Genomic DNA, 128,826 nt, shown 5'->3' with positions numbered 1-128,826 from the left:
TGCTATAGAAGCATCACGATTACCGAGAGCAACATGCAGACCAGGCTCAGGTTCTACCATAGTTCTGACCACAAGACTAGCAAACGAGCTAGTTTCTAATGCTTGTGGCAGCACATGCCAGAGAAGGTTGGGTTGCACTGCCACTTGGAAGAAAAGAGGAAAGAGGCGGCCCAACGGAGTAAATGTCTATGGATGTGTGCTCATGACTCCATCTCACCGCACACACGGGCAGGAAAAAGGTGCACGTTAAGGAGAGTGGCGAACTGTGCGTGGCTCTGGAGTTCTTAGCACTCTCGGCTCTCGTCGGGACACTTCTGTTAAAGGGGGTCATGGCCAGGATACACTGTAATCAAGATGAGCTCTCTTGTTCCCCGAGTTTCACCTAGATATTAAATTTGCTGTGTATTTTTCCAGCCAGCCTCGTTGCCACCGCCTTGTTTTAGATTGAAATTATGCATGTTAAGAGGGCTACAGAGATGGCTCAGTGGTTAAGCGCACTGGCTGCTCTCACAGAGGACCAGGATTCTATTGCCTGAACCATATGGCAGTTTACCATTATCAATTACCTTAGGCCCAGGGGATCCAGCGCCCTCTTCTGGCCTCACATGGATTACACAGACATACATTCAGACAATACATCCATACCATAGATATATCTGATATCTATCTGAACTACAATGTTCAGGTCTCAAATTCAAAGGTAACAGGGCTATCAATGTACTCTTCAGGACACAAATCTGCCTTACAAATCCTTTGGTTGTTTGCCATTAACTTCATAGCATGAGTTTCAAATTTCCTTTTGCTGTCCATCAGTTTTTACATGCCCAATGCTATTTCCAGCTAGCGTCTGTTTTCTCTTTAAATGATGTGCAACTCCTGGCAAGAGGGTTATCTTCTTCTTCTGCATGTGCATGGGTTGCTTCGGGCCAGACCAGCCTCCTTCTATCTGCTTGTAAACTCAAAGGAAGCATTTCTATGCAGAACAAGACATTTTATCCTTTTTAATCCCTGACAAGTAAAAATTGATTTTTTTTAACTTAAAATATTCTTGGCATTGGATGGATATGGGTGAGAATTGAATACTTGACCACATATATTTTTTTCATATAATGCCTAGCTAAGTGGGAAACAGTGTAAATTGTTTTTGTTACTGACTATTCTAATTTCAGTGTGACACCCTGAAGAAAGCATCTTGGAGAGAAATGGGAATATTTGGCTTACACGTCCAAGTCATCATCCATTATAGAAGGGAATCAGGGCAGGAACCCAAGGCTGGAATTTGAAGCATAATCCATGGAGGAATGCTGTTTGCTGGCTCACTCCTCTTGCTCTAAGGCTCATGCCCAGCTGGCGTCCCTATAAAGTCCAGGACCACCTGCCTAGGGATTATACTTCCCACAGAGGGCTAGGCTCTTCTGCACCAATTAGGTCAATCAAAACAATGCATCACAGATACGTCCACAGAGCAACCTGATAGGCAATTACTCAACCAAGTTTTTAAAAAGTAGTTCTAAGCTATGTGCAGTTTACAGCAGCAAAGCCACCAAGGGTGGCTGGAGAGATGGCTCAATGCTTAAGAAGACTCAATACTTTGCCAGAGAACCCAAGTTTCGTTTATAGCACACACATTACGTGTCTTACAACCATTTGTAACTCCATTGCCAGAAGATCTGATGCCATCTTCTGACTTCTGATGGCACCCGCACCCAGGTGGTGTACACACATAGACAGACACGCATTTAAAAAAAAAAAAAGAGGGAGAGAGTGAAACGAGTCTTTAAAAAATAATGCTTAGGAGGACATTAGCCTCATCCTCCTTTGTCCCTAAGACTTACAAGATTAAATGGTTCAGAGTACTAAGTAGTGATCCTTTCAGTTCCTTACTTAATCAGTACAGCGTTTGTGAAAGGAGAAGCAGTGTGCCAGGCAGTGGCTGGCACACGAATCATGTTAATACAGCTTGGTCTCTCTTTGCAAGTAACTGTATCTCAATAGGAAAAAAAAGGTCCAGTTCTACATCGTCTTGGGAAGAAAATTAGTACTATAATGTACTTAACAAACAGCAAAGAGATCAACAAACATTAAAATGACAACTAAACTTTTTTCAAACATGTTTACCTCTTAACCTTAAGAAAAGTATAACCGTCTCAGTTTCTTACCTTGTTGCTTTCTTTTCCTGATAGAAGTTCCTGATGGACATAACTTAGGGAAGTAGTGGTTTATGGGGCATAAAGTTTAAGATAAACAGTTTATTATGGTGGAGGAAGTCAAGGCAACAGGAGCTTGAAGCAGCTGGCTACATCCACAGGAACAGAGATGACTGAGTTGTGTGTGTGAGTGTGTTGTTGATCAGCCCCCTTTGTGCATAAATACAGTTCAGGATCAGGGCCATGAAATTGTGTCACCACAGTCTATGGGTCTGCCCATACCAATTAACAAAGGTTTTGGGTCCCAGAGACCCATCCCTCAGATTATTCAAGTTGACAATTAACAGTAACCATCACAATATTGAGGTGCACATCAAGACATGGAAAACACCCTCAAGGCCTATCTAACCAGAGCTGAAATTTTAAAAGTAGTTTGTAGAAAAACGTTCTGGATATGAGTTATCCATGTGCTGTATTGTAGTGTGTGGGGTCACTAGGTCACACATGGGAGTCCTGAGATACAGAAACCAAGGAGGTTCACACTGTGCTCAAGGTCTGGACAAAGAACATTTTTCTCGAAGAAATTTGAATGTGACAACTCTTGCCTGCATAGGGTACAATGTTTGAGACTGAGGTCTGCATTTTCTATTTTTCTGTATCTTAAACGTTGAACATTTTGTGTCTGTGATACAGGCTTAGTAAGTTTAACAAAATTATTTCCTGCAACTATACAGGAAAGTGTAAGTACATCCGTAGCTGCTCGTCAGTTTTGCTTAACACCCATCTCTTTAAATTTTCTGGTACCTTTTAATTCCTGGCTTTCTAAATGACTATTCATTTATTTATTCAAAATATTATCTTACTACCAAGTGCAATCTTAAAAAATAAAATAGAGGCGCTAAAATCAAAAATCAATAAATGGGACCTCATGAAACTGAAAAGCTTCTGTAAAGCAAAGGACACTGTCTTCAGAACAAAATGGCGGCCTACAGACTAGGAAAGGATCTTCACCAACCCTATATCAGACAGAGGGCTAATATCCAGTATATATAAAGAACTCACGAAGTTAAACAGCAACAAATCAAGTAATCCAATTAAAAAATGGGGTGTAGAGTTAAACAGAGAATTCTCAAGAAGAATATAGAATGGCGAAAAACACTTAGAGAAATGCTCAAAGTCCTTAGTCATTAGGGAAATGCAAATCAAAACAACCATGAGATTTCACCTTACACCCATGAGAATGGCTAAGATCAAAAACTCAATTGACAGCACATACTGGAGAGGATGTGGAGAAAGGGGAACCCTCCTCCACTTCTGGTGGGAATGTAAACTTGTACAACCACTCTGGAAATTAGTCTGGCACTTTCTCAGACAATTAAGAATAGCGCTTCCTCTAGATCCAGCTATACCACTCCCAGGTATATATCCAAAAGATGCTCAAGTACTGAACAAGGACATTTGCTCAACCATTTGTAGCAGCTTTATTCATAATAGTCAGCAGCTGGAAACAACCCAGATGCCCCTCAACTGAGTAATGGATACAGAAATTGTAGTACATCTACACAATGGAATATTACTCAGCAATAAAAAAACAAGGAAATCATGAAATTTTCAGGTAAATGGTGGGAACTGGAAAATATCCTGAGTGATATTACCCAGAAGCAGAAAGACAGATGGGGTATATACTCACTCATAAGTGGATATTAGACATATAATATAGGATAAACTTACTAAAATCTATACACCCAAAGAAACTAATCAAGAAGGAAGACTCTTGCTAAAATGCTCAAACCCCATTCAAAAAGGCAAAGAGGATGGACATCAGAAGAAGGAGAAAACAGGGAACAGGACAGGAGCCTGCCACAGAGGGCCCCTGAAAGGTTCTACCCTGCAGGTTATCAAAGCAGATGCTGAGACTTATGGTCAACCTTTGGATAGAGTTCAGGGAATCTTACCAAAGAAATGGGAAATAGTAAGACCTGGAGAGGACAGGAGTTCCACAAGGACAGCAACAAAACCAACAATCAGGGCACAGGGGTCTTTTCTGAGACTCATACTCCAACCAAGGACCATTCATGAAGATAACCTAGAACCCCTGTACAGATGTAGCCCATGGCAGTTCACGGTCCAAGTGGGTTCCATAATAATGGGAACAAGGACTGTCTCTGACATAAACTGACTTGCTCTTTGATCACCTCCCCCTGAGGGGGAGAGCAGCCTTACCAGGACACAGAGGAAGACAATACAGTCAGTCCTGATGAGAGCTGATAGACTAGGATCAGAAGGAAGGGAAGGAAAACCTTCCCTATCAGTGGACTGGGGGAAGGGCATGCATAGAAAAGGGGAAGGGAGGGTAGAATTGGGAAGGGAGAAGGGAGAAAGCTACAGGAGGGATACAAAGTGAATAAATTGTAATTAATAAAAATTAAAATTAAAAATATCTCTGACCGAAGAAATAAGCTGTTGAAAACTAAAAACATAAAACAAAATAGAATGAAATGAAAACAAATAATAAAGAAGGCTATTAGAAGAAAGCAAAGAGCTGAATGGAGATTATTATATAAACCGTTGGTCATATCATTTTGTATATTTACAAAGGTCGGATAAAGCAGGCTACAGATCCATTTGTTTTCCTTCCAATCCCAGTAATACTTCTCTCTCTAGCATGTTATTATGATGTCAAAAATACACAAGATACACACATACACAAAACACACATGCATGCACACATGCACTCATGAGCATGCTTGCTTCCTCTACAATAAAAGACAGAATCTACCTGTAGTTAATATTAGGATGGATTAAAAATACTGAAGAATAATGAAAGAATTGTTAACCCCAACAGAAAACTCTCCAAAGATGCCGTTTCCTGTGATAAGTTTTGAGATGACAAAGGACAGATATAAGTTCTTTGTGTGTGTGTGTGTGTGTGTGTGTGTGTGTGCGTGCGTGTGTGTTTAATTTACTGTTAACTTCTGAAAGACTTTCTGGAAGTCCATTGCTAATGTAGCCCCCAAGTTACACTATCTGACAGTGGTGGAGAGTTTTATCTTGATATACAATTTTTAAAATAGGCTGTTTTAAGCTGAAAGTTTATGGCAGGAAGAATGTCTATGAATCTGGATAAAAGGCTTGAATGTGGCCAATCACCGAAAAGCAGAACTGTATAATTTAGGTCCTGAAATGGTGAGAGTATGCTGAAATTTTCTGAACATTAAGAAACCAAACAATGAAAGGGCTAGAATGAACTACTTCCAACCCCAGTTAGACATGGGAAAAGGGACCCTCAGCTAGTCTCCTTCAGACACAATGGCATATAGTCCAAAATGAATAAGGGAATTGTTGGTCCTTTGAGACACAGATATGAACAAACTGAGAGGTAGAGGATGGGAAAATATCTTCTGCACAGCCCATGACATTCAAGAACAATCTGGAATGGCTATTACAATATTTGATAAAAATATATCAATGCAAAATATGAAATATTTTCAAAAAGTAATCAATTACATCAAATTGGTTATGCATTAAATCGCATCAGGGTTTCAGCGTCAAAGGACAACACTGAAAGGCCTGTTTGAGACAACAGCTACATCGTGCTATAATAATGGGCCAAGACTTCCACATATCACACTTACTGTTAGATCTTCCAAGCTAAAAACCAAAAAAGGGATATTATAGCATAAATCATTTGAACTTAACAGATAATTTTAGCACATGTCATCCAACAGGTAGGGAATATACATTCTTCAGGATGGCCCACATAACCTTCCCTAAAACTGATTGGATTATAGGCTTCAGAACAAGTGTTTAAAAGTAAGAACAAGGGCTGGAGAGATGGCTCAGTGGTTAAGAGCACTGTCTGCTCTTCCAAAGGTCATGAGTTCAATTCCCAGCAACCACATGGTGGCTCACAACCATCTATAATGTGAACTGATTCCCTCTTCTGGCAGGTGTAAATGCAGATAGAACATTCATATGCATAAAATAAAATAAAATCTTAAAAAAAAGATCCTCCTTTAAAAAAAAAGTAAGAACAAATAATTCTCATTGGATCGGAATAAAAGTAGAAGTCAACGGTAAGGGAACCCACAGTGTGTGGGTTAATCATATCCGCTGGAGCCTGAAAAACCCGCCTCCTGGCTGTCTGTGAGGACATTTTCTACACTAGGTTAAATGAGGGTGGATAGCATCATTCTATCAACAGAAGACCTGGACTGAATAAGTGGGGCGAAGGAATGGGCTGGAGGGAGAGTTCTGTGGTCAAGAGTGTTTCTTGCTCTCCTAGAGGTCCAGAGTTCACTTCCACATCAGGCGGAGGTTAAAGGCTCACAACCGCCTTTAACTCCAGCTCCAGGGGATCAAGTGCCCTCTTCCATAGGCAACCACACATGTGGTCTATATTCACACACACACACACACACACACACACACACACACACACACACACACACACACAACAATGAAAAACATTTAGAAAAGGATAAAGAAAACTGAGCGCCAGCCTTCCTTTCTCTGCTGGCTGACTGCAGATACACTGTAACGCATTGCTGCCAGGACTGACCAAACCTTCTTGAACTGTAAGTTGAAACAGCACCTTTCCTTTTATGTTGCTTCTTATCATGGATTTCAACACAGAAGTGGGAAAAAAAACAACAAATAAACACAGAATCAACACAAATGATTAGAAATAAAACAGTATACTCTTGAAAGAACAGTGGGTCATTGAAGAACCAGTGAAGACATTCTAAAAATCCTAAGAGCATAGAAAATAATAGACAAAACTTGCTCAGGTGTCTGAGATGTGGCTTAGGCATTTCTAAGAGAAAACTTGCCAATCGTAAATGTTCTCATTAAAAAGTCGGAAAGGCATGAAGCAAATAGTCTAAGGATGTGCTCCATGGTCTTAGAAAAACAATAACAGGCCAACTACAAATACAGCAGACAGCAAGAAATATTAACTATTGGGGGAAATTTTAATGGAATAGAAACCAAATGAACAATGCACATAATCAAAGAGTTAACTATTTGAAAAGATAAATGAATTTGACAAACTCCTAGGAAAACTAGTCACAAGATAAGAAAGAGGATCCCTGAGGAAGGGGCCAGCCTTACCAGGCCACAGTGGAAGACAATGCAGCCAGTCCTGATGAGACCTGATAGGCTAAGGTCAGATGGAAGAGGAAGTCCATCTATCAGTGGACTGGGAGAGGGACAAGGGAGAAGAAGATGGAGAGAGAGAGAGAGAGTGGGATTGGGAGGGGTTGGGGGAAAGGGCTACAGCTGGAATACAAAGTGAATAAATTGTAATTAATAAAAAAAGAGGACCAAATTGTTAAAAATTAGAAATGAAGAGAATTGCTCTAATAGACTCCAGTAAAATGCCAAGATTCATTAAGGAAGAAATATACTGTAAACTTGCTTCTATCCCCTTAAAAAAGGAAGATCACAGAGAAATGGATAGATTCCTAAACACACTTGATCTCCTGAAATTAAATCAAGAGGTAAATAGCTCAAATAGGTCCACAACAGGCAATGGGCCTGATAATTAAATGCCACAACATAAAAGAAATGGCAAGACCAGATGGGTTAACTCCTTATTTTCAGAGAAGAGTCAAAACCCATGCTTCTCAAAACTGTTGTACAAGAATTAGCCTTCTTCAGGGACTGACAGCCTGATATAACCCCAAGCTGTCAGCCCCAAACACATAAACATATGAGCAACACTCATCTTGCACACACATGTATATGTGACAATAATAATTAAAGGAGAAAAGGTTGTGAATTTAAAGATTGGAAAGAAAGGGAATCGTGGAAATACAGTACTCACACATGTGATTCACAACGAATAAATTAAAATTAAGGAATATGTGCAAACATTCTGCTGTTTCACAAAATAGAAAGAGAACGGACACTATTAAACTGTTTTTATCAAATACAGTACTATGATCAAAGCAAAGCTTGGTAAAGGAGCAACAAAAAGATAACACCTATATTTCAATTTTCCTGATAAACACAGATGAAGAGCTTCAGAAGTAAATAACCGGGGGTTTAACTCAGAAACACATTATGATTGTATGGTACCAACATGCGGGGTTCACCCCAGAGATGCAGGGTTGGTTCAGCTTGTGACTATGGGTCAATTTAGCACAATACATAAGTAGACTTAAGGGCAGAAATCACCTAGACTCGATAGATACAGAAAGACATTTGATGAAACCCAACATACCTTTATGATAAAAGTTCTAAAGAAATTAAGTGTTGTTGAAATGCCCTGCAGTATTGTAAAGGTTACATATTACTTATGATAGAACCACAACCAACATTATATTAAATGGAAAATACTGAGGGGTGTTCTGCAACATGGAAGAAGATCTATGGCCACACTCTCCACTCTTGTTTAATGAAGTGGCCCAAGTCATGAAAAGAGATGTAACTGAAGATGCCACCGCATCTCTACAACCCGATAACCACTTTCAGCTAAGTAGGATACAAAATCATTATACAGTAATAACTTTTCCACACATCAATAATGCATTTTCAACAAAAGAGTTAGGATGAATACCTCATTAATAATTAATTAGCAACAAACAGGCAAACCAAACCAAATCAAACAAACAGGCAACCCCCCGCCCCCCCAAAAAAATCAAGAAGTTGAGAATTATTCTCAATTTTAGCTTAGCAAGGACAGTGGCATGCATTTGGTCCCTAGAACCTAAATAAGTAAATAAAAGAACAAAGTAAATATTTGAATAAATAAGCAGACATGAAAAGCAAGGCATCCGTGAATAAAGGTACCAATGGGTGATGACTAAAATGAGCTACCGGAAGCACTGCAGGAAGCACTTGAAGTGGGTACTGGATGACTGAAGCACCTCCAGTGCCCACGGTTAGGCAGGCTATGGCGAAAACTGCTACAGTACAGAAAGCAAGCCACAGAGTCAACGTAATCTCCAGCGACATTCTCCACGGAAGTATAAAGAAATCCTCAAAGTCATGAAGACAAAAATGCTTCAAGTAGACAAAGCAATCTTAAGTAGAAAGCAATGCTGGAACTGTCATACACACCGATTTCAAGCTCTATTGAAGTCATGGTGAGGACAAGGTGCTGGCACAAAGACAGACCTGCAGACCGATGGTGAAGAACAGGGGGCACAGACATAAATGAGCACAACTATGGCCACCTGACTCCTGGCAAAGGCGTCGAAAGTACGCCGAAGAAAGGAGAGCCTCTTCAACGAATGCTGCTGGGAAATGGATGTTTGTATAAAAATTAGATCCATATATCTCATCCTGCCCAAAATTTTACAGTTGGTAAATCAGCTTAGCCCAAGACCCATAACTCCAGAATATCTAGAGGAAAAGAAGGCAAGCACTTCATGATATAAGTACAAACTATGGCTTCTGAAAAGAACCCCAGTGGCACAGAGAGTAACCTCAAAAACTGATAAAGAGAACTATATGGAATTGAAATCTTCTGGACAGCAAAGGAAAGAAGCACCAAAAAAAAAAAAAAAAAAAAAAAAAGAGATAGAATGGGAGAAAATCTCTCTCAATTATACATTTGACAGGGGATTGATATACATACATACATATATACATATACATATCTACAATATCATCATATATATGTATACACGCATACTCACAATTCAGCAAAAATCGAATACTAACAAAACACATTCTCCAGTTCTCCAAAGAAGAAACACAAATGACCAATAGATATTTTTTAAAAATATTCAATATTGTTAGTCACAGGGCAGATGCAGATGAAAACTACCTTGATATTCTATCTTACCCCATAAAAATTTTCATCACCAAGAAAACAAGCCGCAAATGTTAGCAAGGATGTAGGAAAACAGTAACTCTCTTTCTCTACAGACAGGAATGCAAACTGGTGCCACAGATGTAGAAATTGGTATGTATATTCCTCAAATATCTAAGAATAGAGATAGCACAAGACACCACTATGACTTTCCTGAGCATATGCATAGAGGCCTGTCCATCCTATCCCATACTGTCATTTCCACTTCTATTCCTCAGGTATAAACTGTGAAACATTTTTTCTTCTTTCTTTCTCATTTTCCTTGAGGTTTGATTTATTTGTTTTGAAATTTGTTACTTGCTCACCTCAGAAGGCAAGTCTGCTGGAATTGGTGCCATTAGGCTGATGAATGGTCCTGGTGCTTTGGAGAGTAGGATAAGGTTTGACTTGGAGAAAACAGAATCAGTGAAGAGGTCAGAACCAGAGAACCCTGAACAAGATCCCCTCTGTCACTCTCCCCGTGTGTGGCCATGGGCTGGAATGGAAGGCAAAATGCTAATCCTCCCTTCAGAGCTGGTGTCTAGTGTCTGACTGAGGATTACTCCCACAACCTTCTTGGAACTTCATTGCAAAATGGCTCTTGCCTCCATGAAAGCTGAATAATCTTCAATCATACCTCCTTATGAGTCAAATGTTTTTTCTTGATCAATTACTTTATGCTTTCAGGAAGGTTAGAATAAAATGTTCTGAACAGGAATGGGGTTTATGAATTTAAATCATTTGCATGAGATTCTGAAGTCCGTGAGAATCAGATCATTAAAAGAAGAGCCAACTAAAGGTATAACTTAGAAGTTTAATATTTTAGAGATAACTAACTCATGCCTTTGTAGACTATGATAATTTAAAAACTAAGAAGGTCCTCATTCTAAGTCACAAGCAGAGGAAAATTCTGACTCAGATAAAAGCTTTGATTTTTAGTTGTATAAGTGTGTGGTTTTATATAACTTTTATGAAATATTTGTGTATTTAATATTAACCTTTATTTTAGTACCTCCTCTTGGAAACAATGTTAAAAATCTTTTATATCATAATTATCCCTGGTTATATAAACTTATTGGAAAAACATGTTGGTCATCAAGTATTGCACCTGGGTTAATTCAATCCTTAACTGCAAAGATTTGACAATAATTATGATCAAATATCCAATTTATGTATTGAACAACAACATAATTTTTCACATAGTACAGCAGGACAATGCAGATGCGATTATGAACATCTCAGAAATATTTTACTTAAAAATTACATAATTCGACCTTCACACTGGGAGACATACAATCACATTGTTTTGATTAAAAAAAGATCTTCATGAAGACACTGTACAATCAGGCATAAAGGACTGTAAGTGCATAATTGTTGAACAACTGACAGACATGAGTACAATAGCAAAAACGCAGTTCATGAAAAGCCTCGATTTTCTAACTCCCAAGCCTATAAAGAAAATTAAAAAGTAATAGAAATACGTGGCAAGCTGGGGGAAGTTTTTTGTCCCCCTTTTCCAAAGCAGAGGAGTGTAGAAAAATCTTTGAAATTTGAGAACTAACGGTGCTTTTCATGTTGTTATCTTCTGTGTAGGAAGTAAGAGAATGGATTGTAAATTCATACTCTCCTACTTATAGAATGACCCTAAAAGTCCCATTATTTCGCTTCAAACAATGTGAAACTATTTGAAAATAATCAAATGGAGCTTTTGCTTTTGCTTGTGATATGAACAGAAGCAGGAGAGTATCTGATGAAGGTTCCATTGAAAAGGTTTCTAATTGGAAGGACTAGCCATGTTTTTTGAAATGCAGTTGATTCCTGTTTTGATTCACAGCTAGCACAAACCTGGTATTTTTACTTTGTATCAAAGTGCTAATAGCCCTCATTTCAGGTATGATTAATAACATCTCTAGACACATTCAGATTGTCACTTATAAGCATATTTGCTCATTCTTCCTGAATCAATGTGCACTAGGGTGAAATTGGATATAATTGGATATTACTGTGCCTAATACTTTTACACTAAACTTATCAATAGTTTATAGCTACTTAGTTATTCCACATTGTGGAAAAGTTAGATGTTATGTTGTTGCTGTTTATCCCTCACAAACTTGGGTTACTATTTAGCCCCAAGCTACTATCAGGCTGTAACGTGAATAAACAAATAAATTAATGAATAAAAAAATAAGTAACGGTTTCTGACACCTGCCCAAGTACCAAATTAATTTGACATAAAATATTTAGCCCCAAATGAATGAACTCAAAATATCAAATTTTTTATGATATTATAAAAATCCATAAATTATTAATCTCAAATATATTTGGTAAAATTATTACACCACCCTTACTAGTGACAAAACTAATGACATTGACATCTCACAATTAAAGGTTTGAAATACAGAGAAATAAAGGCAGATAAATGTCCAGTGTCCAGCATAACTCAGTTCCAAAGCAAACTTTTCCTCTAAACTCTTCTCATTTGTGTCGTCAGCACACAATGAGGTAAGTAGTTAAGCACCCCAATAACATTGGTATGTTTTGGGGCCTTGGTCTTTTTTTTTTTTTTAACCATTTGTCCTATAAAGTTCACCATACTAATCCAAATCACTCAGGATCTGTGGGCCCTAATGTTGAGAAATATATACATGCTTCATGATTCCTTCCCCAAGTTTCACTTATGTATCCGTTTTATGCATCAGTTTTCTTCCAGGTAATAGTTGTTCTTGGAAACGAACTGCTTCCACAAAACAGAAACTTCAGTAAATAAAAATCAGTAACATTGGTAAGTTTTAATAAAAACACAAGTCATCCAGGTCACTCATGAAGCACATGAGTGCCTTAAAATCCATCTTCTTTAACATCACACTAAGAACACAGTGGCACTTGTTTTGTAAACCGTTATCTCTTTGAGACGACATGGGTGAGATTCCACACGGATGCTCAGCCTCTTCTCTCAGACCTCCAGCCAGGCGGACAGGAGTGCAGATGGCACTCCCTGCTGTAGGTACCTGTGCAGTAAAAGACTTTATTTCACATGGGCTCAGAAGTTGAGGCCAGGAGACACCATTTAGAGCAGTGGCTCTCATAGCTAAAGTGCTTCATTATCACCCACAGGAATTGTACCGTGCCTACATTCCTGGGTACCAAACCCAAAGGATTCAGGTTTGGTAAGTTTGGGATACATGTTTAATCTTGGTTGCTGGGAGATACAGGTGTTGCTGATTCAGCGACCACACTGCACTGAGAATCACTAAGTAAGAACAAAGAGATTCTGGCTTTTGATCGGCCATACCAAGACCACTTCTTCTCTTCTCTCTGTCCCCTCCTGTCCTGTCCTGTCCTCTCCTTTATTCTTTTCTCCCCATTTCTCTTTCCATCTTGCTCCACCCTGTCCCCTCTAAAGGCCTCTGATCTCATTTATATAACAAGAACTGGCATCTTAGGACCTAATACTGTCTCACAGCTTAGAGTTAAAACAGCTCAGTTATATTGGACAGAATTACTATATCATCTTTATCGAGCTGCAAGGCTATTAAGGCTTATTACCAGGAAGATTTGAAGTTATCTTCCAATCTTAAAGTGCTAACTGTCACCAAATCACAGCTCTCCTTGTATGCAGTGTGTGGTAGACAAAGCTCTCAAAGGGGAGAAGGGAGACATTGAAAGCGATTATGTTCATAGATAAAGAGAATCATGATGTTCAGCCATATAATTTTGATCAACCTCCCGTAAGAGGGCAGTCCTGGCTTACAGTATTGAAAGGCACGTGCTAACAAAATCCCAAACTCTTGAAAAGAAAGTGTGGCTAATTGGATTGTGTTATTTTTCTCTGAGAATAGAGAGTTGGGCAAAATGACAATCTATGTATTTTCAAATTAAATCTCTCTTAAATATTAAAAACAACCCGTTCCTATATAATCAGAGTGCCTACCTACTGCTACACTACGGGATGAAGAAAAACTTGTGATATGTACTCCTTTTAATTTAGAAGTGACTACTTCCATGAGCAGAATTTTGCAGAGAACAGATTTGAAACACTAATTCAGCCCCCAAGATTTACATTTTTAGGAAATGTACTCTATCATTTCCGTTTGTGCACGACTTAGCAGCAAGCCTTCCATTTTGCCGCCTCGCCGCCCCCCAGCCTCAGGCGTACTAAAATTGCTAACACAGACAGTGTAATACGATTAAGTGGGGGAGGGGCGGGGGTTGTAAGTGTGCTGCCAGAGTGATGGTGGGGACCACTGTCTTTGGTTGTGTGACTCCTCTGCCATGCCCGGGAATCCTCAACCTCTCTCCCTCACTGCACTACGATTTATTTGTTGTTGTTTGTTTACAGCAATGGTACTGAACCAGAGCCTGGAACAAGCGGCTAGGGAAGTGCTTAGCCATTAAGCCCTAACTCAGATTTAGACTTCAGCCACCTTCCCTCATTTCCTGCTGCCTCACACGCACACAGGGGCATTCTTAATCTACAAAGCTGACTAACTCGTTGTCCCAAATTAGAAAAATACAACAATTCGATTTTTAATCTCTTAATTTCAATCTTAAATCCTCCCTCAGGGATGAAAATGATTACGTATTAGTAGTTGCTGCAAAATTTGTACTTTAATACAGTCATTTTGATTCTGTATTGCACAAAAACTTATATATTGTAAAGTTATAAACCTGAGACCATTTAGCAAATGAAAAATAAAATTAGTGGCAAATTAATCTTAATTGTATATATTCCACGTGATTTGGAAAGACATATGTTCACTATATACAAGTTATATGCTTTTCTATTAAATAAAGATTCTCCCAGGTAGCGTTAGTGATTGTTACTTCTTTTATATACCAAAAGAAAATGATTTTGGTGAGTTTTTAGCAACCAATTTGAATTGTGAAATTAAAATAACAAGGGGTTATAAAAAGAATTAGAAATCCTCAAACCCTAAGTTGCCACAAACTTCAGTTCACAGAACTAAGAAGAAATAGCTTGAAAAAAAAATTCAGCTGAAGTTTAAACTGATAACATGTTCGAGTAAATAGTTCAGGAAGTATTTCAATTTTTTTTAAATTCCAAATAGTGACCCAATTAAAAAAAAATGGATTGACAAGTAACTTTGTGTTTAGATAGATTGGATACTAAAACTTCTGTTCACAGAGTTTGTATAAAAGAATAGTTTGAGTCGGGTATCCTCCTCCTAGCAATAAATATTCTACCAGTTTTGAAGCGGTCCTGCCCCGTTGGCTGCTGGGAGTGTGCTTATGCTGGTGAGCACCACGTGCTCTGAGAGTTTTGATACGTTATCAAAGTTGCTGATCTGCGTGGTCAGGGACTTCCTGCTCTCTGTGCTGGTGCGTCCCCTCGCGAGGCGATCTCCTTGGCGATGATGAACCCCAAGACAACAAGAAAAGGCAGCTTTAAATTCCTCTCGAAATTTTCCTGGCAGACCAGAGAGAATAAGAGCAAAGGGGATTATGCGTAAACAGCTCGACACCTAACGCGCAGTCATTCCCTTGAGTCAACCTAACAGTGAGGTGCGTTTTGCATCAGTAAAGGAAATATAAAAAGAAAATTAAACAAGGAAGTATCTTCATATGTAATATTTGGCGTTCGTTTTCTTTTTCTAAAGTCAAAATTCTTGTGTTTCTCAAGTCCGTTTTTAACCCTGTGTTAATACTGAATGGCTCTTAGGAAAAGTTTGCATAGACTTCGAATCGCATCAAGAAAAATGAAATCTATACTGTGTATAAGCAAGAAAACAGAGATGTATTATATTCTAAAGATGCTGGTCCCGAAAGAGTTGAACAAAACAAGAAAAACAAACAAACAAAAAACCCACTGAAATTTATGAAAAAGTCCCCTTTCACAACCCAAGTGTGGCAAAATAGGAAAAAAAAAAAAAAGAAACTGGAAAAAAATGTTAGGAAATACTTATCTTTAAACTATTAATGAGGGTTTTGGGCGGTTAAGAAAGTGAAATGATTGTTAGAGCAAAAGGTATTATGAGAAACGGTTCTTCCTTCTTTCTGTCTTAAGGCTACTCTGTGCCCTCGGCTGCTGAGGCGATTGCTCGCTGGGCTAGGACAATGGCAGGCGCACACTCCTCTTAACCTCATCCCAGGACCCTGCCTTGTTCTATTACTTCAAACACCTGTCTCTGCGTCTCTCTATGGGTTTCACCAACTTGGTGCAAGGTCAGAGCACTACAGTGTGCTATGATTATTCTAAAAGTGGCAAAATTACTTTTCATAAATAAAATTGTTTGTGCTCTCCTTTTACCAATCAAAACTTGTTGATATATAATTATTATTATAAAAATTATATTTCTGGATTGCCGTGTGATATTGCAGTAGATGTAAGCAGTTTTCAAGGCTTGTACGAAATTAAATAGATGCAAACATTTGTTATTTAGTCATGGTAAAAACATTTAAAATCTTTTTTGTTGTTATTTTTTAACTTTTTGAGATACATAATAGATCCTTCTGTTTCTAGAAAGGCTATCTTATCTAGCTGTTCTGAGTACTTACACAAATCAAGCAAGCAAAAAAGCCAACATGGAACTGGAAGACACATACTATTTATTAAATGTAGAATAAAAAGGGTTTTCTCACATATAAAAAGTGACTTTTGGTTAGAAATGGAAGTAAAAAAACAAATAGCCAAGCATTTGGGAACAAAATAGTGGGAAGCCATGGCTATTCGCAGCATAGTTCTGCTGTGGCCACTTGTAGGTCTCCCAGACGCCAGCGGATGGCTCACACCCACGCACTCACAGGCAGTTCTAATTGGATTTAAGGAGTCATTAAAACAAACATGAAATTTGTAGGGGTATGTTTGCCAAATCATGAGAAGAAATTGAAGGGAAACAATGGGGGTAGAGGAGATCATATCTTGTGTGTGTGGATGTGTGTGTGTGTGTGTGTGTGTGTGTGTGTGTGTGTGCTTCAATCGTAAGTTTGATGTAAGCCATGCAAGATGCTCAAAAGGAAGAGATTCTAGATGAGTCTAGTCAGGGGCAATCATAGCTCAGACAGAAACTAAGTTGTATATGTATTTCAAAACTGCTCCAGGGCATTTGTTCTAGGTGCTCTGCCCTTGAGTAGAGGATTGACAGAGAAACATTGAAAACTTACCACTAAGAAAATTATAAATGATTGGGTTCGCAGCACTATTAGCATAGACAAGCCAATGAGAAAATGTGAACCAAGCATAGACAGTCTCTCTGTCTTCAGTGTGCGTGAACATCCCAAATACTCTGTGGAAAAAGAAACAGAAAATCAAGAGAGTCCTAAATAATTGAATCCCCAGGGTGAACAAACATCACAGAACCAGCCTGACCCTCTTCTCTGCAATAACACTGAAAGCACAGCCTCCTTAGAAGGGTTTCAGGTATCCAGCAGAAGCTCCAGATAGAGAAAATGGTACCATATCTTGCAACCAGCGATTGCAAATCTCTTGTTAAAAATGAAGTAGCTGAATTTCCCTTCTGTCATATTGTTTCTGAATGTGATTGACTAACCTTCTGTTAGTATTCCACCATATACATGTTTCTATTTATTTATCTGTCTGTGTGTTTATATACCTACAGAGGTAAGAACAGGGTGCTGGATCTCCTTTAACTGGAGTTATAGATGATGCTGAGCAGCCATGTGGGTGCTGGGGATTGAATCCAGGTCCTCTGGAAGAGTAGCCCGTGCTCTTAATCACTGAACAATCTCTCCAGCTCCATTCTACGTAATTTAATTAGCAATCTAAAATCGCGCTGCCAAATCCTTTCCACTTTTGCTTGTGCACGAATCAGTTCACTGCGTTTCCTCAACTCCAAAGCTCCCAACCTTGTTGAAATTTGCCACGAGACATCTCTGCATGCAGGCAACTGGCTTTCAGTGGCTAAGATTCTGGTATTCCTTGGGACACATGAGTTTCTGGTTTTCGTATATTATGTTAAACTAAAATTAAACGTATTATAGTACCCTCAAATGTAATTTTCAAGCATTTTAACTTTTTTTTTTTTTTTTTTTTTTTTTTTTTTTTTACCGGGCTGTGGGCATCAGGCACAGCACATATGTGAAGGGCAGAGGAAAACTGCTGAGAATTGGTTTTCTCTTTCCTCCAGGTGGATCTCAGAGATTGAACTGAGTCCCGTGGGCTTCGTAACACGTGACTTTACCCTCTGAGCTATCTTGCCGACCTCCTCAGATACATCTTAAATTTTGCGTTCTTTGGTGTGAGGAGACTAGACAGTGAGTAAAAGCATGTTTTGTGGAGACTGGATGACCTGAGGTCAGATTCCTGAACATACATAAAGATGCTGATACACAACGGAAATAAAATTTTTTCTGGGACAAAGTGACGTCCTATGGCGTAGTAGAAGTTCACAAGTGAACACATGTACAGTAAAAGAATGCAGAAAATTAAATATGCAGGAAGATACAACTGCTGGTTCAAAACCTCTGAAATACTAGGCTAGTAAAAATCACTTAGAGGAAGTTAGTTTTAACCAACCAGGCAACAGCTTACGTTCCAGGAAAACCAAGGTAGGAGCTAACAGCGTGTGAGCAATAAATGAGTGTGAGGTTGATATACGAGGCAAGGCTAAATTTAAATTATATATATTAAATTTAAATTATATATATATATATATCCTTCATACAATAAGAACAATTTTCAAAATTATTTCAAAATGTTTGTGTGTGTACAAACAGGTAGATTGCTCAAATAACTGAAAACAAAAAGCTTTAAGTTAAACTTAGATTCCCCCTCCCAAAGGAAGCTTTTTAAATTCAGTATAATGAGATGAATATTGTTGACAAGAGGGCACCTGCAAATAATTAGAGGGAGAAGTACACGAGCAGAGATATGGGAAATTCAAATGTGCATGCCACAGAGTGCTAAATCCATTAAAAAATACTTAATTTAGACTGGTAAACAAAGGAGGAAGAATAGGAAAAAGCAGGAGGAGGAGGAGGGGAAGAGATAGGGGAGAGAGAGAAGTGGGGAGAGGAGGAGTGGGAGGGAAAGGGGAGGACAAAGAAGAAGAGGGGAAAGAGTGGAAGGAAGAGAGGAGGGAGGAAGCTATTTACTATCATTCATAGTTGTGATGATCTTAATAGCAAAAACTGGAAACTCGAAAAGCACTTAATACATTTGTATGTGATTTCTGTGAGGCATAAAATGAGAAACGAGCCTTGATAGAAGCAGAGGGTAAATTATGTCTTGTGAGTGGACACATAGCTCAAGAAGAGGAGGGTTCAAAACCATTAAACATTCAAGGCTATAATGAACAAAAGCTCGTTTTCTACTTCATCACTGCAAAAGCCTTTAAACAACGAAAAGCCAAAAGCAGAAGGGAAGTCTTTGCAGCTGGTTAGACCACCTTTTGTCTGCCTCTAGCCAAACCCACCTGTCGGCAAGGTCCCCAGCTGTGACTCTGACTTTGGGAAAAGGCGCAGGAGCAATTCCAGGCAAGCTCGAAGTCTGTTATAAACAGAATTAAGGTTGCCTTGGGACCAGCGTATGTGCAAAAGCTTTGATATTCTCCCAGAAAGCGGGCTGTTCGTGTCCTGAGTGTGCCGGCATTTCAGCATCTGCTGCTCACGTCACTGATCAAAATTATTTGAGCCTCATAGTTTTTCTCTAAAAAGTATAGCAAGTTGTGCACGGGTGCTCATTGGAAAAAACATGCTGTTATATTAATATTGAATGAAATTATTCCAGTGATTCCAAGAAATGGATATTTTCCTATCTGTTTAAAATTCAACACAAAATATCTGTTTCGCTGCTTCTTTGTTTTTTGGCCCTAATTATTCCTACCTCTTTTTTATCCTGAATTTTATTTATTTATTTATTTATTTATTTATTTATTTTAAGCAGAAAGGATTGTGGTGTGGCTGTTTATATATTTAAGAATAAGGTTGGGAAACACATTTATTCTCATCCAAAAAAACCCTTAGAACTGTAGTTGACTTTTATTTATTTATAAAATTGGTTACTGAAACGCAATTTTTAGTTAGAATATTTCCTCTATTTAGGGTTTAGCAGTCAATCTCAAGAGGTTATCAAAAAACAAGAACACCAAAAAACCTTTTGTTTGCCATTCAACTGACTGAGAATGTGTTTCCTGGTGTTGCCTTAAGTGCTCAAACAACTTATGTCGCAGAGTTGATTGGACAAAGTATCTAGGCAAGAGCGGGTTCTGTCTGTTTAGAAAGAAAAAAAGAGTTCTTAATTAAAATGTCAAGGTGCTTCATTTTCAAATAAACGCACGAGGTTACCTCTTTAGCACGTTGAGGATGCTGATTGGTAGATAGCAGATGGCGAAGACCAGAAGAACGACCATGAGCATCCGGGCTGTTTTCCTCCGGGCCCGGATCTGCTTTATCTCAGCGGCCACAGCGCTAATCCGGGCCTTGCTTTGCTGTCCAGACCCTCGGGGCTGAGAAACCGGCTGAGGCTGCTTCCATTTTCTCTGAACCACAGAAGAAGTTCCCGGAATCTGGAAGGAGAGGGGAATCCCTCATTGGTACTTTGCAGACTTCCACAGGACGATGCAGCCACAAGCAAAGTTTAAGGAACAGAAATCTGGAGGTTTGGAATTCCCTCTTCTCCAGAGCCCTTAGCTCGGCTGAGTACCTTCTTAGCATTCATTTAGTCAAACATCAAATAGGTATTTGGGTGGGGGAAAAGTTAAAAAACAAGCTTTTGTTGTTGCTGCTGTGTTAAAACATGAGAATCTTGTCAAGGTCTAAAGAGAACAATAGAGAAATTATGCCCTTACTAAAAAGAGAAATTAAATGTGGGAAAAAAATGCTAAAATGTTTTTCTACTATAAAATTTCATTATAAATTCTAGATTCAGGTATCACCTAAGTTTAAACATTCATCAAGTAACAGGACACACACACACACACACACACACACACACACACACACACACACACACACACCCAAAAGAAACAAAAAACTTAAATGAATTTTTGATGCATCGATACTGCCATCTGCTGTCGCACGGGGACATAGCACTCAAGCAGCCATTGGTTTTTGTGAAGTTTTCTGCCTCCTGTTCAGACAAAGCAAATCTGTGTATAGAAGGAAGAAAAACTATTCTCTGTGATTTACTGTTCGCATTTACAAAATTGCCGGAAACTAATTTTGCAATTTGTCCTTCTAGAAAGCACACAAATACACTTCCAGGTTTTATACTACTATTTCAAATAGCTACGATTTGCAGCAATTACATTACCCAGCATGCTTTTTCTTTGATTTTTTTTTTCAATTAGTTGATAATAGCAGAAAGTTCTGCCAAGTATAATATTTTCTTAATTATAATGTCATGAAAACTGATAGACATTAGCAAAACATTAAAATTCAGCATGTGCCTTTTTTTTTTTTTTTTTTTTTTTTAGATGAAGATGTACCAATAAATACACTACGGGGACAGCTTGATTCTACAATTACTCAGCTGTTACTTTTGTCTTCACGCTGCACAATGTTGAGAGCAGTGCGTTCCCTTGGCCTCTCAGAATAAAGGTCACATGGAACCCGTGGCTGTTTACACTACAAGATCAAAGTCTATTGGAGAACCTTCCATTTGAGACTTCAGTTTTGCTTTCATGTTCAAGCAGATGAGTCTCGTTACATGAGACCTCACTTGGCTGTCCTCTCAGGTCAGGAGATTGGTGATGCAAATGAAAACCTGCAGAAGCTCCTCGGGGATGGGCAGGGCCATCTCTCCAAACCACTGGCTGTGGAGATAAAGACTTAAAAAGTCTCCCTCTTCTGTGTTCTTATTTTATTTTAGGTGTATGAGGGTTTTCTTTTTCTCTCTCTTGCATATCCGTGCACGATATGTGTGCCTGTATAGAAAAAGGTTTTGGATTCCCTGGAAGCGGAGTTGGATGGTTGTGAGCTGCCATACATGTGAAAACGGAATTGATCGTACGTCTTCTGCAGGAGTAGCTGGCGCTCTTAATTGCTGAGGCTCTCTCCTGTGTTGTGCTCTCTTTTTAAAAAGTAGTTTTAGAAACAATTATTTTTTTTTAGAAGTAGCAACAGACCTTAGAAAGTTCCAGAAGAATTCTGTCACCAAAGCTGGTAAGTATCCGCTAAGTGGTCTTGAAGTGATTTCTAAATGAAACCGTAAAGATCATTCTATTTCTGAATGTTCCCTTGAAGGGAGAACCAATATTCTGCCCAATGCCTTCTGTAGGTAATCAAAAACACTCCCATGAAGAGAAAGTACCACTGGGGGCAGAATTGTGGGCCTTGCAATGGAAAGAAAGAGAAATGTGCTGATAGCGCTTTCAAATAACGACCTGAAGGCAGAAGGTGTTCAATGACTGCACAGAGAAAGTGAGCAGTCCCAAAGAGACTGCAGGAAATTTGTTAGGAGCCATCCCAGCAACTGACGTTCAAGAATGGGAAAAAACCCTAAGTCATGCTCACTGTGTCCTCAGAGGTAAACTATAAATCTCATCTTATGGATTCGATTGAGATAATACTCAGCAGAATAAAGCAAAATAGTTTAGGGTATATATTTAATTTGTACAGAACTTCAAAACACATCCTTTTTTAATTGTGGAAAATAATCCTTTTACAAATTTACACATGCGTTTTTGTGTATTTTTATATGCATGTGTGTGCGCAGTTTTGTTTGTGTACATATGTGCGCACATGCATTAGCAGTCAGAAGACAACCTTAGGCTGGCATTCCTCAGATAGTGTCCATCTTATTCTTTAGACAAGGTCTCTTATTGGCCTGGCACTTGTCAAGGAGGCCTGCTTGTCTGGCTCCTTAACCTTGGAGATCTTCCTGGCTCTCCTTCTCCAGCACTGGGGTTACAAATGTGTGCCATGCTATCCAGGCATTTTTTTTTTTTTTTTTGGCATGACTTTGGAATATTAGACTTTTGTCCTCATGCTTGCAAGGCAAAAAATTTGAAGACTGAGCTATTGTTAGAGGCCACTGATTTTTTTTGGAAAGTGTGTCTTATTACATAAAAATAGTAGTAATTATATAAAATAACCGGAAAGAAAAAATTCCAAGAGTTCATCCTTATGGATGATCTTTCACCAATATGTCATTGAGGGAGCTGTAGAACCCTAATATTTAACTGTAGAGAGCAGAACACAGCATGGCATCTCCATTATACTGTAAATGAACTGTGCAGACCATCTATGATAGGAAAACACACTGTAAAAAAATGTGAGCAATAATTATTAGTTCAAAATGCCATGTAACTGGTGGAAACTGAGAAAGAAATTAAATGAGATGTGAGCCAGAGAGGAGAGAGGCCTTTCACGCAGTGTTAATTTTTTGAAAAATGGCCACATGAAAAAAGTAATCTGGATTTTCACTCTAATCCCAATAAAGATTTCAGTGACATTCTTCAGGGAACTAGAAAACAACCCAAAAATATCATAATCGTTTGTAAACACAAGTGACCGAGGAGAGACAAAACAACCCTAAACAAAAAGAACCATGTTGAAGACACCATAGCGTCCAACCTTACACTATACTATAGAAAGGTAGGGAAAAAGACAGCACGGTCTTGGCACATAAATGGACATGTGTGCCAGTAAAATAGGATGAAGAACCCATAAATAAATACATAGCAACGGCTAACGAAATTTGAAGATCGCATCAAGATCTCACATTGAATAATGACGGCCCATCCAAAGAACGGCACCGACAAAACAGTATCTTCGTACAGAAGAATGAATCCACATCTTAGATCCACATCTCCAGCCTTGTACAAAAGTCAATTCAAAGTGTCCAAAGTATAATGCTTTTTAACTGTGTGTGTGTGTGTGTGTGTGTGTGTGTGTGTGTGTGTGTGTGTTAGTGCACATGCTCACAGAGCCTGAAGGTTTTGGATCCCTCTGCAGCTGGAATCACAGACTGGACAGTTCTGAGCTTTCTGACATAGGTTCTGGGAACTCAGTTTGGGTCTTCTGCAAGAGTAAGACATGTTTTCAACAAATGAGCCATCTCTCCCATCCCATGATCTCAATTTAAATCTGAAACTTCCAGGACAAAAGGTAGGGGATACTTTTGAAGTAAAAAGTATATAAGCAATAACTTTTTTAAACAGAACTTTAGTGACACAGGGAATAGTCCTAAGAATCAAGAAATGGACTATGTGAAATTTAAAAGCTTATATACGGCAAGGAAAATTATCAGCAGAGCAAACAGACAGCCTTCAGGTTAGGAAGAAAGTTTTTGTCAGCTGTATCTCACACAGCGAGGCTGATATACAAAATAAATAAAGCTCTATAAAATTTAAGTACACAAACCACACAACTGCCAGTAGATAAATAGGCTGGTGAAATGAGCAGCTAGTACTCAATAGAAGAAACATAACAATAAATGTTTCCAAAACTGTTTACCATTCTCAGCTATTGGGCATGTGTAAATTAAAACCACTCTCATATCCTACTTCACCTCCATCAGAATGACTACCCTTTTAGTTTGGCTTTCTATTGCTGAGATGAAATGCCATCACTAAAAACAACTGTGGAGGAAAGCCCCCACGGAGATCACTGTCATAAAGGAAAGATGGGGCAAGAGCTCGAGGCAGGCACATGAGACAAGGACTGAAGCAGGGGCCTATGGGAGTGTGCTGCTTGGTTTGCTCCTTGTCGCTTGCTCAACCTGCCTTCTTATGACACCCAGGACAACCAGCCCAGACATGGCAACACCCTCTTCTACTAGTTATCAGTCAAGAAAATGCACCAGAGGCTTGCCAACAGCACCAGGCTAATCTGGGGGAGCCATTTTCCCAATTGAGGCTCTCTCTTCCAAAATAGCTGTATCTTGTTTTAAGCTAGGACAAGTAGCATCAATGAAACAAATGACAACAAATGTCAGTGGGGGGGAAATGTACTCTTATCTACTGCTGGTGCTGTTGCCTCACATATGGGACACATAAGTGCTTAATCGTATTTGTGGAATGCATTAACAGAAGTTTACATAATGACTAAGATTTGCTACTGAATTCTCAGAAAGTTCAAAATTGGCCAGAAACAAGTAGTCAAGTGAGTCTAGCTCAGCACATCTGTGAAGAAGAGCTCCTGGGAGACTAGTCTGTAAAATCTCATAGCCAGCAAATTCTTTCACTCATATTGTCAAAGGAAAGAGGAGTTGAAGTCATTAATTTGAGCAAGACAATAGCTACTTCTTTTAATGCTACTAAATCTAATAGAGGAGAAAGTGGGGAATAGCTTTGAACTCACTGGCACAGGAGACGACTTTCCGAACAGAACACCAACAGATCAGACGCTAAGATCAACAATGAATAAATGAGACCTCATGAAACTCACAATTATCTGCAAGACGAAGGACACTGTCATAGGACAAAATGGCAGCCTACAGATTGGGAAAAGATTTTCATCAACCCTACTTCCAAAATGTATAAAGAACTCAAGAAATTAAACACCAGCAAACCAAATAACTCAATTAAAAATGGGTACAGAGCTAAACAGAGAATTACCAACAAAGGAATCTCTAATGACAGAGAAGCACCTGAGAAATGTTGAACACCTTTAGTCATCAGGGAAACACAAAGTAAAATGACTCTGATATTCCATCTTACATCTCTCAGAATGGCTAAGATCAAAAACTCAAGTGACAGCGCATGCTGGCAAGGATCCAGAGAAAGGGGCACACTTCTCTATTGCTGGTGAGAGTATAAACTTGTACAATGATTGTGGGAGTCAATCTGAAGGTTTCTCAGAAAACTGGAAGTATATATACCTCAAGACTCAGCCATAACACTCTTGGGCATATACCCAAAAAGATGTTCTACCTTACCACAAGGATGCCTGCTCAATTATTTTCATTGCAGCCAGCTATTCATTATAGCCTAGATGGAAACAACCTAGATGTCCCTCAGCTGAAGAATGGATAAGGAAACTGTGGTACATTTACACAATGGAATACTGCTCAGCTATTACAAACAAGGAAATCATTTTCAGGCATATGGATGGAACTGGAAAAGATGAGCCTGAATGAGGTAACCCAGATGCAGAAATATACACATGGTATGTACTCACTTATAAGTGGATATTATCCATAAAGTACAGGATAACCATGATGCAAACCATAGACTTAAAGAAGCCAAGGAGGGCTCAAGGGAAGACGCTTGAATCTCACTCAGAATAGGAATACAGTAACATCTAAAGCAGATGGAAGGTGGGAAGAGAGTGTGAGAGGGGGTTGGGGTGGAAACAGGAGTAGGAATCAGATGGGTAGAGAGCAGAGGAGTGGGGTGAGGGAGAGAGAACAAAAATTGATGGGGGTCATTTCTGAGATAGGGGAGGATCCTGGGAGACAGGGTGGTGACTCTATCTGAGACTTCAAGCAGTAGGTTAATACCTCCTGTAGCCAGGTGGGACTCCTCGTGGAGGGAGGGGGACACCAATCCACCCATAAAACTTTGGACCAAAATGTGTCCTGCTTACAAGAAGTGTAGGGGTAAAGATGGAACAGATACTGAGGAAATGGCCAACCAATGACTGGCACAACTTGAGACCCAACCCCAGATACTATTAATGATACTCTGCTATGCTTGCAGACAGGAGCCTAGCATAACTATCTTCTGAGATGCCTCATCCAGCAGCTGATGGAAACAGATGCAGAGACCCACAGCCAAACAATAGGCCAAGTTCAAGGAGTGCTGTGGAAGAGTGTGAGTAAGGAAAGAGGGAGCTGGAGGGGCCAAGGACTCCATAAGAAGACCTACAGAGTCAACTAACCTGGATCCTTTGAGGCTCACAGAGACTGAACCACCAATGAAAAAACATGCTTATATTAGGCCTAGACCTCCTACACATATCTAGAAGATGTGCAGTGTGGTCATCATGTGGGAGTGGGGGAGTAGAGGACTAGAGGAGGAGGGGAGCAGCTGAGCAGGAGGGTAGGGTAGTAGGATCTGTCTCCAACTCTGTTGCCTGTTGCTGGATCCCTTTCCCCTAGCTGGGTTGCCTTATTAGGTCCAAGAGGGAGAGGGTGTTCTTCCTGCTACAACTTGAGGTGCCAGGATGGGTTGGTACCCCTTGGGGACCTCCTCTTCTCTAAGAAGGAGAAGGAGAAAGGGAGAAGGGGGCTGTGAGGATGATATTGGGAGGAGAGAAGGGAGGGGTCTAGGATCCCTCCCTAGTATTAATAAATGGTAAATAAATAAATAAATAAATAAACAAATGGAGAAAAATAAGAGCTAAAGTTCCTAACAAAGTCAGACAAGGGCAAAAGGGCGCACAATTTGCTCACTAATAATTTTACACTTGTTAATTTAAAAGCACCAAACAGCATCCATGCATCCTCATAACTTTAAGCAAATAGGATAGGCCCTTCACTTGATGGCTCTCTTATGGCAGATGCAAAGCCTGACAGTTCTAGAGGCAGTAACAGTGAGAAGCCAAGCGAGGCTCCAGCAGAGGCCTCTTTAATTATCCATCTGGGGTCAATTTACTTTATTACAGCTGTAAAGTGGGCTCAGCTCCGTCTGCCCATTTCCCTTCCAATCTGCTTTTTAAATGTTTTAGTTTCACAGCTCAGGCATTTTACTGCAAATCTTTTGAGTCATGTGGGTTGTACTAAGTGAGACATTTCATTTAAAAAAAATGTAGATCATTTCTAAGCCGGTAATACGATTTATGTTAAAGTTTTGGAAATTGGGAAATAGAAGCTTAAATTGTAAATAAGCACATGGTGATTCTAGAGTCATATACACATTAAAGAACAGTTTTCAAGTTCCTTCTTTGTGCAAGGTAACACATCACAGCTGAAAATAACCATTTAAAACTTTATTGTAAAAAAGTAGACGAGAAAAGAAGAATTAGGAATTATACAATATAATATGCCTAGAAATTATAAAAGTTGCTTGATCCCAATCAATGAAAGATGGTCTTAAAAAGATGGTTTCAATACCAAGGGTTGACTAAAACACAAATGAAGACCCCCTCCAGGGCTCAGGATCTCCTGCGCCTATCTGAGTGGCTAAAAAGTTGATGGGTGATGGGTAAGGGTGGAGATTGGGAGAAAGAAATTTTTATTAAGTGTGTGATTCCTGGTAGGTCAACAATGCTTCAGTGGATCACTCAAATTCATGATTATAGGAGAGGCACAGATTTGATTTGGTGGATTATAAAATATAAAATAAAATAAAAGAAGATATGACCTTGCAAGGGAAGGAGTGTAAGTCTTGGAGGAGTTACAGAGAGGAGAGGTAAATGTGATTAAAATATATTGCATGTATATATGAAATTCATAAATAAAATATTTACATAATATAATTTTATTTTATATAATTTTATCATATAACATAGTTATAAAAATTCATAAATAGAATAAAAATATTACTTTAAAATAAAATCAAGTGGACCTATCTGCATTGCCCCCGTGGCACGCCTGGGTTGGCTACCCAGAGGCTATTTAAGCTGTGGGCTGGCTTTCCCCGGGGTCCGAGGATTGTTCAAGGTTCCTGAATAAACTGCATTGAAAAAAAATAAAAATAAAAAAATAAAAACCATAAAAAAATAAATAAAATCAAGTGAATTGATTTTAATGAATTAAAATGGTCCCAGGAGGTTCTTTTTTCAATAAAATATGTTAGAGAAAAGAGACTACCAATCTGTTAGTCCACAAGTTTAATAAACTCACTATACTGGCCAGAGTTATAGAAAAAGAAAGAATACATTTTTTTTATCATGTCATATAACTTACCAAACATAAGAAGTTAATCCCTATCCACTCTGCATATTTACAAATCTCCACACGTTTGCTGATTTCTTTCACGTCTTTGAGATTCAACTTAAATTCAGCTAAGCTTAGAGACCCGCACTTCACCAAGCTCTGGTATCTTGTGCTTGTATTAAAAAGGCTGTTTCCACCAGATTGTTGGGAGTTTCTATTGCTCTGCGTTTCTAGTTCATCCTAGGTATGCCCAACCCCAATTACAATTGTCTCTCCAAGTACTCTCTCCCTCTGTCCTCTGTCCACCTCGTTCCTCCTATTCTCATCCTCACCCCCACCTAACCTCTCCCTTCATATACCCATGATGTCTATTCTATTTCCCTTCCTCTGTGAGATTCATGAGTCCCTCCCTGGACCCTCCTTGTTACTTAGCATCTTTGGTTCTGTGTGTTGTAGCGTGGTTATTCAGTACAGCTAATACTCACTTATAAGTGAGTGCATACCATGTTTGTCTTTCTGGGTTTGAGTTACCTCACTCAGGAGGATCTCTTGTAGTACCATCAATTTGCCTGCAAATTTCATGATGCCATTGTTTTTAACAGCTGAGTAATATTTTATTGTATAAATATACTGCATTTCCTTTTTTAATAATTTTTATTTTTTATATTAATCACAGGCTATTTACTTTTTATCCCAGCCATAGCCCCCTTCCTCATTCCCTCCCAATCCAACCCTCCCTCTCTCATCTCCTTCCTGCCCCTTTCCAAGTCCACGGATAGGGGAGGTCCTACTCCCCTTCCATCTGACCCTAGCCTATCAGGTCTCTTCATTTAATATACTCTTTTGTTGAGGGACATCTAGGTTGTTTCTAGTTTCTGGCTATTATGAATAAAGCTGCTATGAACATAGCTGAGCAAGTGTCCTTGTTATCACAAGGTGGAGCATCCTATGGGTATATGCCCAGAGTGGTATAGATGGACCTTGAGGTAGAACTACTCCCAATTTCCTGAAAAATCGCCAAATGAATTTCCTAGCGATGGGTATATGGGGCCTGAACTGGCCATCTCCTTTAACCATCTCCTTTAAATAGAGGAAATGGGGCATCAGTCCATTCACAAAACTGTCGATCTATAATTTGTCCTGACTACAGAATGTATAGGAATAAAGGTGGAGCAGAAATTGAGGGAATGACCCACCAATGACAGGTTCAGCTTGAGCCCTATGCCATGAAAGAGAGCCCACACCTGACACTGTTAATTATATTAGATATTCTGCTATACTTGCAGACAGTATAGCATGACCATCATCAAGAGGTTTCACTGAGTAAATGACATAAACAGTTGCAGAGACCCACACCCAAACATTAAGTGGAACTTGGGAAATCCTGCAAAAGAGGAAGGAAGAGTTGAAAGAGCCAGAGGGGTCAAAGACACCACAAGACAACCTACAGAACCATTAACCCGGGCTCACAGTGGCTCATGGAGACTGAACTGCCAACCAGAGAGCATGCATGAGACAGGCTTAGGCCCTCTGCACATATGAAATAGTTTTGCAGCTTGGTCTTCATATGGGACTCCTAATAACTAGAGGGGGAACTGTCTCTGACTCTGTTGCTTGCCTTTTGGTCCCTTTCCTACTACTGGGCTGCCTCCTCAAGCCTCAATAGGAGAAAATGTGCCTAGTCTTACTGCAACTTGATATGCCAAGGCCAGTTAATATCCATGGGAGGCTCCCCTTTTCTGAAGAGAAAGGGAGAATGGGGGGGGTAGGGGAGAAATGGGAGAGAGAACTGGGAGGGGAAACTGTGGTCAGGATGAAAGGTAAATAATCAATTAACAACAACAACAAAAGGCTGTTCCCACTGTGAACCTGATTATATTCATTCTATAGCCTGAATTTACAGGTCACATGAACTGGTGGTTTAGTTTAAGATTGATAAGCAAAAATATTAACACATGGCAAATGAATCACTAGGATCAAATCTCATGGATCGTACCATTTTCTAATAAATCACAGGAACTCTAATTCAGATTAATTAATTAAATTAATTAATTAAAATTGTCCAATCCCTCCCCCCCAAAAAAACAGAACAAACCAACCAAACAAACAAAAAAACAAAACAACAACAAAAAACCCAACCAACCTACCAACCAAACAACCAACCAAACAACCAAACAAAAACCCAACCCAAAACAGCAACAACAACAACAACAAAACAAAACCTCAATTCCATTGGATACAGAGGGGAAACATAGGCTGGGAGATAGGGAAGCAGAGGAAAGCAACCTTAAACTGTCTTATTCTTTAAATCTACTGTAAATGAGGTAATTGAAGTTGAAGACATAACCCGTATGTTAAATGTGTTACAAAATTCACTGAAAGTATAACTACTTATATGTATAGTCTCTGGGAATGGAAATTATTTTTTGATATTTATAATGAAAAGTAAAATTAATAACTTTGTTCCTCTCAGGGCTGGAGAGATGGCTCTGCAGTTAAGAGCACTGGACTGGACCCAATCTGGTTCCCAGCACCCGCACGGCAGCTCTAAACCATCTCCCTCTAGGGTATTTGAGGCCTCTCAGAGCACTGTGCACAAGTAGTATGAAGATATTCGTGCAGGCAAAACAGCATATAAATAAAATGAGAATAAATAAATAAATCTTTAACAACAATAACAAAAAGTTACTCACAGACCAAAAATAAAAAATAAAAATAAAAAAACCAAACCAAACCAAACCAAAACAAAACAAAACAAAAACTCCGTTAATTATTGAGGTTGAGATTTTATCAGATGTGAAGACTTCTTAAGGCAGAATTTAAGACATTTGTTAAATATCAGTAAGACAGCAAGGGATATTTTCTCACCCAGAGTCTCATTATTTTAGAACAAACAATCCTGTGTTGAATATACTAGTTTGATGCATTTCTAAATTTGTTTTCGTGTACATTCTGAAGAAGACACAAACAAATTATTTGATATCACTTACCTGTCTGCACCAGAGTTTACGGAATATCTGCAGATAAGCCAACACCATAAGGCACAGAGGTGCCATGTACGTCACCAGAAAGAAGCAGATGTGGTACATCTTTGGGTAAACTTCACCTGAGATGAGAGTCAAAAAGCAAAATCTTTCATGAAAATGATGGATTTAGAAAGGAGGTTATGTCAGATTTTTCCTTTAAAGCATAAATTTATTCTTTTTATAACTTCATTTATACATTTGATGTACACATGAAAAAATATTTTAATACTTCGTTTAAGGTACTCAGAAATAACAATTCGTCATTTCTACATTGGGTGTGGCTACCATTAAATCATGATCAAGAGATGTATCAAATGGCTCTTTATTTGTCATGCCCGCACTTGGCTAACTAAAATGTACTATTTTGGACTGTCTTATATGTTCATTTACTAAAAGAAATCTGGTTTGATAAGAAAATTAATGACTACATCCTTGTTTAAAGAAGAGCTAAATGTATATACAGTTAAATATTCTCACTATGCTATAAGTTTCTCAAGTGATGAGACCAGTTGTGCTCTTAAATATAAATGTGAATAAAAGGAAAAATAACATACATTCTAATAAGAATATTTAACTGCATTTGCATTTCTTTCATTTTGCTTTTTTTTAAAAAAATAGCATTACCTATTTTATTTTTGACATCAGTGCTGGCATCAGTGGTGTGATGGTTTGAATAAGAATGACACTCACCAGCTCATTGTATTTGAATGCATACTCTTTGGGTAGTGGTGCTATTTGAAAGGATTAGAAGGATTGGGAGGTATGGCCTTGTTGGAGTAAAAGTGTTAGTGGGGCAGGGTGGGCTTTTAAGTTTAAAAGTCCTATGCCAGGCTCAGGGTCATTTTCAGGATATGGATCTCAGGTACTTCTTCAGCCCCATGTCAGCCTACATGGGGCCTAAATGGAATAATCCTCTGAAACTGTAAGCCAGCCCCCAGTGAAATGTTTTCTTTTATAGAAGTTGCCTTGGTCATAGTGTCTCTTCACAGCAATAGAACAGTGACTATATCAACTGGAGAGTTATCACCTCTGCAAATTAATTTGTAAAGGATAGAATGAAATACTGAGTATTTGATTAAATTGATCATAACAGCAATCTGCATTTACATTGTGTCATAATAAGTGCAGTAATCACCATCATAATGGTCATTTATTTAGCACTCTTGCATTTAGAGATATTGCTGGTTATGTTTTAAGCATATTCATAATTTTAATGTCATAACTTCTTGTTTAGAATTGATTGAGATTGAGCCAAATTTTTTTTGTATTTTTAGCTCTGAAATTATCTTATTTCTCTTTTTTTTTCTGTATTGTATAGTGTAGAAGGAACAGTGCAGTACCTAGGCTGCTGTGATGTATAACAGACTTTTGTGGAGTCATTTTTAGTTTATTTCTGGGTCAGGAGGCATTCATCTACCTCATTCACTTCCAGATTCCTTTCAAGTTTATCTTGTAAAACAGGCCATCAAATAAAGAATGATAGAATTCAAGTACTGGAGGAATAGCAGATAACGTTTCCATTTGAAGTACAGCAGCTTGCACAGTATTTGCTGGGCCAATTTCAGAGTAACTGAAAGGTGGCCTCAGCAGTTCCTGAGGACTTGAGTGGTTGTGAACTTTTATTTGTCTTAAAGAAAGTATCACATGTCACATGTACTTCACATACACACACACACACACACACACACACACACACACACACACACACCACGCCTTTGAAGCTTGTGCATACTGACGCTCTAAAAGCTGCCTCAGACTAAATTGAACCGACTGGGGAAAGTAGATTTGATTGGTAACATTTTTTCCCCACTATAGTAGCATATACCGTTACTACAATAGCAATTTGGAGTTTTGAACAGATGGAAGGAAGGTGACTTCTGGTAATTCTGAATAAATGGAAAAACTAATAACTGGCTAGTAAGTATATATTATGATGAATACCTATGCAGAAAAATTGATCAAGCGTAATTATACGCCAGCTGGAAAGAGTGTATGACTGGAGAGGTTATAATAGATAATTAAAGAAATGTAATCATTTTTCAAATCTGCTTTTTATTCTTAGATTTAGAACTAGTATAAAACTCAAATATACTGCTGAAAATTTAAGTTGCATGTGTTGAATCCTTTACTTGACAGTAACCACTGTCCTCAATATATGTTTATGAAACTCACATATACTACTGGTAATTTAAGTTGCATGTGTTGAAAATATCCTTGAATCCTTTGCTTGATAGTAATTACTCTCTTAATATATAATCTAGAATATACTTACATAAAATTTGTTTTCCTTAAGCACTGACTGAGACAGTGGCATTTGACACAGATGACTGTAAATCTGTGTCTTAGCTGCAGATGTAGCTCAGTCAGTAGTAGAACACTTACCTATCGTGACTTGAGCCTGATCTCTAGCTAGCATTGCACACAACCATGTGTGGCAGGGCACATCCATAATCTAAGAGCTAGTGGTTAGAGGCAGGAGGCTCAGAAGTTTAAGATCACTCTTGGTTGCATGGCAAGTTTAGTGTCAGGCTGGGCTATCGTTAGATGTTGTCCCAGAGGCAACATCACAACATGAGTGTCTTTATTCAACTGATGGAAGTCAATATCTCAATAAAGTATTGTCTGTATTTATCCATATACCTCTATCTATCTATCTATCTATCTATCTATCTATCTATCTATCTATCTATCTATCTATCTATCTATCTATCTATCTACTTATCTGTCTCATCTATTTATTTATCTATTCTCTCTCCCTATCTCTCTATTACTATGTCAAATCAAGAAATCAGAAAGAAATATAGATTTTATGTTGTGTTTGGAATCAGAAATTAAAGAATTAGGAAAGTTAGGGTACACTATCTGCCAGCATATTTACCTTATTATACAAACCTACAAATACATTCTCCTCTGTGCTACATTATCAAGAACAAGTATATTAAATATACTTTGCCAATATTCAATTTGACAATTTTTAAACCCTACGGGTTTTAAAATTTTACCTGAATATTTATTGCTTTATTATCATCCTCTTAGGAATATCTTGTGAGTTTGTTGATGCACATATGTAAGTATTTAATTATTTTAACACTAATAATGAGACAAATACCATAATTACTTTGACCATAAGGAAGGTTCACTCTATTTTTTTGTTTTTGTCACATCACCAAAGTGCAGCCTGTTGATTCATTAGAAAAGGTACTTTCAATCTATACTGTTAGCTGGCTGCGGTGGTTCATTGCTGCAAGCCTAGCATTCAGGAGGCCTGGGCAGCAGTAATATATGTGTTGACTCTTGGAGCTGAGGACAGTCTGGGCTTTAGGGTAAGTTCTAAGACAGCCTGGGATACAAAGAGAGTTTCAAGATAGCCAGTGCTACAAAATAAGTTCAAAGCTTACCTTGGGCCACAGAATGGCCCTCTCATTCAGATAAAATTCCAGTGCCTAGAACCATATTTGGCATATTCATAAAACATTTTACAAAGGCACAATCATCAGATGATTATTTCTTGGAATGAGTGTTCAAAACGACTAACTTTTCTTTAAATAAACTTTATCTTGATGAACTAAATATTCATTTTACAAACCAAGAAAGGAGGAACATAATTCTGAAAACTGTGCAATTTTATACATATGAAGAGTGTGACTGAAGCCAACAATTAACATGACCAACAGAGTAGTTCAAGAGCAATGAGATAGTGGAGACCCACGTTGCCTATTCAAGAAAATGCCTCAGACACGTACATACCTTGTGTTCTTTTCTGTTGGGGTTATCTGCCTTTTTGTTCTTAGAAACCATGATGCACATGATGAATATGCCCATGATGAATATGATCACTTTGGACATGGTTGGTCCATGCACAGACATTCATCTTTGGCAACACTGCCATTTTAGAGAGTGCCAATCATCTTGCACCATGTGTGAAGGGCGCTTATTTGCATGATTCTCCAAAGTGACTTGATAGACAGAGACCAATGGAAGTTCTTCTTATATGGTGAAATTTGATAATTAAAGTAATCATGTTTATTTTTTTACAGCCATGTTTTATTAAATTTAGGGAACAGATTAAAAATAAGAGTTACAGCTATTAAAGTAATCTCAAGTAGAAGATGCTGTATTTTAAGTTGTGCTAAGTGACATTAGGGATATATACTATTTAGCATTATAAACTATGTTTGTTTGTTTTTTTTCTTTCCCTTGTGGTGTGTGGTTCCTGGGCAGATGACCGTGTGTTGTATAAAGAAAGCAGGCTGAGCAAGCCATGGGGAGCAAGCCAGCAAGAAGCATTCCTTCATGGCTTGTGCTTCAGTTCCTCCTTTCAGGTGCCTGCTTTAAGTTCTTGCTCTGACTTTCCTTCATGACTATAAGCCATAAGGTGTGATCAGCTTTTCCTTCAAAAAGATGGTTTCGATCATTGTGTTTATGACAGCAATGAAAAGCAAACAAAGAGAACTATAATGCTATGCCAAGCTTTAACATTTTGGTTTGGGCATGGAATTTTAAATAGACTCCATGAACAGCTAAAAAACAAACAAAAAATAGTATTTATTGTTTGATTATTTTATGGACCATCATCTCAAATCAATATCAACTTATTTTGGTCCTAATAAGCATTTTCTGTAACTGTGGACTGTTGTCAAATTACTTTGAAATAGTTTTATCAGTGATTTTTGAATATCTATATAAAAAACAAGATAATAAAATACTAGAAGTAGATATAAATTCTTTGTATATACATTTCACATAAATGATTTTTATATTTTTACTGTGTGTATTTATGTGATATAAACAGCACAACATTCTACTTAATTACGTTGATGGATGGGATTCTGTAGCTTGGTGATGTTTTTGTTAATGAGGTTAACGATGCTTGATCATGTGTGTGGGTAATCATTTATATTATACTCCATGAACATATAAATAAATCCATCATCAAAATACCTTAGAAAATTCTTTGCTGCCATTTATTGAGTACTAAGCATTTTCTCTGATTACCCTTTCCATAATCTCAAAGAATTCCTTCCTTTTCAGTAGGACACTTGCAGTTGACATGTGAGCACTGCTTTATAATCTTGAGCAGAGGGTAAGCTCTGTAGTTTAGTCACGAATTAAGGAAGAAAGGTCAGAGTATGGGTTGTGTGATGCTCTCCAGCAATAATGTACTGTAAAGAAAACATGTAAGAAACTTTCACTCTCCACTGACTTTATTTCCTCAGTCTGCCTGGGGCCCAGAAGCCATGGTTTCTCCCTTCCCTTCTTCTTCCTTAAGATGTGGGCCTCAGTGGGTGCATTTTTTTATTTCCTGCAACACATATTTTTTCTTCCTTGAGATACCCTTTCCCTGCTCCCAGTTGGTAGAATTCATATTCATCTTCAACACTTCGCTGAAATATTAGCGACTCTTTTGTAAACCTTTGTCTATATGGCCAGGACTGTAGCTGTTGCCTCATTTCTGCTCCTAGTACTTGGTGTAAAAGTCCATTAATCACACAGTGTTTTTGTTTTGTTTTGTTTGTCTTTGAGCCTCTCAGAAGAATGTGCTCTCTTGGACAAAATGCCTGGCACACTCTAGATGTTGGAGAGGTTTGAGCATTAAATAAGTGGGACAGAGGACACTTAAGGAAACAATTTAGGAACTTTCCATTCAGTTTATTTTTGAAAGTAATAGTAAGCTAACGTTTTATTAAAAATGAAAGATAAACAAAAAGAAAAAGCATCACAATGTAAGAAAAGAAAAGGAAAACTCTTTGAGAGGACATTTAATATCTTCAATAACATGAAATTCAAATTGTAAAATTTTACTTATTATAGTTGTGTTTTGATTTGCTTTGGTTGTTTTGATTTTTTTTCTTATTCTCTTAAGATTTTGTAGTACCATGTTTGGTTCAGGATTCAGGATCCATCTCTCTGAGTCTCCCAAGTTACCTGGCTCTATTTATCTTTCTGATAAGTGTGACTGCATGTCTATTTAACAATCATTATTTCCTAGTGTGTAAATTTTGTAAGTATGAGACTTTGTAGTACAATTATATAGAAGAGAACAGTTTTTTTTCCTTTAGATTTCATGTTCAGCTAGTACGTGTCATACTGAAATGTCTGAAGAATTTTTATTATTCTTTTCTTTGTCTAAACCTATGTCTCTATTGTGTATGGATAGGCATGTTTCCATGGTTAGGATTTTTGAGGCAAAGAAAAAAATCATAATGCCTCCAAAATTCTGCTTTTATATAAATTATTATCTTTGGTGTGTACAGATATATACCATACAGAGGTGGTTTCTAACATATAATTTCTCACTCAGTGAACAGGTATCTCTGTCATACTAGGGTATTCTAAGAACAAATTTTAAATTGTCAACAAAACAAAAATGAACCTACCTGCATTTGAAACAATTGGGAAATGAGGAGCTTCAGACAACATAACACTGAACTAACTTATGAGTATTTTTCTTTTAAACAATAAAATAAGGATTTATTGGTGAATTCTTAATATTTTAAGTATACATACTTAGTTCCTAAACTGATATTAAAAATTTCCCCAAAGTCTTAGCATGCAAAATATCAAATTCCCTTATGATATTTCTATGCATACTTAGTTTTGGTTAACTGTCTTGACACCTTCCTCTCCCCCATCTCCTAGCCTTGCTTTCTGGCATAGTCTCTTCCATTCCCAGTATGGACCATTCCACTTTTTAAAAAATATTTTTTATTTTAATTTTTATTAATTACACTTTATTCACTTTGTATCCCCCATAAATCCCTCCCTCCTCCCCTCCCAATCCTACCTTCTCTCCCCCTTTTCCACACATGCCCCTCTCCAAGTCCACTGATAGGGGAGGTCTTTCTCTCCTTCCTTCTGATCCTAGTCTATTAGGTCTCATCAGGAGTGGCTGCATTGTCTTCGTCTGTGGCCTGATAAGGCTGCTCCCCCATCAGGGTGAGGTGATCAAAGAGCAGGCCAATCAGTTCATGTCAGAGACAATTCCTGTTCCCATTACTACCCACTTGGATATTGAACTGCCATGGACTACATCTGTGCAGGGGTCTTAGGTTATCTCCATGCATGGTACTTGGTTGGAGTATCAGTCTCAGGAAAGACCCCTGTGCTCAGATTTTTTTGGTTCTGTTGCTCTCTTTGTGGAGTTCCTGTCCTCTCTAGATCTTACTGTTTCCCACTAATCTCATATGATTCCATGCGCTCTGCTCAAAGGTTGGCTATAAGTCTCAGCATTTGCTTTGATAGTCTGCAGGGCAGAGCCTTTCAGAGGCCCTCTGTGCCAGGTTCCTGGGTTGTTTCCTGTTTTCTTCTTCTTCTGATGTCCATCCTCTTTGCCTTTCTGGATGGGGATTGAGTATTTTAGCCAGAGTCCTCCCTCTTGAGTAGTTTCTTTGGGTGTGCAGATTTTAGTAGGTTTATCTTATATGTGTATATGAGTGAGTATATACCCTGTGTGTCTTTCTGCTTCTGAGATAGCTCACTCAGGATGATATTTTCCAGTTCCCACAATTTCCCTGTAAATTTCATGATTTCCTTGTTTTTATTGCTGAGTAATATTCCATTGTTTAGATGTACCACAATTTCTGCACTTTTAAAGTATGTGTGTTCTATTATTCTTCTTAACCTTCCTTTTAAAGTATAGATTTTCTTCTTCTCTCCTGGGTCCCTTTCTAGTTTCCTGGGGTCTTAGCTTGCCTCATTTGTACTTAAATTCATGTTTTAAAAAAATTAAATGTTAATACACACACACAAGAGAACACATGTAACATTTGCCTTTCTGGGCCTTCACTCACTCCATGTACTTTTATTTTTTAGCTCCATCTCTTTTCCCGAATATTTTATTTTTCCTTGTGTTTGGAAAATATTCCATTGTGATATGTACCTTATTCTTATAGATGTCTATGCTGATTCTCTTTCTTTAATATTATGATTAATGTAATAATAAACAGAGATTCATGGATATCTCTAAAATAAAATAGAGACATTTAGGTTCATACTCAGGAGTGGGATAACATATAATCTTTATATTTAGCTTTTTGAAAAAACTTTTATATTGATTTCAATAAACTTTTATTTTTTTCTTTCTGATCTAGTAAGATCCTTTTTTAAAATTTAATTTTATTGTTTTTTATTGTTATTTACATTTATTAACTCTGTATCCCAGATGTATCCCTCTCCCTTATTCCCTCCCAATCCCACTCTCCCTCCCTCATCTCCTCCCTGCCCCTTTCCAAATCTACTGATTGGGGAGGACCTACTCCCCTTTCATTTGACCCTGTTTTATCAGGTATCTTCAGGACTGGCTGCAAAGTCCTCCTCTGTGGTCTAGCAGGACTGCTCCTCCCTTTGGGGGTAGGGAGTTCAAAGAGCTTGCCATTGAGTTCGTGTCAGAAATAGTCCCTGTTCCCCTTACTATGGGAAACCAATTGGTTACTGAGCTACCATGGGCTTCATCCAAGCAAAGGTTCTAGGTTATATCCATACATGGTCCTTGGTGGAGTGTCAGTCTCAGAAAAGACCCCTGTGCCCATACATATTTGGTCCTTGTGGGGCTCCTATCCTTTCCACTTCATACTAATTCCCCTTCTGCTGAAGGTTTGGTTGTGAGTCTTAGTATCTGTTTTGAAACACTACTAGGTAGAGTCTTTCAGATGCCTTCTGTGGTAGACTCCTGCCATGCATCCAATGCACATCCCATTTGTCTTTTTAAGTTAGGATTGATCATCTTACCCTGTGTCTACTTTCTTGTTTATCTTCTTTAGGTGTATAGATTTGATTGTGTTTATCATATCTTGTAGGTCTATATAAGTGAGTAAATACCATGTTTGTCTTTCTCCTTCTGGGATACTTCACTCAGAATGATCTTTTCTAGATCCCACCATTTGCCTACAAATTTCATGATTTCCTTCTTTTTGATTGCTTAGTAGTATTCAGATTGGGAAAGAATCTTCACCAACCCTTTATCTGACAGAGGGCTAATATCCAGTATATATAAAGAAATAAAGAAGCTGAAAAGCAACAAACCAAGTAATCCAATTAAAAAATGGGGAACAGAGCTAAGCAGAGAATTCTCTGCAGAGGAATATCGAATGGCAGAGAAACACTTAAAGAAATGCCAACTTCATTAGCCATTAGGGAAATGCAAATCAAAACAACCCTGCGATTTCACCTTACACCCATCAGAATGGCCAAGATGAAAAACTCAAGAGACAACACATGCTGGAGAGGTTGTGGAGAAAGGGGAACCCTCCTCCATTGCTGGTGGGAATGTAAACTGGTACAACCACTTTGGAAGTCAATCTGGCGCTTTCTCAGACAATTAGGAATAGTGCTTCCTCAAGATCCAGCTATACCACTGCTAGGTATATACCCAAAATTGGCTCAAGTACACAACAAGGACATTTGCTCAACCATGTTTGTAGCAGCCTTATTTGTAATAGCCAGAACCTGGAAGCAACCCAGATGTCCATCAACTGAGGAATGGATACAGAAACTTTTAATTCATAATTTGATTTGTTTCATTGACTAGCTGTTGATTTGTTTTAAAAAAGGCAAAAAGACCTGGAGGTGACAGGAACTTCACAAGAAGACCAACAAGGCCAATTAACCAGGGCCCAGAGGGGTTTGCTGAGACTGAAGCATTCACCAAGGACCATGCATGAACTGGACCTAGGCCCCCTACAGAGATGCTCGGATGAACAACTTAAGCTTCATGCGGATCCTTTAGTATGGGAAGTGGAGACTGCATGGGACACAGACTCGCTTGCTTTTTGAACACTTCCTCCTGGTGGGACTGCCTTACTAGGCCACAGAGGAAGAGAACATACTCAGTCCTGATGCAACTTAATGAGCAAACTAAAAATTGTACATAAGAATAAACTGTAATTAATAACAAAAATTGTTATTAATTTTACAATTTAATAAATTGTAAATTTTATTAATTTTATTAAATTTTATTTAATAAATTATTTTATTAATAAACAAATAAATTTATTTAATTTTATTGAAATTTAATAATTGTAAAATTTATTAAATTGAAGGTATTATTTATTAATTTGAAGGTAAAATACCTTCAAAAGGTATTTTAAAATACCTTCAAAGGACCTGAGTTATTTATGAAAATTTTGTTGTGTTTCGAGTTCATTTCAAGTTTATTTTCACCCCGTTGCTGAGCTCTTTTGGCAAATGCTAGTAAAGTCTTTAAACCCAATGTAGCAATATTAATCCAATCTTGTGAGTACTGTGCCATTTGTGAGCACGTGGACACAACCTACTCACCGCCCCAGCGCTCATCACACACTGTAAAGAGGGTGGTTTTGTTGGCCAAGCCAGGGAGCATGCTGCTGCACTCCATGACAATGGCTTGAGGGATCATTATGATGCAGGAGACAATCCAGATGATGACGATGCTGTTTCTAGCCCGCTTGGCTGTGCTCTTGAACATCAAAGGGTGACAAATGGCATACCATCGGTCCAAGGCAATGCAGCTCAATGTAAGAACAGACACAGATACTGACACAGTCTAGAGGGGGAAGAAAGGAAAATGATTCAAGAGAATTGCTAGGTGTTGGAAAGGTAAGGTGAGAATATTTGCCATAGCAGCAGAAAATGCAAATTCAGTCAGGGTAACCTGCTCCATGTATTAATTCCTGTAAATGACTTTCATGTTAAGAAAAGAGAAGATAAAAACAGCAAGGTAGAAGTGCATCAAGAAACATTGTATTTCCCCTTAGGTATGAAGCAGGCATTTTGAAACCTTGCAGTTTTCTCACACTAAATGTTTAGTTTATAATGTTTGAATAGTTGCTGTCTTTACTTTCTTTTGTAGCCTTTTTGCTGATAGTTTAAATAGTATTCCCAAAGAGAAAGAAAGTATACATGAGTTTCATCTGAAACTGAAAATTCTCTTCCAGTCAAAGAGAATGACATAGCATTGTGTTTTAAATTATCATGTAGGTTTTTACTAGTTACATTTTATTGGCATAAATAAGTCATGGATATCTTGTTTTGTATTTTTACATAACAAAAGGTAGTTTGTTCCAATTTATTTTTAATATATTGCATACAAATAGTGTATAATTAGCATCCACTTTGTAAGATATTCTTGGGAAATATAAAAGTAGTGTTTCTTGAAAAATCTAGAACTTCAGGCTCCAGAATAGAAGATGAAAATCTTCTTATCTTAAGATGTCTACCGATATAGAAGTTAAAATGAGTATTTCATTGACAAAGGTCTGTTCAGTGGCTTTTACAGTCAGATTCAATAGCTTTCATTATCAGAATCAGCCCAGTATAGTCTGTCATGGTATGTACACCAAAGAGAACAACACAGCCTTCTGCCTTCAGGTACTTAGTCCTTCACGAGTATTCTGAGTATTTTATTCAGAAGGTAAAGCCTGAGGGGACTAGTTTTAAATTACATACACATGTTTCAAAAAGATCTCACAGACCTGTGAGTAGGCATGAGTGTGTGTGATAGGCCTAATGGCTCCAAAGGTGGCAAGATATACCTAGGGCAAACGGAAGGGCCTCTGTGCCCATCCAGTACCAGTTACCTTCATCTCATTAGTTCTGTACTTCTTTTCCTGCCTTTTCCTGAGAAGGGCCTCTTCTGAAAAGATTATATCTTATGAAAGTTACTAAAAGAGAGGTAATTACTCCTGTCAGTATTAGCGAATAAAGTAAATGATGATTGCTCACCAAGGAGAGGTGTTATTAGTCATGGAATTACAAATTATTAATGATCAAGGGGGCTATTTAATTATTCAGCTAAACTTATTACGTATGTAAGAGTCTTCAGTAACTTAGGAATTTGCCAACAAATTATAGAATATCACTTAAAAATCTAGGTTATATTGTTTTAGAGGAAAAAGAATATGTAAATCATATCAAATTATTAAAAGCCAAATTTAGCCAAATACTCCTGTATTGCTTGGCTATATTGAAAATGTATTATATGCACACATACAGAACTATTTAGGATTAAAGCAATTAGTTTTAAGTTGTGGCAACTAGGAGAAAAATGACTGGACTTGAAATGAAAGCATTGTTGCCATGTCCCTGAAATCCAAGGAAAAGGACAATTTGGAGATGCTGGTTTTGCCAGCACGAGGATTTCTTGGTACACTTGTATGCTCTGAACAACAGGTCGAGTTGAGCGAGTTCAGGGATGGGTACAGTTTGTTTCCAGTCTGTGACTGCACACTGTTTTTTCTCTCGGGGAGATGGACAAACTGGACACTGTTTATGCGGGAGCCAAAATCTTCCTTTGTCCCTTGACATTTAGAACCTGCTTGTAAGTCCTGCTACACGGGAAAGCGATGCCAGTCACTTCAGGAACGATTCATGCCCGCATCCCTTGCTGTTCATGCTACTCCCTGTCTTTTGTTTCAGGCTCCCTGGAGACGTGGAAGGGGCATGCCGCAGCAAGCTGTCATCACATCAAAGCCCCCAGAATGCACACTCCTGGCACAGGTGATATTTCCTCATTTCATTATCCCTTCTATCAAAACGTCTGGTTCTCAAGACAGCTATCATGAAGGTCGTCAGGCAACAGAGCATCTGGGCTTTCAAAATACCCTGAGACCAAGGGGAACTGCCATTTCCTCTTGGATGATTAGTGGAGCCTAGAGAAAAGCAGTTTACTGGAAATAACAGGAAGACACTCAGGTGTTAAGAGTTTTCTGCTGCTTATGATTTTTTGGTATAGTTTCTGTATGCACATTCAGCCATAGCCATGCATTCTTACTGATTTATTTTTTCCTATGAGGTGGTTCTTTTCGGTTGTTCATGTTGCTCTTTCTCCATAATTTTTTGTGTAGTTTGTTTTATAATCTATTGATAGTTCTCAGCAGGTTAGCCCACCAACTTTGAAATTAAATGTAATGTATGTATGTAGCTTATAATTTCTAAGGCATCACACTTATAAATGATGTTTGCTGCTTAAAAACATTACTTCTCTTTATAAGAGACCCTTGAGGTGCTGATGAATTTTTTTTTTAAGTCTAACATTTTGGTTCCAAATAATAATTAAATAAATTCTAGTAATTTTTTTTTGTGAGCTCTTTTATTTGTTTTTTAAATGTTAAGCTTATTCTCTCTTCTTGCAAACATTGTGATCACTACCTAGGAAGGAACAGGGAATAAGGGCAAGGTAGACGGAGGCTGTGGGATGAACAGAGGGACCTTCTGATCTTTCTTTCAGTTTCTGCTTCCTAAGGGGAACACAGTCTGTTTTCTTTCACTGAATACTTCCTAAGTGGAGCACAGCTCTTGGGTGTGTATTGCCACGGTCATTATCAGGAATCTTTTTATCAAAGACTTAACGTTTATAAATACGATCAGAAAATTATTCTTTTAAAAGTATTTGTTTTCAATTGTTTTATTTGTCAAACAGATGCAAAAAGGCTGCACTCACTCTTTGCCACTGAGGCTTCTATGATAACTGATTCTTACTCTGTATGCGTGGCTTATAAGATCAGGACGAGGTAATCACAGAGCCAAGGGACTTATGTAAATGGCCTAAATAATCTGTCACAACAGCTATACAAGGTAGATCTTATTAAAATTAACATTTTAACTAAGTGACTTGACAAGAGTCTATGTATTTTACTTGATAGCATACCATCAAAAGATGGCAGAACAGACATTCGAAACCAGAACTGATTCCCAAACTTACCCATCTTTGACCACATACCTCTATTTCTCAGGATGAAAAGAAATCACTAAGAAAAGCTGATAATCCTGATTATTGAAAAACAAATGTGCATGGTTATTTGAGCGAGGAATGGCTTGATCATTAGTTTGTTCAAATTACTTACTTAATGATGAGAACTGTGAAATAATTAACAGCATTGCTGCCTCAATTTTATCTAGGCATGAACTTTGTTTATTCAGTAAATCACAAGTATTATCGTCCTTAAGGTTTTCACTTTCTGAATATCTATATTTATTTCTTAACTCATTAACCATTTTACCAGACAGCCATGGCTAAAATTGGAAATATTTAAAAAATTAGTTCTAAAAGGCCCCCCGCCCCCAAAAGAGTTACCTGTAAATAAGGGATGACTTTACAGAGGGACTGTCCAAAGAACCAGGTCTCAGTGATATCGACAACGAGGGTGGCCGGAAGGCAGGTGATGGTCACAAGCACATCTGCCAGGGAAAGGTTGACTATGAAGTAGTTGGTGACTGTCCTCATGTGGTGGTTTTTCCAGACTGCCACACAGACTGGGAGAGAAACAAAAACACATGGGGAATAAACAAAGGGACGAGGCAGCAAGGAGGAAAGCCAGGAGAATGTTAACACTCCTATAAGTCCACACACACGTGTCCTGAAAAGGAGAGAGTTTAAAGCTGTGCTGTTCTCCTTCTGTCTGTTAATCTCTGGAACTCTGGACTGTGTGCTTAAAATGAGTTCATTGACCTGACACTAGTATTTCCTATATGTAAGGGACATGCTGTGCTGTTTTTCTCTTGAGCTTCTGATTGATCTTTCGGTTCCTTCTGTGCTCAGTGGGTAGAAAAACATCAAGAAATAGTTGCTGGGCTGGGCATAGTAGCACATGACTTTTTTAAAAAATAATTTATTTATTCTCTTTACATCCCAATCTTAGTCCCCTCCCTCCTCTCCTCCAGTTCCCACCCTCTCTCCTTCTCCCCTCTCTCGTCCACCTCCCCCTCAGAAGAGGGAAGTCCCCCCCCAACCCATACCAGCATACCAAGTCACATGAGGACTGAGTGCATCCTCTTTCTCAGTGGTCTGTCAAGGTAGCCTCCACAGGGGGAAGTGATCAAACATCATGCAACAGAGTCTTTGTCAGAGACAGCCCCTATTTTCCTTACTAGGGAACCCACATGAAGACCAAGTTACCCATTGGGAAAATATGCAGAGGGGGCCTAGGTCCAGTCGAGGCATGGTCCTTGCTGGTGCTTCGGTTTCTGCAAACATCCCTGAGCCCAGGTTAGTTGACTCTGTTGGTCTTCTTGTGAAGTTTCTGTCCCCTCCAGGTCCTTCTATCCTTTCCCACCGACTCTTCCAAAAGGCTCCCTGCATTCAGCCCAATGTTTGGCTGTGAGTCTTAGCATCTGGTTTGAGCCATTATCCATTGAGGGCTGGAGCCTCTCAGAGGCACATGTCTTTAATCTTAGCCTCAGGAGGCAGAGGCAGAGGCAGGCAGGTCTCTGTGAGTTCGAGACTAGCCTGATTTACACAGTACATTCCTAGTCAGTCAGGACCACATAGTGAAATTCTGCCAAAATTAAAATAGTTGACGAGTTCTGAGTTGAATGAGAATTCAGATTTAGTAATCTTCAAAGAACTGTTGTGATAGCCTCATTCATACCCCTCTGACCCATGTCTTCCCACAAATCTGCATTATGGACCACTGACAGAGGAAAATATTAACTGTGAGAGAGACAAACAAAAACAAAGCAACAAAACAACCTCCTACGATCCAGCCATTACCCAACCCCAACTTTTGCCAAATACTTAGCCAAACAGTTCACAGATTTACATTGTTCTATTTGGACAAATCTTATTGGAAGACATTATCAGTCATGCTTCATGTGTGACATTAATTGAGAGTTGGACCTAAGAACTCACAAAGTATAAAATTAATAAATTCCCAGTGACACCTGTTCTCTTTCACCACTTAGGTCCCCTTTGTTTTTAAAAATGAAGAGGTTGTGATAGAGCACATTTAAATTTTAGCCTCCAGTTCTCTCCTTCTTATTACTCTTGATGGACTCTGAACGTCATCCTCAAATCAAACCTGGATGGCCTCTTCACTGCTTTGTGGAACCTTTCCTGTTTAAGGCTGTGCTAGCCCAGTCAGCTGCTTTTTACTGGAAGAATATCAAGTTGCTACCTTCTCCACCTGTGTGGCAGATACAAATTTCAAAACCACCAATTCCAAGCCGGGTGTAGTGGCACATGCCTTTAACCCCAGCACCAGAAAGGGAGAAGCAGGCAGATCGCTGTGAGTTTTAGACCAGCATGTTCTACAGTGTGAGTCTAGGACAGCCAAGGCTACACAGAGAAACCCTGCCTGGAAAAATAAGTAAATAAGTAAACAAACAAACAAACAAACAAACAAACCTACCATCTTCAGAACCTATGCATGCGCACAGTATTAGCTGCCTCATCTACAAATGAATTCCAGTAAATGAAATGATGATTGTTTCCAGGGTATTATTAGCCGGTTAGAGCTGTCATGCAAATGATGCCGGGACTGGTAACCTTAATTAGCAGCATGGAAATAAAATCACCTTCTGTTAAATTTAGGTACCTGAGCAAGAGCTAATTTTTGAGCACCATCCACCATTAGGAGTTTCATATCTTGGCAAAATACTTTCATTAGTTCTGAGGCTAAAATTGGCCACCCACTCTCAATATGCAATTTGATAAAATATTGATATTTTGGAAGATTTCATTTTTGACTACTTCACATGATCATCTAGCTGCAGCAAGGTGAGAGCCAGAAGATCAGGTGGCCGTAATTAGGACATACTACAGCGTTTTCACTTGTAGGTGATACTGCCAGATAAGTTATTTCACATAAATACTTGAAACACACACATATCCTAGCAATTGAAATGTATTATTATGGTTTGTAATAAGGAAATTGAAATCATATAATATTTCTGGTACTTCTTGATGTATGCTAAAATGTGCAACTTAGACCTAACATACTGTTTAACACAAAGTTAGTTCTGCTAGCACCCCAGTCCCATATTAAAGCTCTTCCTTGCTTCTTCCTAACTTCTTGTGGTGGAATGGCAATCATGGCTGAATCTGGAAACTTTCCCTGTTTAGATCCAATCTCTGCCTTGGAAGTCACACGACACCCTCCCTTGTCTGTATTTTTCCGCAGTCATCTTACAACATCATATTCATACGGGGTTACAGGTTCACCTGAGTGTAGTGTAACTTCATCTTCACAAATGACATCTTCAGTGACCCCATTTCCAAAAAGGGTCAGCCCCAGGGACTGGAGAGATGGCTCACTGGTTAAAAGTCCCCTGCTCTTCAAGGGGACCTGGGTTTGATTTCTAGCACCCACATGGCAGCGGCTTACACTTGTCTGCGATTCCAGTTCCAGAGGGTCTGTGCCCTCTTATAGCCCTCTCAGGCACCAGACATGCAAGTGGTAAACAAAAATCCATTCAGGAAAAAGAGTCATGCGCATAAAACAAACAAAGTTAAACATACATATACAAAGAAAGTCACTGTCAGAGACAATAGAAACCAGCATTTCACTGTATCTTCTGGAGATAAGGGGCAAAACTGAACAGTAACAATGAGGAATTAGAGGCCAACGTTATGCCCATTCTCCCAGCTAAATTCCTAAGACTCCCACATGTACCTATCATTCCGTATCACTTGTCACTCTATTCCCTTTATTCTGAAGAAGCTCCACATTATCAAGAATGACTCTCAATGAACCACACGTAAATGCACATGTTTCTAGGTGTAGTATGCTGAGCAAAAAACAAGAAGACAGCTATGTTTTCTGTCTCACTTTTACAGCTCCAATGACAGTGACATAGTCCTTACCCAAAGATGAGGACATTGCTCAACCCTATCAGAGAAGCTTCTGATAGTAGACAGTAATTAACAGAGAGACAGACAGAGAGGCAAAATGACAGACTTTGTACCACTCAGTCCTAAATGGGATATCTTCATCAAACCTCTCCCCTTAAGGCTCAGGGATCTATGTGGAAGTGGAAGCAGAAAGACTGTAAGGTCCAGAGAAGGTGGATGACTTCAAGGGTACAGAAGACTTAGCAAGACTAAGGCACATATCAACTCAGAGACCATGGCAGCACAGAGACAGGCTGAATCCAGACAGGTTCCCATCACTGAGAGGAAGCAGTAAACAGTGAGTCCCATAACTAAACAAGAAGCCATGTCCATCAATAGGGTGACATTGGGTATATCATACACATTCCAGACAGGCTTCACTGAGCAATGGGCAACACAAAATGAACTCCATAGGATTCTTTCTTTCTTTCTTTCTTTCTTTCTTTCTTTCTTTCTTTCTTTCTTTCTTTCTTTCTTTCATGTGTATGTCAGATAGAGAGAAAGAGAAAGGGAGAGAGAGAGAGAACACAGAGTTGGGTGGGTATGGAGTTGGGGGAAGAAAAAGCATGATCAAAATTTATGAAAAAAAAAAAAAGCAATAAAAAGAATAGAACCCCAAACCATAGAAGGTTGCCAATCACATTAAGATGAGTATTCTCATTTCAGCTAATGTAATTCAGAAAATTCCTCACAAACAGACCCAGAGGCTTGTCTCTGCTGATTCTAAAAGCTGTAAAACTGAAATCCAGCATTAACCATCACACATTATTATCCAGCAGAGGTAACAAAAGAAAAAGAAATCAATAAAGAATGTTATTGGGAGAGTACTGCAACAGTTTATGTTAGAGCTTTATGTTACATTGTATTATTCTGCCACTTAAAAGTAAGTACTTTGTTTTCATTAGGTCTCTTCAAATATTTATAGATTATGCCTTTGCTTACCCACACAAGGCTTTGCTTCTCTTGAACTTTCACTGTTCTTCCCCTACACAGCAAGGTAGTTCCTTCCACCCCTCAGTGCCAGGGCCTTTCTTGTGAAAACATTCTACATTGTCAGGATCTGTTTCTAAATGGCCTGGGAAATACACACAACCCTGCAGGTATGTTTCCTAAATCTGTGCGTGTGTATCTTGGAGAGGAGCAAAGGGTATTGCAGTAGAGACCTTCTTCTGCAGCTTGCCAAATTCATCCAAAACTAGGTTCATAGCTTTTACCCAGATTTTATATTCCTCTGAAATGTAATATCCTTCCTTTCCTCCCAGGAACCAATGCTTGAAATCTCCAAACTATCTTCCACCTGTCATGTTTTTTCCTACTCGTGTTGAAAATATCCAGTGCCACTGTAACCATTGGCAACAGCAATGCCATGCTTTCCTGACAGCTCCTGGCACAATATCTGCTCTAATCTTCATAAACGGTGCTCTTTGATAGCACACTCTAGCTACATTGACTCTTTAACTTTCAGAGGAACCATCGCTATAGAAAACCCTCACCTAGGCTTTCTTTTTGGGTTCAATTAATACTTAGTTGTGTAATTTTTCACGAAATCTTCACTTCAGCTCCTGCCATGTCCCCCTTGCTTGCTCCTTCTTAAATTCCTTGCTTCTTTTACTTTAATTATCATTATTACACACGTATGCATAAATGTATAAACGCAACATGCTGCGTGTGTTTAACGTTCTTGGATATATATGATTGGTAGGCCTACCACATTGCTTTAGAAAAGTGACCGGGGGCTCATCCCATTAGATGACTAGTTCTGTCTCAGTATTTGTTACCTGCCTGTAAGAACAGGACACTGTGGTATTTTCCCCTTCCATATTAACATATCTGCTGGTGTTGCCATTCTTTATGCTTTATTTAGGCAGTCATATGGTTAGGGCGTGATGGGTGTAGCTTCCCTCTCATTTTTAGGAGAGAGTATAGCACAGCAGATTTTCCAGTTCGCTTGCTCTTGCAATCTTTACACCGCTCTTGAAAATGTTCCCCTCAGCCATAGGTATGGAGATTGTGTTATTGATGTATCAATTGGTGCTGAGAACTACATGATCACTTGTTCTCTGCGTTTTGACCAGTTGTAGCTTTCATTAATGCTCTTCTCTGCTACAGAGAGAAGCTTCTTTAACGAGAGGTGAAAGCTACACCTGTCTGTGAGTATACGGATACGTGTTTAGACTCAGAAATTATAGTAGCTTATGAACGTGGCAGCAATAGGTTCTTTTCTATTCCTGACCTTATTGGCCCCAGGTAGTTGGCTAGGTTTACAGTGACAGGTATGATTTCCCTCCTGCTGGGTAGACCTTAAATCCAATTAGACACCCATTGGTTACTGCCAAGACAAGAGTGCCACTCAGGGTTTCTCTGTATCTCTGTGAGTCTTGGCTGTCCTGTAGCCTTTGTAGACTAGGATGGACTCAAACACACAGCAATCCACCTGCCTCTGCATCCCTGAATGCTGGGAATTAAAGGTGTGTGCCACCATGACCAGCTATGAGTGCCACACTTGTGTCTTAAGGGATATCTTATTATCATGGTCACTATTGTGGCTCATATTTGTAGGCATCACAGTTGTGTAGGGATATTGATTTCTTCCCTTCCTTGGCAGATTGTATTATGAAAGCCAGTCCTCAGGGAAGAGATTTTGTGTCATATTCTGCTTGACTCTCTCAAGTCTTGTGTTTTAAGTGCACAGTGTCAGACATAGGAGCTTATCTTCAATTTCTGGGAGGCAATCAAAGGCAGCAGATATTGTCTGGGGAGTCTCTTGGACATCCCTGGCCAATGACTCTAAAAAGGTTTTCCCATTTCTAGTAATGGGATTTTGGTTCATCTATACTTCTTGAGGGGATCATTTTCCACTCCAAGTAGCAAAAATTCATTGGAAGTCTATCTATCTGTCTATCTATCATCTATCTATCTATCTATCTATCTATCTATCTATCTATCTATCTATCTATCCGTCTGTCTGCCTGTCTATCTATCTGTCTGTCTATTTGTCTATCTATCTCCTTGTCTGTCTGTATATCGCCATCTATATGTAGATATCACATATACTTTTGTATTTTTAGAAAAATATAAAATATTATTCATTATGGGAATTTCAAACATTCTTAATGCTACTTATCTCTCTTCACTCCCTGTCTTTTAATGTGTGTTTCCCTTCTCCTGCCTCACTCATATTTCTCCTATTTTCCTTTCATAGGACTTGAATCCTTCTATTCCCCTCTTCAGCACAACCTTTATCCAGTGATCCATTTTTACCTTCTTGGTTTCTGTGGTTGTTTCAGCTTATGTACTCCCATATGAAGATTTCAAAGTGAAGGATTAAAGAAAATATGTGGCATTTGGCTTTCTGGATCTAGGGACCTCCACTCAGTGTAATATTTTATAGCTCCATCATTTACCTGCAGATATAATTTTTTTTTTACATATGAAGAGTATCAGATAGTCTATATATGTATCACATTTTCATTATTCATTCATCAGTTGAAGGGCACTAAAAGAGTTGCTTCTAGTTTCTATCTAATATGAATAGAGCGGCAATGAGCATGATCTAACCAAGTGTCTGTGAAGTATCAAATTCTTTGGGTATATGCCAAGGAGTGGTAGATCTGGATCATAAGGTAGATTTATTTTTAGCCTTTGAAAATTCTCCACATTGATTTCAATAATGGCTGTATCAGCTTGCAATCCAAGCCACAGTGAATGAGAATTTCCCTTTCCTCAAATTGTCTCTACCAGTAGTTCCTTGACTGTTTTGCTGATCTTAGACTTTCTTACTTGGGTGAGATGAAATCTCAAAGTTATTTTAATTTTTTATCTCCATAATTGCTAAGGATGATGGACATCTTTTGAGATATTTCATAACCATTTCTATTTCTCCTATTGAAAACTATTCAGATATATAGCCCATTGTTTAAAAGCCATGTTTTGTAAGTGCTTTATATATATTCTGATGTTAATTCTCTGTCAGATGTATAGCTTACAAAGGTTCTCTCCTACTCCCTAGAATTCCTTTTCATTCAATTGAGAGTTTCCTTGCAGTAAAGCAGCTTTTTAAAAAAAAGTTTTATTAGTTTTCACTTGTCATTGTTACACTTAATTCTTTTTTATTTTAATTTTAATTTATTTATTTCACATCCCAGTCACAGTCCTCTCCCTCCTCTCCTCCTGGTTCCACCTTCCTTCCCTGTTTCCCCTACCCACCCTTATCTATTCCTCAGAGAAAGGATATCCCCCAAGCATATCAAGATGGAGTATATCCTCCTCCATTCTCCTCCCATGTGGCCTGGCAAGGTAGCTCCACCAGGGGAAAGTGATGAAAGGCAGGTAACAGAGTCCATGTCAGAGTCAGCCCCATTCCCCTTACTAGGGAGCCTATATGAGAACTGAGCTGCCCATCAGCTACATCTGTGTAGGGGGCCTAGATCCAGTTCATGCTTTGGTCTCACAGGTCCCCTGGACCCTGGTTAATTGGCTTTGTTGGTCTGTGTTTGTTTTCATAAATTTTGGGTTGCATCATTAAGTCGTTTATTAGTACTCTTTCTGAGTTTTGAATTTGTGTGTGTGTGTGTGTGTGTGTGTGTTTTGCGGGCATGTAACTCTGTGTGCTATGTATATGCCGGGTGCCCAAGGAGGCCAGAAGAGAGCTTTGGTACCCTGGAGCTGTAGTTACAGGTGGTTATGAATCATGATGTGAGTGCTGGAAATTAAATCTGGGTTCTCTGGATTCAGCATGGGAGAGAAGAAATTAGATGGTCACAGAAGGCCTGGACTGGCATGTGGGCTGTATGTTCAAGTCTAGAGCTTGGGGACCACATGAGCACGCCTCAGCACAATAGGTCTGGACAGTGGTTGTGAGACTTGGGTTAGATCCTAGTATTGTGGAGGGTTTGTGAGGGTAGAAGCATGTGGACTCACTTGGAAGATCCCTAGTGCAAGATGTGTAGTTGGTTGAAAAATGCAGGATGGATGAAATCAAGTGACCATAGCAGGGCTGAGCTGGTCCTAAGCATCTAGAAATAAATATTCAAAAGTATTTTTGGTGTGGAGAGTTGTTCTCTCCTTTGTTGAACAGTCATTTGGACCTTAGTTTAGTATTATCACAGCCTGTCAGGTTCAACCTTGGGGCCACTCTTGTCAGTGGAAGTCTAGCACAGTCTCAGCTAGGTTGAGTATCTGGTGAGATTCCAGATGATGTGGAATGCCCAGGAAGGTTGCGGGTGGTCTGACTGGCAGGCAGGCTGAAGGAGAAGTGTGTCTGGGGACTTGCGGGCTCTTCTGGATGGAAACAGTGGGATGCAGATGCTTGGTGGTAGGTGGGACTACGGACAGACAGACGGAAGATGGAGTTCTCAGCTGCTCTTCCTATCACTGGGTTCTAGTGGGAACTGTCTCCAAGGTCCTCAGTGAAACACCCAGACTATTGGGGCACGCTTGGCATCTCACTTACTTGTTAAGTATCTTCAGGGAACAGGCCACTGTTCAGAGGCTCCCACTACACAAGCAGATAAGGAGAGAAGATTACAAGTTTCAGGCCAGCCTGGGCTACACATCAAAATATTGTCTGAAAACAAAAGCAGTGCAAACATAAAAAAGATTAAGTGGGTACATTTTATGTTACAGATATTTCATCACAATTTATAGAGTTGTCTCCAATGATTAGAAAAATCATGAAAATGGTAACAACTTAATAACTTTTCTGCAATTTTTTATATAACAAATTTCTTCTAAAATTCTCATTTTAAACTGGTAAGTATATATTAATAATTATATGTAATGAGGCAGTATAGTATTTTAACTATATGTATTATTGTACAGTGTCTAAAATGATATAAGTATGTCTGTCTAACACAGAGTTGTTAATGGTAAAAATTTCTAAATATTTTTTATAGCTTTTTGAAAAGTAGAGTACATTAGAGCTTCCTGTTGCCGCCCCACTTATCACTGACATACCTGAACTTTCTTCTCCTCCAGCTATAGCTAGTAACTGTGGACCAATATTTCCTCACCCATCGCTACCCTACTCTTCTTAGCTCCTGGAACCACCGTCCTATCTTTCTCGATTATGAGATCATCTGTTTTCTTTCAGGTTACTCATATGAATGAGATCATGTAAAATTGTCTTTATGTTCATGGCTTATTTCAACTAATGTTAGGATCTCTAGTTTCAACCATATTGTTGCACATGTAGGATTTCACTTTTTGAGCACTTGTAGTACTTCATTTTGCTCATGCACGCAGCACTTCCTTCATCCATTCCTCAGCTATTGGTCACTTTGGTTTTCCCTATTTCTTGGCAAATGCGAATGGTGACACCATGAACATCGCAGCACACAACTCTTGGGCTAAGGATTCATTTTCTTTTAATATTTATGAGCAGTGGGAGTTCTAGAAAATTTCAAACCTCCTAGGAGCTGAAACTGTGTGGGGAAATGGACCATCCTCCATTTATGAACCTCCTTTGCCTCTCCCAGAGATGAGCCCCTTATTTGTGGCCCATATAGAGGAGACAGCCTTAAAACCACATACATACAAACAAACAACAAAAATGGACTCAGTAGGCCACATACATATGCACGTGCCTAAGCACACATAAATCTGTATCAATAATAAGTAAAAGAAGTGGCTGTCCATGACCATTCAGGCCTTTACAGCAATCGAAGCAGGGCAGTCTCCCCAAGCATGGGAGCTAAAATGTTCCGCTCAGGATGTGAGGCTAAGCACTGCACTCAGGGTCAGCCGCTTTCAACCCAGAGAACAGCATGTCTGATTGCATGCGGGTTGATGCCCCAGGTCCCGCCTCTGAGAAAAAGGTATCAGACGGGTCTGATGCTCTTTGGGTGGATGACACCTAAATGAACATCAGTACAAAGTCCCAATTTATTTCTAATATCAGAGATCAGACCTCTACTCTTGCTTGATGGGTCTAAAACAAAAAGGGGGAACTGTAGAGAGCTGCGGAATGCAGCGCCTTAAAGATGGAGCTGGTTTCCGTCTTCCACCTTCCAGATGGTGAGTGCTCTCTGTCACAAACAACTCCACATTTGGCTAAGGCTGAGGATCTGGCTTCTTCCATGTATGTGGACCTATCTGCATTGGCCACGTGGCACGCTGGGGTTGGCTACCCAGAAGCTATTTAAGCTGTGGGCTGGCTTTCCCCAGGGTCAGATGATTGTTCAAGGTTCCTGAATAAACTGCATTGAAAAAAAAAAAAAAGAAGTGGCTGTCAACTTGAAAGGTGGGAGGCCGAGAAGAGTTTTAAGAGAGGGTAGCAGGCAGGGCCACAACAGAGAAAGAAAAAAAAAAAAAAAAGGAGAAACTTATGTAATTCTAATTTAATTAAGAACATTAAAAAAATTAAAAATGACAATTCCATTATGCACATATAATATAAAAAAACAGAGAACATGATTTATTGTAGAAAGAATCACTGTGTTCTGTGAAACAAAGAATTATTTGAAACATTTAAAATTGCTGCATAGATCAGCAGTTTAAGTATTTGCACATTATGATGTAGATATACTAATGAAGTGTTTACAATGACTTTGATGTTTTCTAATTTGCAGCTCTATACAGAATATGCCTTCAGGCATTTAAGTAGACAGTCTGACCTACACTCATACAAAATGTTAACTGTTTCGGGAAATTTGTCAAAAGAGTGTAGTTCCACTGAGAACCACAAAGTGTCAGTGAAAGCCTTTGAAGCCACCTGCCTTGACATTACAGGGATGTATGTTTTCAACATTAAATCAGTTGTAATTTTCGTTATAATATAGAAATTAATATGTTTATTGAAAGTACAATCTCATATGCCAGAAAGAATGCTGAAGAAATGAAAAAAAAAGAACAAAACATCTGATATATTCTCAGTTCAATGAAAATGATTTAGTGAAGGTAAAATAATATATTTCTTTGTGAAAGAAAAATTAAATAAAGTAACCCCGAAACAAAATATAGGTTGGGGAGCTTGCTGTTAATCTTTTCAGGGTCCTGTATTGAATTCAGTGGTCCACTAAGCCACTTTTTATTTCCTTCTCTCACTCTACCCACCAGTGTGGTGTTGGCCCTTCTTTCATTTATTTTAGTTTTTATGACCTACTCCACAGTACCAATATGACTGTCACATCTACCCATCTCTATCTCCCTATCTTGGCAAAGTTGTCTATGCATCTCTCAGGTTCAGACACATTACACAAACATGGCGTTTCTCTTTTTACATGCTTCAGGGCTGGGATCCTGCCATAAACACATCTGAATTATTATGAGTTTGCCACTAATATTAATAGGCAGAAAACTTTTTTTATTAATTACACTTTATTCACTTTGTATCCCCCCATAAGCCCCTCCTGATTCCACCCTCCCTCTCCCTTGCCCCTCCCCAAGTCCACTGATAGGAGAGGTCCTCCTCTCCTTCCTTCTGATCTTAGTCTATCAGATCACATCAGGAATGGCTGCATTGTCATCTTCTGTGGCCTGGTAAGGCTGCTCCCCCCTCAGGGGGAGGTGATCAAAGAGCAGGCCAATCAGATTATGTCAGAGGCAGTCCCTCTTTCCATTACTATGTAACCCACTTGGACACTGAACTGTCATGGACTACTTCTATGCAGGGGTTCTAGGTTATCTCCATGAATAGTCCTTGGTTGGAGTATGAGTCTTTAGGAAGTTCCCTGTGTTCAAATTTTCTGGTTCTGTTGGACATCAGAAGAAGAAGAAAACAGGAAACAAGTTAGGAACCTGCCACAGAGGACCTCTGAAAGCCTCTTCCCTGCAGACTATCAAAGCAGACGCTAAGAATTATGGCCAACTGGTAGGCAGAGTGCATGGAATCTTATGTAAGAAGTGGGAAATAGTAAGAGCTGGAGAGGATGGGAACCACACAAGGAGAACAACAGTACCAGAGAACTTTTAAAAACAAGGTACTGTAAATAGACAAATATTTAAAACGACTTTCTGTTTTTATTTACTTAAGAAAACATAGGTCTGTAAATTAACACACAGGCCAGCTTCACCTGAGGCTTATGTGAAAGTGAGCAGTCTTCTGAAGACTGAGAGTCTCATCATGCTGCGGGTGCTGTGAGGCAGTGTGGGAGTAATTACCATGCCAGAGGAAGAATTTGCTGGGGAAGAGATTTAGAAAGACACTGTCTTTCACACAAATATACCAACATACACACAATGAAAGAGAGAGGGAGAGAAATATGGGAAAGAGAGAGAAGAGTAAAAGGGAGAGGGGAGAAGGAATGGTGAGAGGGAGAGGAAAGATGAAAGAGAGAGAGGGAGAGTGGAGTTTGAAGTGGGAGGAGAGTCTAATAGCAAATTCTCATTTTTTGTATATATATTACTTTATATATAATATGGTTACATTTTTATTTATTTAGAATTTATTCACTTTATATCCCAATTATAGGCTCCTCCCTTGACTCCTCCAGGTTCTACCCTCCCTCCCTTTTTTCTCCTATCACCCTCTCCTAGTCCACAGAAAGGAGGAGACCTCATTCCCTACCATCTGATCCTAGCCTATCAAGTCTCATCAGGACTGTCTCCATCCTCTTCCTCTGTGGCCTGACAGCCCCGCTAGGGGAAAGTGATCAAAGAGTGGGCAACAGTCCGTGTGAGAGATAGCCCCTGCTCCCCTTACTAGGGAATCTACATGGAGATCATCAAGAAATACAAATCAAAACAACTTTGAGAATAAAGCGACAGCACACACTGGCCAGAATGTGTAGAAAGGGAACCCTCCTCCATTGCTGTTGGGAGTGCAAACTTGTACAGCAACTTTGGAAATCAATCTGGTGCTTTCTCAGAAAATTGGGACAAGCTCTATTTCAAGACCTGGCTATACCACTCCTGGACATATATCCAAAAGATGCTCTGCCATACAACAAGGACCCTTGCTCAACTATATTGATAGCAGCTTTACTGGTAATAGCCAGAAGCTGGAAACAACCCTGATGTCCCTCAACTGAAGAACGGATACAGAAATTGTGTACATTTACACAATGGCATGCTACTCAGCTATGAAAAACAAGGAAATCATGAAATTTTCATGGATGGAACTAGAAAAGATCATCCTGAGTGAGGTACCCCAGAAGCAGAAAGATACACAAGGTATATACTAACTAATGACAAATTCTAATAGAATTAAAAAAAAAAACAGTGAAAAGAGTTGTTAAAAATGTTCAGCAACTTCTTTTGAATGCCACCTGATTTATCACCAGGAGGGGTGGACTGAATGAGAATTGTCCCTAAAACTTTTGTGCAAAAGCTTCCAGAGAGATCAATATCACAGTTGTCAATGGGTATGAACAGGCCTCTAGGGCTCTACCAATGGGATGGATCAGAGGTTGCACGGTCACGGCCTAAGGATTTGCAGCTGGGATAGTACCCGTGTGTGGTATGTAGTAATATTATCACCTCAGGGGAGTCTGTGTTGCGCACTCTTTCATTTCCAATCTCTTCAGGTAAGTTGCTCCAAACCCCTATTCCCGTGCAATCTTACACAACTGTGCCTTCATCTCTACCCTGTGTTAGAGAAATTAAGGGACACGTGGGTAGTTTTTATTTCAGACCTCCCTGTTCTCAGTAGTTCACACACACACACACACACACACAATCCACGGAGCCTTCTAGTGACACTTGGTTCCTGTTCAAGTTTTTTTTTTTTCCAGAAGGAACACATATTTGATCACTTTTACAGAAAAAAAATTCTTTCAGTTTAAAATATATGTAATCCTGAATTCCCTTATTTTTCTTCTTCCTTGCTCTTTCCTTAGCTACTCTTATTAATTCTCACAACTCTAGTGTTCATCTCTAAGAGACTGACAGTTACAATCACACTTTCTAACTGTGGTTCCTGGTTAGCAACCACTTTCTGGACTTCAAGTCTCCTCTTTACAATTTAGTTCTTATAATTTGGGCATCATCCTGCAAACTGTGAAAATGATTAGAGGTTTTACAACAAGATAATGACATTATCTTGCTTGTAGTTGTCAGCAGAGTAACTCGAGGGAATGTTTGAAAATTGCATGTGAATTTACACAATATCAGAAAGATCAATTTTGAGTATTTTAAAGTTTCAAATAAATAAGTTAGTGACCAAACACTGGCAAAATATTAATGACCCAAAGATAACAATGGGGCTGAAATAGAAGCCTTCAGTGGGTGAATTATTAGCTATGAACATAAACATGAATTCTCTTTAGAGAAGATGTGAGGACAATTGTTACACGTGGTGTCAAACACCTGGGGAGTGCTTATGACACTGAACTGGAACAAAAAAAAATTAAGAGGTTGTGTTGAGGAGCGGGTATGTAGGATAAGGAATTCAGCCTTGTGCACGTGGTTCAGAAATACTTGTAGATTATGCTACTGTCAACATTCAGTTGACACCTGACCTTGTAATTCTATTTTTCAGGGGATATAGTTCACTTAGCGGTGCACATTTATGATTCACCAGAATAGAGACAGTGATGAAAACAGTTGAATGGCTAAGACCAACCAAGGATAGAATACAAATATGACAGAAAGGACCCAAGTTGAGGAAGCTGCAGAAAAGACAGTTGTCCTCTGAAGTCATATTTGTTGCATTGCATTAACACAAAAAAAGTATATTTTTGGTAGTGGCAGATGAGTTTGCTGCAGAACAGATGCCCTAGGTGAGAGATATGGAACCTATGACAATGAACCTAGGATCATGCCATCTTATAAATGTCCAGTCTTCTCTAAACCATCACAACTACTACATCTGTCTCTTTGGAACTGGAATACCATCATCAAGGTAATAACCAGAAAGACCAGTGCAGAAGAAAGGCTATAGCACTCATTTTCTCTGTTATTAAAAGCTAAGTATTTAGAAGAAGAAAGAGAGCTGGACTCTTGGGAGTTTAAGAAGTTTAAATATGCAATTTCTTTTTTAATTTAAATTGATATATATATATATATATTTACTTTGTATCCCTGCTGCAGAAACTTCCATCATTTTCTCCTAGTCTCAACCAACCTCCCTCTTCTCCCTCTATGCCCTTTTACTAGTCCCCTGATAGGGGAGGACCTTCTCCTCTTCTATCTGACCCTAACTTATCAGGTCTCATCAAGGATGGCTGCATCATCTTCCCCTGTGAGCTGACAAGGCTTCATCCCCAAAGGGGAGGTGGCCAAAGAGCAGGCCACTGAGTTCATGTCAGAGATAGCTCCTGCTTCCCTTACTAGGGATTCCACTTGGAAACTGAGCAGCCAATAGGCTTCCTTTGAACAGGGGTTCTAGTTCCTCTTCACGCATGGTCCTTGATTAGCATATCATTCTCGGCAGGCCCCCCTAGGCCCAGGTATTTCTGGTTCTGTTTTCTTCCTTGTGGAGTTCCTTTCCCCTTCAGGTCTTTCTATCTCCCTCTTCTTCCATAAGGATACTGGCACTCTGCCCAAAGTTTGTCTATGACTCTTAGTATCTCCTTCGATACCCTGATGGGTAGAGTCTTTCAGAAGTTCTCTGTGGAGGGTTCCTGTCCTGTTCCTTGTTTTTTCCTACTTTAAGAGGAAAATTACTGGAGTTCAGGCTGATCAAGTAAGTTAATATGTTTTATTTTAGATGGGGTACCAACCATGAACTCTTTTTTTTTTTTTCAATGCAGTTTATTCAGGAACCTTGAATAATCATCTGACCCTGGGGAAAGCCAGCCCACAGCGTAAATAGCCTCTGGGTAGCCAACCCAGGCGTGCCACGGGGGCAATGCAGATAGGTCCACATACATGGAAGCAAGCCAGATCCTCGGCCTTAGCCAAAAGTGGAGTTGTTCATGACAGAGAGCACTCACCATCGGGAAGGTGGAAGGCGGAAACCAGCTCCATCTTTAAGGCACAGCATTCCGCAGCTCTCTACAGTTCCCCCTTTTTGTTTTAGACGCATCAGGCAAGAGTAGAGGTCTGATCTCTGATATTAGAAATAAATTGGGACTTTGTACCGATGTTCATTTAGGTGTCATCCACCCAAAGAGCATCAGACCCGACAGATACCTTTTTCTCGGAGGCGGGACCTGGGGCATCAACCCGCATGTGTTCAATCAGAGGATTGATCTCGTGCAGGAGCAAATTGATACCCTATGGCAAATCGCTCAACTTGGCTGTCAATGAAAGTATGCTGGACTTTGTGTCACTAGCATACAACATGAGAATTTTCCCTGTGCTGCAAATCTGTCTAAACAATTGTCTAGCTATATTTTAGGTAATTGGACTGGAGAATTCAATACTATGATGGAGCAGCTGAGAGTGTCCATTGTCACGGTAAATTCTACCAGAGTGGACGCAGGACTAGCCACAGGATTATCATCATGGATTGCTGCAGCCATGAATCATCTGAAGGAATGGGCGGGCATGGGAGCGTTAGCAGGCCTTCTGGTGTTGGTCTCCTTGGTTTGCCTGTGGTATATATGCAAGATTAGAGTCTCACAACAGCGTAATGCAGCCATGACCATTCAGGCCTTTACAACCATGAACTCTTAAGATGCATGACAGTAGCAGACATGGGATCTGAAATGATGAAGTCCACATTGAAAGCTTTTAGCCATTGACTAGACAAAAATTTTCTGTCCCAACACTAACCCAAAGAAAACAAATTCTCTAGGAAAAAGAATACAGCATAATCTAAAGCTTCAAAAAAAAATCTTCTACAATGATTTTCATGTGAAATGTCACTCCATTCATCCAATAAAAAAATAATGTAGCTGTACAAGAAAATATCAATGCACAGCCAAAAATCTATACAGAAAAAAATGAGAGGATTGTGTTAATAGTTGTAATAAATTGGGTGTTGCTAACAGGACTATTAGGCAATAATTAGAAAAGTCAAAGAGAATGTATAACTTAAAAATGTGGGAAACAAACAAATTTCACAGATTAAATGGAATGGCCCAATGAAAGTACTCAATCCAAATAGTGGAGATAAAAATGGCCTGTAGAGATGTCTCAGCCATCAAAGGCTAGGCTCACATCCAAAACTAAAAATGGAAAATGCAGAAAACAAAAATGATGAAAGTTTTAATGTACAAGTGATTAGATTCTTGACATATGTATAGAGAAAACAAAGTGAAAGAAATATTTAAAAAATATGAGCTAGGAAGATATATCAGTCAAGATTTACCCCAAACTTAGCTGTAGTATACATTCACAGATTTAAGAAGTGCCATAAATCTCAACCAAAATACATATGAGAGGGAACCATGCTTTCCTATAAAACTGCTGAAAAGCAGCATTGGGGATAATCTTAAAGCACAAAGAAAAATCATCATCGTTGAATCACCTCAATGAAACTGGCAGTTAGATCATTGAAACAGAAATTCTGCACGCACTGTACCATACTAACGTATTTCTTCATGGTTCCTTCGATTGAACTCAGGGCCTGTGCATGCTAGTGCTCTGACTACTGATCTGAAAAGATAAATTCACTACAGTTACTCAATATACAGTAATGTTGCTTTACTTTGAAATTTAATTATCCTCAAATTTCCATGTGATAAAGATTTGCTTATGTTATGGAGCCTTTAATAAGAGAAGCCTAGAGGAGAATATTAAGGTTAATAATGAGGTTTACCCTCAAAATCAGTCCATGGAACCCAGGTCATTTCCCATTTTTTCTTTGTCACTTTCTACCCCTAGGTGACTAGTTTGTAATAAACCTTTCATTACAAGCTGATTACTTCTGAGATGGAAAGCTCATAACACACTTCATTTCTAATTTATAAAATATCAGCATATAGGGCATACACTATATATGCAGAGTCAATTCTGTTTGTATTTGGCAATAACCAGAATAATAAAGTTGATGGTATTTAGTATCTGGAGTACATAAAAATATGAGATGTTGCTAGGTGCACCTGTTTGAAAATGTCAATTTGTGTCCTTATTTGTTACAGATAAAGGCTTTTGCTGATAACATTGCTGTTGCTGATAATTTTGAAACCTTTTAATTGCAGGATCACATAGTCATACATGTACTGCTGGGAAAAGTGTCTTGAAAAGAGTACATCTTTGTAGCTGCTGTTCAAACTAAGAAATAACTTAGGATCACTACCCAGATATGATCTTTTTGTGTCTCCTCTCACAACACCCACTCTGTAGCCAAAAAGAAACTTATATCCTGATTTGTGAAACAACGGATTGATTTTTCCTGTTCTTATCCTTATCTAAATGAATAAAAAGTGTGTGTCATTGGATACCTTGTGCTTTTCACTCTCTAGTGTCTGCAAGGTCATGTATGCTTTATGAATCACTGAGAGACCATTATTTTGATTGTTGAATAATATGTCAATATATGTTATTGCCTTCCTGCTGTTCCATTCCACTCTTAGAAACATTTTGAATTATTCACATTCAGGATATATAGACAGGCTGTGTGTACATTCTCGTATCTTTTTGGAAACATGAAGGTGAGCTCTTACTAACTTCATGAGTAAATGTGCATTTGAGAACAGGAAAGAGGCCATCGTTGCTGTGTAACTGTCAAGAACAGTGCTCATGCATTTGAGTCTTTATTGTCCTTAGAAGGTGGGGCAAAACTCAAAATAGAGTTGTTCTGTACATTTTATCTACATTTAGTACCGTCTGGTATTTTCCCCCCAGGTCAGAGATATTTTTGGCAAATTTAGTATATGTTGTTTACTTTTGATTTTAATTTTTTTTTTCATTTATTGGCAATTTAAGGATGAGGAAACTACTCTGTAGGCCTCATTCTAGGAATGTGTTGGGAAAAGTTGTACTTCATGGGTACTTCATGACTATACTAGGGTATGACTCTTTTTAAACTTAGCATGATGGTCACTTGGTTTAAATTTAACCTGTTTTAAAAGTGTGTCCTTTAATAGCATTTTGGGAATGTTTATATCTCTACTTAGTATTGTCTTTTATAACCATGATATTGTCTGGTCTTCTTTTCATTTTATATGCCATTGTAAATAAATCATCTTTCATTGTCTTTTTTCTCTTAGTCAGACACTCTTTTAAACATCTAGTTGCTGGCTAGTAAGCGGACTCTGAGTTACCCATCATGTGGTACCCATGCGACATGTTGCTTTTTGAGTATTTATCACAAATGTTCGACTCAGAAGAGAAAAGCTTAATGTAGGTAAATCATAACACACACCCGTTATAAGTTTTCAATTTGGACCATTTTCACACACATAAACCCACTAAATGACATGATAGACTGTCTTCGCGGAAGGCTGAGGACAACAGACTGACCTTTTAAATAAGAAGAGCAGACTCCTTCAACTAATCAGAAAGCAGGGGAAAGCAGCGGCCCAATCAGTGCTGCTTCAGAGCTCATGTTCCCTGCACTCAGCTATCGCTGCGAATAAATTCAGACTTGTATTCCAATGAATGAGTATGTAACCATTATGTCAATTACTTTCCTGTCTGAATGAATAATGTTTGCTCATTGCAGTGTTTGGGTATAAAAATTTATTACATGAAAATTAATGTAAATAGTTGCAAACTAATAGATGCAAAATAAATCAAAATATTTGAAACTATACAATAATGTACATTGTTATGATGTTACAAAAATGTTGAAAAGTTGAAGGTCAGAACTATTCAAATTACAGAACAATGCCTTACTTGTAGTTTGATTTGTAGCAATTTTTCCAATTGTCAGTGCACCCCTCATGTATATTTGAATTGAACATGTAAAACAAGCAAACCCACAGAAATATAAGATTAATAGCAATATAGAGCCAGTTTCTGAAGTGCTGGTAATTTATGTAGAGATTTTTGTAAATCCTTTCCATGCTACGTTCTGTCACTAATATATCAATTTTTCTCTAAAGATGGCTAGGTATTGAAAATGAGCCCCTTTGAAACAAGTAATTTTATAGAAACAACAAGGATATTAGATTGTTAAATCCAAAACAGTTTAAGAATCAAGAGAATGTATGAATTTTCTAAGAAATTTGTTTTTACTTAGTATATTTATATACTTAGAATATTTATGTACTTAGACATTTAAGTGAGACCTCCATGGAGAAAGGGAATGTGATAAGACCTCAGGGGATACATGTTTGATTTCTATAAATGACTACAAGATGCTATCGGAATTTTCTTGGGTTGTGTCTGTCAATATGGTCACTAAGGAAATTGTGTTTCCTATAAGATGGCATGCTCAGGAAGAATGTCGTGCCCCTAATTTGGCTGTAAGTTAAGTACTTTGAAATTCAGAATTCCTTACAATTTGCTCTACATTTCAAGCCAATGATATAGTGAAGAATCAGAATCTGATATCCAGACTCAACATAAAACCTCACAACATTATAAGTAAAGTTTAATATTTTGTTTCTTTATGAATTAAAATCTTAGTTATTTGTTTCCATTGTCTTTTTTTTTTAATTATGTGTATGTCTGTGTGTGGGTATGAGCACATGAGTGAAGGTGTCCAAAGAACCAGAGGCATCTACTCCCTGGAGCCAGAGTTACAGGCAGTTGTGAGCTGGCTAATGTGGACTCTGGGAACTGAACTCAGGTCCTCTGCCTGAGCAGCAAGTCCTCTTAATGGCTGTGCAGGAGCAAATTGATACCCTATGGCAAATCGCTCAACCGGGCTGTCAATGAAAGTATGCTGGACTTTGTGTCACTAGCATACAACATGAGAATTTTTCCCGTGCTGCAAATCTGTCTAAACAATTGTCTAGCTATATTTTAGGTAATTGGACTGGAGAATTCGATACTACGATGGAGCACCTGAGAGTGGCCATTATCACAGTAAATTCTACCAGAGTGGACGCAGGACTAGCCACAGGATTATCACCATGGATTGCTGCAGCCATGAATCATCTGAAGGAATGGGCGGGCATGGGAGCGTTAGCAGGCCTTCTGGTGTTGGTCTCCTTGGTTTGCCTGTGGTATACATGCAAGATTAGAGTCTCACAACAGTGTGATGCAGCCATGATCATTCAGGCCTTTACAGCCATTGAAGCAGGACAGTCTTCCCAAGCATGGTTGGATACCATAAAAAGCTAAAATGTTATGCTCAGGATGCGAGGCTAAGCACTGCACTCAGGGTCAGCCGCTTTGGACCCAGAGAAGAGCATGTCTGATTGCATGCGGGTTGATGCCCCAGGTCCCGCCTCTGAGAAAAAGGTATCAGACGGGTCTGATGCTCTTTGGGTGGATGACACCTAAATGAACATCGGTACAAAGTCCCAATATATTTCTAATACCAGAGATCAGACCTCTACTCTTGCCTGTTGCATCTAAAACAAAAAGGGGGAACTGTAGAGAGCTGCGGAATGCTATGCATTAAAGATGGAGCTGGTTTCCGCCTTCCACCTTCCAGATGGTGAGTGCTCTTTGTCACAAACAACTCCACATTTGGCTAAGGCTGAGGATCTGGCTTGCTTCCATGTATGTGGACCTATCTGCATTGCCCACGTGGCACGCCTGGGTTGGCTACCCAGAGGCTATTTAAGCTGTGGGCTGGCTTTCCCCAGGGTCAGATGATTGTTCAAGGTTCCTGAATAAACTGCATTGAAAAAAAAATAAAGTGGCCAAAGTTGTGTGGAAAAAAAAATTTACTACGCAGACACTTGGCAAAATGGTGTCTATTGTACTGTTTGCTCTCTGGGTCAGATAGTGTCAGTTAGAGTAAGTTCTCTAAATGGATGAAAGGCTCATTCAATAGGGGGGAAACCCATTAGGTTTCCAGGTGTCTGGTTTTAGAAACCTAGCTGCCGTCCCAGGGCTAGTAAGGTTGTAGAAGAATCTGCAATGTGGCTTTGCTGAAGTAATACAAGTTCTTAACACATTTTAAATCTTATCCTTAGACTGACAAATAACTATAGCTACCACACCTCATCAAAGAAGTTTCTCCTAATAGTAAATGGAGAGCATTCCAGAAAACCACAACTGGAACAATGCAAAGATCAGTGGATTCTGGGAAGCCAGTCACAGTGGATATGTCTACCTCACAGTTCCTGCAGCCACAGCTCATGGAGCACGGCAAAAATGGACACAGAAATATCATGAGCCAGAATACCAGAAAGTGGTATTCTGCTGTGAAATAGTATCTCCTAGAAATGGCTACAAGAACAAGATTGAAATAAATGGCAGTATTCATAGTTATCCTAATCTGGAAGGGTGAACTTATGGAGTTCCACCCTTAGACAAACTATTGGCAACTAATGACTGCTGGGAGAGGGAGAATTAGCTTGTCCAATATATATAACAAAAATGGACTCAATGTGCCATTCATCTGTGAATACATATACATATATATATGTATATATATATATACATATATATATGCATGCAACAATAATAAAACAAGAGGCTGTAATTTGAGAAATGAGGCAGAAAAGAGAATGGAAGGGGTATAAATGGGAGTTGGCTGGAGGGGAAAAAAGAAGGCAGAAAGTAATGAAATTCTACTTTAATTTAAAATGCATTTAAACAAACATTCATGTGAATATATAAATATTTTACACTACAACTTTTCAACAATCTGAAGCCTAATTTTCTTTAATTTATATACATTAAAATTATATGCTTACTTTTATTCATTACTGATTAGTTGACAAAAATGCATGTTTGTATTGTGTATTTTGAAATACTTACATACAGGGTGAAATAGCTAACTTTGACCTAATTTGCATGCATTACCTCATGCATTTGTCATTTTTTTATAGCGACAATATATAGAGGAATTTTAATCTAGAAACATGGCTTCTCTGTCAAGGGATCACATCCAAAGACCTTCTAGGTCTGTAATCCCTCTAGAATGCAGATACACTCTGGATTACAGCATGATTCTGCTGGGACACCTTTAATCTGAAACAATGAAGGTAAGGTTAGTTTTTAGAAGAAAGCAGCTGTTTGAAAATGATGTCTAATTGAGGGGCAGATAAAATGATGAATCAGAGAAATGTTTGATAGGATGAGTCAGAGATAGGATACTCCCAACTTTCACAAGAACAGGGCAGGAAGGAGAAATTATTTCAGAGCAGTGAGGGAGAAAGGAGAGTTTTTTTTGTTTGTTTGTTTGTTTTTGTTTTTAATGGAGAGTTTCCTACCAAGGCAGTTGTACAGAGACAGGTTGCAGAGAGAACAAGCTAGACACAGGAAAAGATTGAGCAAGAGAATGAGAAAAGGCCAGAAGGTTAAGACATATTGCCAGAATTAGTCTGAGGCCAGGTAGAGCAAATTCAGTCAGAAGCCAAGAGAAGCCAGTTTGAATCAGTCAGCTTGGAAAGAAGTTAGACAAGAACAAGCCAGCCAGAGTTCAGAAAGAGCTAAAAAGGTCTAGAAATGGCTCTCATCTCATCCCCTCCTCTGAGGAAATAGAAACAGCATTTACAACAGTAGTTTAAAATCTGCTCTGTTAGTAGTTTTCTAGCATGTAATACATTTACATTACCAATAATTACCATATTGTATAACAGTTGTATTTAATTTAATTTTAGTCAACTAAAAATTTTTATCCTCTAAAAATATCTCCCTAAGCCAATGGCTTTCACATGGTCAGGATCTGGTTTCCTCCATTTTATCTTCATATCTATGAATTAACTTTTCTTACATGCCCTCTGTCAGTGAGATCATGAAGTTTCTGTCTGTCTTGATTGTCTTGGTTATTATGATGCCCTCTGTGTTCATTCATGCTACAAAAGACAGAATTTTCCTCTTTTAAATGGCTGAAAAACATTCCTATACACACACACACATACACACAGAAATATAACTCCATCTGGCAAATTCTTCACCAATAAGTTTTATCTTTAAAAGTTCATAGTTTACTATATCATTATGCTATCATCACATAACATGATATATATATTGGCCTACTTAGAAAATAATAATTGAAATAATAAGAAATTTTATATTTCATATTTTCTGTCTTCTGAGCCTTATATATAAGTCCCAAAGCCATGATTAGACTACAACACAGTTCAAGATAGTTTTTAATTTAGATAGTCTGTTAGCTAAGTGTGAGCTCTAATAAATACTATTAATATACAAACATCATTTAGATACATGGTTATTTTATTTATGTGTTTTGTGTAAGCCTGGTGTTAATTAAAACATAACTCATTGAATCCATCTAACTATACCCAGAGATACTCATGTATTCATTCCATTACAAACATAATCTGAAAATCCTGAAAACGGGAAGATTTACAGCAGCTCCAAGTCTAACACTGGATTTCATCCACATGGCTGAGAGTAGAAAGCAATAGATGCCATTGATAACACCCTAATACAAGTTTCTGATTATGGAGCATCCCTCCCATGCAGGGCAGGGTTTGTCTAAAGATCAAGAGAACAAAATTTTGAGCAATAATTCTCCAACAGAGGATTACAGATAAAATTCAGAGTTCTGCTCTTTTTGTTGTTATTAAAGAAAAAGCTCTTCTTAAAAGAATGACTGTATTATCCACTAGTTGGTAATATATGTTCTAAGCATATCCAGATATAAATCTTAAAAGTTATCATACAATGATGTTATTAAAATGCTGGGACTTCCAGTGAAGATCAATTAAAAAAGAAAAATGGCCTCATTTTAAATGCTAGTTTTGTTCTAGGGTCACAATAATTGTAAACTCTTCCACTATCTTAATTGGAACATTTTTTATGGGTTCTGATTGTATTTTAACATTCAGTAATAAATTATTGCATGGCTTGTTTAATAATACATACCAATAAAAAGACAGAATAAAGGGGGTTCTGTTATTTTCACTGTTATTATAAATTGTGTAGGTTATTTTATCCAATCTTCCACTCAAGACATAGAATATTTGCTACACTCAGGAATTTTACAGTTAATAAATTAGCCATTTGATACGTTTAGAAGCATTTTTAATACTTCACCTGTTCCGCCTTTACATCAGTTCTGAGATATTCTGTCCTGTTATAGGCTACATTTTTCTTCCTATTCTTTAATTAGTACAAGCCAACAAAAACAATGTGGGCCATATGACCCATATGCTCACAATCTGACTGAATACTTATTTCAAGTAACAAGCCTACTTTGCAACAAATCAAGTCTCTCTCTATATACATACATATATACAAAGACATGTATATCTTATAGAATATGTATATTCCATAAGAAGGTACTGAAAAGAGAATTATCATATCTTTGGAAAAGAACAAACTCTAACCTATGAATTTTCACATATAACTGAGTTCCTGGCAAAGAAGGTATTCAGTTCTGAATATTATGCTTAATTTAAAATATTAACAAATGCTTTCATTAATACTGTCTTTATTTTACAAATTAAGAATAAATCATGTAAATTAGAAGTTAAGATATACCTAACTCATTGAACAATAAAAGTTGGGTGGATTTCTGAATGTATTTACAGTCTTAATGTTGAGTGGATCAAGTGGATAATCTACAAATATCCATCTCTAAAAACAATGATTATTAGACTTACAAAATAATTGAAAATTATCTGTAGTCTTCCTACTTTATAGAAAATTAAACAAAGATGAGAGTGATAAACTTATTTTGTATAGTTACCCAATCAATTAATTGTAAAGACAAAAATATAATTGAATGTGTATTCTAAACCTGTGGATATTTTATTGCATGATAGGCTATAGAGTGAGAAAAATTACCTTAGCTCAGTGACATAATACCTGTAAAACATATTATTCATTTAACTATTATTATATTTTCTGTTTAATGTAACATTTTAAGAGGTCATTAATAATTCTCTAAAATTAAGTTAATCATAATCTTTTTCTTTTCTTGAGGCTAGGGATTTTGTATAGTTGGCAAGAATAAAAATAATGATCTATAATAACATATACAAACTTTTAAAGTTTACAATAAATGTTATGTATATTAATTTCCTTTAATTTTCTAGCTAGAATAAATCAGGGACCATAATTATCCTTATGGGGATAAGTTTCTTTGAAGATTCAGAGGCTTCACGAATTTTGATAGGTAGATAATATTTTTATTATAATCCTTGCACTCCTTTTTTTTTCTGCCAGAAGAAGTCAGATACTTACCAAGACACATATTTTTGTTTTGTTTTGTGGTGCTGGGTCTTACTACTGAGTTACATCCTCACTTATACTCCTGGTCTCACAGTTTCCATCACCCACGTTTCTACATTAAAATCTTTATCATTTCCTTATATTTACTTTAGATAGTACATAGTTAGCTATAGAGTGCATACTTTCTTTTTTAATTAATTACACTTTATTCACTTTGTATCCCCCCTATAGCACCCTCCCTCCACCCCTTCCAATCCCACCTTCTCTCTCCATTCTCCACCCATGCCCCTCCCCAAGTCCACTGATAGGGGAGGTCTTCTTTTCCTTTCTTCTGACTGTAGTCTATCAGGTCTCATCAGGAGTGGCTGCACTGTCTTCCTCTGTGACCTGGTAAGGCTGCTTCCCGCTCAGGGGGAGGTGATCAAAGAGCAGGTCAACCAGTTCATGTCAGAGACAGTCCCTGTTCCCATTACTATGGAACCCATTTGGACACTGAACTGCCATGGGCTACATCTGTGCAGGGGTTCTAGGTTATCTCCATGCATGGTACAGGAGCCTGACACAGAGAGCCTCTGAAAGGCTCTGCCCTACAGGGTATCAAAGTACATGCTGAGACTTATGGCCAACCTTTGGGCAGAGTGCAGGGAATCTTATGAAAGAAGTAGGAGATAGTAAGATCTGGAGAGGGCAGGAGCTCCACAAGGAGAGCAACAGAACCAAAAAATCTGGGCACAGGGGTCCTTCCTGAGATTGCATACTTTCTGTAACAGACACCCAGACTTTAGCACAACTGACTCCATTGTAGAAGAACATTCAGGCTGTAAAATTCAACACATAGACAGCACTATCTGCCAAAACTAAAAGAAAGACCTAATCCATCAAAGTCTATGGTTAGGGGAAAGTCTCTAAATATAATAACCTTTCTCTTGGCTTCTGTAGTTCTGCTTCTGGCTAATTGTTTCTGTTGACTGAAGTATGTCAGCACAGGATATGGTTCTTGTGCTGACATACTTCAATCAAAGCTCACCCTAAAGGAGGTTCCATGCTACACTGGGCTATTGATTGATTTGAAACCATGTTCAAGTAGTCTTCTCTGATGAACACTCCAGAAGACTTTCTTCTCAAAGGAGATAAAATCATTAGGCACTACCTCAAGAATGAGACTGCTTCTGGTTATAATTGTCTTACAATTCTTTATCTTTATAATTATCATCAGTGGTTCTCTAGTCTGCTTTGTAAATGTTTTCTATCTGATGAAATCAATATTTAGACTGTAAATATATAAAATTTTATGTCACTTATAAAATTCAAAAAGCTTTTAACTTGTAATTTGTGTAGTTTCTGAATGTTTATTTTTATACTTTATGTATGTGTGTATGTATGTATGTATGTATGCATGTATGTATTTAATTCATGTTACATCCCAGTCATAGCCACCTCTCTCCTCTCCTTCTGGTTTCAGTCTCCTTTCCTGTTCCCCCTATCTTTCCTCTTCTACTCCTTAGAAAAGGGGAGTCCCTCCAATGCCAGTATATCAAGTTGCATCAGGACTAAATGCATCTTCTTCCCCTGTGGCCTGGTGAGGTAGTTTCTCCAGAGCAAAGTGATCAAAAAGCAGGCAACAGAGTCCATGTCAGAGTCAGCTCCCATTCCCTTACTAGGGCATCTGTATGAGGATTGAGCTGTCCATTGGCTACATCTGTGTAGGAGGGGTCTAAGTTCAGTCCATTCATGGTCATTAGTGGGTGCTTTGGTTTCCATAAGCTCCACCGGGTCCCGCTTAGTTGGTACTCTTGGTCTGCTTGTGAAGCTCCTGTCCCCTCTGAGTCCATCTATCCGTCACTCTTACTCCCACAAGACACCCTGTACTCCACCCGATGTTTGAATAAGGGTCTCTGCACCTGTTTCCATCGGTGTTGGGTGTAGCAACTCATAGGACAGCTATGCTGGGCTCCCATTTGCAATCTTAGCAGAGTATCGTCAATAATATCAGGGGTTGGCTATCTCCCATGGGGTGGGTCTCAGGTTAGGCCAGTCATTGGTTGGACATTCCCTCAATCTCTGCTTCAAATTTATCCCTGCACATCTTGTAGGCACAGTAAATTTTGGTTCCAAGCTTTTGTGGGTGTGTTGGTGTTCCCCTCTCTCCACTAGTGGTTGTGTCTAGTTAGAGGGTGACCTCTTCAGTCTCCATAACCCCTGCTAGTAGGAGTCACAGCTAGAGTCACCCTCAATCTGCCCAGGAGAATACCATGTCTTGGGTCTCCAGCTTGGTACAGGGAAGCCCCCGCTGAAGGTTTCTCTTCTCTCTGCAAGCCCTCTGTCCTCCTCCCACCCCATGCTCTCTCCAAGTCTGGTATCAACCCTCATTTTTCTCTGTGCTCACTCTCTTACCCTGTTCCCTCTCTTCAATCACTTCTGCTGTCTATTCTGTTTCCCCTTCTGAGTGAGATTTAAGCATCCTCCCTTGGGTCCTCCTTGTTACTTATCTTCTTTGGAACTGTGAATTTAAGTATGGTTATCCTGTATATTATACAGCAAAAATCCACTTATAAATGAGTACATACCATGTGTGTGTTTCTGAGTCTAGGTTACTTCACTCAGGATGATTTTTTCTTGTTCATTCATTTGCCTTCAAATTTCATGATGCCCTTGTTTTTAATAGCTGAGTAATAATCCATTGTGTAAGTGTACTAAAGTTTCTTTATTCATTCTTCAGTGGAGGGACATCTGGGTTGCTTCCAGTTTCTATTACTAATAAAGCATCTATGAACAGCGTTGAGAAAATATCCTTGTTGTGTGGTGGGGCATCTTTTGGGTATATGTCCAGGAGTGGTGTAACTGGTCTAGAGGTAGAGCTAGTCCCAATTTTCTGAGAAAGCACCCAACTGATTTCCACAGCGATTGTACAAGCTTGCATTCCCACCAGCAGTGGAGGAGTGTTTCCCTCTCTCCACATCCTTACCAACATTACTGTCACTTGTGTTTTTGATCATTGTTATTCTGATGGGTAAAAAATGGAATTTCAGAGTTGTTTTGATTTCCGTTTTCTTGATGACTAAGGACTTTGAGCATTTTGTGAAGTGCTTTTTGCCATTAGAAATTCTTCTGTTGAGAATTCTCTGTTTAGTTCTGTACCCCAGTTTTAAATTGGATATTTGGTTAGTTGGTGTTTAATTATTTGAGTTTTTTTAGAATATATTTTTGATAGTAGGCCTTGTCAGATGTAAGGTTGCTGAAGATCTTTTCCCGATCTGTTGGCTGCTATTTTGTTCTGTTGACACTGTGTTTTGCCTTACAGAAGCTTTTCAGTTTCATGAGGTCCCATTTATTAATTGGTGGTCTTAGAGCCTGAGATGTTGGTGCTCTGTTCAGGAAGTTCTTTCCTGTGCCAATTAGTTTCAAGTTCTTCCTACTTCCTCTTCTGATATATTGTTTCTGGTATTATGTGGAGGTTTTTGAGCCACTTGGATTTGAGTTTTGTGCAATGTGATAGATATGGATCTAGCTGTATTTTTCTACATATAGACATGCACTTAGACCAGGACCGTTTGTTGAAAATGCTTTCTCTTTTCCATTGTGTATGGTTTTGGCTTCTTTGTCAAAAATTAAGTGTCTGTAGGTGTGTGCGTCTACTGCTGGGTCTTCAATTCTATTCCATTCATAAACCAGTCTGTTTCTATGCCAGTACCATGCGCTTTTTATTATATTGCTCTGCAGTACAGCTTGAAATCAGGGATGGAGATACCTCCAGAAGTGCTTTTGTAAAAAAGGATTGTTTTAGTTATTCTGTCTTTTTTTCCCACATGAAATCAAGATGGGTCTTTTAAGGTCTATAATGAATTGTGTTAGTGTTTTGGTGAGAATTGCATTGAATCTGTAAATTGCTTTTGATAAAATGGCCATTTTTACTATGTTAATCCTACCAATCCATGGGAGCATGGGAGATCTTTCCATCTTATATCTTTTTCAATTTTTTTTTCTTCAGAGTCTTGAAATTCTTGTCAGACAGGTCTTCCCCTTGCTTGGTTAGAGTCACACCAAGGTACTTTATATTATTTGTGGCTATCGTGAAGGGTGATGTTTCCCTAATTTCTTTCTCAGGCCATTTGTAATTTGTATACAGGAGGACTACTGATTTTTTTAAGTTAATTTTGTATACAGCCACTTTGCTGAAGGTGTTTATCAGCTGTAGGAGTACTCTGGTAGAATTTTTGATGTCACATAAATATACTATCATATCATCTGCGAATGGTTATACTTTGACTTGTTTTACAATTTTACATCTTTATAATTATCAGTGGTTTTCTGGCTTGCTTTGTATGTTGAGCCATAAATATATACAAATTTATGTCAGTTATAGAATTAAAAAAGCTTTTACTTGTAATTTGTATAACTTCTGCATTTATATATATACACATTTAAAAAGCCTCTTTGAGGTGTAATTTTGTTCTTTTTATTATCAATTAACTGAGCAAACTATAGAGTTGTGATATAGTAGGTCATAGTGAAATCATGGGTAAAACTAAAAAAAAATTGTATTTATTTAGTCCTACTTTAAAGACACAAAACAACCCACCTTTATAGAAAATAAAGATAAGGCTGGAGAAATGACTTAGTTAACAGCACTAGAACTGACTGCTCTTCTGGAGGTCCTGAGTTCAATTCCCAGGAACCACAGTGGCTCACAACCACCATGATATGATTTCCTTTTCTGGTGTGTATGAAGTCAGAACACTCATGTACATAAAATACATAAATAAACAAATCTTAAACATAAAAATAAAAATACAAAAGAACTTTTAGTCTCTTCTATTCAAATACTATCACCATCGACATAATTGATTATCTATATTACTGTTTCAGATTCCAGTCTATTCTATATTGAATCCTCTCTCGTAGCCACTCTCTATTTATCCTGGGTTTTTTTGCTGTGATAAAACACAACAACCAAAAGCAACTTGTTGAGGAAAGATTTACTTCAGCTTAATGTTCTAAATAACCATCCACCACCCAGCAAAGACAGGGCAGGAAGTCAGCGGAGGAAGAACTTGGAGGCAGAGGCAATAGAGAGGTCACGGAGGCTTGCTGCTCACTGCTTGTTTCTCATGGCCTACTCAGCCAGCTTACTGTACCCAGGACAATCTGCCCACATGTGGCCCTGGCCATAATGAGCTAGGTCTCCAAAATCAATCATTAATTATCAGTGAAGATAACACACCACAGGCTTACCCACAGCGGCATTTTCTCGGTTGGTTTCTTCTTTCAAAATGACTCTGTGGTGTGTTATGTTGACATGAAACTAGCCTGCACAGTCAATTAGTTGTCAACACTACCTTTCTTTCTCATCCATCTCCAGTATCTCATATTAATATTAATATCACAATGTAAAACATTCCAACTTTTTAAAGTCTCATAGTCTACAAATGCAAACATTTTAAACGTGTAGTCTCTTTAAAAATTATTATTATTATTTATTATAATTTATTCACTTTTTATTCCAGCTATAGCCCCCTCCTTCATCTCCTCTGGGTCCCACCATCCCTCTCTCTTCTCCCCTATGCCCTTTCCCTAGCCCACTATAGGGGAGATCTTCCTCCCCTACTATCTGACCCATCCTATCAGGTCTCATCAGGACTGTCTGGATCCTCTTTCTCCTTGGCCTAGTAAACACTTTGAATCTAATACTCAAAGTCTCTCGGGTACTCTAAATTCTCTTTAAAATTTTCTCTACTGTGGGCTCCTTTAAATCAAAAATACGTGAATACTTTCTTACTCGAAGACAGACTAACCAGCAAGTAGTCAAAGTAAATCAAAGCTGAAGAGTGTTGAAAGGTAGGTGCATGATATCTGGGACTCACTCACTATCCTCTGTGATCCACAGGATTTTATTTTTCCTGCTCCATACGTACCAGCACAAAGCAGTTTATCTAGCAGGCTCAAGTGATCTCCACACTTCATCTGGTCATCCCATGGTACTGGCATCTGCAAAATGCTGAGGTCTTAACTGTAACTAGGTTGTAACTGTAACTGTAACCTTCAGCTATACATAGCCTTTCCTGTGCTCTTCTATAGGTCTGACCCTGTCCCATGGTACCAAGCTTCAGCTTTCCTGAATTACCCCTACAATCCTGGGACTTCTATTTCAAATAAGAGGGCACATTCATCAATAGTCTTTTATGGTACAAGGCCTCAGCTGCTTTCTATGAGCCTTTCATACCCACAAATCTAGGAACACCTGAGAAACTCTGAGACATGATAAAGTTCAGCTATCACCACAAGGAACAGACTTGATCCCTCTGGATCACAGCTTTGGTGTGCTGACCCTGAGGAAATATTTCTTGAGTTTGGCCTCTGTGATGCAGGTTTTCTTCTTCTTCTTTATTTTTTTGGCCAAACTTATTTATTTTTTATTAATTACAGTTTATTCGCTTTGAATCCCCCTTGTAGTTCCCTCCCTCTTACCCTTCCAATCCCGCCCTCCCTCCCCCTTCTCCACCTATGCCCTTCTCTAAGTCCACTGATAAGGGAGGTCTTCCTCTCCTTCCTTCTGATCCTAGTCTATCAGATCTCATCAGGAGTGGTTGCCTTGTCTTCCTCTGTGGCCTGGTAAGGCTGTTCCCCACTCAGGGGGAGGTGAACAAAGAGCAGGCCAATCCTGTCAGAGACAGTCCCTGTTCTCATTACTATGGAACCCATTTGGACACTGAACTGCAATGGGCTACATTTGTGCAGGGGTTCTAGGTTATCTACATGAATGGTCTTTGGTGGGAGTATCAATCTCAGAAAAGATCCTTGTGCCAAGATTTTTGGTTCTGTTGCTCTTTTTATGGAGCTCCTGTCCTCTTCAGGTCTTACTATCTCCCCCTTTTTTCATAAGATTCCCTGAACTCTGCCCAAAGTTTGGCTATTGAGGAGTGGATACAGAAATTTTGGTACATCTACACAATGGAATATTACTTAGCAAGAAAAAACAAGGAAATCATTAAATTTACAGGCAAATGATGGGAACTGGAAAAGATCATCCTGAGTGAGGTATCCCAGAAGCAGAAAGATACATAGGGTATATGCTCACTCATAAGTTGATATTAGATATATAATATAATATAAGATAAACATACCAAAATCTATACATCTAAAGAAACTAATCAAGAAGGAGGACTCTGGCTAAGATGCTCAATCCCCATTCAGAAAGGCAAAAAGGATGGACTTCAGAAGAGGGAGAAAACAGGGAACAGGACAGCAGTATACCACAGAGGGCCTCTGAAAGGCTCCACCCTGCCGGGTATCAAAGCAGATGCTGAGACTCATAGCTGGTCCTTTTTTCAATCACAGATTATTCTTAAGCCACAGAGGACTAGTCCCAGAAAAACAAAGGTTCACTGTAATGGTCCTTCATTGAAAGTATTGCACGACTGGTCCCAAGAAAGTCTTTAAAGACTCTCATATCTTCCCTCTGATGCTTTTACCATCCTCAGTAATCAGCACTGCTCTCTCACCATCATCTTCTAAGTTCCCACCACAGCTCATTAACCTCTGAGAACTCAATGGCTTTTGTGGCCCAGAATTTCAAAGTCCTTTCATAATCCTTCCCAAAATGCAAAGTCATGCCTGTCACAGCAATACCACACGAACTGCCACTATTTTCTATCTTATTTAGGTTTATACTGCTGTGTTAAAACACTAGCCAAAAGCACCTCGGAGAAGAACGGGTTTATTCCAGGTTATAGGTCCACAACATAGTCTATCCCTGAGGGAAGTCAAGGCAGAAACTCAAACAGAGTAGGAATATGTAGGCAGGGATTTCACATGGACGCCATGAAGATCTTTGCTTACTTGCTGGCTCTTCAGAGCTCTTTCAGCCTCTTTTTATATCACCCAGGACCACTATCCCAGGGGTGCCATCACCCACAAAGAGCTGGGCACTCCCACATCAGTCATCGAGAAAATAAACCACAGGCCTGCCTGCTAATCTTGTAGGAGCACTTTTGCAACTGAGGTTTCTTCTTCCAAATGGCTCTAGTTTCTGTCAGGTTGACATAAAACCAGATGGCACCTCTTTATTTCATGAAGTGTATCTAAGAAAATAAAACACTTTTCTTAAGGTAGTTGATGATTTCCATGATTTCATAGAAGATGCTAAAACTGCAATCTTCATTTCATTTGATTTTGATTTTTGTTTTTGTAGCATCTTTACTCCCCTCCTGGAAATACTTTAGTCAATTGGCTCAGTTAGATTCCTTCTTCACAGTGACTCTTGCTCAGTTTGATTGTAGACTTTACTACCTCTCAACATTTATTTGAGTACTTTTCATCTTGGCATTTAGGCTTTTCTTTTCTTTTTCTTTCTTTTTTTCCTTCTTCCCCCCACCCCCGATTCATATATATATATATATATATATATATATATATATATATATAGTGGTTTCCTCTGTAATTGTCATTGTAAATATCAATTATATGTTGCTATTTTTCAAATATAAACTTCAACCTGGTTTTTACACAGTGCAGTGCTGATTGGCATTCTTCACTTGGTTTTCTAATAGACACTTAGGTTGGATTATTTAAAATCCAAACATTGCTTTGCTTTTTTAGGACAATCATCTTGGTGATATCTTTGAGGGCATTCTCTCTCCCAATCTCTCTCTCTCTCTCTCTCTCTCTCTCTCTCTCTCTCTCTCTCTCTGTGTTTTCTTTCTTTTTCTCCCATTCTCTCTCTTCTCCAATTTCACAGTCTCTATGTTAACAAATTTCTTTGGTTTTGTCTTGTTTGCATCCAGATCATGATTTTGAAAAATTTTATTGCTACCGCCTGGCCAAGCTTTCATGCTGTTTTCTGCACCCACTAAAGAGATCTACTTGGTTCCTTCCATATTACTACTCTTTGTCCTTGTGTAGCTTAGTTTTCTTTAGAATGACTCAGTGGACTTGGGGAGGGGCATGAATGCAGAAAGGGGAGGGAGGGTGAGATCGGGAGGGGAGGAGGGGCTTATTGGGGGATACAAAATGAATAAAGTGTAATTAATAAAAGTTAAATAAAAAATTAAATAAGATATTAAACTGCACTGCTTTATTTGAGAAGAGCTTTTGAAAATACTATAAGGAAATGGAGTATTGAAGTCAAAGAGTGAGAAAATCCACACAAGGTCCAAGAGAAGGTCCAAAAGGTGAGAGCAGAGCACATCTGCCTCTGTGAATGCATCACCCCCTACCCCAACACACACACACACACACACCCTTGGTATCAGTTTTTGCAAGGCACGTGAGAGCTGGAGCATTATCAATCAACTTCCATGAATGAAGCAGGGTGCCTACTAAAGGGCCATACTCAATGTCACTTCCAGCATGCCCAGTATGTGCCTGTGAAAGGATTTTGACTTTCAGATTCATTCTTTTTTAAATGTACACAAAGAGCTCTTCTGTGGGCGTTGGGGCTGGAAGGTCACTTAGTGGGTAAAAGCACTTGCTGCTCTTTGGCAAAACCCTGGTTCGATTCTCGGCACACATGGCAGCACACAACTATGTTTAAGTCCAGTTCCAGAGAGGCTGGCTCCCTCTTTTGGCCTCCAAAGGCATTGCATTCACATGGTACAGTTACACATATATAAGTAAACTTCTCCAATACGTTAAGAAACAAAGTATTAGGGGTTGACAAGGATTGACATGGGCTCTGATTCCAAGTTTGAGGATGCGTTTTTAGTTCTTTCAGCAACAGTGTGGTTACAAGAATCATGGGAAAGGGTATGCCATATTTCTGCTCAAATAATAGATCTCCATCTTAATATGGAAAAAATCAGCATGCCCTGTCCTTATAATGTCCTTATAAGTCCTTATAAAGTCTTTAATACGTCACTATAAGACACTTTCTGTATTTCCCAATCACAGATAGATCACATAGCACTTAATAATTTAAAAATGAGTAAAATTAGCATGCCATATAGTTCACAGGAAAATGACTTTAATAATATTTTGTAATGCCTGCCTTATGAATCCAAAGTTTAGAAAGTCCCGCATTAATAAATGACATTATTGTGGATTGAATCTAAAGAGAAAGGTTGCCAGCACTTGAGGGGATATAACACTCCAATGGGACTTAACATTGTTAAATGTTAAGTCTGGATATTGGTCTTCTAGTTAAAAATGAAGAAGAGGGGGAGATGCAGAAGCAAAGTAAAAATAAATTAGATGGGAGAATAAAGATGAAACATGTTTAAATATTCCAAAAACAGATGAAAACTATTGGGAAATGTTTTGCTCAAGTTTCTAAAAGATGGAACTGTTACGGGATCCAGTCCAGAAGATGAAGGATCTAGAAACAATCTAAGATATGCTCACAGCACAACAGGTAGAAGAATGTCAATGAAATTGTGACATGGGTTGTATTAGTTAGTTTCATGTCAACTTGACACAGGCTAGAGTCATTTCGGAAGGGGAACTCTTAACTGAGAAAACGCCCCCATAAAATTTGCCACTAGACAAGGCTAAGGCACATTTTCTTGACTAATAATCAATGTGCGTGGGCCCTGCTCACGGCCTTGCACAGGTGGGCCTAGATGGTATAAGAAAGCAGCCTGGACAAGGCAAGAGAAGCAAATCACTAAGCAACCATTCTCCGTGGCCTCCCTTTCCTTTCCCACTCCAGTTTCCATCAGGGATGAGAGTGTGACCCAAGAGGTATAAAATTAAACGAACCCTTTCCTCCTCATGTTAATTTTCATCATGGTGTTTTATGACAACAATAGAAATCCTAACAAAGGCACAAGTATTGGGGCGACTTAAACTATACATGAATGAGGGGTGATAGGATATAGGCTAAAATGTATAAAGAAAAACATTTCAGGATTCATAAGAACTCTGAAATGCAGTAAGATATAACTCTTCAAGAGAAGATAGCAGACAAAACAGACAAAGATTCAGTTTAAGGCTGGGCATGGGGCACATGACTTTAATCCCCGCAATCAGGAGACAGAGGCAGGAGGATCTCTATGATTTTGAATTCAGCCTAGGCTAGATAGCAAGTCCCAGGCAAACCAGGACTATTCAGTGAGACCTTGTGTAAATAAGATGTGTATTGTGATATATATTTCAACACCAAGAAAACAATGAAAACACACCTATTAAAATATAATACCCATATCAAATAAAATAGGTTCACAAATTTGAGATGAGAAGGATTACACATGGGGAAAAGTGGATATTTTTAATGAGCAAAAGATACCAGGTGTTTTTCTAAAACCATTTTTTACAGCAAAGACTTTTGGGCAAATACATACAGAATAAGATTTTAAAATTTTATAAATAAGCGATCTTATGTCCAATTAATCTGAAGCTAATTTGTCTGTGAATTGCATTCTCTGATAGAATAAGAAAATTTACAACACAAAAATCGATGCGTGTTTAAAAACCAAGGATGACAATAGAAAACAAATTGAAAAAACTTTAGTTAAATGCTGAAAATAATTCAATAACTGAATAACAACTTGAATTTTAAAATATGTATAGAGCTATTCATCAAGTATATGTTATATAAGATCCATAATTATAGCTATGAAGTCAAAATTACATTAAATGTTTTATGAATAGTGATAATCTGAAATTAGAGTTTAAAATTTTAATAATAGGACCAAGAAAATTTTAAAGCGATATAAGGAATGACACACTGTTGCAAGGAGGTTTGCATAAGAAAGATCAATGGCTGGCTTTGCGCCGTAATCGTTGTACATAAAGACAAACATTAATAGAATTCAATTTTAAGTGCTGGCTTCCAAAGTACTAAACAGTATTTTAAAATAACATAAGAAAATATAAGGACAATAAAAGACCTAAACGAGTGAAGATGAGAAACTGCATCTTAAAAGAAGAAATAAATATAAATGAAAATATTTTATGGGGTATGCTACGTACGCCTATTTACCTTAACTGTTGCAATGGGATGTATTGCTTCCTTAGGCAAAGTTCAGCAATAACCAGGCCTGTCTGGCAGCCAAGTCCAGGCTTCAATCCCTGTCCCTATTGTCATTCACAGTCGGAACACAGGGCACACAATTCCTTAATGTATTCATTCAAGTACTGAGCAGTTGGTAGTGCACAGTGAATCACAGTCTGTTGGATTTTAGATTTTTTTTCACTGACTCATTAAGTCCTCCCTTATGAATTTTTCATTCCTTTCACTCAAACAGGAAAAACCTAAAATTTTAATATGAAATCATAGAATCCTTGTCAAATCCTCAATTACAATGAAGGTCTTTCCCTTTTATCTTGAAGTTACCCTCAAATTAGCTCTTTTTTTTTTCTCAAAATAAAACTATTTTGGACCAAACATGAGAATCACTAAACGTTTGGAGTTGTCTCTAACCTGAGAGCCTTCTTCCTGCTGCCAAGTTACTGTAGTAGCAGGAAATAGTTTTATCCAGATGCAACACCTATGAACCACAACAATGACCATCATGGCACAATAGCCTTAAATGTACAGGAAGTGGTGTTTACATACTGCTGATAACCAAGCTCTCTCTTCAGGGGTTGGGACTCATTAAACAGGGGAGAAACTGTGCCACGTACTAGAAACTTGCACAACTTCCTGAGGCTAGTGAGGTCATGGACCTTAGAAAAGAATCATCTACTACTGCCACTAAGCTAGACAAGCACAATTCCCTATTATTTTCCAAGTTTATCCTTATATTCACAGGTAAGAATGGCCATCACCCCTCATCAATGAAGCATATAGCATCTTCAGAGCATATAGACACCTTCAGAGCAAACCGCAAGTGTAAAGAAGAGATCAGTGGGTAGCAAAAAGCCCCATCCCAGTGGATACATCTGTATCAGAATTCATGTATATCTGTCTCAGGGTACCTGGCAGAAAATGAGGGTGAAAATATTTTTTAAGACCACAATATCTCACTCATCCTGAGTGAGGTATCCCAGGAGCAGAAAGACACACATGGTATATACTCACTTATAAATGGGTATTAGACATATAATATAGCATAAACATACTAAAATCTGTACACCTAGAGAAGCTAATCAAGAAGAAGGACCCTGGGTAAGATGCTCAATCCTGACTCAGAAAGGCAAATTGGATAGACATCAGAAGAGGGAGACAACAGGGAACAGGACAGGAGCCTACCACAGAGGACCTCTGAAAGACTACCCAGCAGGGTATCAAAGCAGATGCTGAGATACATAGCTAAACTTTGGACAGAGTGAAGGAAATCTTATAAAAGAAGGCGGAGATAGAAAAACCTGGAGGGAACAGGAGCTCCACAATGAGAGCAACACAACTCAAAAATCTTGGCACACAGGTCTTTTCTGAGACTGGTACTCCAACCAAAGTCCACATATGGAGAAAACCTAGAACCCCTGCACAGATGTAACCCATCTGTGCTCAGCATCCAAGTGTGTACCCTAGTAAGGGGAACAGGGACTGTCTCTGACATGAACTCGGTGGCTGGCTCTAGGATCATCTCCCCCTGAGGGGAGGGAGCTACAGCTGGGATACAAAGTGAATACACTGTCTTTAATATAAATAAACAAATAAATAAATAAATAAATAAATAAATAAATAGATGACTCAGAATACCAAGAAACAGTCTTTCTTAGAAATGATTTTATAAACAAGACCAGAATATTGCAATGTCTATAAATGTATAAATTAGGAGGGATGGATTTCAACGGGTCCCACTACTAAACAAAGAAATATAGGCAATTAATATCTACGAGGAGAGAAAGAATTAGCCTCTATCAGGGATATGGATGAATATGTATGCAATAATAATAACAAAGACGATAATCTTGAGAGTGAGAATCATGGAAAGCACTGGAAGGATGGTAGTTGATGGGGGTGATGCAAGGAAAGAGGGAAGTGATATAATTCTATTTTAATTAAAAGTGTACTTTAAAACGGAACGTTAAACACTATTAAGCTCTAAATGCATAATTACACTTGTATTTATTTTCTCAGTGCTGACTAGGAAAAAGTTGCTGAACTAGGAGAACATAGGAAGCTATTTTATAGTTTGAAATAAGTTCTATTAAAAAACAACAGCCTAGGAATTTTTTCCTAGCAATCATTCCCATTGCCTGAGACAGAAAGCATGATTTTGTCTTCTCCAAATCATTCTCTTTACAGCTCATTTTATGGAAAGGAGTTTAGTATTCTCCACGTTCTTAAAAGAAAAACATAGACTCATCTCTAAATGTTATTTGTTTGTTTGAGAAATGGTTTCAATATGTAGCCTTGTGTGGTCTGCTATGTATACCAGGCTGCCCTCAAACTCATAGCCATCCATCTGTCCCTGCTTTCTGAGTGATGGGATTAAAGGAGTGTGCTACAGGGCCTCGCACATCTCCAAATTAATGACATGACACATTGTAGTTAATTCTACACTTAGTTTTAAAATTCAGATAGTTCTTATGGTCAGACTAGAGGCCAGTAGGCCACATTTCAAAATGCAGTATTAGGGAACATTTTGCGCTGTAGGTGAGGTTGGGTTCAGTGTTAATGCTACAGTTTTGTTAACATTCTAAGTAGTCTTGAGACCATAATATCCTCCATTTATTAGTCAGAGGCTGGACAAGCCATGGTTCCAGTGTATACATCACATACATGAAGTCTCTCAGAAGTGCAACTTATTAGAGGGAAATTCAAGCTTTCTTAGTTTCCTTCCTTCTTATTACTTTTACCCTCATTTGCTCTTTTTGTCTTTGTTCCTACAAATAGAATACCAATATAATGCACTTTTTCCTATTTGATGTATAGTGTAGTCATCCAAATTCAATGAGTATAAACTAAGCAAATATCATATGACAGGAAAGTAAAAACAAACAAACAAACAAAAAAAATTAGTTTGGCTAGGCCTATGAATTCATTCATTTCAGCTTTCCCCCAGTCTCTTGAAAGTGTTCTCATGGGCCTCCACTGCGATAACCATATTCCCATGGGCTGTTGCTTCAGTTTTCGCAATTTTGCTTATCTGCAGCCAACTTCTGCCAATAAATACCGAACAGAGAATTTTAGATATATACAATTTATGACGTTTAATTTTTTTTTATTCTGCAGTATGGCAAAGCCTCACACCATCCTACTCATTTTCACCCAGAATATACATACTATGTATCCTACTTGTTTATTAGTCCTGGGAAGCCATGATCATTAAGTTATTGTCATGATCCCATGACAATGCTTATATATAGAACCCCATTATTTCACTTAACAATTATCTCCAAATGTGACAGCGTAGATGGTGGAAATTAGGATAAGCCAAAGCGATGCCAAAGTACTTCTTTATAAGTAAAAGGATGAAAACTCCTGACTTAATAATGAATGGGAGGGGGAGAATGATGCTGAGCTATTTAGCAACTCCGTCCTCCTCCTCTTCTTCTTTTTCTTCTTCCTCATCATCTTTGTCTACTATGCCTGACTAAAAGTATGTACACACAGGAAACACACACACACACACACACACACACACACACACACACACACACACACTTTCTGAGGCTTCATATTCATCAGAGGGTACTACTGCCCTGATACAGGTGATTGCTTATAAGTAGAAAAGAAAAAAAGGTCTTGGTCATCTCCAGTTCTAATAATTCATGCTAGCAAGAATCTTTCAAAAAAAAAAAAGGTGCACTTTTATTTCACAGGTTTATGAAAATTTAGCACACTGAGATTTTCTCTTGGATATTTCTTTGACCTCCTGGGATGAGTGAGAGAAGGAGGATTGTGGGGCAGGCCTGCCCAGGGTCTCTGCAGCTCCATCATTTTCCCACAGAGTATAGTAAGGGAATTTTCTCCTAAAAGAGAGGTAATGCCAGCAGGGGAAAGAGAACAGATGGGATGTGATTGTTGGGAAGAAGAAGTGGGAGAAAACAAATAACAGTACAGGAGCCTACCACTGAGGGCCTCTGAAAGACTCTGCCTAGCAGTGTATCAAGGCAGATGCTGAGACTCATAACCAAACCTTGGGCAGAGTGCAGGGAATCATATGAAAGAAGGTGGAGTTAGTAAGACCTGGAGAAGACAGGAGCTCCACAAGGACCAAATATATCTGGGCACAGGGGTCTTTCCTGAGCCTGTTTCTCCAACCAAGGACCATGCATGGATATAACCTAGAACCCCTGCTTGGATGTAGTCCATGTCAGCTCAGTATCCAAGTAGGTTCCCTAGTAAGTGTACAGGCAATGTCTCTGACATGAACTCAATGGCTGGCTCTTTGACCCCCTCCCCCCTGCCCCGGCCAAGGGAGGAGCAGCCTTGCTAGGCCACAGAGGAGGACATTGCAGCCAGTCCTGAAGAGACCGGATACACTAGGGTCAGATGGAAGGGGAGAAGGACCTCCCCTGTCAGTGGACTTAGAGAGAGGCAGGGAGGAGATGAGAGAGGGAGGGTGGGATTGGGAGTGAATGAGGGAAGGGGGTACAGCTGGGATACAAAGTAAATAAACTTTAACTAATATATAAAAAAAGAAAGAAAAAGCGACCAGAGCCATATGCTAGAGTAGACAAGTAAAATCCTAATGTTTCAGACATTTTGAGTCACTTGGAGCTGTTTCCCTGTTCATCCTCTATACTGCATTTCAGTTTTTCCTCTCTGTCTTTAATTTAAGCTATTTCCTCAAGTTTTATCTTTAAGGAAACTTGACACATTTTATTCCCCATGATACCTTTATCTAAATTTATTTTAAAAGTCAAGTCATTTTCTTACATGTTTCTTTTCATTTTATTATCTTGTATTGATTTTTTTCCTCCCTGAGGCATATTATATTTTAAGGCTTTTTTTTTAAACCTCAATGTCTTATTGGTTGTCTCATTTTATTTTCATTCACTCTTCTGCTCCACCTTGTTCCTGAGTCTTCACCATTTTCTTTCTCTGTCCATTCTTTATTCTGGAAGAAATGAATCTATCATTACTGTTATCACAGTGTTTTGGTAGTTTTTTTTTTTTTTTTTCTGGAAACTAAGACACTGAAAATCTAATGGGGCTTTTTTTTATATTTTTAGCTATAAAATATTTTATGAATCATTTTATGCATGTTTTCAATCCCATTTTGTCTTTCCCTATGATTGTATTTCATTTAAAAGCTGCTCTTTCATTCTTTTAACAAAATCTAAAAGGTTAATCTATTTAGTTGTAAAAGCATCAGACTTAATAATTAAGAGATATAATTAACGTCTAATTGCTTTGGTGTCATGCTCTAGGTTTACTTACTGATACAGACACATGAATGCAGAAACAAAACATCACAGTGCTGAATAAAACACTGAAAAGAACTTCCAGAAATAAGCCTCATTTGTTTTCCCTTGAGGTCGTTAAATGGATTTATTAAAATCCTGAACTTCAAAATCAGTAGTTTGAATCTAATAGTATTGAAGTTGAAGTAGAAATATATATATATATATTAGAAAAGTGTTACCGGTTCGGATATGTTGGGGTCCAGATTATCACAGCTCTTTTCTAAAGCACAAATTATGACCCAGATGTGGTCACATGACTGTGGAAAACTGCAGCCATGAAATAAGATCCATGCAGAATATTCTTCTGGGAAAAACAAAGCCACAGGGACAAGGAAGTACAGAGGAAAGAACTCAGATAAGATGGGCAAAGAGGCTTCATCTCTGCTTCCAGTGAGGTCTCTAATAGCTAGATAAGTAATATATAAACAGCAGTGGGGAAAAATACAAACTCTTCATTCTTGCAGTCAACCCGGTGTCTTATGTCTCTATCTAACCATATCTTCCCTTCCAGGTTCCTGTGATGCCCATGTCTGTGCTGTCTGAACAGCACAGATACAATTAATTTATTTGAAATCTGTGATTTGCTTTCTGTTATCCGAACAGAGTGGATTGTAACATGAAAACACACATGTAAACAAACCCTAATTCTTTTACTATATCCGGTATGAAATGTCATCATCTTTTAAAGTCAATGGTTACTTGGCAAGTGTTGTGTAGAGACTCATCCTAGATTACCCCCTTCCACCTTCATCTTTGATAGGTGCCTGTTAAGACACAGGATGTTAGAAAGGAGGTAAAACAATAGGGTGATCCTAATGAGGTAAAAACATTCCATCCTAGAAGGAAGCGCATTAAGCTCAGGAAGTAAACATTTCAAAGACTCCAGGAAGTCCCTAAAACTGACCAAATAAGTCTGTCTCTTGGCTGTGGCCATGCAGCATCTGCAGGAAACAGCCTATGTCTGAGTGCTTTAACGATGGGACTGCTTGCAGCTAGGCCCGTGGAAACCCCTTCCTACTTGTCAAGAACAGGTGGTGAATTTTGATGTACTCTGTGCTTATTACCTAGATTGCCTGAGCTGCAAGCTCTCCTTGCTTTCACTATGCTGTTTATACTCATGGTAGTATTTAGTTTCACTTTGTTGGTCATAAGCAAGGCCAGATCATGCAGGCTAAAATCCCCATGGATGATTCTAGGTCTTTCTCAGAACTCTTCTGAGGGGTAAAACCCTCTTCTCCTCCCTCTACGTCTATTGATCTTCCAGATATGACCCTTAATCCTGGGTGTTTTGGGACACAATCTTGTCCCTCCAGAAACAGTTACAGTCACATTGAGCAGTGGTCCTGCTTCCATAACTATGTTGGGAAAGCTGCGTTGGATCAATAGAGACTTAAAAATGGTTCTCGAAAAGATGATATCAGGAATCTATGGGTACATATCAGCACATTTCTTCCTGTAATTTAAAAAGTATTATGACAAAGGGGTGAGGTTTGATGACTGGATTTATACCCACAAATTATTAATCTGTCTCTCACCTTGCATAACTGTGCAACCACATCTGCTCCCAGCTGGATATTGTATGTGCTCATCTCCACAGGACATGCCTGTGACATTAATTCTGGCTTGCTGAAATTGTGCTTTGTACCCCAAAATATGGTTGAAGGGTGATTGACCAAGAGGGAGGAGGGAAGGAGAAAGAGAAACTATTGGGGGCTTTTGTAAGGAGGGGGCTTGTGTAATGATGATGTTATGATTTCTTTTTTTTTATTTTTTATTTTTTATTTTTTTTTTAGATTTCTTTAAATAAAATCACCAATAATATCACTGCTCAGGTGAGCAGGCTTATTATTGTATAAAGATGGCTCAAGATATTTGGGGCCATTTGCTTGGACACCAATAGGCGGTCAGCCTGTTCACTTTCGCCGACACCACACCTCTGTCCTCAGGTTCAGAACCCTGTTAGCATTGGTCTCAGGTGGTCTCTCTTTGTCTCTCCTCAAACATACACAAGCTGTAAGGATTATTGAGAGAAACTCTCAGAGCAATGAGGCTGCCTGGAAGAAGCAGAGCTCAACTACAGCAGCCTGACAGAGCAGAGACCCACTCAGCATCCTTGAAGAGGCTACTCTCCAATGTTCTGAGCTTCCTGAAGGTCATGGACCTTTCATGTTTCCAGTTTTCATCAGCTGTCATCCTTGCTGGGATGAGCTTTTGAGGCTGCAGCCGCATTTGAGCCGTTTCTGCTCCTGTAAGCAAGCCCTCAACCACATTCCTGTAACTAAGCACAATCAAACCCATCGGCTCTCACAGTTCATGTTTGGTGGTTATCCATACTTCATCCTGTCATAGGTTCCCTGTCTGGGCTGGGTTGGAGGTTGATGATGTTTACTGCAGAAACTGTCATACAACAACAGCACAAACAATTTCTTCTTGTGTGATTTTTAAGAGATAAACTTGTAAACAACCTATATTTCCAGCAGGGTCACACACATTAAAAGGTCAAAAAAATATATAAAAGGTGCATGCTAACTTTAAACAAATGCTATAGTTTTATGTTTGAAGTGAGGAGAAAATATTTTTTCTTGTTACTTGTAGGATCCAAAAAAACTGTAGGTAGCAGAATTATGGCTTGTGTCTAAGCTTCTATAAGAACATTTGAGTTTTCTTTTGCCTCTCTGTCATTCACTTCTTTGATGTCTGGCATTAATATTTAATTTTCATCCACCGAATTACTAAATCTCTATGTGTGTAAAAATATACTCATATGTCTCGGCTCTCTGTCTAAGACTGGATATCCTGCTGTGTTTTACTCTAATTACCGCATTGCTGTCCTGCTCATGATGCTCTGATGCCTCAAGGCCAATGATGATATAATTTTAATATTTGATCCTTCTAAAATCAAGAAACCGCCAAACAATAGGCTCTCCATAGTAGTTTCATGGAGGATGAATGGATATTTTTAATATTATTGAGATTTACTTTTTACGCACCCAACATAGGCATGCCACTGAAGTTAGATCTCAGCAGAACAGGATGCAGACTGTGAGATGAAATATTTGTTATTGATAAAATGATTATCCCCAAATATCCAAAGTAAATCAGTTCTTGTGGCTTTGCTTGCATTATCCAAAAGTTGTAGCAATTTTCTTCAGTTCTCCAGTTTGGAGACAGATCATCTTTTCTTGTATTCATGATCAGCATTGCAGTTTTAATTATCACAGTGATAAGAAAAATGGCCATTAAAAGTACAACATATGTTCAGTTCTTGTACTGTATTTGGAGCTGTGGATGAATATATGATTTTTAGGGATTGTTTACAGGAAAGAAAGCTGATTATATTTGGCAATGAAGACATTTAAAATGTTTTATCAGTCAGTCCTTATCAATACCAAAATTAAACACAAAGGAAAAAAATTGTGACCTAAAGGGCAAAAAGTTGTGTGGAACATAACAACTCTCATAGGAAAAGCCAAAAAAGATTAAACCTTTTTTTTTATGGAAGTGAAACTGGAGCTTCAAGCTTTAGTCCTTTGTAAAACATGTTCTTTAAAATTACTATTATTTACACAGACATTTCTTTAAAGTATATGAGAAACACAGAAACATGTATTTACATATATACATGTATATGATATACATGCAATATATAAGAATATTAGACTTATTAAAACATGAATGAATTTATTTAGTTTAAAACAAAATACTTCTGTAACTTAATTTTCCTGATATATCTGTAGGCTTATAAATCTTGCTTCACATTTTGCAAAGACATATATTTTGGAAGAATAAAGTTAGAAAATTCTGAAATATTGAAGAAAAAGGTAGTTAACCAGTTAGCTATAGTAGATTAGATAGAGCTTGCCAGGATCTTGTCCTTCCTTAATAACATATAAACAATTAAGGGACGTTGGGTGAAAATTGCATTTTTAAAATGTTGATATGAATATAGCCAGAGACAATATTTTTATTTGTAATCGTAAGTTATACTTCTAGTGTTTTCACATGTTAAAATTATATTATTGAAAATTTTTAATTCTTTCCAAATTTCTTGTAATCCCAAAATGTGACCAATGATTCCTGAAATTCATGTCTTAATAAATCAGAGCCACAAAGAATGACTCAGAGCTTGACTTTCATAATCCTCTGGTGGTGACACTCCTTTAATTTTCATATCACTTTAGTTCTTTCTATGATATTACTGATTAACCGTATTTACTTTGGAAAAGCAATATGTGTGTGTACATTTTGTTTAATGGTTCAAAGGACACAGTAAAATGAAATGACTTCATTTTAATTTTGCAAATCTGACTTGTTATGTAGAAAATATTAAAAGAGATCTTGTGTTACTAATTCTATTTTGCAATGAAATTAACTTATCGTCTTAGACTTCAAATATCGCCCTTTTCTGGTGTAATGTTGAATAATAGAAACCATTTTTATTGTCTATGGTATAATAGAGTGTGCTAACATCTACAGTTGTAACTACACATTAGATGTGATGTAAGAATATTAATTCAAAATCAATACCAAAAAATGTTTAGAGTTCCGATACCTTTAACTTCTTGTATTTCCTCTATCTTTTCCTATTGGTCCTTTTGTTACTTTTCTTTGTTTTCTAGTATAATTCCATTTCAAAATGGGTCTCATATTTCCCCCTTGGTAACTATGGCCAGAATAAACTTTGGTTTTATGTAAAAGCATTTCACTTTCTAGCCAACTGCCATATAACACTTGGGGGTACATCTTTACTGTTTCCTATGGTAAGAATTTTCATATTCATTGTACTAAGGTCCCTGACAAAATGAATTTCAAAGTTTCCACCCCTTTGGAATTCTGATTTAAGAGTTGAAATAAGGGCCTTGAAATTAGCTTTCTGATGTGCATTTAGCTTTTTTTTTTTTTTTTTTTTTCTGGCTGTTTTTAAACTATACAGTGCAAGACGATTCTTTTCAAGCCTTAAGTAGATATAAAAGAAAGAGAAGAAGCCTGTTTAGAAGCAACATCCATTGCAGGAAATTTGAATGGAACAAATAAAGATCAAAAGCCATCAAATGAGTAAAAAAAGAATGGGCTACAAAAAGCAGAAGTGACACTAGGTAGGAATTGCTCCATAATGAAACCAGCTACACCCTAGCCACAAGTTGCTAGTGCTGAGTTAGCTTCCATCAAGTAATTGTGGTGAAGGGCTCCAAGCACTGTGATCCCAGAAGAGGGAGTTTGCAATGCTGGAAAGCCAAAAAAGGTTGAATTCAGTGTGCATGCCAGGAGAGGAAAGTAGAACACAACAGCCAAAATGCAAGGCACCAGGAGAGAGGTCATGAAGTGCGAGGTCAAGAAAACAAAACAAAACAAAACAAAATCCCCACTCTCAGTGCCCAATCAAGAAAGAGATTAATATCACAGAAATGTGGATATTAATGTGGCGGAATGTGGAATGAGGGGAAGATGAATATATGGAGACAGTGACAGAAATGTGGTAAAAGTGGCTGAAGTGGAGAGATTCTCAACATCTCCAAGCCAAGGACAGTGTTCCCTTACACAGTTGACAAACATACTGAGAAAGAAATCAGGGAAACATATTTTGGGTATATGCCTAGGAGTGGCATAGCTGGATCTTGAGGCAGCACTATTCCTAACTTGTAATAGTGCTTGTAACTTGTAATTTGAAAAACTTGTAACTTGGGAAAGCGCCAGACTGATTTCCAAAGTGGTTTACCTTCCTACCAGCAATATAGGAGGGTTCTACTTTTTCCACATCCCCTGCAGCATGTGTTGTCACTTGAGTTTTTTTAATTAAATTTTTATTTTTATATTAATTACAGTTTATTTACTTTGCGTCCCAGCTGTAGCCCCCTCGCTCATTTCCTTCCTATCCCACTGTCCCTTTCTCATCTCTTCCCTGCCCCTCTCTAAGTCCACTTATAGGGTAGGTCCTTGATCTTAACCATTCTGATAGGTGTAAGGTGAAATCTCAGGGTCGTTTTGAGTTGCATTTCCCTGATGACTAAGTACATTGAGCATACCTTTAAGGGTTTCTCTGCCATTTAGTATTCTTCTATTGCAAATTTTCTGTTTAGCTCTGCACCCCATTTTTTAATTGGATTACTTAATTTATTGCTTTTTAACTTCTTGAGTTCTTTATATATTCTGGATGTTAGTCCTCTGTCAGATATAGGGTTGGTAAAGATCCTTTCCCAGTCTGTAGGCTATTGTTTTGTTCTGATGAATGTCCTTTGCTTTACAGAAGCTCAGCTATACCACTCCTAAGTATATCTCTAAAATATGCTCAAGTATACAACAAGGACATTTGCTCAACCATGTTCATAGCAGCTTTATTCGTAATAGCCAGAATCTGGACACAACCCAGATGTCCCTCAACTGAGGAATGGATACAGAAATTGTGGTACATTTACACAATGGAATACTACTCAGCAATTAAAAATAATGAAATCGTGTAATTTGTAGGCAAATGGTGGGAACTACAAAAGATCAACCTGAGTGAGGTATCCCAGAAGCAGAAAGACACACATGGTGTATGCTCACTTATAAGTGGATATTAGACATATAATTCAGCATAAACATACTAAAATATGTACACTTAAAGGAGTAAAGCAAGAAGAAGGACCCTGGATAAGATGATCAATACTTATTTAGAAAAGCAATAGGAATAGATATTGGAAGAGGGAGGAAACAGGGAATAGAACAGGAACCTACCATAGAGGGCCTCTGAAAGACTCTACTCTGTAGGGTATTGAAGCAGATGCTGAGACTTATTGCCAAACTTTGTGCAGAATGCAGGGAATCTTAAGAAAGAAGGGAGAGATAGAAAGACCTGGAAGGGACAGGAGCTTCACAAGGAGAGCAACAGAACCAAAAAGTCTGGATACAGAGTTCTTTTCTGAGACTGATACTCCAACAAAGGGCCATTCATGGGGATAAATTAGAACCTCTACACAGATGTAGCCCATGGCTACAGTCTTCAAGTGGGTTCCCCAGTAAGGGGGACAATGGCTTTCTCTTACATGAACTCAGTGGCTGGCTCTTTAATCACCTCCCCCTGAGAGGGGAGCAGCCTTACAAGGACACAGAGGAAGACAATGCAGCCAGTCTTGATGAGACCTATAGGCTAGGGTCAGATGGAAGGGGAGGAGGAGCTCCCATATCAGTGGACTAGGGGAAGAGCATGGGAGGAGAAGAGGAAGGGATGGTGGGATTGAGAAGGAATGAGGGATGAGGCTACAGCTGGGATATAAAGTGTATAAATTATAATAAATAAAAATAAATTAATTAAAAAAGAAAGAATCCAGGGAAATAATACTTTTCATGATTGCCTCAAAAATATTTTGTGATACCTACAATCAAGCAAGTGAAAGACTTTTATAACTAAAAACTTTAATACATAAGAGGAAAGAAATTAAAAAGACATCAATAGGAAGACAACTTCCATACTCATGGATTGGTAGGATTAATATTGTGAAAATAACCAGCTTACCAAAGCAATCTACATATTTAGTGTACCCCCTACCAAAAATCCAACACAGTTCTTCATAGAAATTGAAAAAAAATACTTTTAGATATTATATGGAAACACAAAATTCCCTAAAATAATTCTGAATGATAAAAGAACTGTTGATCATCATCTCGTCTTTCAAACTGCTATACAGCTATAGCAATAAAAACATGATATTTTTATAACACAGGCATACTGATTAATGAAGTAGAACTAAGTCCCAGTTTTAACTTCACACACTTATGAACACCTAAGTTTTGGAAAAGAAGCCAACAAAACAAAATAAAACATATTGGAGAAATGACAGCATCGTCAATAAATAGTCCCTGTTAAAATGAATGACTACAGGTAAAACAATGAAAATATATCTATTATCTATCATCCTGCATAAAATTCAATCCTAAATGGATCAAGGACATCAAATTAAGGCTAGTTACTCTATTTGATAGGACATAATGCAATGGAGTAAGTTTGAACTCTTTAACACTAGGAAAGACTTTCTGAATATGTTTCTGAAAGTTTGGACATTAAGACCAATAATTAATATGTGGAAATCTATGAGGCTAAAACACTTCTGCACAGCAATGGACACCGTCATACAAGCAAAGTGGTAGCCTATAAATTAGGGGGAAAATCTTTACCAATTAAGAAGGTTAAACCTGACAGAGGGTTAGCATCTGGAATATATAAAAGACTCAAAAATCTGAACAGTAAGAAAATAAATTCAGCCCAATCAAAAATAGGGTCTAGAAGCTGAGCAGAGTTGGTGCATACCTGTAATGGCAGCACTCAGGAGACAGGGGCAATCAAATCTCTGTGATTTCAAGGCCAGCCTGGGCTACAGAGCAAGTTCTAGCATAACCAGGGCTGTTACACGCACACACACACACACACACACACACACACACACACACACACACCACACACAACTGTCTTAAAAACAAACAAACAAAAAGCACAGAGATAAACAAAAAACAAAAAGTTCTTTTTTTTTTTTTTTCAATGCAGTTTATTCAGGAACCTTGAACAATCATCTGACCCTGGGGAAAGCCAGCCCACAGCTTAAATAGCCTCTGGGTAGCCAACCCCAGCGTGCCACATGGGCAATGCAGATAGGTCCACATACATGGAAGCAAGCCAGATCCTCAGCCTTAGCCAAATGTGGAGTTGTTCATGACAGAGAGCACTCACCATCGGGAAGGTGGAAGGCGCAAACCAGCTCCATCTTTAAGGCACGGCATTACACAGCTCTCTACAGTTCCCCCTTTTTGTTTTAGACGCGTCAGGCAAGAGTAGAGGTCTGATCTCTGATATTAGAAATAAATTGGGACTTTGTACCGATGTTCGTTTAGGTGTCATCCACCCAAAGAGCATCAGACCCGTCTGATACCTTTTTCTCAGAGGCGGGACCTGGGGCATCAACCCGCATGCAATCAGACTTGCTCTTCTCTTGGTCCAAAGCGGCTGACCCCAAGTACAAATAGCTAAGCAACACTTAAAAATGTTCAACATTCTTAGCCATTGGGGAAATTCAAGTTAAAAATACCTTGAGATTTTCTCTTACTCCAGTCAGAATGGCCAAGATCAATAAACCAAGACAACAGCATATGCTGGTGAGGTTTCAGGGAAGGGGGACAGTTATTCATTGATGGTGGGAGTGCAAACTGGTACAGCCACATAGGAAATCAATGTGGAGGTTCCTCAACAAACTGAAAAATGATCTACCACGTGATACAGCTATGACACTCTTTGGCATATACCCAAGACTCTACATCTTACTATAGAGATACATGCTCATCATCATCGTTGCAACTCTATTTATAGTAGACCGAACTTGGAAACTATCACTAATGGCATATTGATATACATATAGATCAGTGCATCTCTGCACTCTTATCTGAGAAGCTTCTTCTTACAGTAGATGGTAATTTACACAGAGACCCAAACCTGGTCAATGCAGGGGAATAAAAGACTTCAGGGCAATCAGTCCCAAATGGAATGGCTGTACCATACTCCTCCACTCAAAACTCAGGGATTCATGTGGAAGAGGAGATAGACAGATCATAAAAGCCAGTGGTGGAAAGGTAACTCCACCTAAAAAATAAAGGGCTGATGAATATATATATATATATATATATATATATATATATATATATATATAGCAGAAACTCTGATAGCATGCAGAGTTAAAAACTTTAAACTCTGACAAGTTTAAAGAGGGAAAACTTAGTATGAAGAAGGAAAGTTGATGAAATGTCCCATCCCCAACCATGAAGTTCTTTGCAGTTGATAGTTGCTTGGAAGGAAAATTTCAGTTTTCCGATTTGACACAGGGTGCAGCAACCACACTCTAGGCAAGGCAGCATGCTTAATGATAGTGAGCCAATACAAAATGGACTCCATGGTTTCTGTTGTTTTATCCTTTTTGTAATATTTTTTGTGGGGAATGTTTTGATTTTTTTTTGAGAGAGAGAGAGGAGAGAAGAATATGGGTGAATATGTAGGTAGGAGGATCTTGGATGAGTTAACGGAAGGAAAAAAAGATCTTCAAAAATATATTGCATAAACATTTTGAAATTAAAAGATAAAGAGACAAAAAACATCCAACTCTCTATTGTCTGAAGAAATGCATATAAGTAGGAAAGGTATGCTAAAGCTGGGATTCATAGGTTGGAAACAATCTATGATGTAAACAGAAATTCTAAACAAGTTGGTGACTTTAATTTTACATATAATAAAGAAGAATGCAACCTCAAAACTAATCATAATTCCTAAACAAAGCACAACTACATATTAGTAAAAGGAAAAACTCATGAAGAATATATTACTGCTATAACTATTTATGCAACAAACCTTTTGCTGTCAGTTTTACAAAACAAATGATAAAAGAATAATAGACCACACAGTTCCATACAAAATAGTAGAGGAATTCAGCTCTCAGTCATTCCCAGATATGCCTAAAAGAATCAAAGTCAGCAAAGAATCCCCAAAACAGATTTGTAGCATATGTCAACTGTATTTAATATATATCTACAAAATCTTCTGCTTCACAGGTAGGGAATAAATATTCTTTTCCCTGCATCTTGAGACTTCTCTTAAATCAAATATATTATAGGTTACAAAACAAGCCTAACAAATATCAAAATAAATTGAAATAATTATAGCACTCAATCAGATCATTATGGAGTAAGTTTGAAAATCTTCAGCAAGGGTAACCTCAGAAACTAAAAAAGATGCTTGAAATATTTGGGGACTGAACAATAGACTTTCAAATGAAAAGCAGGTCATTGAAGAAAGCAGAAAAGAAATGTTTCAAATTCTTGGAACCACATTAAAGTGATAGAACAAACTACTAGAGATTCTGGAGTATAAACAAAATAGGACAAATGTGAAGTTTATAGACATAAGCCTTTAAAAAAATCAGAGTGCTCCTAATAACCTAATGATTTGCCTCAAAGGTTCTGGAAAATCAAGAAGGTCTCATCAGGTAAGGGTACTTGCCATAAGAAAGGGATACCTGAGTTGATTCAGGACCCGCATGGTAGAAGCACAAGTCCTCTGGATTCCACATGAGCACCATGACAACCATGCACCCATATGCAAACACAAATACAAATACACACAATAAGTAGGTAAGACCTAATGAAAAACAGAAGCCAATTTCAAAAACAGTAGACAAAAAAAAATATTATGACACCAGATAAAGAAATAGACACTAAAAGAAAGGAATATTGACTTAATCAAAGACTCCATGCATTGAAAGGATTAACAAGTTTTTTTAAAAATCCTTGTTAAAACAAAAGAACAAAAACGCTATAGGAGCCAAAGCAATACAATTGGGGATGAAAGTGTTTTCATTACAATAGAGTCCAGTGAAACCCAAATAATTAGGGAACACTTTAAAAACTTACATCCCAAAAATCTGGGAAACCAATAAGATACAAAAAAATGTATAAATTCGTATAACCAAAATTAATGTGAGAAGTACAGATTAATTTCTGTGATGGACAAAGATACAAAAATTCTCAGTTGTATACTTTTAAATGGTATTGAAGAGTACATCAAGGGAATAACACATCACCACTGAGTTCAAAAAACAAGTAATTTCAACACATGAAAGTCAGTAATTGTAATACAGCATGTTACTAAATGTATGAACAGAAATTAAGTGACCTTCTTAATATTTCTTAAAAAGATATGGGAAATGTTCAATGTGCCTTCATGATAAAAATCCTGTTAGCACAAGGAAGAGATGGAATATACATTAACATGAAAGGTTATATAATCAAAACCAATACTAAAAAGACCCTACAGACTGCTCTAAAGTTTTCTGAGATCTGTGGTTTCAGGATACAAAAAGTATCACAAAAAAATCAGTAATAAACTTGTTGAGAAAAATTAGAAAATATTTCATTCACAATTGTATTTTTAAAGAATACTCAGGAATATTCCTGTCCAAAGTTGTGAAAGATCTATACAATAAATCATTTTAAGATACTGAAAAAAAAGCAAAATAGATGGTAAATGGTGAAAAGATATTCCTTTACCTGTGGTTGACATATTGTAGAAATTGCTATGTTCAAAAGTAATCTACAGATTCAATATAATCTATGCAAAATTTCTTGTAGGTAAGGGCCATGTCTCATTAGCTTCCCTATTTCTTCTACAAAAGGCAATAAAAGATATTACATGATGTGGGTATTTAGTAAATATTTGCTGAATGAAAAGGAAATAACTCCAAATTAAATAATCCTAGAAAATCACTATGTTGTTGCAAGACATTGAATTTTTCTGTTTGCTTCTCACTTCTGCACAAGATAGCCTTCTATAAAGCTTTGCTTTTTTTCCCCACTTGAATGATAAAGATAGGCTTTTATAATTTGAAACCAATAATCTTTAGAGGGTTCCATTGTTGCTGATGACACTTGGCACTTAGAGCAGTTACCAGAAGTCCTTCTACCAAGAGGAACATAACATGTCTGGTTTACCCTTTCTTTTGTCTTTCCCTCCTCATTCCCTCCAGCACCTATGAGTACATACTCAGTCAGTTGTAGATCACTGAGCCCATGGTGATTGTGGAATTCAAGACCCTGTTAGTTAATACTGCAAGAAAATACATGTAACAGTGTGCGTTACTTAAAGTCTACGGATACTTTGAACTTGAATAGACTAACATATGAAAACAAAGAATAAAAATGGATAACAGAATGAAGAAGTTAGTCACTGTTTAGGACTGAGAAGCTATTCAGGCAACCAACACAACAGCAACTCTGTCACTGAATGTTACCACTTAGGGAAGGAGTGATAATAGCTCTGTCATACTTGTTCCTGTGGGACTGACTAAGTTAGACTATTACGAAAACTTTCTTGAAGAAATTTGTAATTAGGGCAATGCAATATCTTCCAAAAGCTAATTCTAGAAATTATACCAACTGCTAACGATGAACATTGTTGAGAAGGTTGCCTTGACTGTTTGATATCTGCTAGACTTAATGACATTACACTTCTTGGGACAGAACTGCATCTTAAATTTAAAAAAAAATAATAATTTGATTGAAATTTCTGAAAATTAAGAACCAGAGCCAGTCAGAGTTATTTTTTGTTTGTTTGTTTGTTTTTTCTCTCTTGTCCTCTATTAAATTAAGTTTTTGGAACCATCCAGCAATTATCAACATTAACCTTATACTTTACCAGAAGTGATATTTTTTTCCTTTTCTTCTGTTTCTTTATTTTAGTGAAGTGAGAGCTTGGAATTAGAGCCCTTGAACATTTGAGCTGCATGCTCTATGCCCAACTTCTTCTGTTTCCTTTTTACCTTCCCTTCCTTCCTTCCTTCCTTCCTTCCTTCCTTCCTTCCTTCCTTCCTTCCTTCCTTCCTCCCTCCCTCCCTCCCTCCCTCCCTCCCTCCCTCCCTCCCTCCGTCCCTCCCTCCCTCCGTCCCTCCCTCCCTCCCTCCCTCCCTCCCTCCCTTCCTTCCTTCCTTCCTTCCTTCCTTCCTTCTTTCCTTCTTTCTTTGTTTCTGCCTTTCTTTCTTCCATTTCTTTTTTGCACAGCAAAAAGTTCACAGTTAGCATGATTTACTTGTTGCACAGGTACATAATGGGATGTTCTCAAAGCTGAGCCCCTGTGGGCATGTCTGAAACACCTTGTGCTTAGGTAAAGCTGTGCTTACCTAACAGTAGTTTAGAGTCATGGTGACATTCAGGCTCAGCTCTCATCCTACATTTGGAACATGAAACTCAAGTGTATCTGTAGCTTTGTAAAAGCAACTAGGGATAATTTTGAAACAAATATAGTTGAAGTGAAGGTTTTGTACATTATGTAGTCTTAGATCTTGCAGAAATATAGGATATTATTTAGTAAGATCTTAATGTACTTTCCCTGGGGGGAAAAAAAACCTAAACTATTGCAGCTCAAAGTTTCCTACAGGAGCAAAACAGTTTCCTGGTATAAGTCCCTGAGCAATGCCGAAGGGCTTGTACTGTTGGGAAAAGATGGCTTAAAGGGCACTTCTCAATCATTGCTTTAGTAATTATAGCATATTTTTTTGAGATTCGTGTGTACTTTAAAAACAGAACAAAGTAGGGCTGAAAAGCCTTTTAGTGATAGTTTATATTCTACTACATATGGAAATCCAAGTTTAGTCTTAACACCAAAAAGGAAGAAAAAAAAAAAAAGGAAAGAAAGGAAAAACTCATCTCCATGTATTTATATTTTTATGTTGTTTAGAAATGTTTTTTATTCTTTGAGTATTTCATACATTTTTTTTTTTATCATACTCACTCCTCTCCTTCAACTCCCTTCAAATTCACAGGCCAATCTACAATAGCCCAACTTTGTATCCTCAGATGATATTTTAAAATAATTCCATAGAGTTCAACTAGTGCTGCTTCTATACTCGGGTGTAAGACCATGTATTCCAGTGTGGTAAACTTTCCAGGCCTGTGTCTTTAAGGAAAACCATTGCTCTTTTCCTAACCTTAATGATTATCAATAGCTTTTTAGCATGGGGTGAGACTTCATGGTCAGAATACCAAGCTGGAAAAGACTGATTATTTTTATTCTTAATAGAGTGAATTATACCTGCCATCACCATGAAAGCTATCAGTAGGAATGAGTCTCTGGGTCAGAAAACAGCTTGATTTCTCTACGTCCCATGACTCAGGTGCTTGGTGTCCTCAGTAATTAGGTATTACTGTCAAGTTCTGGGTTTTTACTTTCTTAAAGCCTAGTTCATTCACAGTGGTAACAGTTAAAAATATCTTCTTGGGTTTGGAAAATTTTCTAGGGAAGGGTTTACAATCGTATAACATTATGTGTGTTTCTTTTTGGGGCGTGCAGTTATGTATCTACGTTGGGAGTGGCTGTGAAGTTGCCACCACATGCACATGGAGGTCAGAGACAATTAGTGGGAGTCAATTCCCTCCCACCAGGTGGAGTTCAGAAACTGAATGCAGGCCCTCGGGCTTGGAAACAGGTCCTTCATTCACTGAGCCATCACACCTGCCTGTGATATATCCAGTTTTAATCATTGCTATGTTTTTACTGTGGACCGAGAATAACAAAAAGTTTTAAAACTACTCATGCTTTCAGAAATTTTATAGTATAGATCACCATCCCTCTAGAGAGAAACATTCACTGAAACTCTTGGACCTTAGGCATTGATGCACAGTAGTTCTTGGTTCTTTTCTTACTGGTGATTACTCAGGGGTTAGCTGTTAGTAACGTTCTCTTTGTAGTCCATGTTATTCCGTGTCTCTTTGATTTTGTTTATGCTGTTTTCTCTGGCTAGAATAGCCTTAGCCAATTTTTGTTACCAAGGTAACTTGAATTTACTCATTAAAACTCAGACGAGGTGTCTTCTGCTGTGTCTCTACCTGTGGTGGCTTGAATAAAATGGCCCCCATCCGCTCATAGGGAGTGGTACCACCGTGCTGGAGTAGGTGTGTCCCTGTGGCATGAGCTTTGAGGTCTCAGAAGCTCAACTCTGGTCCTGTGTCACAGTCTTCTTTCCTGCTGCATGCCAATCTAGATGGAGAACTCTCCGTTCCTTTTCCAGCACCATGTCTGCTTGCATGCCACCATGATTCGAGACATGGCAATAACAGACTAAACTTCTGAATGGTCAGCCAGCCCCAATTAAAGATGTTCCTTTATAAGAGTTGTCATGGTCATGGTGTCTCCTCACAGCAATAGAACACTGACTAAGACACTACCTAGTCATGCCAAGAAGCTTCCCAGTCTTCCTATAGGTTTCTATTACTCTATGTGCATTCTTCCACCGGCTCTTGCGACATAGCGAGACCGTCTGTATGTCTGTCTCTTTACTGGAGGGCATGCCCCTCGGGTTACTTCTTTGTACTCTTGGTCTTAGTACAGTGATTGGCATAAAACCTCTCAATATTTTCAGCTAGGTCTATTTTCAGAGATATGAAACCACGTATCTGTATATCAGCTTATCTTATCGGTATGCCACTGAGTACTGAATTTCTCTCATCTCTTTTATTCTGACTTTATGCAAATGAAAATACTATTTAGCATCATATCTTTTCTGTGACAGAGATGTGCATCTTCCAGATTACTTTGCAGTTAGGCTGATACAATGTAATGCCGTTAGATGTGGCTCAATAACTATGAGCATGTCTGTCAAGTCTTCTTTTGGTTAAAGAATCTGGATTTTTTTTTTAATTCTTACTTCAATCTTGCCTTACCATGGATACTTTAGGACCTACACATCAACTTACCTGAAAACCTAATTGCCTAAAATTACCAAAGTGTATTCTAAATTTCAGAAGACCAGATACTGGTATGGAGCTTGGATGGACAACTCACTTCTGTATCTGTCATTAAGTTTCAGTCGAGCTGGATCAGGGGTCTATCACCTCAAATGCACCCTCTTGGGAACGAAGGGCTTGAGTCAAGCTCACACCTGAAGTTTTTAACAGTCTTCATTTTCTCACTGGCTTGTGGAAGGAGAGTTCAATTCCACCCTGAGCAGGCTTGCTTCAGAGAAATGTGCTTAAGAGCAAGCCAGAAAGTGAGCATTTTGGCTGAAGTTTCTAAAATTTTTAAAATGTAACTGTGGATTCGGCATGCTCTCACATCTTCTGTATGCTGTTGTCACCCAGACCAAAACAAAGATGATGTGAATTTTGAAGAGACAGCGTACAAACTCCAGGAAGCAGGGATGTTAGAACTGTATTGGAAACTGGTTACCACAGGTGGCAGGTGTTGAGGCAGTACACAAACACAGTATACGCTTGAACCATGAGGCGTTGGATGAAACAGACTGTCTAACCCTCATCGTTTGTTAGATTATCAAGACGCAGGGCTGAAGAAGTGGCTCTGTGACTAAGATTACATATAGCTCTCACTGAAGATAGTGATCTTGTTCCCAACGCTTGCAAGAAGCTTCTCAAAAGCCTGTTACTTCAGCTCCAGAGGATTTAACATCACCTTCTGGCCTCTTACGATATCTACCCACACATTGTGATACATATAAACCCTCAAAGGCATACACACAGAAATAGTTTTAAACATGCAAAAAAAGAAATAAGCTTATGCTGCCAAGCCAAAGAAAATTCAGGTTTTGTTTTGTTTTGTTTTTTGGAAGACAACTGCTATTAAGGCCACAATCTACCATGTCTATATAGGTCTCCGAGCTCAGTTGAGACCCCGTTTCTCAGCTGGGCTTCCTCTTCTCTGCTTGGCCTTATCGGAGAGCATCTCTAGGAACACATGCCTGACCTTGCCTGGAGGATGACCCTGAACAGAACTTCCTGCAAGTTAGGTAACTCAGCACATGTGTTCCCCTCTTTCCCCGTGACCATATGGTAATTAGGTAGTATCTTATAATCAATCAGACCTTCTTGCCTGTATGATAATTAGGTATTGTGTTAGGACCAATCAATCCTTCCTGCCCATAACCCTAAGAATTCTTACATACCTCACCCCAGAAACAATAAAATGAACTGCCTCTCTGAAGCTGATTCCTGGAAGTCTTGTCTGTCATACTCATAGCCTTCCAAACCATAGTCATTGTTTCTGCTCCCTTTGTCCTCATGAGCTGGTGGCCAATGACCCCTGGGGGAAGGAAGGACCACAGGCAGGCACTTGTTATTGAGACCAACCACAATTTTAGTGGTTTAAATTATGAGCCTCCACAGGCTCACAATTTGAGTGTGAAAGTTGCAGTGATGGAACTTGATGAGGAGGATTGGCCTTGTTGGTGTTGGTGTGTTACATGGGGTGGAATTTGAAATTTCTTTAGCCCAGGACATCCCCTGTTAGCTCTTTCACTCTGATTCATGCTGGTGGATCTGGTTAAGTTCCGAGCTACTTCTCCAGTGCCGTGCCTGCCTGTCTGCTGCCAGGTTTCCTGCCATGGTCGTCATGGACTCACCCTCGGAAACCGTAATCCCCAGACGAACTTTTTCTTCTGTAAGTTACCTTGGTGACAGTATTTTGTTATAGCTGTAGAAAAATAACTAAGACAAAAATCTTCATGTTAATCTGCCAACAGAAAATGACTAATGGCCAGAACGACTTTGGTCTTTCAAGGACTTATAGTTATTTCTTACTTCAAAGCAAGACGTTGAAATCATCTTATTTTGACAAGTTTTTTGAGTTTTATTGAATGTGAATGTGTTCCCACTGTACTGATAAATTTAGGTATCAAAGATGGTTTAGGAGCAGGCTGGGAAATGGTCACTGTGCTCCTGATCTTGTCCTCTGAAATGATAGGAAATGGGCAGTTGTTCTCACTCTGAGCAAACACCCACAGGATATTTTTTATGTGCCATGCTTTTCTTTCATAGTGACTTAGAAGAACTTAATCTTTTAAATTTAAGTACAACCTACCTCAAAAGGTGCTCTGATGAGTAACAAAGACAAAAGTATATCAAGATTTTCAGAGGAATAAATACTCTATAAATATTAAACATGGATTTTGGAGGTTTACTATTAAAAGCAAATTGCTACCAAACACTCAATGACAGTGACCTCTAAATGTGAGAGTAAAGAAACAAAGCAGACAACTGAGGAGCTAGATTTATATGAGGTTATAGATCTAATGACAAGATACTTAATTCAAATTAAAATATTTATCAAATATACATGGTTAAATTAATAACAACTAAGATCAAATTAATAAGATACTAATATTTTAAATGTATGACTTTATTTGAAAATGAAGAAAAAGAACAAGGGTCTACAGATTACATCAGGTTTTAAGTGGTTTTTGGTCTTACGTTATGTCTAACAATAATACTTTCAATAACATAAATATCCTTAGCCAAAATTATCTAACATTTTTTTCCCCAGTGAGTCAGCTCCCCAGAACAGGCAAAAGCATTTTTGGCAGTACCTATTTTACCTTGAAACTTTTTCTTGTAATATAACCCTATCCTGACCTTGATTGGCTTATCAAATGAGCTCATCCTCAGAGCTAAAGAAGTGTAGTCTATCAGAGAAACTGTGACAACATGCCAAGACACCTCTGTCTAGAGGTCACCGGGGCATTGCCTGGTCCTTTCCTTCACCTGTGTCTCTCCTCGCAAGCTTAGATAATAAAGAGGACATGGAAAGTATTAGAACATAGAGCACTGCTTCTGACAAATCCATATTTGAGGCTTAGAGTTGCCTCTTTCTGTGTCACTGACCTTTCAGAGTGGTGAAAACTGTGTTTTTTCTCATTTGTTAAACAGTTATTAATTTCTGCATTATAATTAGATTGTATGGTTGCATTGAAACATACAGGAATGTAGTCTAGCAAATGGTCCTTGGCGCATCGTATTTAGTAAGTGGTTTTCATTTTCCTTTAAAGTGAGAAAAGGAATGAGAGATAAACACATCAATCTTACATGCCACATGTTACTGACTGATCAACCTTATTGAGTCATTACTTATTAAAGCTGGGACCTCTCGCAGAACAGGGAACTCCAGAATGCTGAAACAAGCAATGGAGGGCTTCTTTTTCACACAAGAAAGAGCATCAGCAGAGGTGGTTTTGAATGTTAAGAGCTTAGTGAGGGCTCGGTGAACTTGAATGTTAGCATAGGAAGATTTCAAGTTAATTAAAATTCCAGATGATGAAAATTCTTCAACTATATTAGTTATTACTAAAATCGTGGGGGAAAAGTCAGAAAGCTGAGACACTGTGTAAACTTGGGGGAAAAATCTCGATTTTTTTTTAAACCAAAATATGTGACAAACATGCTCATGACGTCACATTGTATCACCCAAACTGTAAGGGAGGCTAGGAGTACAGAGCTGTAAGCTTTGTAAGTACCACTGCTGGGATATAAAATGAGCTCAAGAAAACTACTACATTACATATATGCCCACCATCTCACACATAGAATTTGTCTTAACTTTAATTGGTTAAATTCTTAAGTGACAATGTGGTTTTACTTTATTAAATCAACATATTACAGGTAATTATTTAGAACATTATTCAAATGGCTAATAGTAACTGCAAGAAACAAACAAACAAACAAACAAGACATACTGTAAGCAAGTATAATCTGTGATTATTTAAAAAATATAATAGTTAGGAAAGACTTTCATGGAGAGACAGAAAGGCAGACAATACTAAGGGGGTGGGTAAATGGATCTGATATGGAAAGGGAGGATAATGTAGCTAACTCCATTTTGCTCATTTCTTTTAGAAAAACACTTTGTTGAGAAATGGAATGGAAACAGATGCCCACAAGAGCTATAAAGATCAAGATAGGGTATGGCGGCAGAAGATGGCTACAAACCTCAACAGTGGAAGTAAAGGAACAAAACATGATATATTTATTGTTTCAAGAAAAAAATATGTTTTCATGTTACTCTTTCTATCAAGAGAAGGTTTTTTAATATATTATTTGTGATATGACTTTTATAAGGCAACTAGTATCAGCCTCAGCTTGTCATTAGAAAAGGGTAGACTTGGAGAGTTCAGAGTTTTGGTGGACACACAGACAAGAAGCATATCTAGGTGAGTGTCCATTGCTGGAATGGTTTCCTCTTTCTATGCTGAGGCAATGATAGGGGGGTTTAAAATTTCCCAAGGGAAACAGTATCACTCAATAAGGAAGAAGAGAGGCACCGAGTTGAACATTTTCCTGGGCATCTAATATTTGAATGAATAGAAACATCTTTCCCTCCAGTTTCTTCTCTAGGAATAATGGTTAAAGATTACATCTAATATTTATCTTACTGTTACAAATAATTTTCCTTCTTACATATGTTAATTTTATAGATATAATATTGTTCAAAATATATCAGGTAAATAGGTATATGAGTGGACTTGGTTATAAGATATAGAATCTTACCACATACTGCTTCCGAGGACTTAAAGTTCCATAATTAGGCATGCATATGACTTTCTGCTGGAACACAAACACTCATCAACTCCCATTTACAGTAATTGTACCTTTTTGTGAATGACTTTGTCATTTGTTTCCAGGAAACTGCTTTCTATCTCTGCAAGGAGCATCCTTATAATGAAGTGGGGGCATAATGATGGTGAGAGATTGTCAGGATGAATAAGAAAGGCTGAATGATAAAGACTTTACTCTTCTGCTTAGACAATATTCAGCTACATCATTTTACAAAAGGACATTGTCAGAGAAGGGGCTTTCAGCTAATGGCTCTGTGTTTGTCAGTTCAGCAAGGTTGATATTTTCCAAGTAGTCAGTCACAGGAGAGTGTCCATGTTGTGTGGACCTGAGGGTCAGTAATTACATCTGCTGCCTGTGCTGTTAGGTCCCCTTCACACCCGTGGCATCCCTTTATCTTGTGTAAGTATGTCACTTCTGCTGATACCCTGAGTAGAGCTATTTGTACCATGAAGCATAAAGGTAATTCTGTCTTGATCCATTTTGCAGATGTGACAGTGACATCAAAGATCAAGAAGTCTGTAAGTAATGACAGTGCTCATTTGTCTAAATGTCAAACCCAAACCTCACCAGCTTTCGGGGAATATGTCAGTAAATGACATATTGAATGAGCTTCAGTTCACCCAGAGAAGATTTCAACGTTATTTGGATGGAATTTAGTCCTGAGGGACATAGCTGTCAATGTCTAGAGAGTAGAGATCTTTGGGTAAGCTGAATGGAACTGGGTGTTTCAAGACTTGAGGCTGTGGACAGTGCTTCACTGACATTATGAAGGAGAGTATTTTTCTTTTCCCAACTAGCAAATATATATGTGGGAACTATGCAATCAGGAGGTGAAGACTCCACATCACAGGGTCTATGGAAAGCAAATTGGAATAACGTCAAAGAAGAGCACATTTATCACAGAAAAAAGGGGAAGGAAAATGGTGATGGTTTATAGCTATTTCTGCTTTTTTAAAAAAAAATCACTTTCTTGAATATATATATATTCCACTATAAATATATAAATATATATTCCACTATATATATATATATATATATATATATATATATATATATATATTGGAAGTGAAGTGAGTGATAGCATACATAGATGAAGAAGAGGAAAGGAAGTCCACCCAACAGGCTCTTTGCAGATAACCCAGAACAGGGAATCCATCCTTTGCATGCATTCTAGCTCTAGAGTAGAATCACTGTTGAGAATTCTGGATCTGAGGTCTGAACAAATGAGGCTGAATCTGGATCATGTCCTCTAATAAGCTGTTTTTTTTTTTTTTTTTTTTTTTTTTGTTTTGTTTTTTTTTTTTAATCTTCCAGGGTGGTTTATTTTAAGATTTAAGCAAGAAAGTATATGTCAAGTGGTCTTGCAAAAGTAGATGTTTAATGCATGTTCAGTTCCCATCATTCACTTAACAGTAAGTATGTGCTACTGTGCTCAAAGAGCTCTGTTTATAACTGTGGCTCTGTAGATGGCAAGGTGGGAAACGGAAGGTAAGTCATTAAAAGACTTGTTCTTATAACAAGAGGCTGAATCATACCTAGCCACATGCCCCTTCTCTTTCATTGTATCCTAAGATTGTCTTTATTTTTAATCTTAAAAAATCGAAAGGCAAAAGATCCTAAAATGATAAAGGGCAAGCTAAAGTTATGAGAGATTTCTTGTCTCATGGTTAATATCCTCTCTACAGACTCCTCTCAGTCACATACTGTCAGTTTATCTACATTGTGAATTGGAAGAGAAGGTAAAAGCCAGCAAGCATTGAAAAACTGGTGAGTTCCTCTCTGCCCTTCATTGCAGTTAAAATTTTTTTGCTTCCCAAATTCCCAGCCTATTTCATTTCACTCACATCTTCCCCTTTTTATTGGGGAGACAGCAGCGTCTCCAGGCTACCTGCCCTCTCTAGTCATTCTGAACAGATTCCCTCTACACTGCCCTCTGCATTTGAAAAGACTCCTGTTCTCCGTTCATCAAGGTACACATTCCTTCCATTCACAATTTACGTCGTAGCTCCCTCCCTAAGCTCTTTTTCTTGAAGGAGATTCCCTTTTCCTGTCCAAATGAATCCGTCGTCATTACAGTTCCCATAGTTTCCTTACCCTTCACTTTATCCCTCAGAAATTGTGGTGGGGAGAACAGTAATGAGCGAGCAAGGAAACCTCTGTCCTCACAGACCAAGACAGGCTGAGACATTAAGCTTAGTCTTATTGTAAGAAAAAAAAAAAAGAAAAACAGTTGGTACAAACATTTTCTGAAACTGATAACAGCCCCTCATTGGGTGAAAAATATGCATCGGTTGAATAAATGAATGAGTGAGTGAGTGAATGAATGAATGAATGAATGAATGAACGCTTGAATGGGTGGTGAGAGCGAGCTCCGGGGTACTTTTCTTGAATGCTCCTCCTTCCTCCTACTGCTCCAGGCACTGCTTCTGTTTAATTCCGCTTCTGCGATTGAGCGCACTTCTCTTTCTGCCTCTGCCTCCACTCTGCCCCTTCATTGCCACTTCTTGACCTGATCCTAAGCCTCCTTGCTAAAGGGCATGCTAACCGAGCTCAGGAAGGCCCCATGACTTCATCAGTTTTCTGCGTGTACGAGCCCTCCCCAGTAAACCCACCCAGCCTGCAGGAAAGCATTACAGATACCCCTACACTCAGCAAATCTACCTGGAGGTCCTTGTCCCTCTCCTTGCACTTGTCTTCTAGGTTCCCAAACAGAAACAGTTTCCCTCTTTTCTCTGCAGACAAACAGAACGATAATTCCAGAGATCCCTCCTAGTTTGCAAAATTCGAAAACTTAATACCTATAACACACAATATCTATTATACATACAATAGATTAGAAACCTCACCCAAGAGCAGCGACCTCTTTGTTTGCACCCCAGGAGAAGGGAGGGGTCTCCCAGCCTTGCAGCCTGGGCGGAGGGGAGTTGACAGCCCATCTGGAGGGCTGCCCGCCGCCAGACTCACCCAGGACGTTCCCGATGAGAGCCACAACGAACACGATGATGTACCCGGCGATCAGGACCCACTCATATTCTTTCGGGTGCAGATACTCCCTCCACAGGTACCGCAGGAATTCCTCGTCGTCATAGTCCGTGGGGTTTAAAAACGGCTCTTGAGTTTCATTCAGCTCCGAAGCAGATGACCAGTTGCGACGAGGGAGGGGATCCTCCAGTTTGGTGCCGGACATCACGGACTGGTCCGGTTCGGCTCACTGCTGCAAGCTCGTCTCCGCCTGCCCCATGAGCACCGGGGATCCGCGGTGGGAAAGGCTGCGCCGCCGCGGCTAGGGGCTCAGGAGCCGGGAATGACGTGAAAAGTTCCTGAGCCAATGCCTCCGGAGCCCTGCGCCCGGCAACTTCAGCCGCCGCCGCTTCGGTGTCTTTGCAGGGGATTTGCACCAAGAGAAGCAGCTGAAGAGCCTGGGAGAGGGCAGGGGAGGTTGCAGCAATGATTTGAGAGCAGAGATCTACCTTGACCTCAGCCCTGGATCAATCACTCTTCATTCCAGCTCTGAGTCCGCAGCCCACAGCGTTCCCTAGGGCTGAGGGACAGACAGATGAAGCTTGAGAAGAGGGGGCGGGGAAGAGGGGAGTAAAGGCAATTACCTGAACCTGTTTCTCTGTGGATCAAATGCCCCTTTTCTATCACTTTCCTTCTGTCTTAAATGCAATTTCTATACTATACACTGACATGCACAAGCCTGTGGACATGGCAGGAAGGTCATCACATGGTTAATAGAAGGTCCATTTCTTCACTTGTCTTTGTAATGCAAATGTAAAAGTAATCATGAGCAGCTCCCGTTACACACAGTCCTATGCAAAAGTCAGCTCACCCAACTATTTTAATATTTAATATAACATCGCAGTATTTATCGTGTGCCAAGTTGGCAATGGCTGAATTGTTAAGGCACTGCCTGCTGCTCCTTATCAAAAATGAGGAGAGGATCATTTTTAATTGAGGTTTGTACTTAATGGGGATTTGTGCTTTCAAGGGCAAGTGTAACAAATCGCAGCAGACTCTACTATTCCGCTGAAGGGAGAGAGTATTAGACTGACTTCTAATGACTTACTACAGCAATGGATTAATGAATGCGTCCCTCAACCCACATCAGAGGAGCTCTGTTTGCAGCAGACGACAATGAACGCAGAAACCCAGAACTGGCCAAGGTGCAGAGAATAAAGAGCCTGCAAGATGTTTAGCCCCAAAAGGAACACATTCTAACATAATCCCTCCTCTCACAGCTCAGGGATCCTTTTGGAAAGAGGGACCTGAAAGAGCCATAGATGAATTTCAGGGCATCAGTGTCTTCTGGGTACAGTAGGGAACTCACATTTGAACTTACTATGACGTCAGGCACAAGACCTGTGCAAGTGTAAGCCAGAACAAATCCCGGCATGGAGAGGGGAGCTGGGTAGGAAAGCACTGATCCTAGTGGAAGAGCTACTATCTGTTGTTAGCTGCTGGGGGGTGCCAGTTTGATCTAAGAGTTAAGGACCCTGCATCTAAGAATATCTGAGCTCAAATCAGTCTTGATGGAATTGAAAAATAACAAGGACATAAAGTTGAGTAGGTAGGAAAGGCAGGGTTGATCTTAGGAGAGCTGGGAGAGGGGAGGAATGGATCCAAATAAGAACAAAATTCTCAAAGGACAAATAAAGCGACTATGCATTGAAGTATAAATTTAATTTTGTTAGGGTTTTGAGAAGATCATTTAATGCTAATATTATCATTCAAAGAATCACCGATTCCTCTAGAACTCATATCGGCTTCGAAAGTGGGGAGCAGGTCTTCTTTGGACTTCATTCAAATCCGCAGACACAAGTCTGGTACCTGTTGAGGCCTGGTGTCTTCCTATGGCTTATTAATATTTGATTTCCTTTCCCCTATACTATTCATTTCAACTGTGAAGGCTTGTTGCTCCTTTGATTAGATTTACACTTGTTAGTGTCTGCAGATTCCTTGCTATTGGTGATCTATAAACATAGACTCCATATGCTCTTTCTGAGTCACTGTCATTAGCTGTCATTGTACGGCATTTAACCTGTCTGTATTTTCTCTTCCCTTTTAAATTCTTCTACCGTTGATTAATCATGCCTGCATGTTACAGTTGTCAGTGGGGAGAAATAAGAATATCTTTAAGATTTTATTCCGAAGTCTGCCTTTGGTTGTAACAAGCCTAGACTTATCTCCAGCCCATGAGCCTTCCATTTCCTATTCTCCGTGCTTTATCAGATACTTTCCTTAAAGTCTGTGGTACTCTAATGCCATAAAAATTCCCCTTTCCAGTTCTATAAGCACAGGAGCGCCAATAAATATCTCAGTCTTTCTTACTGACTGGGTCCTCTCCTTTATAACTGCTAACATCAATTATAATTTTCTCAGATTACCATTAATTTTGACATCTTTCAGCTGTTTGTAAAGAAAAAGTATCAACCTAATATCAGGACACAATATTACTTCTGATTTTAAAGTTGCCACATTAAGTCCTCTAAAGTAGTTAATATCTTTAAAACAAAGCCTTGTCTGTTGAAAGTAATCTTAAATTTTTTGTTAAGTAACATTTTTAAATGTATTATTGTGTTGATTTTGGTATAAAACCAAGTATAAATTATATTATTTCCTAGCACAAAAATATTATTTGCCTTCATATAAATTAATGCACTAATATTTTTCATAAAATAAAAGATATCTTATTATATTCTGAATAATTTTCATTAGTGACCTTTGACCTTCCTAGTAAACTTAATATACTAAAAATTAGTAAAGGTAAAGAAAGTAAGTCTCAAAAACTAGATTTTTATTATTTACTAGTGGTTTTACCTAGCTTGCTTAGTGATCTTAGAGTGTTTTCTGTCCCATCTATTTTCTTCTTTCTAGTATTAAATCATTTTATCATCCTTTTCCAGGCCTACCATAATTTTCTGGATCCATTTCAGTAAATGTTTCTGAGCATTTACTCTGTTTCCAGTAGTTTATAGAAACTAAGGCCATAAATATAAGTAAGATTACCCTCAATACTCAGTCAGGCCTCTGGTGGGTGAACAATGTTTAGATTTTCAAATCCCTGCATTGTTGGGCAGAAAAAAAAGGCTTACTGTACCACAGGGGCATGGAGGAACCAGCAGAAGCCCAGGGTGGATTGCCTTCTCACCGGAATGGCTCTCCAGCTGACTCCTTAAGAACAAAGAGGTCCATCCTCTCTGCCTTTCTGAATGAGGACTGAGCATCTTAGCCAGAGTCCTCCTTCTTTATTAGTTTCTTTAGGTGTACAGATTTTAGTATGTTTATCCTATATTATATGTCTAGTATCCACTTATGAGTGAGTATATACCCCGTGTGTCTTTCTGCTTCTGGGTTACCTCACTCAAGATGATCTTTTCCAGTTCCCACCATTTGCCTGCAAAGTTCATGATTTCCGTTTTTGTTTTATGCTGAGTAATATTCCATTGTGTAAATGTACCACAATTTCTGTATCCATTCCTCAACTGAGGGGCATCTGGGTTGTTTCCAGCTTCTGGCTATTACAAATAAAGCTGCTACAAACATGGTTGAGCAAATGTTCTTGTTGTATACTTGAGCATCTTTTGGATAACAGGGAACATTTCAAGAGCCTACCACAGAGGGCCTCTGAAAGACTCTATACTGCAGGGTATCGAAGCAGATGCTGAGACTCATAGCCAAACTTTGGGCAGAGTGCAGGGAATCTCATGGAAGGGAGTGGGAAATAATAAGTCCTGGAGAGGACAGGAACTCTACAAGGAGAGCAACAGAACCAAAAAAAATCTGGGCACAGGGGTCTTTTCTGAGACTGATACTCCAGCTAAGGACCATTCATGGAGATAACCTAGAACTCCTGCACAGATGTAGCCCATGACAGTTCAATGGGCAAGTGTGTTCCATAGTAATGGAAGGAGGGACTGTCTCTGACATGAACTGATTGGCCTGCTCTTTGATCAGCTCCCCCTCAGGGGGCGTGCAGCCTTACCAGGCCACAGAGGAAGACAATGCATCCACTCCTGAAGAGACCTGATTGACTAAGATCAGAGGAAGGTTAAGGTTAAGGAAGACCTCCCCTATCAGTGGACTGGGGGAGGGGCATGAGTGAAGATGAGGGAAGGAGGGTGCGGTTGGGGGAGGAGGAGGAAGGGAGCTACAGGTGGGATACAAAGTGAATAAACCGTAATTAATAAAAATAAAAATTAAAAAAATAAAAAACAAAGAGGTCAGTCAATGACTAAAGAGGGGGAAATTGAAAAACCAGAAGTCACCAGATGAAATGAAGCAAGGTGGGCTCTGAAACATTCACTAAGAGAGGGTAGAGATTACCTTGGAAAGACAGAAGGAGAAGGGAAGGAATAAGAAAAGCTCTGCTGTAGGAGAGCTGGCTGTGGGATCTGACTTCAGCTGGATAATAATTGAAAATATGAGTATGACTATAGAATTCTTCAATGAGTTAATGAGATGACTGAAATTTATTTTTGAGTTTAACTGTGCATTAAGACCACTTTTAAGACAAATAGTAACTACATGGTCATGAAGTACAGTATAATATTGCAATAAATCTATATAATATATAATGATTAAATCTGAATAATTAGCATATTCATCACCTAAAAATCTATCATTTCTTTGTGATAAATATATTCAAAACCAAGTTTTTAAGATATGACAAAATAAATACATCTGTGACTTTGTACATGCTAGCCAATCTCTTCCCACTCTTTCCTCCCCCTACCCTTTCTAGTCTTTGAAAAATCACTGTTCTGTTTTCTGTTTCTACGAAATGAGATTTTGAAAACAGGAACAAAGAGGTATCCTACAGTTGACTCCTTGGTATGTAACGCTGTTTTCCTCCCTTCTCTGTTGGAATGAGACTGAGCACTCTCAGTAATGACTTCACTGAGAACATGTTTAACCCAAATGAGGGCTGACATCTCTAGACCTTAAGCATACATGTTCTTACGACACATCCCTGAGCTCAATCCTTCTGAAAAGTGCAGAGTTACAGAGGTTCTAGATGTCTGTGAAAATGGAGATGAATGCTCTTAATCGAGTGGGATTCTACTACAAATGAGAGACTTCAGACGAGGGAAGACTCGGCATGAATAGTGAAGACGACTTGGCACTATTTACTGTGAAACATGGGTCTTCTCTACCTCTGCCTTTCTATTCTCCGCTTTTGCCTTTTTTTTTTCAAATTAGTCTATTCTGACCACTTTTGGTCATATATGTTCAAATATATGTCTATCTAAACTCTTACACTTTTGACTATTACCCAACTCCGGCCAGTCTCCACAGCCACAACCACAACTGCTTGTCCAATAGCAGAACTGTAATATGTATTTTCACATCCTCACTATCGCTCTACTACTCATATTGTTCCTTTCATCAAGGTCTTGTCGAAATCTCATGTCTTTCTGTTTTATTTCCGCTTTCACATTTCAGTTTATCTTTGAGCCTTTGCGTAAGAACATGTAGCTATCCACTGAAGCATTAAGCCCTCACCAGTGGCTACATCGCAGAAGACAATGACTTTTCTCCCAGCAGCACTCGGTTCCTATTATCTCCCCTGGGTGCAGAGGGGCATGAGCCCCTCTCCTATCTTTTACTCAAATTTTGAAACTCTCAATCTTGTGTAAGTCACAAATGGACTGTTGGGAGTTAGTAAGCACCATGGTCATGTCATGTTCAAAAGACATTATTTCAGTTTTCCTCTCTATCATCTAGTTCTTACATTTTTTCCATCTCCCTTCCAGTATGCTCCATGAGCCTTGGAGGATGTGACATTTGTGTCTCTCCTATGGCTGAACACACAACACTCAAATGCTCTCAGTATTTTGACTATGAGTCTCTACATTAATTGCAGGGAACTGCAGACAGAAGCTTCTTTGATCAAGGATGAAGACTATGGCTGTTAACATAACTCTTGTGGAAACAGTTTGACAATATACCCATTTAGGAAAATGAAAGTAGTGGATTTATCACTAGTGCCCATGGCTTTCAAAGCCATGGGCCTTTGACAAAGTCTACAGCATGAGGTATTAACACACTCACAGAGTGGGCCTCAGAATAACCAGATATCAGGAGGTTATTCTCTTAACAGTCTTGCTGCCACTATAGCAGTAAGCGCCTCTTCTTGCCTGGCAAATTGGTATTGAAGTTGCAAAGTTCAAAAGCGGGAAAGATTCCTGACTGTTTTTCCCACAGAAGCTTGCGTAGTAGCTCCTGGCATTATGAAAGCTACGCAGCCTGAAGGGGAGCTTCCATCTCATTTCCCACGTGGTCTCTTTTGAATTTTGCAAACAAGGTGTCCCACAACCCTGTGACTGTGTCTCATCTCTAAGAAGAACCTGGGTTCCCTTTCACCTCTTGCTCTGAACTATTGAATCTTTTTCGACACGAATATTTTACTACATCTTTGACCTATGTTGAGCTGATGTGGAAATTTTGCTTGTTTTCTCAGGTGTTGTTGCGAGCGAAGCGTGGGGTAGGGGCATATGAGGAATTTGATTCAGTAAAGAAAAGGCCCTTAGGTACGTCTATACCTAAGAAGGTTTGAATTTATAAGTAGAAAAGATGTCTAGTCCTTCAAAGGGATGCCAAGAAGGCCATCTGGAGGAGGCATGTGTGCCATATTCTGTTTCTGAATATGTGTGAGGCAGCTGGTGCCAGATGGAGGGCTCTGATTGCATAGGCCAAGGCTGTGCCAACAGCTTCATTTATCCACAAATTTGACCTTTATAACTCTAATTGGGAGGTGTGAATATACAGTTTGTAGTACCCAGCTAATGGAATTATTTGGGAATAATTAGGAGATAATTACTGGAGGAGGTATGTGGCTGGGGGAGGACTTCAAGGTTTCAAAACCCCATTCAAAACCCCCGTTCAGGTTGGTTTGCTCCACCTCATGCTCTTGGATAAATATGTTAGCTCTCGGCTACCACTCCAATAGCGTTCCTGACTGCCTGCCTGCTACCATGCTCCCCGCAATGATGCTCATGGACTCCCCCAGAAACTCTTCCATCCATAGTCTGCTCATGGCATCTTCTCCCATCAATAGAAGAGTAAGTAATACAGAAGGGTCTGTGAAGTTTTCAAACTTACACAGAAACTGAGATACAGAAAGTCTGAGGATTTGCTTAAGGCCACAAAGCAAGAAAGTTGCAGAGCCCTTGACCACACTCTTAAGAACCGATTTTGCTCTGCATTCCACCATTACCGAGTTCTCTTTCCATGACATGGAAACAAAATATTTCTGTATAATTACTTATTCTTATAATAAAAATAAATTCTATCCCTACCAAAGACAATCATAAAATTGTATAATTTGTATAGTGTAAATATTATTACATTTTCTGTTATCTTTAAAGATTTATTTATTTTATTCATGTGCGTAGGTGTTTTGCTCGCATGTATGTCTGTGTACCAAGTGCAGGAAATACCCTTAGAATCTGGAAGAAGGTGTCAGATCTCTTTAGATTGGAATTACAGGCAGTTATGAGTTTCCATGTGGTTGCTAGAAACCAAATCCAGGGCTTCTCCAAGAGCAGCAAGTACTATTAATTGCTGAGCCATCTTTCTAGTCTGTTTTTATATTTAATGGGACATAAAGTGTAGAAATGTTGGGAAATAGTTTCACTCTGCAAGATGATGTCTCCCGTAAGGAAAGCCAGTCTATCTTGGGTTCTCTGGGACAAAATGTTCATTCTGCATAGCATTTTACACTCACAATCAAGAATGTTGTCTAATTCATATTTGTTGCTCTGTGGGTAGCATTTTATCAGTTCTTACATATTGATTAGGTGTTAACTGACTGCAGATTGGAATTCCTTTCTCAAAACTTGAATATTTTACCAAAAATCATGCACATGTTATATTGTTTCATGTTAGCACCCCAGAAATTCCTGGATGTGCAACTTATAGTGTCTGTTTTGAGATATGGAGTTGGGAATCTTTCTGTTTGGCTTGTTTTCTATGGATTCACTTTCTCTTTGCAGAGCCCACTTCTTCAGATGCCATTTTTACTGCACAAAGAATTGTCGTTTTAGCTGCCCCGTCTGGCCCGGAAGCCCCCAGGATGCCCCTGTCTTAGTCCCATAGTTCTAGAATTATAGGCTTGTGACACTCTACCTGGCTTTTGCGGTTGGTGCTGGGGATCCAAACTCAGGTCCCTAGGCTTCCCCAGAAAGCCCTTTGCCGACAGGGTTATCTCCACAGCCTGATAATAATACAACTCCTTTATGAGGTTATCCTAAGTGTCCGGAGAGATGGCTCATCTCTCCAGATAACTAGCAGAGGATCTGGATCCATTCCTAGGACCTATATGTTGGATCATAAGCATTTGAAACTCCAGTTGCCAATTGACTAACTCCATGTTTTCCTCCAATTTTGAAAGTCATTTAAGGTTCTTAAATTATTTTTTCCCTTTTTTTCTTAAATTTTTCATCAATTACACTTTATTCATTCTGCATCCCCCTATAAGCCCCTCCCTCCTCCCATCCCAATCCCACCCTCCCTCCTCCCTCTGCTTGCATGCCACTCCCCAAGTCCACTAATAGGGGAGGTTCTCCTCTCCTTTCTGATCTTAGTCTGTCAGTTCACATCAAAAGTGGCTGTATTGTCCTCGACTGTGGCCTGGTAAGGCTGCACACCCCCCCAGAGGGAGGTGATCAAAGAGCAGGCCAATCAGATTATGTCAGAGGCAGTCCCTCTTCACATTACTATGTAACCCAATTGGACTCTGAACTGCCCTGGGCTACATCTGTGCAGGGGTTCTAGGTTATCTCCATGAATAGTCCTTGGTTGGAGTATGAGTCACTGGGAAGTTCCCTATGTTCAAATTTTCTTGTTCTGTTGCTCTCCTTGTGGAGACCCTGTCCTCTCCAGCTCTTACTATTTCCCAGTTCTTACCTAAAATTCCATTCACTCTGCCCAACAGTTGCCCATCAGGCTCAGCATCTGCTTTGATAGTCTGAAGGGCAGAGGCTTTCAGAGGCCCTCTGTGGTAGGTTCCTAGGTTGTTTCCTGTTTTCTTCTTCTTCTGATGTCCATCCTCTTTGCCTTTCTGGATGGGGATTGGACGTTTTAGTTAGGGTCCTCTCTCTTGCTTAGTTTCTTTAGATGCACAGGTTTTAGTGGGTTTGTCCTATGTTGTATGTCTATATGAGTGAGTATATACCATGTGTGTCTTTTTGCTTCTGAGACAACTCACTCAGGATGATCCTTTCCAGATCCCACCATTTACCTGCAAATTTCATGATTTCCTTATTTTTCATTGCTGAGTAATATTCCATTGTGTAGATGTACCACAATTTCTGCATCCATTCTTCAGTTGAGGGGCATCTGGGTTGTTTCCAGCTTCTGGCTATTACAAATAAAGCTGCTACAAACATGGTTGAGCAAATGTCCTCGCCCCTGGGGGCAATGGTCTCCTGAACCTACTCAGACCTCGGACACCACCACTGCTAGTTCTAGAACTGACGCAGGATGTTCCAACGAGGGGTTAAGGCTTCTCATAATATTTCCTATAAGCCCACACCTGTTTGTCTATATCTCCCATTTTTATTCATTATTAGCCAGATAGAGCCAAGTAATTGTGGTAATGATACTTGCTTTTTTTTAAGCCCCAATGCTAGTAAAGTTAGGTATGCCCTGGTTACTCGCATGCCTCACTGGGTGCCTATGCCCATTGATGCCTCTCACGCTATGACTCTCTTCAGACAGAAAAGGGATCTTGGAACTACAGCCACCATTGTTACTACCATCTCATTGACGGCTGTTGGAGCTACCACCAGGGTATTAGCCATGAGTCATACTGGGCAGACTGCTCAGACCCTGAATAATCATTTAGCCAATGTAGCTCATGCCTTAGTTTTACATAAAGGAATTAATGCTCAACTAAAAGGAAGCTTGATGGTGTTCAATCAGAGGATAGACCTCTTGCAGGAGCAAATTGATACCCTATGGCAAATCGCTCAACCTGGCTGTCAATGAAAGTATGCTGGACTTTGTGTCACTAGCATACAACATGAGAATTTTTCCTGCGCTGCAAATCTGTCTAAACAATTGTCGAGCTATATTTTAGGTAATTGGACTGGAGAATTTGATACTACGATGGAGCAGCTGAGAGTGGCCATTGTCACAGTAAATTCTACCGGAGTGGACGCAGGACTAGCCACAGGATTATCAACATGGATTGCTGCAGCCATGAATCATCTGAAGGAATGGGCGGGCATGGGAGTGTTAGCAGGCCTTCTGGTGTTGGTCTCCTTGGTTTGCCTGTGGTATATATGCAAGATTAGAGTCTCACAACAGTGTGATGCAGCCATGATCATTCAGGCCTTTACAGCCATTGAAGCAAGACATTCTCCCCAAGCATGGTTGGATACCATAAAAAGCTAAAATGATACGCTCAGGATGCGAGGCTAAGCACTGCACTCAGGGTCAGCCGCTTTCGACCCAGAGAAGAGCATGTCTGATTGCATGCGGGTTGATGCCCCAGGTCCCGCCTCTGAGAAAAAGGTATCAGACGGGTCCGATGCTCTTTGGGTGGATGACACCTAAATGAACATCTGTACAAAGTCCCAATTTATTTCTAATATCAGAGATCAGACCTCTACTCTTGCCTGATGCGTCTAAAACAAAAAGGGGGAACTGTAGAGAGCTGCGGAATGCTATGCCTTAAAGATGGAGCTGGTTTCTGCCTTCCACCTTCCCGATGGTGAGTGCTCTCTGTCACGAACAACTCCACATTTGGCTAAGGCCGAGGATCTGGCTTGCTTCCATGTATGTGGACCTATCTGCATTGCCCACGTGGCACGCCTGGGTTGGCTACCCAGAGGCTATTTAAGCTGTGGGCTGGCTTTCCCCGGGGTCCGAGGATTGTTCAATGTTCCTGAATAAACTGCATTGAAAAAAAAAAAAAAAAAAAAAAAGAAACTCCAGTTGCTAATCTGGACTTCATGGGCGCTAGGCATCAGACAAAGCACCCATTAATTGATTGTTAATTAATTAATGGATTCATTATAATTAATTAAAATTGTTAAGATACATTAACTATGTTTAACTGAGGGTATGTGGTATCTTTTGCATACTGGGATACTCATTCGCAAGCATTGTAATATGGTTTCAGTATCTTCACATTCTTTTGTCAAATTCGCATTAGATTTTGTTTATTTTCTGGGGAGTAACATATGAAAGGCATTGTGCATGTGTGGACGGCAGAGGAAAACCACTGTCTGACACGGATCACCAGGCTTGCCAGCAAGAGCCATGACCAGCTGAAACACACATTTTTATCCAACTATTTTCCAAGTTAGATTATAGCTATGCTGATCACCATGAGGTAGTATTTATAGGTTTTTTTAAAATGTGATTTTTCCTTGTGACTATACATACTATAGTTAACGTGTTTTTATTGGCCACTTGGCCATTTGTTTATCAAATTGTTGAAACAATTATTTAAATTATATTTCTGTTTTTAAAAGGATTACAGTATTTGCTTTCTGTTTCCATGTTACAGACATTTAAAAATATATTCTAGGCAATCTACTCCTGTTATCAAACATATAATTTTCAAATACTTTTTCCACTGTATAGTCATCCCTCTGAACTCTTTGTAATATCATTTGATGTGCGATTTATCCACTTTTAAAAGACACGCTTGGTTTTGGGTCATATTTTTAGAAATCAATGCCTATTATGTGATTATAAATAATTACAAATGTTTCATTCTAAAAGTTTTATAGATTTAGCCCTTTGTGTATTTGATCAATTTCAGGTCCATTTTTGTATATAGCTGTGGGGGAGGATCAAAACTCACTTGTTTACATGTCAGGTTATTCTAATACCATTTTATCAAAAACACTTTGTATCTCCCCCTGAAGGATGTGGGCAACACTGATAAAAATAAGTTAGCCAGAGACGTGTGGGTTAACTTCTGCCTTCTCCATTCTAGCCTATGTCAGCTTTATGCCGGTTACTGCAACCTTTAAAGTATTTTAAATTTGTCACACATTTTTATGATCACTTAAGCGTGAAACTGTCAGTTCTGTTTTCTTTCTAATGTTGTTCTGTCTGCTAACATGCCCTTAAAATTCCATGTGCCATTTAGACTCTGCTAGTCCATGTTTAAACAAAAAATAAGTATTTGGAACTTTTGTAGGACCTCTATAGATTATTTTACAGCAATCTTAAGTCTACTTATCTATGAACATGGGTTATCTTTCAATTTATTTCTTAAATGACCTGCTATATTTAATATCATTTACACCGAAACACATTTTCTTTCTTTTTTTTTTTTCAATGCAGTTTATTCAGGAACCTTGAACAATCCTCGGACCCTGGGGAAAGCCAGCCCACAGCTTAAATAGCCTCTGGGTAGCCAACCTAGGCGTGCCACGTGGGCAATGCAGATAGGTCCACATACATGGAAGCAAGCCAGATCCTTAGCCTTAGCCAAATGTGGAATTGTTCGTGACAGAGAGCACTCACCATCGGGAAGGTGGAAGGCGCAAACCAGCTCCATCTTTAAGGCACGGCATTCCGCAGCTCTCTACAGTTCCCCCTTTTTGTTTTAGATGCATCAGGCAAGAGTAGAGGTCTGATCTCTGATATTAGAAATAAATTGGGACTTTGTACCAATGTTCATTTAGGTGTCATCCACCCAAAGAGCATCAGACCCGTCTGATACCTTTTTCTCAGAGGCGGGACCTGGGGCATCAACCCGCATGCAACCAGGTTTGCCTGTGGTATATATGCAAGATTAGAGTCTCACAACAGTGTGATGCAGCCATGATCATTCAGGCCTTTACAGCCATTGAAGCAGGACATTCTCCTCAAGCATGGTTGGATACCATAAAAAGCTAAAATGTTATGCTCAGGATGTGAGGCTAAGCACTGCACTCAGGGTCAGCCGCTTTGGACCCGAAACACATTTTCAATTGACTTTATTTCTATTAGTTTTTACTCTTTCAGATACTACTGTAATTGTAATTTTCCTATTGCTCATTGCAAAGGTTCATAAATATACTTGAGTTCTTGTATTGCTCTTATGTCCTACATTGTTAAAGGGGTCACTAACTATACCGTCTGTATGGGTAACCCTCTCTCTGATGTCTGTATATGTTCCTTTAATGAATTCCATTGCTTCATGTCAACGACCCCTTTTAATATTCTTCTGTTTCCAATTTGTTTTTGTATAATCATTCATAAGAGACTCTACTCAGTCTTCTTCTTTCCATATGTTTATCTAGCTTTGGTATCAGCAGAACTCTGGCCTTATAAGAAGGTTCTGTAATTTTTATTTCACTTTTACTTGGTGTTTGAATTCCTGCAATAAATACATGTCAATTGTTTGGAATTGGGTGTTGAAAATTTCACTGGGCATTTGAAAATATAGCAACCAATTGGTAATTTAAAAGTTGTGATTGTTCATTTCTAGTTTAATCACTCCAGAAGACTGTAAAACAAACAACAGTTTGGGATGTACAACAAGAGCTATACATTAACTAGGATTATTATCATTAATTGGTTTTATTGATTATCACAACATGTTTGAAAACAGTCACAACCATTCCAGGTGTTCTATAAAAATCTATTGCCAGTAATAAATACAATAGAAGTTTATATTTCAAAAAAATATAGGAAAAGAGTAGGGCACAAAATAAAGCCCAAGTTCTTGATATGTATTGATATTTAACTTTACAATACTATAATCAAGTAATTTACTTTTAGGAGTTTCAAGAGTATGTAACAAATGAAATTTGGATAAATAATGTAAAGTTATACAGCTAAAAAGTTAAAAATAACAGTTAATGCTATGGCATAGTGCTAAACAACAGAAATGAATCCTTTTCCACTAATATCATATGTTCACACACTTTTCAAAAATAATTAGCATTTCCCAAGTACACATTTGGTTAAATTAAAATACGAATAAAAATAAATAAATCTATCATTTTCTAATACCATAAAATTAACCTTTCTGTTGTTTTAAAAATTAATTTCTTTAAGAACTTTTTATTTACTGTTTGAATGAATTGTCACTGGCGTGGCATACCTACCCACCACCTCCGCACACCTCAGCAGTGAATAGCACTTAGACCTTGGCAATTCAGACAAGTGTTTTCTGAAATAAAACACCATACAATTACATAAAACATTCACCATTAATGCTGAATATTTTTTTTTTCTGAAAGACAAACACCAAAACCATTATCTGAAGTTTCAGTTTATTAGTAAGGATGTGAATTGGGATAAATTTATACATCCTTGACTGTTTTCTCTGCTAATCCAGAATACTATTTAAATACAAGTTCAACTCTTACAAGCAACCAAAATACATTAGTTGAGTTTGGTGTTTGGTACTGAATGCAAAAAATAGGGAATATGTCTTGAAATTCATGAACACAATTTCAGAAAAATAAAATGAAAAGAAAAAATATATAAATTGGTAATTAAGCCATGGATTTATTTTACTTGTTTGACATATTGTGTTGATATTTTAAATTTTCTGATAAAAGTTATTGATATTTTGACAGGAATTATCAATCTATAATTCATATCAAGTTCTGTGGATTGTTTGAAGTAGTATAAACATGAGAACAGCATTAATTTCTTCGTGTGTGCCTTTAATTACTCTCATTGGTGTTTTGCAGTTTTCACTGCATAAATATTTCATTTCTCTGAAGTAATTTTTTATTTTATATGATGACAAATGGAATTTTCCTAATTTCAGTAGCTAATAGTTTTATAATTGTCGGGCAGAAATGCAACAGATTCATGTACTTCTGTATGCTGCAACTTCATGTACTTTTTTATGTTACCACTTGATTAAAATTACCTTTTATTTTGCTTAATCATGAAAAGGTATTGGGATTTGTCTCTGCATTATTCATTACACACTTCAAAGCAGAGCCTCTCTGACGAGGGTCAAGAGAAGCACTAGTCTCTAGCTATGATCCTGAACATTTAGAAGGCAGATAGATATATCGACTTAGCAAAAGCAAGTTTCCCTCTTAGGGCCTTCACAGCTCTGAGCTTTGGATCGGGTTCACAAACCAGCCCTGTGAACCTCCCCCAGGTGGTGTAGACTCAAATCCAACCAGAAAACAGTAGTTTTCCCCCTTAACTGACCTTTATTTTTTTTTTAAAATCTTTGATAAAATGTTATCAATTTAATGATTTTAAATGTTAATGGAGAGCACATAGAAATAATGCAGGACTTCCAAATCCTCCGAACAATTTTCAACCAGAAGTTCTGAAACCCAGGGTCATTTTTTAAGGTGGTATACAAGATTTCTAAATTTTGCAAAGATGTGGCTCAGTATGAATAGCAAACAAGGATAGGAAAACCCTCTTCCAGAGTATATTTAAATGTATTTTTAAACTGCTAATGTAATTGGTGATATATTAGAGTATTCATAAATGACATAAATGTTGCTTGACCTAACTTCATTCAATGTGCCTTTGTT

The 128,826-nt window shown here is 38.5% G+C and overlaps 1 protein-coding gene across 1 annotated transcript; it reads right to left on the bottom strand.

The window, feature by feature from the left end:
• Positions 1 to 9,908: 9,908 nt before the first annotated feature.
• Positions 9,909 to 114,128, bottom strand: Hcrtr2 (hypocretin receptor 2). The gene is made up of 8 exons (XM_060384742.1): positions 113,318 to 114,128; positions 45,704 to 45,882; positions 41,932 to 42,175; positions 31,621 to 31,736; positions 20,212 to 20,432; positions 17,071 to 17,192; positions 15,154 to 15,376; positions 9,909 to 12,956 (listed from the first exon to the last, which is right to left on the bottom strand). Exons 1-8 carry the CDS (start codon positions 113,538 to 113,540, stop codon positions 12,902 to 12,904), a joined length of 1,383 nt encoding a protein of 460 aa, XP_060240725.1. The 5' UTR covers positions 113,541 to 114,128; the 3' UTR covers positions 9,909 to 12,901.
• Between the last annotated feature and the right edge of the window lie 14,698 nt (positions 114,129 to 128,826).

Source organism: Meriones unguiculatus, chromosome 6, assembly GCF_030254825.1.
Source record: "Meriones unguiculatus strain TT.TT164.6M chromosome 6, Bangor_MerUng_6.1, whole genome shotgun sequence".
Lineage (NCBI taxonomy): Eukaryota > Metazoa > Chordata > Mammalia > Rodentia > Muridae > Meriones > Meriones unguiculatus.
The sequence above is the reverse complement of the archived record's forward strand: the minus strand, read 5'-3'. Positions and strand labels throughout refer to the sequence as shown.

Coding starts and splice junctions, on each gene's coding strand:
- Hcrtr2 (XM_060384742.1), bottom strand. CDS start 113,540: ATGTCCGGCACCAAACTGGAGGATCCCCTCCCTCGTCGCAACTGGTCA. Junction 31,737..41,931: donor GTGTGATGAGCGCTGGGGCG/GTGAGTAGGTTG, acceptor CTCTCATCTCAG/GTGAAGTTTACCCAAAGATG. Junction 17,193..20,211: donor ATCCTCAACGTGCTAAAGAG/GTAACCTCGTGC, acceptor CTTTTTCCACAG/AGTATTTGGGATGTTCACGC.